The sequence below is a fragment of the Drosophila arizonae genome, chromosome 3 (genome assembly GCF_054131065.1).
Source record: "Drosophila arizonae isolate 15081-1271.41 chromosome 3, UAZ_ARI_1.0, whole genome shotgun sequence".
Lineage (NCBI taxonomy): Eukaryota > Metazoa > Arthropoda > Insecta > Diptera > Drosophilidae > Drosophila > Drosophila arizonae.
In genome coordinates, this window is record NC_142923.1 from 24,687,429 (window position 1) to 24,831,607 (window position 144,179).

The window sequence follows — 144,179 nt, forward strand, 5'->3', positions numbered from 1 at the left end:
CAGCTGCTGCTGAATAATTAATTTATTTTAATGTCAAATTAAAAAGGTTTTTAATTTATTACGAAATTTATTAAATTTGATGTATATATATTTGAGTCATTCAATAATATAAAATATTAGTTTTTTGTCAATTTTGATAATTTATTAAATATTTAATTACCTTTAACTTTGACCTGAAATAAATTTTGACTGAAAGAAATGTTTTTACTAATTTATTTTTTTAGCTAAGCTTATTTTTTTACTTAGCTTAACTAAATTAATTAATTAATTTAAAAATATATATATAAATAAATATCAATTATAAATGAAATAAATTAATAAAAATAGAAAATACAAAAAAAAAAAAAAATAGTAAAAAAAATTCTTTTAGTCAAAATTAATATCAAAGTTAAAGTGAATTAAATTTTTAATACATTATCCAAGTTGACCTTGCTATAATTTCATTAAATAATTTCAGTAACTTCAATTTTGATTGCTTGAGAGAAAGCTTGCCAAATTTTATTTGTATAATTATATTATTTTTATATGATAAAATAGTGGTCTTAGTTCTTAGTATACATTTTTTATAATATTTGTCACATTATTTGAGCATATTGCAACGTTCTAATGGAAAGCGCATTTGGTATTTTAAATGTTTTAGTTTTGTTTTTTCTTTGTGCTTCAATTCTGTAGCTCTGTGTGGCTCTTCGACACGCTACTTTATGTAAGCATTTAAACTAGTGCCTCGCACAAAAGCTACGGCTATAGATACAGATACACGACGTTGTCGTGCGGATTGTGTGCAATTTTTATTTATTTGCAGTCGTTGTTGTTGTTGTTGCTACTGCAGTTGTTGCCGGCGTTTGCAATTTGTGCATATTTGTTACAAGGTCATATCGTCTGATTGTAAAAGTGCGAAAAAGCAAAACCGTAATAAAAATATTGTGCCTATTTTTATGGCCAAATATGTAGGTAGAATATAAATGTTTTTATATATATATATAAAAAAAAACATACATATATATATTTGATCAATATATAATATATATATACATACATATATATTGTTTGCCTAACAAGTTTTCAATTTGATTGCAGGTGTAAATTTTTTGTATTATCATATATTGCAGTTTCACTGAGGGCAATTTTTATGCAAACCATTTTTTTTAATTTTTTTTTTTTATTCGTTCATGAAATCGTTTTTCAATATTTTAAAAATGTAATTTATAATTTTTGTAGTCTTGAACTGTATTTAAATTTAAAGTGCCGAGGTATTTCTGTTTATTTGTATAAAAAAAAAAAAAAGAGTTTAATAATTTTAGCTAATTAAGAAACCCTCACGATAATAAAAATCATGCACAATCTTAGACACTGAGGCTTACATTGACAGCCAGGGCATAATCAGGTAGCAAAGTAATCAAAGTAACAAATTTAGGTAGTAGTAGTTTATATATCTAAATATATTAATAATGTGAAAAGTTACATAGCAAAGCAAAGATCAGCAGAGGATCAGCCTTGTGATTGATCCATAAATCGTATAACTTATCGGATATTGACTATGCTAAAAACTATAAAAATATAATATAAAACTAACTATACTAAAAAAAAAAAGAATTGCCTAAAACTATTAAATATATACTTATCTCATTTAAACTATGAACTACTACGCAATTGTGTGAATGCGACTTTAGCTTTACTTTAATTCAATTAATTTCTTTTTATTTTATTTTATTCAAATTAGGTTAATTGAAGAGACGAAAATATAAAATAAAGTTGTCCGGTTTAGCTATTTGGCTCGGTAGATGCTGTTGATGTTGCCAACAGCTGCAGCCATTTGGTCAACAGCAACAACAACAACAATAATACACTAGCAACAGCAACAGCAACAGCAAAAATTTTCAAATTGAATTTTCTGTCAGCTGGCAGGACAGATAGCTGACGCTGACTCTGACGCTGACGCAAATGACTGCTCGTCCATCCCCAGTGTCAATGCCAGCCGTTTGTCCATATGTCCAAAATGGTGCCTTCAGTGTCGGTTTGGGGCAAATTAATTTTTGTGTGGCCGAAATGCGAAGTGAAAAGGCACTAAGTGCATGCTGGCCATGATGCAAGCCACTTTTGATGACGTGCTGTGGTCTCGACCCAAAATTACATTTCCCCCTTTGTTCGCATTTCACTCGACAGCGCCTAATTTAACGATTAGGCGACAAATTGCCAACTCAAAGACGGCAGATGTATCTCCAAGTGTGCATCTGTAGCTATAGCTGCATCTCTGGCTGATGACATAACCAAATGCAACATCTCAAGAGAGTGAAAGAGAGAGGTAGAGAAAGGGGGAGGGAGAGTGGGAAAATAGAAAAAACAATTACGCACAGTAAGCGTAAATTTCTTCTCTATGTGTGTGTGTGTGTCTGTCTTTGAGTGGCTTGTGTGGGTGTGTGTGAGTGTGTGTGTGTTAGCATTTGTAATATTCCTAAGTCATTGCCAGCAATCGATACTAATTACGCTTCAAGGACCTTTTGCCATGGCACCCAGTGAAAACTAGCACATAGATAAGAGCAGGACAACTTAGAGAACTAGGTATATAGACAGCAAGACAGTCGGACAGAGAGACAGACGGACAGACGGACAGGCGGAGAGCGGGCATTCAGTTGACAAGATGTAGGAAACAGAATACATGATAAGACCATGTAAGCTTGTGGAAAAGTCAAAGACAAACACACACAAACACACACACACAGACACACACATACACACGCACACACAGTGACAGAGTCAAACGAATGACAAGTGTTAGCAAACAGGTTGAATGCAGTAAAGTCCATTAGCGCAGTTGGAAATGGGTTCTAAGAAAAAACATTCGATATACATTTAGCGTATATACATATATTCAATTCCAGTTAGAAAGCAATTAGTTGACAATAATAGAATAAATTAAATGTCCTCTGTTGCAATTACGCAAATCGTTTACGATACGCTCTACATTTTATTACCCAACCAAGTTGCTATAGTTACTGGGATGCACATATAGTATTTAATTAACCAGGAATCGGTAGTGGCAATGGTTGGCAATATTTGATTGCATAATATATTGATAATATGTTCATATAATTGTGTTTTGATATCGTATTTTATAGCTAGCATGGGTGCTTCTAACTTCCTTGCCGAAAACGAAGATATAATTAAGGGATCCAAAAATTAATCACATATTGGTAATCAAGACACTTCCGACAAATAGAACAGAAAACACGCAATACCTCATGGTATTTGGCTTGACTAAATACAAAGCCGCGCATTATCCCTAATATAATACCAAATTTAACATCAGTAATATAACAAACATTCCACAAGAACGTAACACACATCAACAAAACTTGGTCAGAAAAAATCAAAAAAATTAATAGTAATGTATGAGAAGTCTGAAAAGTCTCTGCAATGAAAACTTATTCAGAATCACAAATACAAATTCAGTTCATTGTTTTTCTGAATTTCCATTTAATAGACTGTTTATTTCCTTATGTTATGTTCTATCATTCAATTCTCCGAGAAGTCTGTCTTAATGGATTTTAACTTAGCTAACTTAAGCAAAAAGCAAATAAATAAATAAAATAATAATATAATAATATGTTTTTAGTTTAGTAAATAAATAGTTCAGGTTGGTTAGCTCTCAAATCTGTAAAATATAATATATAGCATTTAATATTTTTGTAAAATTAATTTATATATATACATACTATATCTGTATATGTAAATATACTGTAGAATCCGGTTAAATTGTTGCTTATATCACTCGTCCGTAAATTGCAATGAAAATTCGATGTCTTGGCTGCTCCCCAAATTTTTTATGAAAGGGCCTCCGCTTGCTTATAGAGTCTTGCGGGTATAACGACGTAAAATCAGACCCTTGAGCGTCGCGATATCCGGAGTCTACTGTACTCCTAATTAATAACAGTTTATATAAGATTTATTAAAGTCTCAGAATTAATATTTTATAAAAAATTTTTTGATATGCGATATATATATACATATGTATTTTATTTATTGGCCAATTACAAATTCAGTTTGAAACTCTCCAAAGATCATTTACATAATCTTTGCAGCCTCATAAATTTTTCGGAAAATGCGTTTCTTCCAAAAAATTTTACTGAAAACGAAAATAGACCGGCATAATTTACAGAAATCAATTTGCGGCTGCCCAAAAAGAGTCGGATAGATAATGGAAACGTCAATAAATCAGAGAAGGCAAAGGATACAAATTGCTGGGCCAAATAATTTATACACACAAAATAAACATGCAAAGGGAATTATTTATATATCAGCATATAAAGGATTACGCAGAAGCAATCAGCTCAAGGCAAACAAGGGCAGAGAGCGAACGATTTAAGCTGACTGCAGGAGCAGCAGGAGCAGGAGCAGTAGCAGTGGTAACAACGACAGCAATGACAGTGAAAGTGGCAATGGAAGGATGCAGCCACAGCTGGCATTTGGCTGGGGCCAAGGTAAGCCGTATGGGGAAAGAGGAAGCGAAAGATTGCTGACGCTGTAGTCAGAGCGGATGTATCAGGACATGCAAAGACATACAACAACCAAAAATCTGCTGCTACTGCAGTTGCTGCCAAGCAACAATCGGATTGGCATAAGGATATGAGAGCCGCAAACTGCATATGCAGCGCATAGCTCTTGCCATTTGTACATAGTTAAGCCAATTTTAGTGTGCCTATAAAACGCTTGACTTAAGCACATTCTAACTGCTTTAAAGCCCTGGCTCTCGTTTTGGCTCTCGTTCTGGCTCTGGCCATGGCCCGGGACTGGAGTCGTTTTACCCATAAACTTTGCGGTAGATTGGGAAGTGGGCGCGCCGCAGGCTCCGACAATTCACGGCACGTGTTGGGCAACCAACAAAACGCAGACAAACAAACAAGCCGGGCGCCAAATTCGGGGGCATAAATGGCCAAACTTTCCAAGCTATGGAAATTATATAAATAAACAGCGAATGGCACAAGTGGACGAGCACATATCCTATAAATGCAGGCAGTGAGCGATTTCATGTGTGAGGGCTGTTGAGAGAGGTTAGTTTAATTATCAATATTGGCATTTTGGTTCTCATTCATATACAAATTATATTTCTATAGATACTGGCATGAAAACTTCTTTTAATCTAAGTTAGAAGGCCAAAGTGCATCTTTAGGCTTGATTAGCAAACTTATGCTTTAAATTCTATGCCTTATGTTTTTATTTATTTAATTAACATCATAACGAGTAATAATTTGTCTTAAGAAAGTTTTTAATAAATTTATTTTATTTAAATGCGCTAACTTCCTAATGAGAATATTGAACAACCTCATATTTTCATATCAAAGATGGGCGCAAAATATGAATCTAACACATACCTTCGTATGGTTGGAAATATGCAAAGGTTAGAGCTCGAGTTATATAGAATATATAACTGGGGTTCCCTCATAGCTTTAGAGTTAAAAATGTCTACAAAATATTTTAGGAAATAAAAATCATTTGTTGAAATATCTATTTATTTTTTTCTTAATTTTGTTACTGATTAAATATGTTGAGATATGAATATGTTGAAGAATAAAATAATCTAAAAATATATTTTATTATCACATCGTATATTTAATTATTTATATTTAATATACTTGAGAATATTTTATTCATTTAAATATATGTATAAATATAATGTATATAAATATATATATATATATATATATATATATATATATATATATATATATATATATATTTTTTTTTTTTACTTTCATGAATATAGTACAGTTTTATTTATAATGAAATATAATTAATTAAATTAATTTAATTTACTGATTGTGAGAATTAAAAATTATTTAAAAAAAAAAGAAAGGTAAAAAACTAATTTATTTTGTATATTATTATTTTGCCATATTTAACGACGACTTTTATTTTCATTTTGACAAGTTTTATTAAATATTCTACCACATAAGCCAATAAATTAGTTTTAAGATTAAATTATAAAGTACAATTTTATTAATATTGCATTTTATATATTCTATTATTGTTTTTGTTATATTTAGTGAAAAGTTATCTGATACGATTGTACATATTTTCTGCTTTTCAGTTAAGACTTTTCCACACACTTTTTCTTGAGTTATGCAAAAATTTAAATAGAGCTGGAAATCAATAAAAAGTAATGTATTTTTAATTTCATATTAATACACATTGAAAATTATACATATGATATATACTAATTTAAAAGGCTCTGATTCCATGTCTAAAACTTTTTTATTATTCCTACTTTACCCTTTTAGGCATGCCCCATAAAGTAGACATATTGATGATGGTTTATTTTGCAAATTATGACCAGCAGACGCAGACCTCAGAATAACTGCAAATTGTAGCAGATGAAAATGGGAGAAAATGGGGGAAAATGTACGAAAATGAGAGAAAATAGCAGAAAATGGGAGAAACTGATTGTTGGGGGTGGAAAATATTTTACATACACGTGGCTCTCCAATTTATGCAGCGTTTTGTGGCTCAGGATAAATAAAGAGATGAAAAAGGGCACATAAAAACGGGCACATAAAACGATAGACAAAGGAGTAAGAAAGAACTTGAAATAAAACGAAATGAAGGCAGTTCGATTTATATTCATAATTTACCGAAAGGATGCTAAAGGGTTTTGTCATAAATGCGGTTCTGAATCGAATGGCTTAATATATATAGCCAGCATATTGTTTATATTTAGATAGAGCTTAATGAAAATTGGCAATTTTAATTATGAAAATATAAATAGTAAAAACTGTTATGATGGTTATATCTGTGATACCTTCTTGCCAAATTGAGTCTTAACAAAGTAAATTTGTTTACTTAAATTATATCTATATGTTTAGCCTTAAGTTGATATAGTAAAATTAATTTCTTATTGCCCCGTATTTTAATTTTAGCTATCTCTGTTTAAACACTCAAGTTCCTTAACTCGTATTTTCCAAGTCAAAAATTGCTTTCAGCTGCCGTGGCCATTGTGCAATTGAAAATTTCACACTCTGCCAGCTACTAGCTCAGCGTAGGTAATTCAATCTAAAATTTCGTTTTAGCCTTCCCCTCATGGCCCACTTTACGCCTTCAGCGCTCGACGCTCTCAAGTCCATTTGCCATATCATTTGCAGCAGTCGAATTGCCAAGGCAAGCTGTCTGCCAGCCTCCACTTCGGCGTCCCGCTTCCGCTCATCTCCATTACCCAAACCAGGGGACTTAGCTGGTCGAATATTCTAGCCATTATTGCCTTCCAATATGTTTGCTGCACATTTCAAGGCAAGCCCGTGCGAGCTCAAGGGAAAGTAGAAGAGTCACATATAAATTTGGCACTCAACCAGCTCAGCTGAGATATTCCGATAGTTCAAGGACTTGATTTCGTTTTATATAGAAGTTATATATATTTTATTTTGTATAGAATGCAGAGTATACAAAATGCGGGTCATTATTATTAGTGCTATAATCTATATACATATGTGCTTATGTATATTCGATGTCCTAATCCCATTCCATCCAAATGGAATTCCAGAGTATAATGGTATGAAAATGCGTTAGAAGGTGGCATGGGTAGACGTATATATTTTATGATATATAAAAATATTTCTTGATCATGACTACAAGATGAGCCCGTCTAGCACTAATCGCCTATGTAGGTACCTACTCCTAATTCCTAATTTATTCCATTTTTAACATAAATTGAATTCCACAATATATAAAATTATCTATTTTATTGAAGAGGTTCCCGTGTTTCGGATTTTCGATGAGTGCTCCCCTTAACTCATATTCGTATTACATAAACTGAAGTCTTATGCTTTGGGAAAAACATATAATTGCATGCCATATAACGCTCTGAATATTGAATTAAGAACGTCTTTCTGGAGGAAAATTTATTCAACAATCAATTAACCATAGTAAAGCCCGAGCGCAGACGCCGCGTAATCGGCGCAGTAGGCAGAGCAGAAGAGAGTGTATATGTGTGAGTGTATGTGTATATGTGTGCTGCTTGTATGCGATAGCGAAGAAACGTAGAATGATTGATAACAGCTCTTTGCAGAATTCGGAGCGTTTTCTGATCGAGCAATCTCGACAATTTTTAAATAGCTTCAATTTTTGCTCATCTATTTTTGTTTAAGATAAAAAAGTATGATTTAATTATATTAATTATTTTAAATATTGAAGTTAATTATTGTAAATACCCATGTCGTCATATAATTGTTTCTGAAAGTTTTGAAATATTTTTATATCGCTTCCACTTCTTTCTAGATCTACATATTTCTCAAAATACATCAATAGCTAGGTAGTGAACTGGAAACGTTCACCATTGATTGAATAAACATATGAAGTAGCCCATTGAACCATTTTGCTTACACTGTGCTCACTGGGTCAGTTCACTAACTAGTTCATTTTAATGAACCGTGCAATTGCAGTTTTCCTGAATGAAAAGCCTTCAATTCTAACCCCGATCAGAATGCTCGTATTTTTACGTCACGGCCTAAAAGTAGGCAATGATAAAACAAGGGAAATATTTATGTTCATGTTTTTTATTGTGAATGAAGGCTCAGTGAGATGTGCGTTGTAGCCTAAAAATAAAATCCAAATGACGCAAATTTTATGAAACGCTTCACTGGCAGACACTACCCCTGGCTAGACGAGAAGGAAGGGAAAAACAGATGGAGAGTGAGAGGGAGAGCGAGAGAGCGAAAGGCTCAGATTCCACCTTTGGCCAAGTGGCGTAAACAAGCAAACTCGTTTGGGACGGAAATGCAGCTGTGCAAAAGAAAAATGATAAAATAAAAAGCGCAGGGCAGCGGTAGAAGCTGCTGCGCAAATGCGCATTTAATTGCGCACTCAATGGGAAACCCTAAAATGGAGGCCACAGAATGGAAAAATGAAGGGGAACACACACACGCGCACCGGCATAGACAAGGCAACCGGCCAAAGCCTTGGCCAGCTGCGCAGCGACGCATTTTTTGGGCCATTTGAGAAAAAATGTTGAATGGACAACTGAATTAACGTTCCCATTTACCAAATGGCTTCCAGTTTGCGCTAAATTCGTTATGGCCATTTGAGTTTTCTTTCTCTTCTCTCGTTTTTTTTAGCACTAAAAGCCGAAGGTTGTTGCGCAAAAGTGACACGAAAATCAGGAAAATAAAAGCAAATTTTGCCAAGTTGCTGAGGCAATAATACTTTTTTCTGAATTATAAATTTGAATTAACAAAAAAATTAATAATTAAAATGAAATGTTTTCTTCTTTACATAGTTGCATATGAAAGAGAGAAGCTGTCTCTGTTCAATTGACCCGAACTGTATATGATCATACACTAAATCTTTCTTTTCTTATCGCAATTCATGATGATGCGATTTACAAATTATATTTATCAGACAACTTGTTTCTTAAGCTTTTCTGTAGATTATAGTATAGTTTTGTTCTATGTTTCATGTATACATAGGTATATATGTATCATTTGGGAACTTCAATCTACAAATTTGTTGTCTCTTTACTCTGAGTATTTTTCTAATAGAGACATATTTACAATTTATAAAATTATTCTGTGTTTTCTTTGCTTGTATATACTTACAATATTAAATTTGAATATTATTTACTATTTAAAAGTTAGATCTGATTAGCCATATCTGTAGTTAATATTTATGATATTTCGTAAAAGAAATGTACAATAGGAAAAATTGCATAAATAAAATAATGATATAGAAAACATTACTGTCTTTAGTGAGATAAACAATTTAACTGAATTTTTTCATTTAAAAATATAGTACCTACCATGAGAACCTTAAATTTACTCCCAGTCCTTATCATACTTGTCAAGCACACATATGCTTACATATGGTTACACATGTGTAAGTAGTTTTTACTCTCCTACTCTATTACTCACGGCTCATTTGACATTCTTATCGCCTGCAGACCTTCCAGTGCAGGTCAGTGCACCTCCTACTGTGAGTTCTTATGTGCTACACGTGCGCACGCAGAAAAATTATTTTCACTGACACTTAAAATTTTAAATTATTTTAATTGATAATTTTAATATTTAAACAATATTAAATAAATTTTTACTTTTTATATTTTAACTTAAATATATAAGACTTTTTTTTATAAAAAAAAACAAACAAGATTGAATAATAAAAAATGTTGAACCAATTTTTACTATTATTTTTTAAATATTTTTATTTGGTTGAAAATATTTATATAGTATTTCTCTAAAAAGGGCTAAAGTAATTACTGAACTATCATTATAATGTTAAAAAAAAAATAAAAATAAATAAATAAATAAATAAATAATTTAAAAAATCAAACAAAATCAAATTGTAGATAATAAAGTTTAAATTAGTAATTTTATATTTTTTTAAAATTATAAACAACACACAAAATAAGTCTCTGTGAGATAAGATATTGCAAATATATTATATATTATTTGATTCATTATATTATTAAATAAATAAATAAGATACTAAATATAAAATACTGATTGTAGTAAATATTTAAACATTACAATCTCTTTTAGATAAGATATATTATTATGCTAAAAATACCTTTAAAAAATTTGCTAAAAACAAAATGCTATTTGTAATTATGGCAGAAATTTTATAAATTTAATATAAATTTTCTATATTTTTTTTAATAAATACTCATAATGTTTATTCCCAAGATTATGAAGATTGAAGAAAAACTATTGAGACAAAATTGAATTCTTAAATATTGTACAGTAGTTCTGCTAAGACAGCAAAGTTTTATTAAATGTTACCAAACTCTCTCGCTCAAGCATTAAGCAACAGCAATTTGCAGGCTTTATCAAGTGCTGAAAAATTGCGAATGAAAAGTTATGAAAAAGGGAAAAGTTTTTTGTTCACTTTTGAGCGGCTTTCAGCAGCGCAACAACGTCAACGAAAACTTTCAGCATGGTTGAATTTTTGCAGCATCTCGTGTCGAACAGTGGGGGCGGTGCCAATGGCGACGGCGGCAGCGGTGGCGGTGGCGGTGGCGGCGGCGGCCTGTTGCATGCTATGTTGCAACGTGTCAGGAGCACAACGCAAACCGCCAGCTGCCTGCCCCGTTCCCTTCGCGATTTCGTTTGGCCAGCAGGGACAAGTTTTCATGCTTTTGACAAACGCTGCCCATTGACGTCATTAGAGTTAACCTGACATAGTGCATGTGGCTCACCTGGCCACCAGGTGGCAACGAAAGAGTGGCAGAGGCGAGGCTGGAACCAACTCTGCCGTCAGTAGCTGCAAAATGCTTTTGAAGCTTAACTCAGTGAACCAGTGAAGCGTGCCAAGGACATGCGTATGCCAGGCCTCTATATTACCATACCTCACACACACGCCCACACACACACATGCACACGCCCAATCCCTTTTTTCATGCCAATCCCTGTGCATTGTAGTCGCCAATGCGCTTTTTGTTTCAGTTGCCTCTTTTGTCGTTGTTGTTGTTGTTGTTGTTGCTGTCGTTTTTGTTGTTGCTGCACTTTGTTTACGCACAATTCGAAAGACAAACGCGTTGCCATTTTGCTGGCCTGAAAGGTAAAGCTGCTGGCACAGGGCTTAAATTGAATTGAGTTTGGTCAACAGCGAGTCTGGCAGCTGGTTGATTGATTAATAAAATTAGTTTATATATATGTGCACATATCTATAGATTGTTTTCCTTGAAAGGTTCACTATAACTCTGAGTTGCTCTATATTATGTCGAATATGGTTTAACGATTCTTACGAATTACGATTCTGTGTAAATTTGTATGGATTTAACGTTTATTCAAACTAAAATATTAAGATGAGTAAAAAAAAAAAAAAAACTTATTTTTAGGTTCAAATTAAAAGCGTAAGTAACTTAGAGTGAAATAAATTTAATTAATTTTGATCTAAATTATTATTATTAATTATATTAATTAATAAAACACCTTGACATTTGTGTTTTTTTTTTTTTAATTTTTTAAATTATTTAATCTTTACGTTTCAATTTATTATAAAAGAATATGAATATATATTATATTATATTTTATTATAATAATTGAATATTAATACTAAAACTAAATTGTAAGAAAACAATATAACATTTAAATATTTTTTAATATATGAATGAATAATAATATGACATAGAAATAAGAATAAGAGGGAATATTATTTGTATATAAAGTTGAATTTAAATGAAGCCTGACTCTTCTTTTTTTTTTTTTTACTTCGACTACGAGCACCTATGTAAAAAAATATTCCCTTATATAATGGACATAGACTTCAGATCATTAAATTATTTATTGTTTAAATTTAAATTTAGAGAAATTAAGTTCCATTATCATAAAAATAATAATACAAATATAATATAAAATTGTTGGCTTGATGTTCTAACTATAAAAAACTCATAGCTTGAATATAATTATGTTCATAATCTCTGTTTACAATCAATCGAAGCAAATTATATTCACTCGCTCTGGCTCTGAGCTCAGTTTTTTCCGTATTTTTCACGAACGTCTTAAAGGGACAGTTATGAGTGACGATCGTCGAATGAGATCAAGATAGTCAGAGATCGCGAGAGATCGTTGAAGAACCGATGCAATCCGAGTACTCTCCCACTTTTTTTAACGGACTATCAGCTAAATATATCTCTTCGCAGTCATGGAGAGGCTGTAAACAGCTATTTGCAAATTATTATTATTTTTTTATATATGATTTTTTTTTTTTAACCTATTCAGATTTTTAGAATATGAAAAATGAGAACAAATCTATGCAAAAGTATTACACTGACTCGCAATTTAGCGACACGCGCCTGTCAGTGCATAAAAACCTTTCAGATTTATGGTAGAGCCTATTAATAAAAAGGTCATTGAAAAGCTCAGGATAATGAAAAACATGTTTAGCCTGACCTAAATATATAAGAGATCTGCTCTAAAAAAATACATCTAAGCTAATGTAAGTCAAGCAGCTCAAATATGTGAGTCAATGTTAGGGTATATGATAGACTTTCAAAATAGCCTTGATTACGTTCTCTCATCATGGTTTCTTCTTGTTGACAGATCTATCCACGTTGCCTGTATGTGTGAGTAAATACATTAGTTTTGATGGCGCCAGAGCTCGTAAACATTATTATTAAGCATTCGCACACGCAACTGTGAAAATCCGCAGGCTGAAAATAACTCTTTGTTTATTTTTGTAGCCGGCTTAGACTCCCGTTGCGCTCGTTTTGGCTTAATATCAATTATCAGAGGCAGCATCCAGCCGCATGATGTCCATAAAGTGTAACCGAGACAGACCCGAAATATATGCCAAGAGCCACAGTCAAGGCCGGCGCAGCCCACAGGACAATGGCAAAGGTATTTAATACTGTTGTCGCACTGCTGATGATGCAATGAGTAGTATTAGTACGGCTTGGCCAGCAACTACAATGTGTAGGCTGGCAGACAATGGCCCGGACTCGAATGCAAAGTCAATTTGGCACGAAACTTGAAGCAGGCATCCATTGATGAATTGTGCATGCAGATCCTTTCCATTGCAAGCAAGCAACATGTCGGAGCAAGGACAAAAGCTCGTCAACAACAATTAGGAAATCAATTTTGCGGCTTACCTATGTCAGCAGCTGAGTGAATCGAATTGAATCGAAGCGAATCGAATTGAATTGAAATCCAATTGTCGTCCATCAGAGTACGGCATGTGCTTGGCACTCTGCACGTGACATTCGTCTTGAAGCGCAGCGCAGATGGCATCAGTTCCTGGTCACTTGATTTACAATCGACAGAATATGCCAATTGTCCGTTGTCCGATTGCCAATTGCTAAATCGTAAATGGCAAAACAGCAATTTTGGCAAACAGTTTGCATTGCACAAGGTTGGCCAAAACTTCTGTGGACTCAATAAATTATCCACTTGCTATTCAACACAAAACAAGAACGAAAGAGAAAAAAAGTAATTTAATTATGGACGAAGGTCGCCTGCTGTACACACACTAGGGCACACACACCCACACACACACACATTTAGCTATGGGTAAAATAAATTGTGGTTAACCAAAACTCACGCATGTATTAAATGTCAATAATATATGTATGCAAAAACTTGTTTTGTAAAGGTTAAACGGGTTAGCAGGAAACCACAGAAAGGGGAAAAAAAAACAGAGCTTGGCTGAACGGAGCTGTAAATATATAAGCAACACCTGTGTGCATATGTATTAAAAATAATATTTATATTTATTTAGTATATACATATATATATTTTATGCAATTTCTGTATAATTTAGTTGACAAACAGCAAGTTTTTGGTTCAGCTGAACACACGTACACGGCTATTGGGCGGAAAATAAATTCAATTTAATTATTAATATATACTGCAGCAGTAGTTCTACTTAAAATTTAATTTTAAAGAAGCGTTTCAATAGTAGAAAATTCAAATATATTTTGCCTAGGAATAATTTCGAACTTTTGCTTGAATCTAGAATCTGTATAAACATATTTAACTAAATATTTAAATACTCTCAACTTTTTGATGAAGCTCAGCAAAAGTTATATCAATATTTTCACTCCTAATAAAATCTGAATCCTAGAGGATTTCGGACTCTCTAATATATTCAACCTTCTAGACAGATTGCTCCAGCGACTTGTCCATTTGAAGACCTCGGCACTTGATTGGAAACTCAGCAATGCAACAGAGCTAAACGTTTTCACACTTCAATGCCAACAGAGAAAAAAAGTTATAAATTTGCAACGGAAATTCTTCTGAAAGCCAAGTTGAAAGCCAGGGCAAAAATAAAAAAGCTAGCATACTTTTTAGCGCTTGGCGACGCTGCGTATACGCAACGTGCAATTTATGAGCTGCTTCTGACAGCTGAACAAGTGGCAAGTACATTGTGTATATAAAAAAAAAATATATAAATATATATATTTATGTATTTGTGTATGTATGTATGTGTACACAGAAATACAGAAACATATGTATATTTGGGCATGCATATATAATACCTACATATAAATTCAATGTGCGTGCAGGCAAGTGGCTCAGCTCTGGCACGTACTAAAGCAAGCGTGTAACTAGCAGGCGACTGTATGAGTGTATGTGTGTGAGTGTGCGTCTGCGTGGGCGTTTTTAAAGGGGGCGGTACATGGTATGGAGCAACCAAATCAACAGCAAGGCAAAGAAATGCCAAGCGCAAAATGCGGCGACAACTACGAAAGCACCTGGCAAAGGTCACGAACACAACCTTTTGGCAGCTGCAACAGCAAAAGCAAAAGCAGAAGCAAAAACAGAACCAGCAGCAGCAACGGCAGCAGCAGCAGCAACCGTGAAAAAATTTTCCTTGTTTTTTTTTCATATTCTGCTCTTTGCATCAGCGATTTTTACTCAGCGCTGATAGTTGAAACGGCTGACTGGCTCACTGGAGGCTGACTGAAGGCTGGGAGCTGGGAGCTGGGCGATGGGGGCTGGGGGCTGCTGATGAAGGTAAAGTGCTACACAATCAGCCCACACACACAGGAACTGAAGGACACACAAAACAGACGATGAACAAGACGAACATTTTAAAGAGAAACGAACTTTTTCTGTGGTTTATATTTGCTGCTTCGCTGCCTGACCGACCGCCCGTACGACCAAACGCCCGCCCGCCCGCCTGGCCCATTGTGGTGGGCGGCAGAAATCATGAGCATTGATTAGTTACACACAGACGGAGGCCGGAGGGGGAATGAGGACGATTCAATGCTCAGCAATCGGTGCACAAAGAGCAGCGTATAAAGAAAATAAAGTGAAAACGTTTTTTGTTTTATTTTTTCTCCTTTTTGTTTGTATTTTTGTCCTCTTCTTGTTGTCATCAAAAGCTGAGAACATAAAGCCAAAATGACGGCAAGTTTTTTGTCAGGCATAAAATATGGCAAGCCGTTTGCCAAGATATTCGCTCTCTTTATATTTTCCAGGAATTCAGTTTGGCAGCCACAAAGCGGACGACCACAACTATTGAAAGTATGATGAAAATCTCATGCTCTGCAGCGACAGAGAAATACGCAGACAGAAATATGGAGACTGTCGGGTAAGTGCCGAAAAATATGTTAAGCCTCGACTCACGATTTGGTTCGCTTGCTTTGAACTGAGTACGTAAAAAGTTCGCTTCACTCTTCGAAATTTATTAGAAAATTTCATGCTCGAATTGTTTCAGTTGATGCCTTGCAGTATTAAATTAGTATTGGTATTTGAGCATAGAAATGGTTAAAGAATTACATTTTTTTAATGCAGCACTGAATCTAAAGGAAATTATGTAGTAATGCCATCTTTAAATAGCTATTGCTATTTCGTAGACTTCTCAAATTGTTATAGCTTCTGGCGATTAAAGATCAAAAGTTCTTCAGCTTTGTTTAAATTTATTTGTTAAACACGATTGAAAACCCAAAGAATTTAGATAGTTTATATCCATTTATATAATTTTAAATTGTAATTTTTTAATAAATTTCCTGATATTTATGATACGTGATCTTAAAACTGTTTCTATTCTTCTCAGATACTAAAATAAAAAAAAAATAAAATAAAATAAAAAGACAATATAAAGTTTCTTAAAATTATTTTTCGAATATAATATAAATGAAAAAAAAAAATTAATAAAATAATATATATATATATATTCTTTTTCTTTTTTTTCATTTATATTATATTAAAAAAAATACTTTTAAGAAAAAATACTTTTATTAACATTTTAAAATAACGTTGCAAAACTGTGTATGATATTACTCTTTTTAAATTTATATAATTTATATACAATTTTTACATTTTCATTATTTTTGCTAAAATTTATTTTAAGAATCGACAAAGTTTAGTTAATTATGGAAAATTTTCTTTAAAAAAATATTTCTTACATATATTATTCATAAGATAAATAGAGAAGATAACCTTTTTATAAGACAATTTTTATTACGAACTAAATTTAAAGTGAATGTATATTAAAATATTAACACAAAACTAATGTCGGCACGAGAAACGCTATTATGTATTTTTTTTTTTTTTTCACATAAATTATAAAGGAAATAGAAATTCTCAAATATATATAAATATATATTTCTGAAATGTTTCTATGAGTTAAAAATTTAGTCAATATTAATAATTTTTAAATTATTTATTTATTAGATCAATCATTTTCTTATCGTTGAGCTTCCTTCTAATTCATAAAAGATTTTTTTATGCAACTCTGTAAGGCTCTATAAATTCCAATTCTCAATACTATATAATTTTTGAAATGAAATGTGCTTCATGGCTTCACTGCCTAAATAAACTAATGAAAGGCACTCGGAAAGCCGCTCAAACGTTAAATTGGCAGCATTGCTCATTGCCAAAGACTGCAAACTTGTAGCCCACAAAACCGAAAACCCAAAAACAGAAAGAGCCGAAAAAACCGCAAAACTGTGCTTTACCTTTAACATCTATATTTAAGCCACAAGTCGGGACTACGTGGTGTGTGCGTGTATTTGCCTTTGTGTATGTATCTGTGTGTGTGTGTGTGTGAAACATTTATCTTGTGCCAAATATATGAAAACGTGTCTGGCATTTTCAAGGTTGCCTTTTAATTCCATCGCAACGCAAGCACAAAGACACACACAGACACACACACACACGCGCAATTGGAAACATGCATGCAGAGAGATACAGATACACATACATCATATGCAAATATCTAAATGATAATGCCGCACTTCATATTGGTGGTCCTTGATGCGGTAGAAATGGGATGTGAAGCTCTTATGTGCCCCTCATTTAACAAAAAATATTTAAATATGACAAACACGTAGACATTACATGTGCCACACGCACATAATATAAATATGCATGTACCCATACACACATACATTATATACGTTTGTATATACTTGCATATACATATATATTTGTTATTTGATTTATTTACTTTCACTTGCACATTACGCTTTTATATATTTTTCTATTTTGGCACGCAACTCGGCCTGACAAAGACAATGACATAAATAAAGAGAGATATAGGAGCTTAGAGAGAGTGAGGAAGAGAGAGAGAGAGGGTTAGCCAGATACATAGCGAGATAGTCGCAACAAACTGAAACTGAAATCAAAATGAAAATGGAAATGGAAATGGAAAAGACCCGACACATTTTTGACAACAGTCAACAGCAACGTGGCGCCAGATTTCGGCTATGTGTCGCCCCACGGGTGTTCCGTATACGTTTCGCAAGAAATCCAAACAATGACAAAAAAAAAAAAAAAAGACAGGAAAAATATATGCAACAACAAGCAAACGGATGTGTTCCCCGTGTGTGTGTGTGTGCGTGTCTGAGAAGAGAATTGAGCGTGGCAAAAGTTAAGCAATTGTTGAATGTTGGCAATAAATTGTTAAGCTACAAATTTATTTGTTTTCTCTTCAATTTCTAGAATGTTCAAACTACAAATTGAAGTAAATCATTATAAAACATATTGTATATGTATTCGAGTCATACAGGTCCAGAAATGCCAATACCAGAAGTACAGATGTTATTAATTTTGAAAAATACATTTATTTATTATATATATTATTTAAATTCATAGATTTCCATATCAATTTAATTTTTTTTTTCTTTACTTTTTTATTTGCAATTTGTCTTGTACAAAACAATAAGCAAAATATCAATTTCAAGTATGTTTTTATGGCAAATTTTAGAAAAAACACATATAAAACACATATAAACCTTCGGCTCTTACACATTCATCACAGATTTAAATATTTGATAAATTTAGGAAATTTCTATATTATAAGCTTGATAAATACATTAAATACAATTATTTCTACGATGATTATTATGATTGTTGAGAATAAAAGTCGATGGCTGTGTGTAATAACTGTGATGTCTGAGTTTCCATTAAATCGATTCATAGTTCATGCTGGTATTCACAGCCATACGGAGCTAGGTAACCTAGCCCGAGAGAAAGAAATCACAGTGGATACTTTAAACAGTTGAAAGACATTAATATATAGACAGAAAAAACTTTAAAATTGTATTCATTTGAAGCTTTTAAAATGATTAAATTGACAGAATACCGTAATTTAGTTAGTATTCTCTCCAGAAAATTACAAGATATCTAACAGGATAGCTAAATTGAATAGGAAAATATCAAATGTGATGTGGCTTAGCCACTTGTACAAGCTGACTTAACGACTCTGGAACTCTGAAGAACTTTACTAGAGCTTGATAATGATTTACACCATGAAAATTTGAAATTCCTTCATCTCCCCATATACACATGATACTAGTGTTAAATAGCTATATTGCTTTATTTTCCACAAAAAATAATAGTATTAGCGATAGCTGAACTTTTCCGTTCGTTTAGTTACGCCCCGCTTCTGGCATACTTCATAGACATATTGGATAATTCAATTAATAATATAGATAGTAGAAAAACTTGGATATCAGCTGATATTGTGCTAATAAAAATTAAATGAACAAAAAATAGTACTAAATGACGAATGATTCTCAACAACTATAAAAATAATAATAGATTAACATAATCCAAACTATCTCTGTCTGCCATCAACAAAATTTGAATTTTGCAAAACAAAGCTGGACTGGAGCTGACTGATTTGATAAGAATTCAGTGCCAAAAAAAAAAAGGATTCATTCAGTCACAGAACTCATTGGGCAACACAGCTGCAGATAAGCGGATAAACTCTCTGTGCATGCAAAAACAACAAAAACAACAGGCGAAGGCTAATAGGATTAAATCGCCTTTACGACGGAGCAATCTGAAAAAAATATTCTGTCATATATAATTGAATTAGAATAAAATCTAGATTTCAGATGAAAATCCTGCTGGATGCACACACACATATACAGACAACCATTCACAAATTAATGCTTATATCTAATAGTTTAATAAAGTCAAAGGCAAAAAATAACTTCATAATGACCTGTACCGATAGTAAACTTAAGAACATTCTCTCAAATTCTTAATTAAATTCAATTCAATATCTAAGTTACTCTTGAAGTTAAGCTCAAGAGCTATTCAAACATAAGCTTCGACTTGACTAGCGTATGCCATTGGCCAAGCTAGGGATTATTATGTTTTTATTTTTTCGCTTAATATATTTATCCAAAAAGTGCAAAATTTCCCCAACGGCAGCCAGATTTACATATTACGAATATATCAAGCGGCGGCCGCAGCGGCACGTCCATTATATTTTATGACGTATTTATTATAATAAGTATACGACGGTTGAGCCATTTCCGTGCTTATTAAAGCGCCTTGCCAATGGATGTCTGGGTGAGGGGAGCAGGGATGACGAAGCGGCAGGAAACGAAATCATTGTCTACTTCTAGGCAGCATCGTAAATGCTACACTTTATTGGTTCAGTGGAGGCGCAGACAAAAGAAGAATGAAATTTTTGCTTCTCTCTTGGCATAATTTCAATAAATACTGTCCAACTTTCCCAACGATGTGCCAATGATAAAGTGCCAAATGGGCATGGGAACCGGAGGGGGAATGGGAATGGGAATGCCAATGCTGCGGCGGATTGATGGGCGTTGGGCCGTGTACGCATATTTTTCCACAAGCTCAAGAGGCTGTGCCAGTGTTGAGCAGCACCTTTTCGCTTTATTTGTATTTGTATTTGTTTGGCATTGTTGTTGCTGTTGTTGTTGTTGTTGTTGCTGTGCAGCACAAGTCTCGTAATCATTACGAGGCAACCAGCTGTTCGCCTTGCCACGCGCCAAGCTCGAAAATTTTTATCTTTTCTACGTTTAGCATCCACCCCAGCCACAGGAGTCGGTGAAGCTCCTGCTTCTGCTCCTGCTGCTTCTCCTGCTGCTGTGCGGCTGCCTTCAACGGCAGCTGAGCAATTTTGGGGCTTAACCTTGACTCGCTTACGGCATATACGAGCGCGCACACTCAAAGCGGGCGTGGTGGCGCCTCCCAAGAGCCCTCAGCCTGCCGCCATCTCGCTCGCTCGCTCGCTTGTTCGTTCTCTCTCTCTCTCTCTGTTGCTCGCTCTCCCTACCTCAATTCCTGTTGCTCGGTGTGTCGCTTGCGCCATCTTGACGAATGCCGCCTGTTGTCATTGGGCTTGGGCGTCTAATCTTATCTGTTACTTTGGGCTTTCAGCCAGCTGCATGCTGTGCCTGTGTGTTTGTGTGTCTGTGTGTGTGTGTGTGTGTGTGTGTGTGTGTGTGTGTGTATACACCCGAATGCTGTTTTAGGTCGTCTTCTGAAAGTCATTTAAAATTATGTACATCAAGAATAAGAGCGGCTGGCAAAGCCGCGGTCCAGTCACAACAGCAGCAACAACAACAACAACAACAACGTAGCTACAACAGCAACAAGAAAATTCTTTCTAATTTAGTCCACGCGACTTTTATGACTTTAATGGCCTACCACTTTGACATGCCCCGGCCGGCCCAGCCTCTTGTTGGCTAGCGCCTGGGGATTTGTCATTAGGTATTATTATTGCTGTTCTTCGTCTTCTTCTGCTTCTGCCTCTGCTTCTTTATGTTGTGCTTTGTCTTCTTGTTGTTGTTATTTTTGGTCTTTGGGATTAGGCAAGCTGGTCCCCATTGATTTATATTTTTGCACATTTTTATGTCGCTTCTGGCTTCAAGTACCGAAGCATCGCAGCTATTTATAGTTTTATATTTTCTGACCAAACACAGGCAGCGAGCATTGGGACGCCGTTTTGACAGTTTCGTATCACAAGTGGTCATATAATATTCGTAGAACAATCTCAGGTAGCCATAGAGAGAGATAGAGAGAGAGCATATATAAGTGGAGTATGAAAAGTTTCGTTAGTTTTTGCATTGTGCCAGCTACTGCAGTTTTTTCTTTCACTCTTGAGATTTAAGCATAATAAATCTGTGACTTGTGCAGCTGCAGTTAGCATGACTTGAAGATGACTTTCTCAATGAATAAATAATATAAATATATATATGTGGAATATAGCTCGAGTCTCGAGTCTCATACTGAATTCAGTACTTTTATATGCTACTTTAGATAAAAGGCATGAAATTATGAATGCTATTGATAATTACATTTATAAATTGAATACTTTTAATTGCCATAAAACTAAAATAGGTTTAAGTATCAGTATTTATTTATTTAGTTCTCTTTATTTAGCATATGGTTTTCACTTGATAAGATATTGTTCGTTATATAGCTTTCTTAGCACAAGCAAGGAGCATAAAAAAATAATACCATAAAAATAAATACTCTTCTTATAGCTTTCATTCAATTAACATTTCACGCTACAGGCTATGGTAAATTATATATTGTATATGAATTAAATATATATTAAATTAAACTTTATGTTTATTTTAATTAATTAAATTAATTAATTATTTTCATTAATTAATTTTTTATATTACTATTCACTTTTATACTTATTTTATATTTTTATCATTTATGTTTTGTATGCTAATATGTATACAAAAAAAAAATTGATAGAACAGTTTAATTTAATTAAACTTAATTTATTTTATTTTTCTATGCAATAAATACTGATAGATTATTTTAATTGATTTTATTTTTAATTTTATTAATTATTATAAGAGCGAAGATTTAAAATTTGTTCAACAATCAGATATTATATTACAAGCTATATAAATAATATTTTACATAAAATATATCGGGCATGAGTAGTGCTAAATAAATTTGCTGGTTGATAAAAATGAGAAATATACATACATACATATATGTATAGACCTACTAGAATTTACCACGGCTTCTTCGGCCAGTTACACGCACGTCAACAGAAGGAAGCTACACAAATTTCCCTTATATAATGAGACACCCATTTAAGGCAAATATCTCTTTCCGACAACGACAATCATTATTTCAACTAATTGGCTTGTTTTTGGTTTATTTTAACCTAACGCAGCAAACATAAATTTGTAAGAGTTTCTCTTGTTTTCCGCCGTTTACGACGTAACTGAACGTAATGCCAAATAAATGCAGAGTACTTAAGCCCCAAATGTACATTAATTCAGCTCGCAAACTAGTTACATTTGACAAAGGAAAGTTTGTTGTGAAACAGATTCGGGGAACATGTGACAAAGACAGTTTACAAACTAATTAGAGAGACAGAAAACAAAATGTTTCAACATGGCAAACTTTTTGGCTCGGCAAATGCTCGCTGAGTACTAAATCGCATCCAAATGCGGTAAGAGGAGCAACAAAAATTATATAATCAATAAATTTGTGAGATTTTCTTTATCACAAATTTCACCGAGGAGCAGAGCTGAGCATCAAAGGACTCTTTGGATTCACACCACTTAACAGTTCATTAGGCAGCCGACGCGTACAAACAGTATCTCGAATCTAGGCAAATGGGGATGTGCATGTCAAAGGGGGCGTGGCGAGTCGAGTGCAGGTGCTCGCTTTGACATGGTTAAAAATAACACACAATGTGTTGGCAATTTTTCCATAATAATTAATACGCTCAACGCTCACTGAGCAATTAGTTAATTTGCCGTTAATAATATTTTTGCGATATTTTCTTTTCTTTTTATTTTTATTTATTTATTTTTTTCTTTGCTTCTTTTTTGTTGAGCTAGTTTTAGACGGGTTTGAGTGCTGGCTGACTGGCTGGCTGGCTGTATACTTTTGGGACACACTGTTCTGCTATTTATATCCCAGCTATCCTCAAGGAAGTTCATCAAAGTCAAGCACAGCCACAGAGAAGACGACATAGCGGCAGGACGTGCTCCACCTGCCAAAGACAGTTGACACATGTGTGTGTACACAGCGTGTGTTTGTGTGTGTATGTGTATCGTTAGTGTGTATATATGTAGCTGAAAAGGAAATTTATTTCATTACAGCTCAGCACCCAACGCAATCGCATCCTTCTGTCCGTCTCACAGTCTGCTCTGACTTTTTCTCTCTCTCTCTCGCTCTCTCTCACTCTGTGCGTCTTTGGGTATATCTATCTGTCTGTCTGTTTGTCTGGCTACCTCCGCCTGTCGATATGTTTGACTATTTGACTGGCAAGCATCCGTTTCAACTGCCTGTTTGTATCTATCTATCAGGCTGGTGGAAGGGCGGCGGGTTGGCGGGCAGGAGGCAGGCAGCTTTCTGCCAGGCGTACATAAATTTCAATGGAGGCACGTGCAAAGCTTCTGGCATAAAAATCAATTAGCTTAAATTAATTCCACGAAATATTTGCGCTGTAAAAAAACTTTTGCCAACCAAACATGTGCCGCAAATTCCGCAATATATATATATATATATATATATATATATATATATATATATATATATATATATATATATATATATATATATATATATATATATATATATATATATATATATATATATATATATATATAGATATATATATATATATATATATATATAGATATATACCTATGTATATACATGTATTTTTTATTATGTTTTATTTATTTATTTGCTTTTTTGTATGGCTTTCTTTTAATAATCCCGTGCGCTTAGTCTTTTAAATTTATCTGCCCGACTGGGTTTGAGCTGCCAACTCATTGGCTAAGCGCTTTGGGATCTTTGTAATACCAAATGTGGCAACAGCTCAATTTGTATTTTATATGCCAAAAGAGATGCATTTTGTTAGGGCTGAAGAACTGTTAAGGGAAATACCTAACTGTTTATTAATAATGCTTACAAATATCAAAGCGCAAAGATTTGTACAGCTGTATGTTCATATAAAACTTATATATTCATACAAACATTGTTGGATAAAAAAATTTATATATATACTTGTTTTAATTTTAACTAAGTTCACTGTGAAAAACAAATATTTTTTATTCAGTGTTTATTAAATATTTTTGTATATATGCATAAAGTAAACTCCTCTCAATAAATGTGTTTGATTTGCTATCAAACATATTCTTAAATAATTTTAAAGATTATTTATAATTAAAAAGTAAGTATTATTTTTCTTGGACTATTGCCAAACATTTTAATAAATATTTAATGCTTCATATTTAGCTACCGTACGCGTGCAACTAAACTCGTCTCATTAAGGGTATTCCCAGTAGCTCAAGTTCATGAATATTGTTTTATATTGTGGTCAATCGCTCTCATGATATTTATGCCCATCTGCGCATTATATGCCAAAGCTGCAAACTCCTGTCTATTATGTAAACCACATTTTGTCCATTTTGTACTCAGTTGACCACACACATAAATTAATGCATTATTCGTTCTACCATTATTTGAATAGTCAATTAGGCAATTTTCCAAACGATTTGACGAATGCAACAATCAATTGAATTATGCCCATTGAAATCATTAAATGCTCATCCGATGCATAGGTAAAATGTGAAAATGTCAATTTCTGCATAATTAATAAACATGAGAAAAGTCAATGATAATTCGGATATATAACTTATGCCTTATTTCCCATTTTCAAGGGGTTCAGCGTATAATTATATAAAAAATCTTCATGATGTATCAAATTTGTTTCTGTTTCCTAAACAAGAATTATTTTTAGTTACTAAATACTAAATAATTAAAATAATTTGATCCACTGCTGAGAAGCATTTAAATAAATATATAATGCTTTTGAAAAGTAAGAAATTTGTAAGTAAATATTTAGTAGAGTTTATAATAGAGTTGCTAAAATATTTAATAAATATTTTTGGTAATTTATTTATTTATTTTAATGTTCTTTATTTACTTATTTATTTTAATATTTTTTTTATTTATTTAACACATCTACATATATATCTTATATTCTATACATTTCCAATCTCAAAAATATCGTATTAATTAATTTAATTACTAATTAAAAAGTTATAAAATATACTTTAATGTCCTTAGCTTCTGATTGGAATTTATCTACTCAGGAATTATAGTTGATTCTGCAAGGAGAGACGAAATGAGTGCGAGTGCATATACAAGTGTAAGTACGTCTTTGACAGAAGCATTATCTTTTGAGCACGTAGGCAAACAAGGTGTGTGCACAACGTGAGCAACGCATTGGATACATTTCGTACAGGTCGTGCATCAATAATTGAGCACTGGCTGAGTGATTGATAGACTGACAGACTGGCTCAACTGGGCGAGTGACTGTCCGACTGAATGAATTGCTTGACAGATGCATTGATTAGAGCATAAAGCATGAGTGCACCTTCGAGTAGGCAACATATGTAGGAGACTCAATGACGGCTTTGACTGCCATCTGACTGTCAATGGAAAAACTTGGCTGAAAGCTAAAGACGATAAGCGATTGCCTCCATCAAGGACGTATGAGGGATATTTAACATCGCTGCACATCCCTAGTCTTTCATCGGTGGTGGGAGCAGGGAAGGGACGGTTCTAAGAAGGGGTCTGGAAAGGCCCACACGGAGACCTGGGTTGAGTGTGCGCACATTTCGAGCACGTCATCGGCTAAAGGGAAGAATAGCTGTAACCATGGACAAGGCAAGATTCAACAAAGTTTAACGAACTTACAAGCGCACACAGAGCACGTGTATGCACATGTGTGCGTGTGCGAGAGTGAGACAGATGCAGAGAGAGAGAGAGAGAGAGAGAAGGAAAGCGAGAGGCAGTGTGTGGGTGTGAATGTACGCACCTTTGTGCTTGCCGTTACTTGCCACACTTTTGCGGTAATGCGTCAATTTATTATGAAGAGCGCCATTTTATACCGAAAGCTTAACAATTACAGTTGAAATGTAAGCTTGCGAGCTTTCGTGTGTGCAGCTTTTTCGTTTAGCTTTTAGAAACTTAATTTTTGTATGGGTTTGCTCATTGGATTTGTAGGGAAATTTTTAACTAGGGGGGTCTATGTTATTGCAGCTGGGAATGTGTTAAAGGATTTTTATTTATAGCAAGCAATCAGAGCTTTCAGATAAGCTTTAATGTGAATAACTTAACTAAGAGGAAAGCCTTACCTGCATATGCAGAAATATAAGTGAGATTTATGCTACCCGTCTCTATATATTTCCTTATATAAAACACCAATTTAAAGTACTCCCAAATCAACATCTAGATAAACTACATTTTCCATTTCCATACAAAAAAAATCTTTAATACTGGCTCAAGAAATTCGCTGCCATAGGTTCTATAACTAAGTTCAACACCTGTTGGGGGCTTTACCAGCCGTGCTCCTTGTGCAGGACATGCTTGTAGATGGTGTAGGGCACGGGATATGGTTTAGGAACTGGGATTTTGATGTGCTTGATCACTTCGACGGGATAGGGCTTTTCCACTTCCACAGGATAGGGTTTCTCTACAGTGTACGGAATTTTGCGTTCAGTTATTTCGGGAACTATTTTGTAAACTGGCACTTGTATTTCCTGTTGCACCGGCACATGAACAGCGTACGGCTCGGGTATTTGCAGACGTATCACATTGGGCACCTTAGAAGTGGAGTGTGAGATTAAAATAAAATTCAATTCTTTTGATATTGAGTTAAGATTGAGCCACCTGAACAGCCACCGGATGTGGTATGGGCAGCGGCACCTTCTCAATGACATGGACGGGCACGTGCTTCGATGTCTCCGAGTATGTGGTGGGCGTATGCTGGCTGTGATAGTCTCCGATGCCCGTGCCACTACCGATACCCGTACCGCCTGTTCCACTCCCGCCCTCGTAGTGTCCTTCAGCAGAGTGATGCGAGGCGTGGGCCAGCGACATGCCGCAGACTAAAAGCTGTGCAGGAGTCAAAACTGTAGAGTCCACTCAAAGAGACATTCGTTTCGGATGCACTTACGAGTAACCACATTTTCTGAGCTGAGATTGTGTTTATTTGTTGGATGCACACGCGGCGAATAACGGTTGAGCAATACGAGTAGCTGCAATGGATCCGTCGACTTTTATAGTCGGCGCGTTGGCCAAAAGTGAAAGATTTGCCCAATGCTATTGGTCAGGTCTTTAGTTGATGTAACCATAACATTGAAATAGAAAGTATTGCATTACCATTCGGATCGCATAATTTTCATTGTGCTTTTCCAAGCAAATGTTATAACAACAAATTGGGTTCAAGTGGGTATCAAGTATCCCTCCACTCTCTCTCTCTCTCCCTCCCTCTATCTCTCTCTCTCTCTCTCTCTCTCTCTCTCTCTTGCTGTCTCACTTGCAATCCCAAAGTGAATGGCTTCAGGTGCTTAGCCCCACCCTGCTCCACCCTGCCTCCTGGCACAATCTGGACCTATGCTAGCTTTGGGGTTAAGGTTGTTACACGTACTTGAGTTCTGCGCTCGCTTCCGTCAACCGTAACACGCGCTGGCGAAAAGTGAGAGTCACCAAGAGCCAACGCTCCACTGCAGCCAGTCAGACCACTTTTTTCGCGAGTTCCACCAATTGTTGTTGTTGTTGTTGTTGTCTAGGAAATGGGCTTTGCATTACTTTGCTGCGCCGTGGGCAAAGGCGCAGTTGCTGCCACTGCTGCTCCAGGGCACTGCAAAAACTGGTTGGCCATGACGTAAGAAAGAAACACTAATCACTGGGCCGCCTAACATAGAATTATGAATACGAGTCGGCACATTGAGGAACTACAAATGAAGTTTCGGCGAGGAAATTATTAAATGAACTGCAATTTTCTTTTTTAAGGTTTGCTTAAAAAATTTACAAAATTTTTATATTTTTATTTATTTATTTATTTTTTTAAATTATTTAGTTATTTGCTGTTCATTATTTATTTAAATTAATTTAAGTTATTTTGTTTTTTAATGTTTTATAAAAATATGTACATATTTTTTTATATTTTTATTTTTATTTTTTTTTTTACGTATTTTTTAGTTTTATTTGTTTTTCATTTTTTATAATTTCAAACCTTTTGTATTATGGATTTCTATAAATTGAGTTATTATTTAAAAAAAAATTTTTTTTGAATTTTTATAATTTTAAATCATTTATTTTATGTATTTTTTTATGAATAAACAAAACAAATATTGTAAGTAAAATTTCACCGCCAGCAGATAGCAGACTGTCTTATGGTATAGTACATTTTCCTTCACAAATATTCTCTCTAAGGGTTACAAGAGCCCGAAGGTATGAGGTAAACCCAAAATGTTAAAAAGAAATCCCAGAAAAAGAAGTCTGTAACGGTTAAGATCTGTCCGGCCAGAAATGAGAGCTTAAGCGACCCGGAAGTGCTTCCTTCATTAAATTTATTTACGCACTTCCGGTGTAAACAGATTCCTGGACCGTCTGCTTGCATCCTGTTTGTTTATTTACTTCACAAATTCCAAGCCCGAACTGACATTTGATTTGCAAAATTGATAGCATTTTCCCGATTGGTTAATAACTTTTCCTTTTTCATAATACGCAATTTCTCATTATTTTCGTCATTATGTTATTTATTTTTACAAAATGTTTAATTATTTGGCAAAAACTTTACATCGTGTAACTAATTAACTAATCGAATACAAACTTAATTAAATGCGTTTGCTTAGGATTCTTTATCTAACTCATCTTCCCATTCCCAGTCGTCGAAAACGTCCTATAAAAAGAGACAACAGAAGTTCAAGAATAAAATTTAATTAATGTCTGCTAGCCTCCACTTACATAATCATCCAGATTGCCCTTCTCATCAGGCAGCTCCTGCGGCGAGCAGGCTACATACGCCACGCCCGAATTGTGGCCGGAGCACTCACAGGTCTGGGCATCGACGGGCATGGCACTCTGTGCCACACGCTTGGCGAAAATGGTGGCGAATCGCATAATCGGATACTTGCGCTCCGGCGCCAATTTGCGTGCACTAAATACGGAGCCGTTCGTTTCGAGCGCCAGCGATGTGCAAATGCCCAAATTGCTCTTGGGTATGTGCACCTGGCTGCGCGTCTCCTCATCGCCCTCGGGATAGCGTTTCGAGTAGACCAGCTTTTTGTCCAAGCCAAAGAAGTGACGCAGTTTCTTCGTCCGTTCAAAATCGAACTCGGTATCCGCCAGAATATGCAAATTGACGCTCTCCTCCAGCATGAACTGCAATATGGAGGTGTAATCGAAGCGCATGTCCTTGGGCGAGCAGCTGCTGCACGAGAGCAAAATGAAGGTCTTCGATACGCCCGGCCGGAAGTTCAAACGGGATGCGGCTGAAATGGCCAGCAGGATGTCCTTGCTGGTGCCATTGCCTGTATTGATATGCGCAAAGTATTCCGCCAGCTGCTCGGGCCTCGATGTAAACACATTACGCTCATAGATAATGCTGCGCGGCTTGTCGTAAGGCTCAACGCCACCAAAGGCCACAACCGCATAGCTGGAAGTGAAATAAGAGTTAAACAAGTAAGCAAACTGTAGTTGGATTGAACGACTAGGGGCTACCCTGCAGCCCAAATGATCTGGGATCTGGGATACTTAAGAAACTTTAAACTCTTTAGAATTACTAGCCAAGTCTTGGCTAAATAGCTCACCGATTGTTGGTTATCTTGGCCGCCTGCAGCTGCTCCTCAATGCTGGCCACGACGCTCATAATGCTCTTGGTCTCCTTGAGATTCTGGTTGCAGGACTTGGCCTCCACTATGAAGACCACATCGCTGCTGCGCGGTATATCCGCACCACTGAGCTCGATAAACTTGCCCTCCGGCACATAGGAGCCATTGGCCAGCTGACAGCTGTTGAAGAGTTTACAATGAATTAAGTTTGATAGAATTGTGGATTGATGCAACAGCTCTGCACTTACAACACACACTGATCCGGCACACGCATGGGCACCTTGAACGTGGTGCAAGTCTCGATGTAGGCCAGAGCAGCGGCACAGGCGCCTTTGATGGCCGGATGGCCGGGGCGTATGGGCTGGGATTTCATGCCCAGATCCAGGCACATCTCATAGAAGGGCGCCGAATCAACGACAGCACTGCAGGCAGACAAAATGCCGGAACGGAAGAAGCTGTGGCATATCTGCAAGACTTCCGGACTCGTGGGCAGTGGCCTGGCCAGCTGCGTCTGCTGGCAACGCTGCAGACTCCAGGAGTCGGTGAACTGCTGTGTCTGGGCCGTTATCAAGCCATTGGACATGGTGTACTCGTCGTAGGGCTCATTATTGAGCGTGCCCAGCAATCCCGCTGTCTTGGCAAAGTACCAGCCGCTCACCTCGAACCAGCACAGATCGAACTGCACATTGCAATGCAGACTGAACTGTGTGTCCGAGATGATGGACAGAATGTCCAGCTCACGGTAGATGTTAACAGAGCCCAGCTTAAGCGGCAATATGGGCTGCGGATTGCCATTGATGCTAATGTGCTAATGGGCAAAAGAAAGTAATTCAAGCAACTGAAGAGCAGCTGGAAAGTGTTCGACTTACGTCAGTGCCAAGATCTATCTCAATTAGCTGTCCATTGGCAATGAAGCTCAGCTTGCGCGTGGATATATCGCCCGTTCCACGACCAGACGGGGGTTGAGTCTGCAGTGATATAAAAAACAAAAATCAAAGTTGTATAAAAGGACAGCAGAATGGAGTAAGCATAAAACTGATATGCTCATTTCCCTCTCGTGAATGAGTATAATTAAAATATCTGTCAAGGTATTTCATCTCACCGCAGGTTCCAGCAGCAGCGTAAAGTTGCGCTTGAAGAAGTCGTGTGCCAACAAATAGCTGCAACGTCCACTGCGTCCCCCTGTTGCCAGCTGCTCGTAGTTCAAATTGAGGCCCACGAAGCGCTGATCGAAGGTCATATAGTGGCGTGAGTCAATGAGTAGAGCACGAGCTGTAAATATATATAATACAAACATTATCATAGATCCCACTCGGTCCACGGATCATACATACAATAGTAGGGCGGCAGCCAGGTGTTGGGATCCAGATGGGTTCTCAAGTTGTACAGTTTCATGATGATCGAGGAGTTGGTCTCGCTGAGGAAGCTGTTCACCTTGGCGAGCATTTTGTATTCAGGTATCTCCTCGAACTTGGGCGTCTCATTGAAGGCATGCCAGGACATGGGCAGCTTCTGCTCCAGGTCAATGATGCCCTCCTCCGGATCAAAGATGAACTTCGTCTTGGCCTCCCGGTACATGTCGGCCGTCTCCAGCGCATTCAGCGCATAGTTGCGGAACTTGTTGCGCAACAGGCCGTACAGTTGATGGAGGCGATACTCCAGCTGCAGCTCATCCGCAATCCATTCCAATTTGGCCACAATCTCATTGTACTTCTGCACCACGATCTGCACTTGATCGATCTTCTGCAGCTCCTTGATCTCCTGCCAGATTTCCGTGAGCACCTCATTCAGCTCAGCTCCAAATGGCACCAGCTTGAAATACTTCTCCTTGATGAAGTTCCAGGCCAGCGTCGAATACTTTTTGATATTCGTGATGGCATCGTTCGCCTGGATATCCCTGTACAGGCGTTCCACATCCGCCGTAAAGCTGGACATCTTGTTGAAATAGGGGGATTCAGCTAGCTCGTTGGTTCGCTTGTAGATGAAGTCAAAGACCTCCTTGCTCAGATCCCAGAGGGTCGTCTCTATGAAGCTGATGATCTTGAACATGTGCGGCTCCAGGCGCTTCAGTACGCTCAGCCAATAGGTCTCCGCGAGGCGCCAGAATTTATTCCACAAGTTCTCAATGTACTTAATGAACTTAATGTGCAGCTCCTTAACGAACTTGTCATACTTCTCGATGCCCTTCTCCATGAGCGTCGAAATGTAGGCTAGACTTTCGCCATGGAAGAAGCGCGTGATGGCATCGAGAACATTGTTGTAGGTCGCCTTAATGGTGTCGATCAGCCAGACAATGCTGTTGCGCAGCGCCTTGCCCGAATCACCCATGGCGTGCCACAGCTCTGAGAAGATCTTGGGCACCGACTCGATGTGATCCCTGATAGCCAGCTCGTCCAATATGGTCAGCGTAAAGTTGACCACATTCTTGATATAGAAATCGTTTGCCTCGTACGACTGATTGACAAAGAGCCGCAGGTCGTTCAGATCCTCCTCCAATACACTCAGTTGGCTGATGTCGTCAATGAAGTGCTTGTTGTACTCCTTGGCCGTGTTCCAGATGACGCCCAACGAGTCCACCGACTCGGTGTATAGAGACTTAATCCAGAAATCGATGCCGTCCGAGAAGGAGTTATAGAGCGAATTGCTAATGCTCTCGATTTTCTCACGCAGCTCATCCCTAATGCTGGGACGCCAATGGAAGCGTCCAGTGATCAAGCGGGAATGGTTCATCTTCAGATACGAGCTCACATCAATGATGCGAATCTCTTCGTAGTTGCGCCAAATGTCCAGATATCCACTACGCGTATCGGGTATATAGCCCACCATTTGCAGATTCTGGCTGGCATCCTCAGTCAGATTGAAGTCCATGCGAGCGGTGCGATCCAATAGATTCACATAGACATAGCCCGTGTGATTGGTGTCGGGTGTATCCCATATAGTGGCATTCAGCCCATATACGGGATACTCCACCGTTGGCAGCAGCCAAAGGCGGACCGCGCGGTACGGCGAGCGACGCTCGTACTCCAGCTCCCGTTTATTGAGATCCAGCAGAGCCAAGAACTTGCCATACAGGGGCGAATAATCGCGCTTGTAGTGCGCCGTCGACTCCGTCTTATAGTACGACGGACGCGCCACTAGCGTGCCATTCATCTCCACATCCAGCTCCGAGGCCGGATGATAGCCGTAGATCTTCAGCGTGTAGTTCGTGAATCCCTTTTCGCTGTACAAATCGCGCAGATGAGCGCCCAGCGTAATCAACTGTTCCGGCTTCTTCGAATAGTCGATGGTCAGATGAGTTTTCAGTAGATCCTGCAAGCCGCGATAGTACGTGGCCCTGCACAGGACGTCCTTCTCGAGGTACGGATGAGCCACTGTCCAGATAAAGGTCTGATGATCCCGTTCGCCCTTACGCAAAGGCTCTGCCCTCCACTGGAAGTTGCTGCGAATCTTTCGGGACTCTTCATGCGGACCAGTGCCAGCCCACTTTAAGCGCAGATCAGCATTGAACTGCTTCTCGGTTAGATAATACCAGCCAGAGGACGAAAGATTGCGTTTCGGATAAAAGACTTCTATTGCGTAACGCTGGGATTCATTGCCGTTCTAGGGAAATACAAGGAGAAATTTAATTAAATTTAAAATCAAGTAAGAGAACTCTAGGAGATTGTCGGAATCCTTTATAATTGATGTAACCTATACAAATATTAGAGCTCGTATTTTCACAACCAAACAAAAAACCTTTAATAATTTCTGTTTTACTTAATGGATTTTAATGAAATTTAGTAATACACTATATGATTCCATTATGATAATCATTCAATATTTTTTTTTTTTTTTTTTTTTTTTTTTTTTTTTTTTTTTTAAGAAAAAATTATCTTATAAATTAACTATATTTTCAACTGAAGAATTTAACTAAACGAAAACATAGACAGGCAAATGACTCAGCTCGTCATCCTAATCAGGAATATATACCCTATGGGGCCTGCCACACCACTTACTACCTATTACATGCATTGAAATAAAACTATATAATATTATGATATATTAGATCAATGTAATAGCTTCATTATCTCTAGGTTTTTGCTCACCGTGCTAAAGTTGCCCATTTCCAAGTTGTAGCCTATCCAGGCCGTCTCCGATAGCTCGATCTTGGCATGCTGCTTGACCACATGTGGATTGACATTCTCGTACCGGGTGGTCAGGATAACGGCCCGATTTGGATGCACGGCCACCACCTTGAATTCCTGAGCCGTTGCCGTGGTCAACGCATGCAGCTCGCCCGTCAGATTGAAGTTCTTTGAGTTGCGCAACTCGAAGACCTCGATGTGCTTGATGTCCCGGGGCTCGGCCGCATTGCGCATATCCCTGGAGCTGACATAGTGTATGCCCAGCGGCTTCATATCGTTCTCCAGCGTAATGTCCGTGGTGTCCTTGTAGATGGGATGCCTCTTCAGCTCCACGCGCTTGTACTTGCCATCCAATATCTGTTGTGCATTATAGACGACCTTCAGATTGCCCGAATCCTGATTGGCGCGTTCCTGCAGACCGTAAGCAATATCCGCACGATGTCTGGTGGTCAATGGCACCTCGATCTCGATGTTGCCATTCAAGTTGTGATTGCTGCTGTCGCTGTCGTAGTTGCTCTTCAGCTTGAAGAACGCGCTGTCCTTGGGCCAGTGGCAGCGCACATAACGATAGCTCTGGCCACTGCGTAAGAGATTTATGATTAGCTTATATGCATATACATATATGGAATCTATTTCTACTCCTACCTCTTTGTGGTGAATTCGAAATCTGTTTTGAACCAGCTGACATTGAGGAAAGGCGTCGTTGAGTTGATGACACCATGCATGTTGGTCAGCGAGCTGAAGGTCACGTCCAAGTCGCTGAGGCGACGACTCGCTGGATAATCCAGGGCACAGACCAGGTTCACATACTCTGCACTGGGCTTGTCGTAGTGGCCGCTCAGTCCGAATGTGTGTTCGCCCTTGAACTTGGGCGTTGTCAGCGTCGCTTGGAATTCGCGGCGATTGTTCTGCTTCTGCAGCAGCGTGAAAACGCCTTCGACAATGGAAATATTCAGCTTTTCGCCCCAGTCCAAGTGAGCCACACCCTTCAGAGATTTGGTATCGTTGTGATAGCTGAAGTGCGTCGAGAGCTTGCGTTGAGCCTCCAGCGCTTCGTAGCTGCCCTTGAAGTCGAATTCCGGGCTGCTCAGCTGTTTGCTAATGATATTTCCGCGATAGCTGCCGCTCAGCTTGTGGATGTCGCCCACGGGCAATGGCAGCTGGGTAAGCACATCGAATTCGAGGTCATCCGTCGATTTGTAATACAAGCTTCCGTTCACATCTAGATTCCACTTGGAGTCGACGCTCAGACGACCGCCTGACTGTAGTTGTAGGAAATTCTTGCCGGGATTCAGGTATTTAGCGCTGGCGTGCACGATGCGCGGCTTGGCCTTGGGCCGCTCCATGTAGCTCTCCAGCACCAGCTGCATATTCTCGGCCAGTATCCAGGACCACAAGCAGCTGCCGCGTCCAATGTACTTTCCAATCTGATACTCGCCCACGACCTTGCCGCCATCGGGACGTACACCAATCTCGGAGTGCAGATGCACTGAATCGATGCCCAGGTGCTTCCAGGGGGTCTGCAGATTAACATCGCCGACCAGGCGACCCTGCTCCATGGTCTTCAGATTGCCATAGAAATTAATGCGAGCGATTTCCGGTTCGGTGCTCTCAACCAGCACGGAGAAGTCCATGGGCCCATTTCTGTCGCCGGCGCTATATCCGCCAGATATCTGACACATCTTGCCGTCTTCGATGGTGCTAAAGGAGAACCGAATTTTCCTCGGCCCCGCCTCATTGACGTTCAGCTCAATGACGCCATCGCGACCGCCGGACTTGGGCTGAACGCGCAACGTGACATCTATGGGCAACGTGTCCTTCATGCGAACCACGCCTCGTACATCATAGGTGGCCATATTACGATACAGATTGCCCATCACATCGTAGCGCTGCGGATCTTGCGGACTGCGCACGATGCTGCCGTGCATGGAGATGTTGCGGTAGTTCTTCAACGGCGTCCACACCTCCACATTGAACACATCCTGCTTCTTGTTGGCGCGCGTGCCGTAGGCAATGCTCTGACCATCGCGACTGAGGAAATTCAGATCGAAATTCAGCTGCGGACTGGGCCCCTTCGTGACCACAATGGAGGTGGAGGCCAGCTGGAGGGGCAGCATTGTTGTATGCACCTTGCCATTGGCATTGATGTAGTAGGCGGGATCCGTGTGCCAATCGGATTCGATTTGCAGCTGGAGGAAAATATAAATATTCATTAATGAATAGTTGTATTAATGCAAGTTGTTGTAATTACCTTGTTAACCACGCCATTGTCGGTGACCTCGAAGCGTATGTCAACCATATTGTCCACAGCAGTAAAGTCCTTTTTAAAGTACGCATTGCAAGCGTAGTGCGGTATAACATTCGTTTCCAACAGAATTCCAACCGATGTTTCCAGGAAATTGTCTTCATTCTGAAATCAAAATCAATCATATAAGCAAGTGAATACTAGGAAAAAAAGGAACGCTCCTCGCCTCCAATCAAATCAATTGAGCAAGTCTATTTGACCTCCTATAGTCGTTAAGCTATATCTTTTGATCTTGAGCTGTTTACCTGAGTACATTTTTGCAGTTTCAAATCTCAAGCACTAATAGTATTTAAAACAAACAAGTAAGAAAGCTCTAGTCGAGACTGCTCGACTGCGAAATCCCTTGAATCCTACGAAGAATTGATATTTCAATAATAAGGATATCTAGATTTAAAGTTGGGAGACTCTAGCTCTAAGGCCGTATGAGATTTAATTAAATAACTAGTTTACGATAAGGGCTTTCATCGAAAGTAGTTATCGGGAGTATTTATCGATTTTGTGAGAAAAACTCGATATGCGCGTGATATACACAAACCTAGGAATTTCAAGTTGCTTCACAAATCTCTTCATAGTTAGAGCAGCGCCCACCTTATCTCATTGTTCTTGGGTTGTCAAAGCGAGTATACGTTCTAAATTACAATTCTCTAGCAGTTTGACTAATCGGATTCGTAATATATCCGACTTGTTACGCCTTTAGTGGGCGTATCGTGAAAATCTATTTAACACGTGCTAATACATGACTATATATGTTCTAAATTTCAAGTCACTAGTTTCACTAGTTTCGTACGGCTTAATGGACAACGGTCAGACGGGACGAACATTGCACAAAACCGATATGCTCATTTCACTTTCATGAATGAGTATAACAACGAGGAAAGTACAGTGCTCACCTCCACAGCAGCAGCCAGAGAGAGATGTGTGTGGGCTGTAATTGACGTAATGTTGCCCTTGTAGGCATTGTCATCCAGCTCGATCCGGCCATAAATCTTGATTTCGGGCAGCTGCTGATAAGGCGTAATTAGCTTCAGCTGGACATTGTAAGCCCTGGGCCTGACATTGTCCACCACCTTGGTGTAGTTGACCTCGAAGCCCAGTTCCTGGGACTTGGCGTTGACATCGTTCACCATGAGCAACACGCGCTGATAGAATGCATTGAAATGCAAGTCAATGTGATACTCCAGCACGGACTTGAAGTCCTTGGCGATGTCGAAGGGTGTGGACACGGTGAGGACATTCAGCACATTGATGTAGTCGGGGAAGTACAGACGATCCCTGAACTCTAAACGGCCCTGGGGCAGCTGTAGATTGCCCAGTAAGAAATAGAAGTCCATGTTCTCTTGAATATCCAGCTCGCCATTTATGGTGGGCCACACGAGCGTGTCCACTTCGAAGTTAACCAGGTAGGAGATGTAGTCCTCTTCGTCTTCCTCGTCGTCTTCGTCAACTTGAACTTTGGGTGGCTGGAAGTCATCGTCGAAGTGCAAGTCCAAAAGCATCTTCTGGTTGCTCAGCTTATTCACCAGCTTCGGCTTCGGCTGGCCATTGATCTTGACGCCCAGCTTATAGTTCGAGAGCTTTCCATGCAGCTTGAATATGAAGTTATCCCGCTTTAGCACCTGCGCTATGAAGCCGTTCTCCTCGAATCCAGCCAGCGGCGTGAAGACCAGATACGAGTACTCAAAGTCTGTCATGTTATGCATATGCCAGACGCCAGTGAAGCCCAACGTGGCATTGTTCCATATGCCGCGCATGTCCACGCGCTCCGTGTTCACCTGCCCGAACACAGCCGCCTGCTGGAAGCTCTCAATGGGCGTGGCCACGCTCAGCTTGACATCAAAGTCGAGCAGATTCTTAACATCCGCCAGCGCCTCAATGCCCAATGCAGCCGTTGGCGCTCGCACCTCCGCCACAGCGTGGCGCTTCTTCTCATTCAAGCCGAATCGGCCGTGAATTGTGCGGAACTTCTCCAGCGGCGTTGTTATGTTTACGATCAGCATATTATCCGTAAACTTGCGCACATAGCCGTCCATTGTGAGCGTAAACTCGCGCACCTCAAACTCCAACGAGGCTGCGCCCTGCACCTCACGCTTATCGTTTAGCGAAAACATGGCCGCCAGCCCGCCCTTGCGATAGCCCTCAAACGGACTGACCAGGGCGACAGTGCCCGAAATATTCTGATAGCGTTGATTGCGAATCAAATCCCAGCTGGATATAAGGCTGTAGGTGTTGAAGGTGTCGTTCTGTCCCTTGTAGCTGAGGTACAGATCGGTGTCGACTTTCTTTGGATCCTGCCAGTGCGCCACCTTCACATTGATGGTGGGAATGTCCTTGATGGTGCTGTTGATGCCAAAGCGCACATCGAAGCTAACCAACTGATCGTGTATATCGTGGTCGCTCTTGTAGCCCAGCTGCAGCTTTTGATCTTCCGCCCAGGACAGCGTTGCGTTAGCCAATATCAGATTTTGCACATTGTAGACTCCGGCGGTCAGCGTGTTCGTGCGCCAGCCCTCGAAGGGTGTATTGACCTCGGCGTGCAGCCAGTTGTGCAGGTTCTTGCCCGGCATTATGCCCGCATTGTAGCTGAACTCAATCACCTCGGTGATGCTCCAGGAGCCGTGCGCCTTGCCATAGTAGTTGGGGCCGCCCGTGTAGGTGCTGAAGCCGCAGTTGATTGTGCGCTCCGGATAGGTGATCATCACATTGCCGTCGTAGTGCTTGTTACCCGGATTATTGTACTCCAAGAGCAGGCCCAAACGTTCCGATGGATCACGATTAGCATCCCATTTCAGCTCCAGCGAGACTTCCTTGCGTTTGTCAATATTTAGCAGACCCAACTTAATGTGCACATCTCGAAGTCTAAAGGGTTTTATGATTGTTGACTACCGAAATTGAATGAGGATTTTAGCGACTGCACTTACTTGTCTATGTGAATCTCAACCTGCAATTGCTTGGGCTGCTCGGAGAGCAATTTCGAATTGATCCAATAATCCTTCTCCTTGACCTTTAGACGAATCTCAGCATTGGAATTGCGATTATGCGCATTGGACGTATATTGCACCGTCAGCCCGTACGGATCCTTGCCGTATTTGCTCTGCACATCGAAGAAGATCAGCAGCTGATTGCGTCTGTAGACCATGTTGACCGAGGTCGTCTCGAACGATGGACTCTCCACGATCATTTTCAAGTGGAGCAGCGCCTGCAGGCGCGAACTGCGATCCTTGTAGTTGCCCTTGACGGCTATCGAGTGGCCCGTAAACCAAGAGCCATTGATAAACAGCTAAAAGAGTGAGAGAAATAAACTTTTAGAAAATATATATTAAAGTTGACAGTCTCTTACTAACCATATAATCCTTGGGCGCCTTTTCGTTCACCTTCACGCTGGCCGTGCAGGAATTGAAATCGGGCACGGACACATTCATATAGACATCAATGGCAAAGAGACTGCGGCGCGGCAGATGGACGGAGAAAAGACCGGTTACCTCCTTATCGGGCGCATACTTCAGACCCACAATGACATTGTGCTCGGTGCCATTTTTGCTGCGCTCCTCATGCCTACAAAAGAAATATATTATAGTATATAGATATATATAAAATCTCACTCTCTCTCTCTCTCTCTCTCTCTCTTTACGCACTTGATCAATATGCGATAATCGATATTCGTTTTGGGCAATTTCAGCTCCAAGCTCGCCCTCGTTCGTGAGCCCTCCAAGGTAACATTCTCAGAGCTGGAGCGCGCAAAGATCACTCTGATCAAGCTGGTGTAATTCGGATTGATATAGTCGGGCGCATTGTTATAGGTCAAGAAGCCCTCGGTATGCCCTTGCAGACTGAGCCAGGTGGCATTTGAGGCAAAGTTCAGCTTCGGATAAGCTGTGGTGCGTAGCTTCACATTGCCACGGTACTCCGTCTTCGACTTATCGCCATTGTTGACCAGGCGGCCGGCGAAATTGATGGTTTCGATCTTGGAGGCTTGGAACTAGAAAAGCAATTACATTATTTCAAAAGTTCATAAGCCTCAGTTGAATCTCTCCTTTACCCTATAATTGACAGTCATATTCGTTGAGGTTGTCACCTCGCTCTGCACAATGTTGCCGCTGACCAGAGCCTGCAGCTTCTTCGTCTCGAACGATAGATCGATGTCGTGTTGCGTGATGCCGTTCTTCTCGTTGATCTTTATGGAGCCGACCAGGCCGGTTATGTTCACGCCATTGATGGTCAGAAGCATACGTGGCTTATAGATCCAGGCAGTAAAGTCCTGATAGCGTCGCAGCTCCATGCCCAGATCCAGTGAACGATTCCCATTGTTGTCCAGATAGACATCGAGCCGTCTGTGATCCGGATTGCCGCTATATCGGCAACCAGCTGACGCCCGATTTTTGCCATTGATGAAGGACACGGATGCATTGAGGCCCTGCGGAACACTCGTCAAATTGGCCACCAGAATGCGGGGAATCCGGGAGCCAGGCGTACTGAATACCAGGCTAACATTATTGTCCTCATCCTGCTGATCCCAATTGTATTCAAATACATATTTCTTCGCAGTCAAATCGGACTTTTTCAGTATGACACTGAAGTTGAGCGGCCCGGATAACAGTAAACTGGGCAAGGCTTCGGTTGTATTGCTCAGATCGGGCACGCTGTAATGTGAACACATTTGCAGCCCAATCGCCTTGTCCAGCACGGGCCAGGTGCAGGTGGAGTTGGCGCTGCGTTTGGCGATGCCCGCTTGGGGCAGCTCCTGATCCCGCTTCACTACCAGAAGCTCCGAGCGTGCGCTGAAGATTTCGTTCTTGTCCTGCGGCAGGTTGAAGGAAAAGGAAATGAGATTACGGCCACGCATCTTCAGATTGGCCTCCACCTCCGAGTTGGAGTACAAGTTGCTCTTGACCTTGATGCCCGACTGGCCCCAGAACATGTCCGTCTGCATTGTGGTGATCACATCCACAGACACAGAGGGCTTGAAGTGGCCTTGGACATCGAAATGCCAATCAACGTCAAATTTATCCAAATTGCCCGAAACACTCAAATCAATGGAGGAAGCACCAAATGCATGGATAGCCAACGGCATGCCCACGGCCAGCGGTACGGTATATGCGGCGTCCAGAAATACTCGGGATTTTCGGTAATTCAAGGTCTTGCCCGAGAGCACCTTTTGCGCCTGATAGAAGGGATTGAATTCCGTAATCAGCCTCGCCACCTCCGACATGGACTCGAAGTTATAGTAACGCAGATCGTTGCCAAAAACGCGCAATCCAAATTGCGCTCTCGGATTGTTATAGTCGTACTTCAGCTTGTAGCCCAGCTGATCAATATTGCGCTGGATGCTCTGTTTGCGTGACGTCGCTGTGGCATCTGCATTCCGTTTGGATCGCGGAGCATCCTCTAGCTCATCCTCGAATTCGTATTCGCCATCTTCATCCGACTCCGAGCTCTCCGCGGTCTTACGCTTCAGCCGCAAGTTGTCCAAATTGAGCAGATTATCCAAGGTGTTATCATCCTCGGCACTCTCATTTCCCAGCCAGCGATTGAGAAAGGCGAGCTTCTTGCGCAGCAGCTTGCCATTCAACGGGCCCTGCGGACCAAAGGCACTGGCAACCAGCTCCTCGAAGCCCTCGGCGCGTGCAGTAAACTCAAAGAAGTTCACCGATTGGCCAAAGAGATCGGCGGTGAAATTGACACTGGCCATGCGCGGTAGATAGGAATCGGTGCCGAAAATCAGATTTGCATCAGTTGTGGTGCCTAAAAAGAAAGTAATTCTATTCAAAATTGATCAAATATATATTAAGGGCAAGTTTGCCTACCAAAATTGTACTCATCGAAGAACAGACTGTGCTCATAGTTGCGGGAGAACTTGCGTATGTCCATCTTAAACTTATCAGCAAGCTCATCGTTAAGGAGCAAGCCCTGCGCCTCAATGCGAACCGGCGAATTGGATTTAGCTAAATTGGTGAGATGCGACCAAACGAATGAGCCAACTTGATTGATTTGCTCATTCTCCAGTATGGACTTGATGGAACCAATAGATATATAGTCCGGACAACGCATCGTCTGCAGATAGCTGTATATACGCAGCTCGGAATTAAACGTGTAGTCGGCATACTTGTCCAGGAAATAGCTGCGGTACTTCAAGCAATCGACGCGCCTGAAGGCGAGTATGCTCTGCAAGCGTATGTCCACTGGCACCTCCTTATTGTTAATGATCAGCTGCAATTGCTCTGCAAATCCGGGGGATATGACTCCAATATTGCCGAGACCCTTGAGCAGTATAATCAAACGCTCGCGTTGCTTGCGATCACCGCGATATCTCTTGAACTGGCTGAGGAACTCGGTCTCCAGCAGATTGATAATCTGCACCACCTTCAGATCCTCCTCGCAATTATCATGATGCTTGCAGTAGCTGTGCACTACGGCAGTTGCGCCCAGCGTGTACTCCGGATCCAGTTTGTTTCTAGCATAGTCGAGAATGGTGTAAAAGGTTTCCAGTGTCTCGGCGTCGGGTCGTGTGATGAAAGACAACGAGCTCATCCAACTATGCGCCATTTCCTTGGTTAGCTTCTCATTTACAATCTGATCGCGCATCACCTGATACGATGCAGTGCTGCCAATATAGGGCAGCGATTCCAGCACGTGTTTTCTGCAATTCAGTAACCATTTAGGCATGGATCTCTAATTGATACTTAGATAATACTTACTTGCCCTGATCGCAAATGCTGGCTGAACGCTCCAGCAGCACTGTGAGTGTCTTATAGTCCAGACTCTTGGATGTTTGCAGAAAGTTGGTGAAAACATCGATAAATTCGCGTTGAATATTGGGAAAGCCAACCACACACATTTGCATCAGATGATCGCGAGCGGCCTTGATCTCGTCATGGCTGGGCTTCACAGGAGGCGTGTGATCAAAAATCAACGCAGAACGTCGCTCCACGAATCCGACATCTATGCATTAGAGAAAATAATTGAGATTAGATTTGGGAATATGTATTCTATGTATATATGTATATAACTTACTTTTATCCAGAAATTCGCTTACGCCGTATGCATCCTCGCTATCCAACCGCAGGGAGCTTTTTGTAGTGGTCAATGCACCAGAGCTGCCGTTCGAGAAGGGCACCAGCAGGTGGCTCTCCATGCAGCTGATCTCGCGGTAAACATTGTTATCAATGGTCAACTGTAATCAAGAGCGAGACATATTATTAAAGTCCTTTATTTGGGGATTCCCATAAGCTCATTCTGATTTCAATATTAAACTCATTCAAAATTTAGTTTGATCTCTGATTTGATGCAATACGACCTTTCATTGCATTTTACTTCTACTAACCGATTCATTCAAAACCGAATAATTTATTTTTATTTTAGTAAACAATCCATTCAATATATAGTTTGATTTCTGATTTGATTCAATAAGCCTCTCTTTGTGATTCTCATAATTATCTTCGCATACTTACATTACAATAGCTCAGTGAATTCAGTATGGGCCAAATGGTTTTATCGTCTCGGAATGTGTACGGCGTAGTTTGTAACACCGACTGGGTAGCATAACGTCGTCGACATGAGGATATATCCTTGGTCTTACGTATGGTCACGAAGACGTCGTCGGTGGACTCCAATGAATATTGCACGTCACATTCGCCGGAGACATCCGTTTCGGTTGTATTGTAGTCCACATCGAAGCGCATCATGGTATTTTGAAAGCTCGACAGGATGCCCTTCTTAAAGTTGAGCACCCAAGGTAATTCCTGTTCGGTGGGGCACACCTCGCTTATGTGACCATCGTGGAAGGCAAAGCGCAACAAATTCTTCGTTAGATCTACGGACAATTCGCTGCTCTTGGGATGCATATGCTCATAGTCGTTCGAGCCATGCTCATCGGAGGCAGACTCGCTGCTCAAGTTGTCATAGTAGTCATAGACATCCTTGGCAGGTTTCTCTTCCGAAGCGGTGCTCTCATTGTTTGCCTCTGGCTGGGAATCGTACAGACTGACTGTATTGATACGCAGATAGCCTTCGCAGCCCTTGGGAAAGAATATCTCGAGATTCGCTTTCAAATACAAATCGGAGCTGTTGTCACCGGAGCCGGCGAATTCCGTGCGCACGGAAACCCTATATTCATATTTATAGAGCTTTTCACCATAGCCAAACTTTTGATTGCTTGTATCACATTGAGGTCGACCACAGATTCGTGGATCCTTAAGCGGATCTAAGAGAGGCAATGAAATAGATTATTAATCATTTTTTAATATTATGAAATGAAGTCTATTATTATTGCAGATGAGTAATTACATTATTATCTTATTATCTTTGTAGAAGTTATTATAATTCTAATTAAGTTTTTATACATTCAGTATTTCATATATTATTTAACTTCTACTTACTTTCTCTTGCCGCCTGACTCTGTGCTACGATCAGCACCAATAGCAGCCATATAGCCATCGAATAATTGGTTACGCCCATTATGGGCGTGGCCTGTATGTGTGCCAACGTTGCCTTCAGCTCAGAATATATGCAAATCGTTTAGCACGTACATGGAACAGCTGCAATAAAATTATAATCTGCAAAGAAAATAAATGTTATTACCATAAATATTGAAATATTGTCAGACTTCACTTATGTATAGACTTATGTGTGTGATTATATCAATTAAAATTTGATTTACAATGCAAATTGCATTTATGCATAATAAAATTTGCGGTTTGTTCTTTGGCTTCCAACTGATTTAACCCCTTTCTCATTTGTTGAGTTCATTAGGTAAAATGAAGATTCAGTCTTCATTTAATTACTGTGATTGTTCAACTGGAAAGGGGACAGCCGACATAGTGAGAACCTGGAATCATTTCCAGTGCAGTGCAAACGCAATCATAATTGGAAAGGGGCGGAAGCGTCTGCTGCAGTCGTTACTTCACTTCAAATAATATTGCAAAATTATATTTGTGCGCTTTCACACTTGTTGGTTAAGTTGTTCGTTCCCTTTGAAGCTCAACATATGCCTGTGGTGGGCGTGGCAGAGTCGCCCACTATTGTAGAGCCCTTTGCGTATTTCGCCTTTGCCATACTCAAAGCTGAAGCCAAAGCAAATCAATTGAATTTCCACTTGATTCAACATAAAGCACACAAAATAAAATGAAAAGAAAAGAAAGCGTCGGCAAAAAAAAAAAAAAAAAAGAGTCGAAATCCTCTCGCTCCAAACGCAGCTGCAGCCCTTCCATCATTAATTCCAGCAATAAAGTGCGAACAAATCGGAGCACAGCCAGAAGGAGGGAAAGAGAGGGCTAGCTTACGACATTGCGATTGACGCCAACTGTTGGTTTGCATTTGCATTTGATTTTAGAGCATGAAAAAGAATTGTTAACGGTTGTTTTGCACATTGCCTGGCTCGCTCGCTCTCACCCGCTCACTCACCGCTCTCCCCTTCTGTTATTTTGTTTTACTCTTTGCACTTTGCAAAGCATATAAATCGCAGCTACATTTGTGGTTTCTTCTTTTGCGTGGTGCTTCATTCTGGACCCGCTCCCGTATTTTACTGGCTGCTGTTGGGTATTTGCTGACAATGATTGCTCGACTGCAAGAAACAGCAAAAGCACTTAACACTATTTTTTTTTTTGCGCTCGCGAGCATCGGGTGCATGTGACCTGCATTTGCACGCATTCACACACACGCACACATGAAAGTACTCTCATACTCATGCAAACATACAATTGAGATCTGTATGCTTGAGTATGTGTGGTGTGTGCGCATATCAATTCTTCGTGATTTGAAGTGGTTTTAGCTAGCCCGTCAAAATGTTTGTGTGCGGCTGCCACAAATTGAATTGCAATGGTCTAGCGTTTACTTGAAGGGTAAATAATGATTATGAATCGTGCCGCTGAGGGATTTGTCGCTTAATTGAGTTAATAATTTTCAACTTTGGATTCAATAACACGAAGCGCAAGAAACAAAAAGATTCACTGCAGCAAGGGTTGCCAGATGGCTTCAATTGAGCAAAGTAAGTGGCAAGTGCTTAATGATGCTTTAATATTAAATACAAATTTAGCTAAATGCAAACGGGAATTTCCATATATGCATAAATTTCTGTTTTCATAATCAGAGTTACGCAGCTTTCATATCTCTTATATTTGATTTATTGAATTGAAATATATATAAATTCTATTATCTGCTGTGCTGATCAATGTCATTGCAGCATACAAATTTTTGACAATCAGCGTACCATGTGCACATGCGCCAGTGTTGGAAATATCGCTAATTGACGCAAATCATTTAGCGATTGGTCAACACTTGTCATGATTTGGAAATTAATTGTGAAATGTGTAGAAGTGCGCGTCGGCTTTGCTTATTTTCTCTTTTTCCTTTTTTTTTCAAGTGCAAATTGTGAAATGAAGTGAAAGTAAGTGGTATTTGTAAATATCGCCATGTTCAGTGTAAAAGTGAAGTGCTGCAACAATGAAATTCAATTGCAAAAAAAAGTTAGCAGAAGAAGTGCTTGCGGCAAGTAATAAATGTAGTTAATTACAGGCACTAACCTGTAGTTAGTGTTACAGGCCACAGAGTTAATTTGCGTGCGTGTGCGTGTTCGTATGTGTGTGCACACTATAAATCTCATTGTCGAATCTATTTGATTATCTGCGCGCACGTTAGCGACCTCCGCCGAGTTTATCCTGTCTGCTGCTCTGCCCAAAGCTCATAATCGGCTTTGCTGCACAGCTATTGCAAAATTCATAAATCTCATGTATGGAAAAACAGCGGAGCTCTATGACTCTAATTCGCCTATGGCGTCGCTGTTGCTTTGGCATACAACAAGCATGAAAACGCAGAAAAGGAAGAAGCAGAACAATTACAAGTCACTTAGGCTTAGTACGCTGCACGCTGATTTCACATGCAAAATATAAGAGGTGAGTCATATTGATATAATTATTTATTTAATATAATATAATATAACTATTTAATTGTTTCATTTCAATATATTTTTATTTTTTGTATTTATATACAAATATTCATTTTATTGAAAATTTTCAGAATAATAATATATTTTTTTTTTTTAGCTCACTGATTATCTTTTTCCTTAAAACACTATTTTTTTTTTTTTTTTTTTTTTTTTTTTTTTTATATATATATATATATTTTTTTTTTTTCTTAACGCGAGCACGTAAACAAATTTAAATTTAACTTGAATAAACCGCTTGTTATCTAATGCCTAACGAACTTTGACCATCTTTATGTAACCAAGACTTCAAAAATTTCGTTTGGCTGGCTAAGAACTAAAAGCAGAAGCTCCAATGCCATTTGTTTTCATATTTGGCCATACCCAATGCAATATTGGGAATACTCATACATGCACACATAAATATATATCTTGGTGTGTATACATGTATCTTCCGGGTAGGGCAAACATTTTTGTACAAAATGCAATTTTCAAGTGAAGGTGAAGTTGAGTTAAGAGCTCTTTGTATGCTGCTTCAGGGAGCGGAGCGCAAGGATGCTGCAGCCAAGTTCACGTAGGTAGAAACTTAAGCAGATTGTTAGCGAGCAGAAAAACAAGAAAAACTTAGAAATATGTGGTTTGCAACGAATTTAATAATACGCTATGCACAATATTTAGATTTTATATGAGAAAATGTTTATTCATATATAATTTCTACCGGAATCAATCTCTCTAAATTTATTAAACATTTTAAATAGTTTTAAATAGAGAATCAAAAAGTAACTAAATAGATTTCCAATTATTGCCATGAGCTTGAATAAATATTTTTTCAAATTTAGTTTGGGAAATACAAACATATTGGTTTGTTATTTTAATTAGATAGACACAAAATTAAAAAGCTTAAAACTTATTAAACTCACATATTTTTCTATTTATAATTTTTCTGTTAAAACAAAATTAGATTTTAAACTTCTAAAAAAGAAACGTTCGTTTTCGTAAAATTGATTTTGCACATTCCTTTGTCGCTTAACTGTACCTATGGCAGAGTATGAGAAATGTATAAATTTAATACGAGCATAAATTCTCAACTAAATGCAATTACGTTTGTTGCCAGCGTAGCGCAGGGGGCAGCTCCATATAGTGCATGGTAAAGGCTTAAGGATGGAACATTCTGGGTGGTGGTGCGGGGCGTTTGTAAGTCGTGAACTGCAAATCTAATAACAAAGCTAGCAGGGGAAGTTAAAGAGGGACATAGAGAAAGAGAGAGAGAGGGGGGGGGGGAAGAAAGAGGAAGATGGAGATGGAGATGGAAAGTTGTTGCATATGCAAAAGGCATCAACTGAGAGAGCTTTGAGCATTTGCTGCTACCAATCAAATTGTTGTTCATGGTGGGAAATAGTGACTGCTATAAACATTTACCGTGCACAGTGAGTGCCATATGTCCATGTACATGTCTACCTTTACAATTATTGAAACTTTCACAGCAACAGCAACAACAATTCGAACAACAACAGGTCAACAAAGACAACCAAACGCTAAGTCCCTGTAGCCACTTTATCGACTGCAACAGGGAAACTCAAAATTCAAAACAGAGAGAGAGAGAGAGAGGGCGAGAAAGAGAGAGAAAGAAACACGAAAAAATAGTTACCAATATGCGTTTGCAACGGCTTCTATTACTTTTTCAGCAAAAAAAAACAAGATGAAATTTGTTATGTTCTCTTGCTTGCGTGAGCAAATTGTTGTCGTTGTTGTTGTTGTTGCCAGGCCATTGTTTTTCTTGGTTCAGCAGGCTTTCAGGCTGCCTGGCAGTCTGGTAGTCTGGCCATCACCTACCTAGCCTGGCTGGCCCTAATGGCATCCAAATGGGCGCCATGTTTCGTCATTGCCTTCACATTCCTCCCACCCGTTGCCACCGCCGCCTGTTCAACACGTGCCAGCATTCTGCTGCTTTTTTTTCGAGCCATGTTCGATAAAGACAAAGGCATGTGAGGGGCTGTGGGCGTGGGAGCTGCACCGCCTGCTGCAGATGCTGAATGCGTTTGCCGCCTGGGCGAGAAATTGCAAAATTGAAAATTATGTGCAGCACTTGAAAAATGGCTAATAAACGAGATTAAAATTGCCAGCGGCATGATTTTCAGTTACTGCACTTCGATGGCAAAGCTGCAGCAGCATGCGTTCAGATTATGGCCGCAATCGACAACATGTTGTCGATTACGCCCAAAAGGAATGCCGAAATTGCTTTTCTTATGAGTGAAGCAGGTGCATGTTTCAGACTGGAGAAAATAAAGGAAAAATAATAATTTTGCTTAGAGGGTTTTTTTTAAATGAAAAAGTAAATATATATAAATTAGTAATTTCATTAAAAGATTGTGTTTGTATAACTTTTGCTTTTTCAAGTTTTGAGTCTTTAAGAAAACTTAAATATGATACAGCCCCTTAATTGAAATTAAATTGAATTAAAAATATTTAATTATTATTATAAATTTAAATTAAATTTTAAGTAATATAATATATTTACAGCATTCAATATTCATATGTATTTAAAGTTGTAAATATATTCTCAGTAAATTAAACATACAACACGCATTTCTTTGTACTTTCACATATTTTAAATCTTTCACATAAGCTGAAAATAATTTCCTCCTTGCTTTAAACGGAATTAATTCCTTGCATTGCCTGCATAACTTGCAGCATACTCAACCAACTTGCAACAGTTTCTGCTCATAAGTCGCTTGCTTTAAATGCTTTAGAGTTGCAGCAGCAACATGTGCATATGTGTCCGTACTTATGTATGTATATATATATATGTATATCAATTAGATGCCATTTAAAAAGTCTGGAAACTTGGCTAACGTAAAACACAAGTTTTAAGCTGCGGCTGGTCTGAGCGTGCCAGCCAGCTAAAGTTCGGGTCATCATTTCTAATTTTTTTTTTTTAATTACACTGCTGTAAAAGCCAAGTAAACCCGAAAGTGTGGCGACAAAGACTAAACGCAACTAAACACAGTTTCGCGTTACAAGGGTATGACTAAGGTATGTCCGGGCTGTAACTTCGAAATGATGCATCAAAATATTATGGATTATATAAATATTTCATAACAAATAAAATTATATATAGAAATATATATTAAATATATATATAATTTAGTAGAAAAACATAGGTATTTATATACATATGCGTAAAAAGTAGTTCAGAAAGAGTTCATAGTTTTTTGCATATTCATAAACTTAAAAAAAAGTCTATAAAACGAAAAACACATTTTTGCATTACATATAATTGGTGAAGGCTGAATATGATAAATACATGTATGCAAAATATATATTTATATAACTATATATGGATTTTTTTTTTAAATCTCTAGAGAAAGTTGACGAAGAAATATTCAAGTTTTACATTTTGTTATATTTTATTTTATTTTATTTATTTTTTTTTCTATAATATAAATTCTTGCACATTTACATTATGGCATTTGTAATCATGAACATGGAAGTTAAATAAATAACATAGGACCTCAAATATAAGACATTTCGAATTTTAAAGTTCGCAAATATTAGATACTTCAATGATACGTACATACTCACAACATCAACATACCCTTTGCCGCAAGCAATGGCAATGGGTATGCCAGCCAACAAAAATCTAAGTAGCCTAAGAACTGCGGCCAACACATAACAGCAGCGCAGCAACAGGGCTAAAAGGCGGAAAGGCAGGCGGTTAGTGCGAACGACTTAAGCCACATAAAACCCGGCATAGAGCCAGGCCAAAGGCAGTCAGACAAACTGGCAGAGCCCGCAGAGAATTGGCCGAGCTAGCTAGCTGGCTGGAGCTGGTTGTGGAAAAAAAAAAAAAATGCAAAAAAAGTGCACGCTAAATGCTTGGCAACACCTTCTATCGCCTCCGATGGGAATGGTAGCCGTATACTTTTTACTTCTCAAATAAATTTACATAATTCTACATTTATTTTTTGGTCCCTTAACTTGGGTCCGATCGCGCTGTTGCAGCGCCGTTGCAAAGGGTATGGTAAGTGAGTAAGTGAGCATTGCCGAATTATGCAAATGTTTGCCACTGCACAACAGTGCGTATGCGTATTGATTTGAGCAGTAAATGTTGCAGTGGGGCCAGGGCGGGGACGTAAGTTAAGGATGGGGTTGGGCAACAATTCTCTTGCCACAAGTCACTGCCACAGCCCGGAGCAATGAACTATGCGAAACTTTTGTGCACAGACATGCGGAATCATCCATTCATTTGATAATTATACTGCCAAGCTTGCGTGTGTGTGTGTGAGTGTGAGTGTGTTTAGTGCACAAGCACTTACATATAATTTAAGGGAAGCTGCGTGTTGGGGCTTATAATGTAAGCCGGCCAATGTGTTTGCCTTAAGCTGCTGAATTCGTGTCCAGCATTTGTGCTAAGGCAAAACACTCCAAAAATTTAACATTTGTTTATAATCATTTGTGCACACTGCATATTTATTTACCTGAATAAATTCGTATTCCCTAGATAAGACTTAATTGGCTTTTGTTGTCTTTATTAAACTCTCAAATATTAGATTCATAGTTATAGCACAGAGCGTCCTCAAACAGCTCAAGCGTGAATAGCTAAAAAACTATTTCAACTAATATATAAAGTCTCAATGCAGCTGAATGGCCAGGAATTCCATAATTTAGAAAATTTAAAGACAAAAGCCAACTTTTGCTGTGTAATCGAGTGATAATTTCTGTTTGCATTTGAAAGTACAAATTTAAGTTAGATTAGTTATGCTTTTTTACACATCGTTTACTCGAATGTGGAGCTGCCAAGGAAAGTGCCATGAGAATATAAAATATAAAATAAGTCATATAGAGCATAAAGTTTACACAATATATAAATTAATCCTATTACAAAAAAATATATTTTCAAAAATATATAAATAAACTCTAAATTATATTCCTATACTAGCTGGCCCGGCAAACGTTGCATTGCCCTCTATATTATATCTAGGTAAAAAATTGTTGAAAGCTATGTTGTTCAGGCTGGGATACACTGATAAATTTATTAATCGGATTTTCATTCAAGCACCTTGTTGTAAACGACATTCTTCGTTTTTTGGTCGGGTGCAAGAACAAATAATGCGGATCGTTTGCCAACACGTGAGCATGCCACGTACAATTGACCATGAGAAAAACACGCATTTTCTAGATTGAGGCCTCAAATAGTCAAAGATTGGCCCTGTGACTTGTTGATCGTCATGGCGAAGGCAAGACGAAGTGGGAATTGAATTCGTTTAAATTCAAAGGGCATATCTGTTGAGCTCATCGGAATCCTAGGAATAAGAACTTCCTCATCTTTAAATTTTCCTTTGAGTATCAACGCGTGAATCACATTGCTCATCAGTTTTCTTATCACCAAACGCGTTCCATTGCACAGTTTTGGTTGGTTTAAATTTCTAAGCATGCAAATCATGGAGAATTGCTCTTTTCATAGCTGTGTTCATTTCTTGACGCCGGTCAAGTTGTTCTTCCATATTGCCCATGAAGTATATTTGCAAGAATTTTTGCTGTGCATCTTCAATAGGTTGCAATGATCCAATGCGATGGCAAATCTGGCCTTGAATCTTTAAATTCAAAGCCATAGTTATAGTTATATTTACAAACACTATTTACAGAAATCTAACAAACTACATTATTCAAAATTTTTTTTTGGCAGTCATAGAAAATAAAATTTTTAACGTAAATTACCTTAAATATCCGTCTCCAATATTTTCCGCCCCAAATTATGTCATTTGGAAACAGGCATTGTATTTTTGAGTGTTCGCTAGAAAATGTCGTGATTCTAGTGTTTCGCCATAAAGCAGGGAACGCAATGGCTATGGTGACCGCTAATGGCAATGTCACTTTACCACTAAGGCAGCACAAACCGGGCGTTTCACCAGCAAACTTCAATGCGCCACAATGCTGGCAAACAACGTCCATTGGACCAATGCAAACTAAACGATTCAAGCTGTAATCAATGGTGCAATCATATCGAAACGCTGCTCGATTCAAATCAATCCTTGAACCATTTCTTATTGCCATTTCACGGGCTGCCTCTCTTTGAGAAGCACGAATTAAGGCCCTTCTTCCCTGGGTACTAACGCGGAGCCTTTCTCGGGCGATTTCTCGCTCTTCGTCAGATAATTGACTCGCGCTATTCCGTTGCCTAATTGCATTATGGGTCCGCCGGGAAAGATTAGATCTTCTAGGACGCGGCATTTTTATTAATAGTAATACTGCCCTCGCACAAAACCATATAAAACAATCGAGAAATATAAATATAAATAATTTACACAAATTTATGTTTGAGACAAACAAATACCTGAACTTTCGAGATATTTAGCTTTTGTAAAAGTCCAAAAATACAATTTTTAATAATTAACTTTTTTTTTTTAATTTCGAATTTTGAATTTTGAATTTTTTATTTATTTTTGATTGTTAGGTTTTAATCTTTTGATTTTTTTTTTTAATTTTTGCAGATTTTTGATTTGAAATATTTATAAAGTTTAAAAGTCCGAAAATATAAAAAGCCAAAAATACACTTTTTAATAATTACCTTTTTTTTTTTTTTAATTTCGAATTTTTAATTTTTTATTTATTTTTTGAACAGTCAGGTTTTAATCTTTTGATTTTTTGCAGATTTTTGATTTGAAATATTTTTCCTTTTGATTTGAAAATTTTTTTTTTTTTTTTTTTTTTTTTTTGAATAGTCAGGTCTGCTCGAGGTCAGGAGACCGTAGACTGACTGACTACATTTGTTTATTTACTTCTACACTATTGTCAAAACTGTCACTGTTACCAAGCCTACTGGGTATAAAAAAAATTTGAACATTTGGGGAAAAAACCGCGTTTTTCAAGTATTCGGCAAATTTTTTCAGTATTTTTAAGACCCTATACTAAACTCGTTGCGGAGACAAATCCAACAAATCAAAAACCATGAAAATTGGTTCAGCCCAAATCAAGTTATAAGCAGTCTTCACTTTTACACAACTTTCTTTTATATATATAGATAATATTCTACTAGCTCTTTTCCATTTTTACCACTTTATTAATAAACTTTATATATTTTATGAATTGAATGTTAAATAAATATTTAATATATCGCAAATAAATTATGTTGTAGAAAATTAGAAAATTTATGCAAATTTGAGACATTTGCAAATAAATTTCTTCAAAATGTTCTCCCATACAAAAATTCCATAATTTGTTTAATATTTATATATGCAAGCTTTGGCTTGTTATTCATTTCATGTTTGCTCAATTTTATGGTTAATTTAATAATAATATTGTTATTTGGTATTTCGGCACGATTGAAATTTGCATAAGTATTGAATATATGGGAAAATGGGACGTGACATATTTAAGCTTTTGATGCATAACATTTGTTGTTTATTGGCAAATTTATTTAAATGTTATTTAAAAGTGGCATAGATTAATTCCACAATTTTTGGTATATTACACTTAAAATGCTTTAAAAAAAATATTATATTATATTAAATTTAATTACATTTGTCATATATAAAATGTAAATTTTCTTTAAATATATATTCTTGATAAAGTGCAGCGCACTAGCAAAAAATTGTATCTAATCAACGAATACTCCAATTTGAATGAAATCAATTTTTATACCCTGAACCCATTGAAAATGGAAAATCAGGGTATAATGGTTTTGTGAAAAGTATGTAACAGACAGAAGGAATCATCGCAGACCCCCGTCAGTCCGACTGTCCGTATGTTTGAACGCGTCGATCTCAGAAGATATAAGAGCTAGAGACTGAAATTTTTTTTCCTATCGATAACTTGTCCCGTTATTTTTTTATCGATTAAAACATTATCGAGAACCAGTAATGAATTTATATCTCCTACATCTTTAAAGGTAACATCTCCAAATTTTATATGTATACTTATATGCATTTTATCCAATTTCGGTTTTTGTCAAAATTTACCCTCCACCTCTAATTCACCCCCTCACCACCACATTTGTAAAAGGCGTATTTCATATACTAGGAACTTGTGCTTTGACAAATACATGCATATCTATGTTATATTCATAATCTAATAGTTTCATGAAGATAGTCCATCCACAAGAAAAGTTATTAAGCAATTAAGTTCCCATAGTAAGCCAACACTGCAGCCAATGCGTGTTTATGCGTGCGTACGTATGTCTGTGTGTGTGCGTGTATGTGTGCATATTGGAGTAATTATTGAAATATCAGTTGCTGGAAGGGTTCAGGGGATCTCGTAGTCGAGCAGTCTCGACTAAAGCTTTCTTACTTGTCTTTTATGAAAAAATTAATTAGCTATGACGAGGAAAACTTTCTTTCTTTTTAATAAAATTTATAAAATTAAAAAAAAAAAAAAAAAAAAAACGTTTGGAACAATGTGAGACTTTTTTGATTCAGTTGACTAGGGTTAAGGGTTGAAAAAATAATGATTAAAATTAATTCAACTTTATTTAAACGTCTTTTAATCACATCCGTATATAAGAAACTCGTCCTAATCTTCTTTCTACTCTTATAATTTTACAAAATACATGATCAATAATAATTTAAAAAGACATTTACTAAACCCTAAATATGTTTTATAGAAGCGCCGCAACCAAGAGACAGCTGTTCGTTCATTCCCGCCGATTATATTTAGACTTGAGCCTAGTCAAAGGACATCGCATTGTCTCCTTAACTTATGTTTTGCTTAAGCCGTTTCCTTAAATCAAACATGACACAAATCGTTTCACACTAAGCCCACAGCTTAGCTAGTTCTTCGTTGAGTTCGCAGCCAAATCCATCACTCCATCACAGTGCCCCCAAGGTAAGGTAAGGTAAGGTGTGCTGCCTGCTTCAGCTAAATATGTTGGCACGTGTCTGCACGCCCTAAAAACCCCTTCGGGTTAAAGTAGATTGATGCGCTTGGCACAAGACAATATTGTCCACACAAAGCAAACGAAAAGAAATGAAAGAATCCCCCATAGTAACTGCAGCACTTGAATTCGAGTTGATTTGAGCTCAGCCACAACAAGTGTGCAAATTTGGTTCTTGAATAAAATTCAATAATTGTCTTTAGCTTTAATGTGAACAGACGCAGATGGCGGAAATGTGAAAATTGGAAAATGGTGCGGACGCTTTACCTGGGGCGTTGCTTTTACCTGCTTTCAGAATAGCATCTTTGACTGTTTTACATTTGTCACTTTCCCACACCCACACACACACCCTACAAAAACTAAACCCACTCAAACTGTCTTCATGCATATGCAACATTTTTTCTCAAACGACGCTGTTTGAAATGCAATTTTTGAACGAAACAATCATACGCGGCGTGGAGCACGGGCAAATAAGAAAAATACAACAACAAAAAAGTAACACCACCTGAGTAGGTGCCAGGAAAAAGGAAGTCTGCTGTCTTTTACTTGGATTCCGTTGTCTTTTGCACCACTTCAGCGCATTTTTTTTTGTTTTTTTTTTTTTTTTTTTTTTTTTTTTTGGGAAGTTAAGCAAAGTGAACGACTTGCAGTTAGTTGGCTTGCCTTGAACAAATGTTGCACACGTACATGCACCTACACACGCACATACACATACATATGCTGATATACTGATATATATGTATACACAGCATAGTGTGTCTTCTGCAGTTGACAGCAGCTTAAGCGGGTGCGAAGAATTTTGGGCAATAACTATCTTATGCGCCACTAACAGCCATAACTTATCCAGAACACGTGCATATGTGTAAAGTGTGTGGTACTAGCATCTGAAATTTAATTGTGCTGCAAATTTATTTATAAAAGCGAGAAACTAAAGGTGTGCTCCATCGACTCTATCGAGTTATAAATTCAATTCAAAATGAAGTGTTATTGAAAACTGTAGAGGTATAGAATATAATGAACTGTATATAAAAAGGTATTAGAGAGGAATAACATATTTTTGCATTCAAGAGATTTTTACTATTTTCCATGAATGTTTTCGTAATTTAATTTAAATACTTTTACTATATTTATATTTATTAATAATAATATTTTGTTTAAATATAAATATTTGTTTTTAATATAAATGAATAAATAATCAAAATTGTGAAGATATAGAGGATAATAATTTATTTGCATATATATACTATATAGTGTATTATAGAATACATTATATATTAATAGTATAATATATATTGAATATTCAAAGAAGAAGTTTTTGCAAATATGAATAATTAATTTGTATAAAAGCTATTCTAATAGAAGAATCTAGTTCTATTAGAAATTCTTATCTCTCATTTGGTCAATTTCATATACTATATATATATTGTTTTTCAACTTTAACATTTAATTTCATATAAATAATGAACTGTGTTCTTTATCAGTAATACTATAAATTCACTTCCCAATTTAAATTTAGAAAAGAATTCAAATCATTCTGATGTGTATTCATTCACTGAGCATCCTATCATATAAAGGTTAATAATCTATTAAAATTGAAAAAGAAATGTTTCATAATCTTTCGAGTAAGTGCCAAGGCTGTTATAGCCCTATATACCCCTAATATTGCAATGATTACTTTCTCAAATGTTTTTGTTTGAATTCGATATTTACAACAAAATATACATTTGCAAAAAAAAAAAAAAATAAATAAATAATAATAATAATAATAATAATAATAAATAAATTAATAAAATGTAATAATAAAAATAAAAATGAAAAAGAAAATACATAATTTTCATTTTAAATTTTAGCAAAATCATTTGAATGGCTGCCAAGGGCAACAATTTTTTGTTCTTGTTTGGTTATCAACTTCATATTTCATATTTTATATGCAGAATATTTGTGTAATCTAATTAAATAGTTTTTGTGTTGATGTGTCTTTCACTTAGCTGCTTTGCTTCCATTTCAACTTTGGGGGCAATTGCGACCCGCTTATCAGTTTAGTCGTTAGCACGTTTTGCAATTATTATTTAATTTAATTTGTGAATTTAAAATACAAATTCAATTAAAATGTTGCATTTTATTATTTTGCTTAGTTTTGCATAGTTATTTTTGTTGGCTTGAAGCACAATTAAACAAAACATCAAGTGGCAATAGATTTTAGCATAGGAATGTTGTTAGATAGTATTGAAGAGCACTCAATTTGAGCTTTCTCCCTCACTCTGTCATCTCTCTTTCTCGTCGTCTCTTTCACAGTTGCTTATCAAATAGAATACACAGAAGAGAGAGAGAGAGTGAGTGAGTAGAGACATGCGATAATTTTATATATTTTAAAAACTTTTATAGAAATTAGAGAGCTGCATGGCAGCACTCATAACCTAGCAAAATTGAGTCCACTTGAATTGAGACTGAGTGAGTGAGTGAGGGAATACAAACTAGTTGATAGAATGTGAGTTCGTATGGACTCAATGCCTCATATCTCACTCCATTAAGTAAAAAGGATGAGAATAAATAAGACGTAAATAGGAATACATCATTTAACCGAAGCATACAGGCGTCGAGGCACTTGAGTTTCTGCATGCATATATCTTCGTGTCAACACTTCGTATTTGCTCGGCTCCGTCGCTTGAGGGTTGAGGAGTGAAAAAATCTAATGCCAAAATCAGTGCGCTGCGAGCGGTCAAGCAGAAAGCACGCATTTTAATATGAGGCCTGGTTGCGCACTTATTTTTTCTTATTTTCCTTCTTTCTCTCTGCTTTTTCCATTTAGAGAGTATATCGAACTTTTGAAAGGGTTTGCCTTGCTCATGCATGTTAGTGTTTTCATGTCATTATGTTATGTTTCGATCTATCCATAATCTTATTAAATTTTATATTAATTAATTATAATACAAAGTATCTAATTAAGCATTCAGAGAGAGTATTTTCTAAGGCTAGAAACTTGATTACTGAAAAACGCTGTTTACTAGCCACGAATCCAGATCACTTAAATAAAATTATGTTTCTCAATTCTAATATGAACTAAACAAATAAATATATTGTATTACAAAATTACATAGTCTTTCGTTTGTTTGTTATTTATGAGAAGGGTATGAAACCATTCGTACGCATAAAGAATGTGTTGTCGCTACGAAATTGCAACGCTAAATTTGCCGTGTGTCAGCCGTCTGGTTTGCACACACACAATTACATTGCCCTTCGTGTTTTCCTTTTTTTTTTTTTTTCGTTGCTGGCAGCGCAGCAACTCATACACTCGGCAAAGCAACTCATATACTCAGACTCAAACTTATTTATTCTTTTTCGCTCAATACAATATTGTGCATCCAAGTCATATACGAGCGCACTCACACACTCATACAATTTTCGTTTTGCGCTCGGTGCCACTCATCTCAATATGAGCATTGTTAATTCGAAGTCGTTTTTTCGGCACTCATGCAGCTCTCTAATAGAAATATTTTCCGCTTTCAATGTTGAACTTTTGAACTTTCTTATCAGCTGCTGATTGAATCGAGCGCTGAACACGTTCAATTTTTGTAGAATTTCATTCGATTTCACATGTGGCCGAGTTTTTCCAATAATTTAAGGTTATTTTTTTGCGAAATTCTGTTTTTTGTTCATATTCATTTTCACGTTGAAAGTTTTTCATAATTTTGGAGTTATGCTTGTGGCTTTAATAGATTTTGTTTCCCACATTTTTTTTTTTTTCATTCTGCTTTCACACTCGTTAGGCCGTTTTTTTGCGCACAGTTTTACACGATTTAACACATTTGAATGCATTTTGGCTTTGGCCAAAAAGCGCAACGCATTAATGGGCTCTGAAAGCACTTCCGGTGCGTTAAACACGCGATTGCCAACAGGGAAAGAAACAGAGACAGAAAGCGAAAGAGACAGAGACTGCCGCCATTTTGAGTGACTCGACTCGGCTTAGCTTGGCCTTAGGCAGCTAACAATGCGACGGCGCAACAGGATAAAATACAAGGCGACACACGCATACACCATACAAGTGCAACACTACAAAATTATCCTTACTTCCGGTTAGCACGGCACAAAACCCTGATCGACTCTCGGCTTTATTCAGTGTGGAACTAACGTCCGCTTTGCACGAAGCGGAAAACACGAATGAGCTGCTGTTTGTCTGCTGCTGATGCTGGCAGCTACAATCTGTGTCCGTGCTCGACTCGTGTTGAGCCCGACGAACAGACTTACGCACACACCCATACCCACACCCATACACTCACACTCACACTCATACAATGCGGATTTGAAGTCTCGTTCTCAGTTGGGCTCGGCTGCCATAGCTGTAGATAGATATGGTCGCTGTCGCTGTCCATTCCCTAGCATCTTTGTCGGTTTCGGTTTACACGGCGAATGGCGAATGGCGAATGCAATGAGTCGTCGCTTGAATGAAAACAGAATGTGAATGAAAATTGCCGCGCGTATATCACAATGCCCGCCGTCAGTAAGGAAGCAAACCAGCAAGCAAGCCCAAACGCACGCATGCCAAGTGCCATGACATTCTAATGGCTGTCAGGCTGTATTATCAACGGCACTATCGCTGACATTGCCATATCAACTGACATATATGTCTAGTAGCATCTAGAGTTTATATCTGTCGATGTCCATATATCAATGAATGCCAACTGCAGAAGCTGCGCTGCTCTCATCTCTCTTGCTCTAGCTCTACCTCGTTCCCTCTCACTCTTTCTCTCTCTTTTTCCTCTGTCTCTCTGTTGATTAGATTTGATTTCGCTTCGGTTTTCATATGTCAACTAACGTCCGTTTTTCTTATCAGTTTTGGACTTTATATGTTATTTATTTAGCTCTGTCTTGTCTCTCTGTCGCGTATTTATTTTGTAGTAAAATCAACAGCCAGCAGCCCGAACAGCAGCGCATCAATAACGATAACAGCCCACACAGTGGGACAGTAGCAGCTGCTGCCGGGGCATTCGTTTTATTTGAATTGTGAATGCGTATTTGGGAATGCTCTTGACAGTTTGAAAAATTACTCAGACAACAGAAATTTGCTGATCAACAAGAATAAAGAGTGGAGTAAAGTGATAGCAGAACAGTTTTAAATAATTTCATATACCTTTTTAATCCTCGCGACTTATTCATTTTTATTTATAAGGCAAATCTGAAAAGATATATTATATTCATATATATTATATATTATATATTATAAACATAATTTTGTATTACATACAATTAAAATATTAAACTTTACAAATCGACAGTTCAGTTTATTTATTTGCATAATCTATAACAGTAATAATTAATAAATATTATATACATTATATATACATAATAATTTGAAGATCTTTCAATTCACATTTTTTAGATAATAGTCTGTCAAAAGCAAAGACAAGCCGAATTGAAAATATAACATAAATCATAAAATGCTATCATTTAACAATTCTATCAAAATTGACAATAAAATAAAATCTAAATTCTAACAAAAAATATAATACTCATAAAATCATTATAAAATGCGATGCATGTAAAAATTGCAAATGCAAAATAACAAATCGTAACAAAATACAATTCGCTGAAAAATTTAATTTAATACTCAAAAATTAACTGTTTTATTATGAAAAATATAGGTATAAAATCTAAAATACTAAATAAAAATAAACGAAATTCTATTTACTCAAAAATGATGTGCCCTCATATATAGGATTTTCACTTACTTTGCTAGGCATTTCTAAGCTTAATTTATTCAGTGTTATATATTTTTGATTAGCTATTCATTTACACAAATATGTATATATTTTCAATCTGAAATACAGAGTTTTCGTCAGACTTTTAAGCCACGCATTTATGATTTTATAAAATTCAATTATATTGCAGAATTTTCTGTGTTAAAAATGCATGCGAGTTGTTGCAGGAAATCGACTCATATAAAATGTAATGTAAAACAACATAACAATGTATTTTTTTTTTTTGTGAATTATTTTTAATCATTTTTCAAACATTTTGTAGTCTAATATTAGTCTGCAAATATTCGAACAGATAAGCCGTCTTTATAATCACAGTTTAGCATTTTGGTTACCGATTTGCTTACGCCGTGTGTTGCCGCTGCCTGGCATAAATAAAGGACACTCAGAATTTACATACACCCATATAGGGTGTATATCTGTAAATAATATATGCTCACATATATATATTTGTATAAATCTGGTTCCGTTTGTTAATAAAAAAGAAAAGTAAAAGTGAAAAGCAAAGCATTGCAAAAATATATTTGACCGGATATTGGAGAGCCAGATGGACGGACGAACGGATGGATGGCTGGACAGTGTGTTGTCCAACGGCCAAGTCCAGCTGTTGCTCCAAGGGGCTATCCCAATATTGTTGTTGTTGTTGATGGTCTTTGCGCCAGCTGTTGTATCATTTTATTTATTTAGTCCATTTAAATTGCTGCGCCGTTTTCCCAATAGGCGTCACAGCCCTTAAATTTTCATCAAAAACAATTGATTTGCCATTAAAGCTATGAAGCAAGCCAATTAATTATAAACTTTATATATAAAGGTCTTAAATCTATACCAACATATTGTAGACAAATTTATTCTTAAACTTTTAATTTTACAAAATCAAAGAGTGAGAAAAATGTGTTCTTAAATTTGGAATTATGATTTTTAGCCAGATTGTGTAACCAAAATGCCAAACTACTCGACAGCTTTACACACATAAATAAGTGAAAATAATAAATAATGATGTAAACTCATGACTATTTTCTCATAATTATTTTACAAATATATATTTTCAATGATTTGGTACTTGAACTTTGGCAATCGAAGACAAACTATTCGTTGCATAAATAAATATTTTATGAGCAAATTTATTTGGATGCATTTCTTCGCCTTGGGTCTTCAAAGTCAGGTGTGGCAAAGTACTCTGTAGCATTTGACTCTGCAACTTTGTATGTGCTGCATTTGGAGTGAGCGAAATAAATGCTCAAGTATTTGGCAACGCGTCTGTTGGTGCACTTTTTATGCATATAAGTGGTAAATACTTGGCAAGGGAATCTTTTCACTTTTTGGTCCAACTGCTCTGGGGCATCTTGTAAAGTTGTAAAACACATCGCTTGGCTTGATTTTGGCCAAAATAAAGAAGTTGAACTTTTGTGTTTGATGAGTTCAGTTGGAACTGGGGTAGAGAGCGAACGACACTTCCCTCAAGTGATTGTAAAGTTTAGTCAAGAGTTCTCATAGTTTATGGTATACTTGTGTACTAAGGGGCGTTTAAAAAATTACAGTTTCCTTAAATTGATAGCATATTCCAAGTTTTCAAACCAAATGAACGGGTTTCTTTAATATACTCTTAAAAGAGGGTGCTTGAATGTAGAAAAAAAAAAAGACTGGTAAAAGAGGGTAAAATATTTGCACATTACAAAATGAGCTGAGATGGATTAATTGTCTGTATCAAGAGCAAAGAATGGATATTGCATTTTTTCTCTTTCTTTAAAATTCAAAATGGCTTGATTACGATATATAGGAAAAATGCTGAAAACATTAAACAAAAGTTTCCTTTTAAATATAATCTTCTTATATTTCTAACTGGAAAACCAAATGAATGTGGGTAAAGCCAGCAGGACACATTGTTAAATGAACCAAACATTATTTGTACCAGCTCTCAGCAATGCATTTAAAAATGTCATTTCATTTGGCTTATAAAGTAGCCAAAGAGACTTTATTGGCTTATCATTGGCAGGTGAAGACTTTGTCAGTGTCTGTTAAAATGTCGTTTTCCGATCCCCCCTCCCACTATATGACTTGACCAAGCGGAAAATTGTCTGCAGCAAATTGCCAACTACTCATAACTAGCTTTGCTTTTCTTCTCGTTTTTATTTTGGCACAAATTTCTCATTTGTGGGAAGCAGCCACAGCCAACATGGCAATAATTAAAATCTAAAAAAAAGTACAAAATAAAAATGAAAATAAATGAAACCCCCAGTTGGAGAAGAGAACAACTATTTATCGTCGTCTGCTCTCATAATAAAACACGCAGCGCCAACCGCCAACTGACAAAAATTGCAAACAATTTAAGCAACTGCGAGAAAAGGGTGCAAAAAAAAAATGGAATGTAACGAAAATAAAGCCACTAAATAAATAACAGCAAAATAAACGCGAGGGGTAAAAAATGTTAACCGCTCCAAAAAGAGAAGAAATAAAAAAAAAAAAGTAAATAAATAAATAAAACTATGAGAAATTGTAGCACTTGTAATGAAAGAAGTTTTAAGCGCTGCGCTCTTTGGGCGCTGGAAGCTGGGCTGCTGCATGCCAAATAATAGAGCTGAAAAAAAAATAATAAACTCATAAATAGTGTGACAAGCGGAGCAGCTGGATGAGAATGCCAGAGGTTAGACGACAAGTTGCAGGACGTGGAAAAATTACGCCAGCAGCTGGATGCTGGATGCTGGCATCGTGCGCCCATGCACGAGCACACTGAACGGATCAGCGACGACTGATGAAAGATTTACGAAAGCCCAAGCAATAAAACCAAAATACAAAATGCAACAAACAAAAAGGAGAAATGGGGAGAGCAAATAGTTTTCTATATATATGAGAGTGCACGACGAGGCAGATGACCTGTAATAAAATATCGAATTGTTTACATGATTTTTTAACAAAAAAAAAAAAAAAAAAAAAATAATAATAAAATAAAATAAATAAATAAATAAAAAAAAATATATATTACATCAGTCGGTTTTATGCATGCAAGACTCTCTGAGTTAAAAATTATTTTTAATTTTCATATGATTATTTGATATATTTTACTTCAAGAAATAGTTTGCATAATTTGCTTTTGCTTAATGCTTTAGCTTAATGGATGCATGAATATCTGATGAATTTATATTATTATATTTTTGTTTTTGTTTTATATTTTATATTATATATTTGATATTTTTGACTATTTATTTTTATTTTAATATTGCATATGTATTTTATATATGATGAATTTATATTATTAATATATATATTTTTTGTTTGTTTTATATTTTGTATTATATATTATATATTTGATATTTTTGAATATTTATTTTTATTTTAATATTGCATATGTATTTGATATATTTTACTTAAAGTAATATTTTTGTAACATAGAAAAGTTGATGGAATTATTATACTGACTGTAGATTAAGAATCAATATTTTAATATTTAAAAATCCTGAAAAATATTGGAAGTTTTCAAAACTGATCAAATACCAAAATGCTTCAAGCTGCCCATTTTCAATGGGTAAAAGATTTAGGGATGTTGGGAAAGGCGAGCCAAAAATGTAGCTGAATGGAAAGACGAACTGAACTGGGAAATGAAAAATTAATATGGCTGCCGCTTAGGCGTGCTGGCCAACTTGCTTTATGCACGGCCCACTGGAAACTCTAATCAACGCGCAACACAGCAAATTGTTGCATCAACGTTGCTGACATTGTTTTAATTTGCAGAACTTGCACTCTATGGCTCTGTCTCTCTCGCTGTCTCTCTATCTCTATCTCTGTCTTTGTCTTGTGTGTGAGGCATCAGATGTCAAAGTTTTGTAGCATCTACTTTTCGAAAAGCACTGATTAAGAAAGGGTTCCAAACAGAGACAGAGACAGATAGAGGGAGAGAGAGAGAGCGAATACTGCTCGGCAGTTGACTCTAAAAACTTTTCCAGTGCTGTCTTTTTTGCGGTTGAGTTCCTTGTTGCAGTTTTTGACAATTGCAAACTTTGCCTTCGTACGTGTTGCTTTTGGCCTAAAAACTTTTTTAATGAACGTCGCGCAAAGAGGTTTGCTATTCGGATATTTATTTGAAATGTTTCCTAATTTATTTTTTTACAATTAAATGGTACACTAAAATACAAAATAAATCACCGACAAGCTTTCAATTTCAACGTAAATTAGAGCACATTATTTTTCTTTGACATTACCCTGTGAAAGGAAGCAGAATTTTTTTTTTTTATAAAATCATACTCCCCTTAGGTGTAAGAAATTGGACAAGAATTTTTTTTAAAGTATTTTTTATCTATCTAAGAGTCAATCAATCAATCAATCAAATTTTTACATTTATATTTTCTATTTTTTTATTTATTTATTTTTTTTTTTTTGTAAATAAATATATTTCAAATCGATATTTTCTCTTTAATTTTGATAATTTTAATTCCTTTTTTATAGACAATTTTTTTTAAATGAATTTGCTTAATACATAAAATTGTTATAGATTATATAAATATGAAATTCAAAAACAACTTTTGGTCTAAATCAGAAACACTTTAAACTAGTTTGCCTCAAACTTTGCTCATAAATATACGAAAATAAATTTAAATGTGCAACGTGAAATCGGAGATGCTTGGAAAATGAAACTTGCAGTGAATATAAACACTAAGCTGCAACGGGTAAATGTTTTCCCTCAAACACACAAATCAAATAAGTTGCACTTGGCAATGTCATTTCCTATATATATAGGCTAGCATCGTCCGCAGTCGCAGCATAAAAATCGCTGCAGTTATCAATATATGCACAACTAGTAAAAACGAGCGGAAATGAAATAAAATGCAGCCGCTTTCACAGTTGACTCTCAGACCCAGTATCTCTTTCTCTCTCTCTCTCTCTCTCACTTGTTTTTGTGCCTGCTGGCTGGCTGTGTGGACTGTGCGAAAACTGGATGGAGGAAGACGCTGCGTAGAGCGAAAATGGCGCCGGTAAAGTTTGTTAAACAGCCGCCGGGAAAATTATTGAGGGAACGCTTCTGTAGCTTTACCAAGAGTACAACTCGAACCGGAGGTAACAGTTGTTAGCCCACTTCATGGGCAGGTTGCGTGCTCTGGCTTCAAAGTGCAAAAGTAGCAAATGACAGTGCGACAGAGCAAGGGAGGGAGAGAGAGAGGGTGGTAGAAAAGGAAGAAGTAAGAAGCGAAATGTTTGTGTTCAATGAGTTTTTAAGCGCTCTGCCTGCTATATCATTTTCCGGATGGGGGCAAATTGTTATTAGCATCCAGCGTCGAATCAGAAACAATTGCGAAACGCAACAACTGGGGACAGTTTGCAAAGCACTTGTGCTCCAGACGTGCTCCATAAATACAAACTATTTTCTCGGCAGCAGCGGCGAGATTTCATTACCTCCGTATGCGCCAGTGCGTGTCTGCAAGCAAGACATCAGAGCAATGTCTATACGGATTGTTACTCGGGTTCCATATGCAAGCGCCCCTTGGGCACAGGACATTGGTCACTTATGGCCCTGACAGCTGAGTGAATCGCTTTCGTCGTGCTGAAAGCCGGGCGAAATACAGCGAATGATTGCTACTGTTCAATGGGCTGGCTGACATTGCGATGCCCTCTACTAGATACATGTTGTGTGTGAATAGAGCTGAAAGCGAACAAAATTGACATTTTCAAAGCGAATCACTTTTAATTTTACAAATTCTTATTGCATATATATTCCGTATTTTGTTTTATATCCTCGATTTTATTAAACAAGTTTTTTGTTACCTTTTTGGCTACTTTAAGTTAATTATTTCTTAATTTTATTTACAAATATTTAAAATATAATGAAATACACTTAAAGCATATTTTAGAATATAATCCTTGATTAACTGTCACAATAATGGGCTTCAAATATAGTTAAGCTCATCTCGCTTATGCTTAGTGCTGCTTGCCTTATCAATTTAGCCAGCTGGCAGACAATAGCAGCACAGAATCCCACTCTAATTAATATAAATTCCCTATAGCAGCATCAATTGCGCAGACAGGAGGCTCGATAATCTGAAACATGCCAGGTCTGCTGCAAACTATGTGAACACATGCTCTCATATATGTACATAGAAGGGTGTGAATGCGCTTGAGTGTGAGTGTGTGTGCGGGCTCCTATAACCCACATTACGTATACGCCACGTTATCGCCAATAGCGCAGATAGCCGCATGCTGCGTATGAGCCGAAATGAAATTCAAGCGATAGCAACTACTCACGCACACAAACAAACAGACATGCTCACACACATACACATTTATGATGCTATAGCTAAATATTGTTCATTTTATTAATTTTCCCTTTTTCTGCTGCTGCAACAGGCAAGGCAACAACAACGCACTTAGCAAGCAGCGCAGCAATTTGTCGTGAATTAGGTGTAGGGCAAACGAAACTAGTCGGAAATTCTTAAGGAAAGTTTCGCTAATGAAAAGTAATTAAATTATGTAAAGTTCGACCGGCAACTCGTTTATTATATACTCCGTGTTGCATTTTAGGGTAAACTGAGCAAAGCAAAATCCTTAAAAATTTATTTCTTAATAAATTTGTCAAATTAAAAAATTTTCCCATAAATTTTCTTTTTTTTTTTTTTTTTTTTTTGCTTTTGAATTCTTCCATTGTGCAAACTCTTTAGTAAAATTTTGAGAAATTTTGAGTCTACAGGATATTTTTGAGTCACTTTGGCAAAGAATTTTTTTTTTTGCCGTAATGCGGCTAGCGCTACACTAGCTCGAAAAAGTATGCTACATAAAAATATTTATATAGAAAGATTGAATAGATATAAATCCTGCGGCATATAACAAGATGCTTAGATTATAATACTTCACTCCACTAGGATATATACTATATGTACTTCATTTCTATTACATTCAGATGCGACAGTGAAATAACATAAATTCAACATTAAGAAAATCTATAAAATCTAAGTAAATTCTTTTCTAAAAAAAAATTTAAATATTTTTTTTATCGATGGATATATTTATATAGTAAGTGCACGAAATAGGAAAATGGAATACTACGTGAAGACACATATTCATATTGCTCAATAATTTGTAAAAACTGACTTTAATTCAGATTATCTGTGGCTAATTTTAAAAAAGTTTAGATTTTCTTCTTAAAATGAAGTTTAACATTTTTTTTTTTAATATTTGACCAATTTTTTCTTTGATTGATTTCTTTTAATTCTAATATCTGTCATACCAATTATTTGATAGCCAAAGGACATTCATGTTAGCTAGTGTTAAAAGTCTTTGCCTTTGACTCTCTGTCGCAGTCGGAGTACTTGGACTGTTTAAAGCTTCCCAACAAAATGACTTCGCTTTTTTTTTTAGACCGTATACAGATTGTAAATGGGAATTCGAGGTATTACAGATTTGTGAAAATGTAAAGGGGTCATGACAGACTTTAGACGATTTTAGTTAGGCTGACGAGCTGAGTAGGTTTAGTCTTATTCGTTCATTTATTTATCTGTTCTTTTTCTTAACATTATTACAATTATTATACAATTAATTAATAATGCATTTATTAGAATAACAGCTTTATGGAGTATGTCCAGGACGGGCGGTCCCGAAAAGGTCACATTTAATTGCTATAGCTTCATGCACAGTCAAAGATGTTGCTCTTTGATTTCGGAAATTGATATTTTAATATGATACATGGCGCGTAGGCAATTGAAACGGAAATTAAAAACGAGTAATTTCGAGTAAATTGGAAAAGTGTTCGCTCTGTGCATTGCGCCTGTTTAACAATGCGCGGTTGGTCATCTCATTAATATATAATCGACTGTATAAATATGTGAGTTAAACCATATTAAACGCACATTGTTTGTGTGTTATGCGATAAATGTGCATAATAAACGCATTGCATATGCAATGAAAGCCATTTAAAATGTGAAGGCAAATTAACAGCGGGGCGGATGCGGTCGAAGTGATTGATGTGATGTGAGTGAGGTGAGGACGGCGGAACAATGTGAACATCAATCGGGCAACGATACGGCTACGTTGTCAATTTACACACAGACGAGTGTTATGTCAATTTAAACTCCAAATAGGAAATTTATATTTCAGTATCCATGCCCTTTTAATAATATATTAGTTAAAGCATACATTAGACTAGGTCAACTGCTACAATTTCGGAAATATGGACAAGCAAAGCTATTCGGTCAGAACCATACAAGTAGATATTTTTAATATAATAAAAAATAAATTTTATTAAAATATGTAAATATTTGAAATGTTTATAGTAATAAATATCAATCATGCTTAACTGAAATAATTTGCTTAACTTTTTATTTTATTTTCCAATTTGAATTTTTATTTCTATTATTATTATTTATTTTTCTATGTGATTACTGTAATGATAAGTTGGAGAATCAACATGTTTTTTTTTTTTTTTTTTTTTTTTTTTTTTTTTTTTTTTATAGCAGAGTCATGAATGTCAATTTTATGAAACACATATCCGATCTTTATCTTTTTCTTGTCAGTTCTTATATATTTAAACCAATATTTTTTGTTGTTCCATATTTTTATTGTTTTATATTGTCCTCGTTTATCTTCCCTTCTAGTTTGTATAGTTGTCATTTTTAATATATCTTCTAATTTTCCTCTTCTTACATATCGTCTCCTGTCATCAAATACGTATATGGTATATATATATACACATTGGCATTGCCATTTAGTTAAATTTTTAAATTTATCCCTTTTACTTTCTCTGCATCTCTCCCTTTCACACTTCAACAGCTGTTCAATTGTAGGTTAGTTGCCCCACACCCCCTAATTGAACTACATTTATCATTTGAATTACACCCTCATATTGCGCGCTAATTAAACACTGAAATTTGTAGGCTTTCGTCCTCGATTTTATCGTTTTCCAATTGCTCAGTTCGCACGCGGAACGCATTCATCATCGATGTGCGACTGTGACTGCAATTCCAATTCCCATTCACACGCTTTACTCCACTTCATTTTAATTAAACTGTTTGTCTCATTTTGAGCGCACTCAAAGAAAAACCAATAATTTGTCTTTCCCATATTTCAATGGTAACACCACCCACCTCCCATCCCCCCATTGCCCGCCTGCGCCGCCCATTTGGCCATTTGTCCAATCGATGCCAAGAATGAAATTGGCATCGCATAGCCAGACATCGATGCTGCTAGCATTACGAATGCAAATGCATTCGATGTCAAGCGAACCGTGCCCGGAGTCCACAGTCGAATGTAATTGCTGCCACAGAAATTTATATTTAATTTTCAAATAAAATTTTTGCACATTGCTTCAGAGGATCCATTGTCTTCGTGCACGCTCAAAAGCGAATCAATAATACCAAAAAGGATGCACACAGCCCCGAACAGCAATAATAATACAACAGCTTTCAGGTCTCCTTTCAGTAAATAAAAAATAATAAGGGGCGAAACCGCAAGACCACGAAGCTTTTAATATCCTCACAAATGAATGATCAGCTGAATTATTAAAAGGCCTTTTATGGCTCTTGCTCAAACACTTGAAACGGTCTACTTTTTTTTTTTTTTTTTTTTTTCGCAGACACCTCTAAGTATGCCTTCAATAATTTAAATTCTGCTGAATGTTTGCGTAATCTGGGTCTTAAGTACACATGTATATAAAAATAAAGTAATTTTAATTACAATTAATAATTAATATTAATAAATATTAAGAAAGTTTAATTGTTGGAAATTGGAATTAATCAAAAAGTATTTTCAGGAAACGCGATTATTAAAACCTCTTATTTTAATGCAATTTTCGACAAATTAATAAACATTAATTCTCTTTAAAATTGAATTTCAATTGCTTTTTTTTTCAAAATTAAAAATATCTAATTTAGTATAAATAATAATAATATATAATAATAATAATATATTACTTTTATTACTTTTATATTTTATCAAAGAAGCTTTTGGTTACTTAGTCCAGTTTATTTAAGTTTCTAGCTTAAATAATTATAATTATTTCTTTCTTTCTTTAATTGTTACAAAGAATCAATTCTAAATAACAATTTAGTTTAAAGCCAGAGCAACAACAGGCTTATTTTTATTACAATTATATTCTTCTCATATTTAAAAAATTCTAAGTACCTTGTTTCAATACTTATAACTCTGTATTTATTTTAATAATAATATATTATATTCCATTAATTATATTTAAATTATTCAATGGCCAATAAAATGTTTTTACATATAGAATGATGCAATTTCAATACTAAATTTAATTTATAGGTGGCCCCTTTATTGAGTATTGTTACAAACAGCATCATATCAGAAATATTATACAGAATACACAATTATGAATTTTTCATTAATTCGCATTTATTCTTTATTCTTAAATTAAATTCTCTCATCAAATTAGCGCGCAGTTTGCAAGTGTATGAAAAATTCTTTGGCTATATCTGTGCTTTTACTTTGGCCCGTGTCCGGATGCGGCGGCAGACCTGGCCAGCGGCTGTAATTAAAATTGAAGCCGTGCGGCGCGTAGTGCACAAGCTGCTAGCATTCCAATTGTTTCTTGTCCAATAATAATTTTTATTATACTTGATGATTGTGGAAAATGAGCTTTTATTTCATGAATACCACGGCGTGGTTGATGGAATTGCGGTTGTGTATACTCCACATATACATACGTACTATAGATGCATATTAAACCAGAGGACGTAAGCGCACATCGATAATGTTGTGCAGATTAAGTGGAGTACAAATACTCGCATTGCATATTATTTGCTTTTGGGGCGTTGGGGGCTTGGCACCCTTTAATTTGGCGGTCGCGGTTCAACTCCATCCAAGTAGAAAATGAAAAGTTCGGTTGGATCGTTTTAATTTGCTAGCCACGTTGAGCGTTGACCACTTGTTAACTGATTATCTGGAGAGTTCGCAAATGATACTTAACCCTCTGTCGTTAATTACTTATGTATATTGTTTTTAATTGAACTACGTGATGTTTAATTTTTTTACTTTTCTTCCTTTTTTTCATGGTCAGAAACAGAAAAATCTCATAAATATTTATTATCAACGAAATTAAAGGAAATAATTATATTTTCTGAAGCGCATTTAAAGATATAAATAATGGAATATATTATATAAGATTCGTAGATCAATTAGTATGGTGTTAACGGAGCGTTCTTATATAACAAATTAAGCTATTACCGCACATCAATATAGATTTATTTGTCTAATTTGAATGAATTTCCCCTTTAACTATTTTTGCGCTTATCTAAAAATACTAAATGGTTTTGATATTTAAATGTATTAACCTTACTCAGTCATTTAGTGCAGTTAAACTTCTTATTTGTATTACACTATTATTTTGTACTATATATATTAAGGAATAAAAAAAAACTCCCACAGTTGATTTTCACATATCCAAAAAGTTTTTATGAAACACAATACAAAATGCTGCCATGTGGAGCATTGCCCTTAAAAGAGAAATTTCATTTCATTTTTCACTGGCTAACTGGTTAGTTGGCTCAAAATGTTTTTGGGGTCGTGCTGTTGCTTAATGTTTTCATTATACTCTATAAAAAAAACTATTTAATAATATATGAAATCCTTGTAACATTATTTATTTCCTCAATCTTTGAAAATTTTAAATATATAATTCTTATATATACAATTATCATATTTAATTAAATTGTTTAAATTGTTTAAAATGTTTAATATATATACCATTTTAAAATAATTTATGTTTTTGTTTAACAAAATTTAATTGACGTAAAATAATTAAAACAATAAAGAATATTGCCAATATTTTAAAATGAACAGTTCCAAGTATTATTTAAAAACAAATATAGTTGAAAAAATTTGGGGTTTTTTTTTTTTTAATTTTAAACGCATTTTGTAGTCGGTCAGTTTCAACTGTTTATGTTTGGCTCGCTGGCCCCCCCATAAGCTCTCGATGGTGTTGTAAAATGTAATCATTGTGGCATGTAATTAGTTTTTGTGAGTGTGCCAACTCCCACAAGTGGGTGTGTGGGTGTAAGCGTATGTGTGTGCGTGTGTAAGTGTAATATTTGCACGAGTATAAATAAAATGTAGTATTGTATTAACGTGTGAAACAGGCACAAATACACACACACACACACACACCATGTAAATGGGTAGTCTTGTGTTATGCAATAAACAGATTACCCAAAACTCTGGCTATTTTGTATTACTTTGCGAAAAGCCACAAATATTGTATAAGTTTCAGAAGCTACAATAAGACAAACTTTGCAGAATTAATGCATTGAAAAATTAAAAGTAAAACTAGTTTATAAAACTACACTTTTTTGTTTTATATATGACAGATTTTATTTCAATAAACTTTATTACATTCATATAGAATTCGACACAGAAATTGGGATTGTTGAACATTCTAAATACAAAATTGTAAATTGAATATTCTCAGAAAAAAGTATATGTAAAATATGTAATAATAAAATATACAGCTTTATTTAAAATAACCGTAATTAAAAAGAAATTTTAACCAAATTTCAACTATTTTGAAATTTACGAAGTATAAACAAAATATTTCCCTATAGAATTTCACGTAAATATCAATTTATTACAGCCATTTCTCTCCTCCTTTCTAAGCTCTTTCTATAATAAGTTTTAGGCATTGAGGTAACAGTTTTATATAAGATAAATGCAAGATATGTTTTATATACATATAAACTTTATTTTCAAATAAATGAAGAAAATTACATTAAACTATACAAACTTTTTTTTTGTTACTAATTCTTAGTTTTACAACTAAGTGACTAACAAATAGAAAGCAAAAAGTAATAATTAGTAAAAAGAAAATATTACACGATACAATCACATCTATTAAAGTAATTCCAGCTACCTTTTGTAAGGTAATTTGGACATTAGGATAACAGTTTTATACATTCCATTAGAAACCATTTCCAAAGAGCTCTCTAATTGAGCTCGTATAGCCGCTAGTAACCCGTGGTTGTGGCAGTGCAGCGAAGCATGATTAACTGACCGTTGTTTCAATCCGCATACCACACGTCGTATACGAAATAATAATTTACACACTATTGTGGCTGTTGTTGTTGTTGTTGTCGATGACATTGCAACAATCAGTAATCAATTTACAATTTAGTTGTGTCTGCCTGTGTGTGCGTCTGTCTGCATGTGTTCTGGGCGTGTGTGTGTGTGTGTACATTGATTGGTGGTTGTGCAGAGGTTCCTCAATCTAAACACACTAGCACACGTACAGCTGTCTATGTATATGTATGCGTGTATGTGTATTTCCTGTTGTTGCTGTGGAGCAATTGATTTGTTGGTCGATTTGGTCGTCGTCAGCGTCCCATCAATGTCCAAAGGAAATGCCACGCAATTTGTTTGTTCGCGCTCGCAGGCCACAAATATTGTGAAATTAACTTGTTAAAATAGCGGTGCCGCCAGTGGGTTGGGCCTGGCTGTTGATAAATGACAAAAGATTTGCGATATCCCGCCAACTGTGTGGAGCGGGCGCTCGGAGTTCTGTGAGTGTTAATGGCCATAGAATAATATTGACTAGCCCATTGGATTTGGAAGGGCTGGGTATGCTTTTGTATTTTCTGTAGACTGAACCAGTTGGAAATGTATATTTTGGGTATATTGTTTCCGTGCGAATGTATTTAATGAGCCGACGGAAGCATAGAAAGCTCCTAATGTACTATTAAATATGTATAAAGTATAAACGTATAAAGTCTTTAACACATCTAGTGTGACTGTCCGTGATCCATCCTTTTAAGAATTAGATTTCATCGCTTAATTTTTAATTGTCGTTTCTAAATTTCATTGCTATTTAAATTTCTTCCAAGTGAATCCTCTAAGTTTTCTCTAAGGACTTCCCCCAAGCATTTCTTCTGAGTATTTACTTTAAAAATTTCCTCTTGGTATTTCATCTACGAGTTTTTTTAAGCATTTCCTCTTAAGAATTTCTTCAAACTATTTCCTTTAATTGTATCCTCTAAATATTTCTTCCAATTGTTTCCTCGAAGTATTTTCTCTAAAGATTTCCATAGTCTTTGTTGCTTAGCTGAACAATCCATTTCATTGGCAGCAGTTTCTCCATTTCTATAGTTCTCTTTAGGTCTAGGACTTCTGCTTTATTCCATCCCATACAATGAGTATGGTCAATGGATTTATTATCAATAGGATGGACTACTTTCAAGTAGCCAGCTAGAAATAGGCTATACTGGCACAACGACTTTTGAGTGCATATTTGTATTTGTAATTAATAAGTAAAAAAGAAAAGAGTATTCCATAGTGGAGTACACTGTTCGCAGCACATAGCCCTGAGTACAATACTAAGTAGACATACTTAGCGTTCATTATTAGATACAACAATTAATTATAAAGTACACGCCGGCACTTAGCTCGCAGTTTTCCCCTTGATGCTGGCTCACCTAAGCGGAGAGTAGCATAGAATGGCCTTTGATCTGATGCAATTGACTTGGCTTTAACCTGTGCTCATTGACCAGTCAACTGACATGCGTCCGCTGCACTCTGTGCGCCCCACTCTTAATGTGTTCGACATTTTCCCATTTCCTCGCCCCTTTTTTTTCACTCTTTGCTGTAGTTTATCACCAAAGTGCACGCAACAGCAGCCATGCCAAAGACGTTGCCAAGTGGCATACGCGGCGTATGACTTATCTGGCCATGCCACAGCTTGCGGTTCGCATTTAAAGTTTAAGTGGCGCAAAATCAGCACCAGTAGAGCTCTGTGTGCAAAGCAGCGACTCAGCTGCAAAGGACTTCATTTGCAACATCAATCGCAACCTCATCCTGCCAGCGCCTGATGCCCTCCCAGCGACGGCCGCCCTGCAGTTGCCTGCCTGCCTGCCTACTGGCCATGTGGATGCTCTCATTTCGTTGATGGCAGCGACCGCGTTGGCTGCGTGTTTAATAAAGCGTATGGCAGCAACCGGATGCCACGGAATGGCAGCCTGGATTCTAGTGCCCAGAAGGCGGCCATTGGCTGGGTTTAATTAGCTTTAATGGCTTAATGCAGGGCATTTGAGCCGTCCTGAGTGGCTGGGCATGCAAAAATGACAGCTGCTAAGTAAACGTGCTGCTCTCGCCACTGCTGGCCGAGTCGACCTCCGCTTTCTGTTGCAGATGTAGGAGCGATGACAGCATCATGAGATGCAATTTCCGCATCGTGACAAGCTTTGGCCATCATCACAGATCCAATTCTAGCATACGATTTGCTTAAATCCTTGCAGCATAATATTTCATAAAAGCATTAATATTCTATAAAGTTCCACAATTCAAATATATCTGATTTGATTCAAAAACCTGGAAATATAGAGAACCAAAAACTTTTCCTGAACCAGTTCATTTCATTACCCCACTACTACTGTATGTAAACTTAAATCCTCAACTAAGTTTTGAATTGGTTCAATATAAATATGTTTTTATTTTGTCAGCTGTTACTTTACTTGACGGAGTTGCAACTTCGTAAACAGTCAATGGAGATATGCGGGTTGTAGAGGCGATGCGTCTGGCTGTGGAGCCTCAGCTGCTTGCCGAAAATGAATTGACTTTGAACCCGTGAACGCACTAAAAATGGCAGCTCAGGGTATATTGATTTTATGAAAACGTATGCTACAGCCAAATGCAGGAATGGCAGACCCGATGGCCTAAGCCCCAAATTCAGCACTGTAAATTCCTATTCCTTATTGTTTACCGTATTATCGATATTAATCGATAAGTTTATTTAGTTTATAACATTTACGTACTCCGAGTAGTAGAGCCTTTGCTTTTCTAAATACCCCCATCTAAAAAATGAACGCATCGCATAACATAATATTGATGAAGATGCTAGATAGAATTGTGCTCGTTAAGCGAGGGTACACTGTAAAAGAGTAAAGTGTGCTTATGTGTTGCTTGTTCAAGTGTAGAATGATTAAAGTAGCAGTGTGTAGAGTATGTCCAAGTCAGGTACACCTGACTATGGGAGCAGTAACAGCAGCCACGCGAATATTGTGTAAATATAATTATATTTAGACTTGTATGCGTTTCTTACCTAATTTAACTGAGGTGACAAAACAGGGTCGTCGCTGAAGAATAGGGTTATGTTGGTAAAAATATGAATATCGTAAATATTTATATAAGACTTATATTTGGATATTTATTTTTAATAGTTATTTGTTCAAGTGCGTTCGAGGATACTTATAAAAAGGCAAAATTTTCCAATGGGTCTCAGTTTCGATCTACTCTTTCAGCCGTAAAAGAAGGAAATTTGTAGCCATGAAGCTGGCTACCAACTTTTTAATAGGTAACAACATATATATTTAGGTTTTAGGCGATTGGTATCGTTATCTATTGTTGCATTTCCAGTGGGCTTGCTCCTTATGGGACATGCCGATCCTAGTGCCTCAGTTCCGTCTTGTGGATGTCCACCACCAACAACACCACGTTGTCCACCAACAACAACACCTCCTTGCCCACCACCAACAACACCTTGTGGATGTCCACCACCAACAACACCTCCTTGCCCACCACCAACAACACCACGTTGTCCACCACCAACAACACCTCCTTGCCCACCACCAACAACACCACGTTGTCCTCCAGTAAGAACTACAACGACAAAACCAAGTTGCAATACCAAGCCCACCCAACCCTGTCAGCCCACCCAACCAACTCAGCCGACGCAACCGACTCAACCACCACGCACCCAACCCACCCAACCAACTCAGCCGACGCAACCGACTCAACCACCACGCACCCAACCCACCCAACCAACTCAGCCGACGCAACCGACTCAACCACCACGCACCCAACCCACCCAACCAACTCAGCCGACGCAACCGACTCAACCACCACGCACCCAACCCACGCAACCAACTCAGCCGACGCAACCGACTCAACCACCACGCACCCAACCCACCCAACCAACTCAGCCGACGCAACCGACTCAACCACCACGCACCCAACCCACGCAACCAACTCAGCCGACGCAACCGACTCAACCACCACGCACCCAACCCACGCAACCAACTCAGCCGACGCAACCGACTCAACCACCACGCACCCAACCCACCCAACCAACTCAGCCGACGCAACCGACTCAACCACCACGCACCCAACCAACACAACCAACTCAGCCAACACAACCGACTCAACCAACTCAACCGTGTCCGTGGCAGACAACCCGACCTACCAAACCCTGTCAAACAACTAGACCAACACGCCCTACTGAGCCCTGTCAGACAACTAAACCAACCCGACCTACCAAACCAACGCGAACTCCCAAGCCAACACCACCTACCAAACCCTGTCAAACAACTAAACCAACACGCCCTACTAAGCCAACTAGACCAACCCGACCTACCAAACCAACGCGAACTCCGAAGCCAACACCACCTACCAAACCCTGTCAAACAACTAAACCAACACGCCCTACTAAGCCAACTAGACCAACCCGACCTACCAAACCAACGCGAACTCCCAAGCCAACACCACCTACCAAACCCTGTCAAACAACTAAACCAACACGCCCTACTAAGCCAACTAGACCAACCCGACCTACCAAACCAACACGAACTCCGAAGCCAACACCACCTACCAAACCAACGCGAACTCCCAAGCCAACACCACCTACCAAACCAACGCGAACTCCCAAGCCAACACCACCTACCAAACCCTGTCAAACAACTAAACCAACACGCCCTACTAAGCCAACTAGACCAACCCGACCTACCAAACCAACGCGAACTCCGAAGCCAACACCACCTACCAAACCAACGCGAACTCCCAAACCAACGCGAACTCCCAAGCCAACACCACCTACCAAACCAACGCGAACTCCCAAGCCAACACCACCTACCAAACCAACGCGAACTCCCAAGCCAACACCACCTACCAAACCAACGCGAACTCCCAAGCCAACACCACCTACCAAACCAACGCGAACTCCCAAGCCAACACCACCTACCAAACCAACGCGAACTCCGAAGCCAACACCACCTACCAAACCAACGCGAACTCCCAAGCCAACACCACCTACCAAACCAACGCGAACTCCCAAGCCAACACCACCTACCAAACCAACGCGAACTCCCAAGCCAACACCACCTACCAAACCAACGCGAACTCCGAAGCCAACACCACCTACCAAACCAACGCGAACTCCCAAGCCAACACCACCTACCAAACCAACGCGAACTCCCAAGCCAACACCACCTACCAGACCAACTACCGAACCAACCGTAACTACTAAGCCTACCAAACCCCCAGTATGTCCTCCCATTTGTGGACCTGGTGGTCGCCCTTGTTGGGGTTGTCCTCCACGCCGGCTACTGTGCTTAGATCTTCTGGCTGATATCAAAGCTCTGCGGATGATGCTGGAAGAATGCGTCTGTGCTAAAAAATGAGCAAATCATACGACATTGTGGTTCGATCAATCATATATTCAAATATATCCAGTAACCACATTGTTGATGCTTAGATTGCAAGGAAAATAATCGAAAATTATTGAACAGATATAATATTGTTGAAATTAAAATAAATTGCTGATTAAAATATTAAAATAGAATTTACAAAGTACTCCGAAGAGTTGGCCAAAGTTGAACATTGAGTATTTCAATAAAGATTCGCAATGCGAATGCCAGGATAAATGAAATAATAGCGCTAGAACAACACGAAAATATCCATGTTTTAGCTGGCATAGCTGAACTCCGTATATGCGTATAGTATATGCATTGAGTTTTCGTTTTAATTCTCAGCCGGAACACTTTAAAACAATTTTCTAGCCAGCGAGCTTCAAGCGAAGCGAATAAAAGATGCTGCGAACGGGGCACTGACTATTTATTTGCCCCAAATTGCAATGGGGGGAGTGGCAGGTAGTTGAGCTATGTTGAACTGTTGGAACTCACCATTCCTCCACACACACACACACACACTCATACACACACACATAGACAGACAAGGATGCGCTGTGAAATTCATTCACACGTAACAGCACCGAGAAACCAATGGGAAGAGCTGAGCAATTCTCACTTGTTTTTGTTTGTGGCATGCTAAAGAAACTTTGCCTCATAACTTTACATTGAAGAAGATGCATATGCAACACGTTCGAGCCATTCAGTGTTGCACCAACTTGCAATTGAGTGCAGCTATATATATATATTTATAAATCTATCTATATCTATATATGTATATATAACAAGGAAAAAGGGCTCCAGTCTAGGCTGCTCGACTAGGAGATACCTTGAACCCTCTATTCTAATTATTCTGCACTTCTTTTATGCACACATACATACACATGCATCCACACGCACGCATAAGCCTGCGCTCTGCTAACTGCGCAGTAAGCAGCGACTGCGCTTGGGCTGCGCTGCAGTGTGGGCAATATTATGAGAATTTATTTGTTGAATAATTTCTTTTGTAGACATACGATCTTAACGAAACTTTCAGAGAACTTTCTCTAGTACTTGAAATGCGTTTTTTTACAAATTGGGGGCGAAGGGGGCGTGGTATCCAAAATCTGTAAATTACAAAATCTTTGTATCGATTAACTTTATATACAACGCAAATTTGAAGACTTCAGGTCTGAAAGTGTTCAAATTAGGCTAAAAAAAAAACAAAATCAATTTTTCGAATATTCTCGATAAAAAAGTTATCGGATGATTTATCAAAAAAAGCAAACTCGTACTGCGTATGGTACACACGAGTATGCATGCCAAATTTCAGCTCTTTAGCTCTTATAACTTCTGAGATCGACGCACTCATACGGACGGACGAACGGACGGACAGACGGACAGGGCTATATCGACTCAGCTCGTCGTGCTGATCAAGAATATATATACTTTGTGGGGTCTGCCACGCCTCCTTCTGCCCGTTACATACTTTTTCACAAAACCATTATACCCTGATTTCCCATTTTCAATGGGTTCAGGGTATAAAAATACACTGCGTGTCATCGGGATAACCCTTCGCTTGTGTTGATTATTTTCTGGTAAAAATTTTGTATTTCAACTAGAGTCCTGTACTTTTGTTTAACCAAAACACATTTAATATGGAAAATCAGGCCATATTGCGCCTCTTTTTAATTAGGCGGTATTATTCTTGGATAAAAAAAAGTAAATAAATAAAATAAAATCAAATTAAAATTAAAATAAATTAAAAAAAATTAAAAAACCTGAACATTTTTAACAATTTTTTAATTACAAATATTTATTTAAATATTTAAATATATGGACCCAACTTTCATTTTATTTTAAAATGAATAAATTAGTTACAAATTTATAATACAAATAATGCAGATAACTTTTATATTATTTGAAGTGGAATAAAATAAAATAAAAGAATAAAATATAGTAGATGTGCTATACTGCGGAGTTCGATATCCTGATGTGCACAGAGTATGTGAGTTTTACATTCCAAGGTTACGTATACGTACGTATGTGCAATATTTTCTACAGTTGCGATTTCTCTGTGAACCGTTAGCTCAGCTCAAACGTCAAAAGTAGCTGATGAAATTGTGCAAAGTGTGAGTGACTGCCGGTCGGGTCGTCGTCAAGTTAATTGAAAAATAGTGTTTGCTATTTTATGGCATTGCCCCGAACTCTGTTGACAGTTAAACATCAGAGCAGCAGGCCAAAGGACAACAGAGTGGCTGCGGTTGCTTTCTGTCTCTTAACCTTTAATTAATATGCAGTTGGATGATATGCATTTAGATGGGGATTGCTCCTGGCTAAGCAGCAACATAGCGAACTTTCAATAATTAAAACATTCGAGGCATTAATTATGTACCATATGTATATAGTATATATTTCTTTGACGGTTGTTCATTTAAAATGCCTAGAATCTAGATTCGATATTGTATCAACAATACTTAGAGAAAGCGTTATAAAACTAATATTTCATATATTCATTTCATTTCTAATATTTAATTAAAAGCTATATATATAATATATATTTATTAATGTTATCTTTATCATGAGTAAAATGTAGTATCATTTACTTGGCTCATTATTGAAACGTTCGTTTTAACAATGTTCCCTGATTCAAGTCCAATTTCTATTGTGTGTGCATCGTTGCCTTATGTATTCAAAATTAAAGCTGCATTTTTGCTTACATTTCGATAATTCTATGCTTAAGACAAATGATCAGCGTATAACTGATGGCCGCAATTTCAATTTAGCTTCTCTAACTATGCAATTCCATAAATATTAATATCAACTGTACCAACAGGCCTTCAACTTAAAATAAAAATGTTGCATGAATCTTTTTAATATATATTTAATTTGGTAAACTAGTATTCGTTGTTGTATTTAATGGGCTTATGTTAATTTACTTTTATTATTTACAATCAATAAAATTAATGATATGATAGCAAGCTATTGAAACAAATTTTCAATATTGAGCTGCATATGCTTTTGAATTCTATTTAATATTAATTTTTGTACCCATTAAAAAAACCATTTTGCGATTAGAAGCTAAATCATTAAATTTAATAGTCTGTGCTTTCTTCTTGATGAAATTATATAAATGTATTTATAATTATTTTATTCCAAATGATATTTGTTTTGTCGATTTGCAAACGTCTTTGTAATTGCAGCTTTTCAAGCTTGATTTATACAACCTCCTAGCTGGAACAACAACAACAGAAATATGTTTAGCTAACTAAATTAAACAATTGTCTTTGAACTTTATATGATATAATGGCGTAGTCTATAAGGAATTTACGATAAACATAAGCGTTCAATTACAACTAATTAACAATATGACTACGATTTGTATTTAAATCATTCTTACGCTTTTTTATAATTTATATGAGAACCGAAATGGAGACCTGTTATAATTAACAACAAGGAAATATACAATGGAAATAATTTTTAAACTAGGCTTTTACAAATTGTGCTTTTTCCTGCTTATATATGTATATAGTCTCTAATTTGAACAAATACCAACAATATTGAACCGAAAATTTATTTTATAGCTATGAGTATTCTTAGATCTTTATAGTACGACGGTTGAAAAGTTGGCTTAGGCTCTGAGAGCTTCCGCTGGGGGAGCTCAGCTCAGGAAATATGCGTGACTTTTACTCTTGCCATTTTTACTGATCGTTGCGACGAGGCCTGATTGGGAAGAAAAAGCGAACGGCGGGTTCAGAGATTATCTGTAATAATTTACAAATTATATTAATACACACCTTCGCTTTCCGAAGCTCTTGCCACGCCCATTCGCTCAAGTAATCGAAAGAGTGCACCCAAATTGGAACGTTCATCCATGTATCTGTTCTCCAGACGCACCACAGCGGATTTTTTGTTTTTCGTCTGCGTATGCCACACAAGGATCTCGGTGCAGTTGTTGCCACGCGGTTCGATCTGATCGATGTGTAGTCCAATGCTACGTAAAAACAAATCCTCCTCATAGCCCGGCTTGTAGGGCATATTGACATTCGGATACTGCGCCATATACGACAGACTCACAGCGAAGCCAGCCATGTCGACAGGCCAGCGTCGACCCGCCACCCAAGAGTCTAGAAAGGCCACAACTTTGCCCTGACAAATCGAAAAAATATAGATTAATTTATGATGGATAGATTGGGATTCGAATTATCTGATATTTACTTACCTCTCGCACTACCGGCCCACTGATTGCATATTCTGCTATCAGTCCTACGGGAAACATTGAGACACGCTGGGTGTGCCTAATTTCCGAGAATAATCTTAGATCGTACGTATTGTCATCGTCACCAAAGTAGAGCACACCGTTGGTTAGATTATGCTGATGCAGCCATTGGAGAGCTGCACGCCGATTGGCCACGCCCCGCGGCGCTGGCTTCGCCTTGCGAAACTCACTGGGCATGGGACTGGCCATATGAGTGTAGGGAATACCTGGGAAAATTTATAGAATATATAAATAATTCACACAGACACAGATAGCTTTGTCGGCACAGCAGTGACAAATCTACCATTTATTTGAACAAACTAAGAGATAATGCACCTGCTAATAAATAAATATTTCTGAACAGAGATAATATAGTTTGGGATAAATAAATATTTATTCAGTCTGAGCATACAACTGATAAGCCAAGGGGTATCAAGAGATACGGTAGACTATTTTGAACTCGCATATTCGTAAACGAAGGGAATGCTTTTAAGAGAATTAACATTGACCGACTGAATCGGGAGAGAAGTTTCAAAAGTAAAGTTAAATATCATTATCATGAACTATTTTGAAGATATGCTTAAAACTCTCAGTGCGAAGAGACTATTTTTTAAATGCATTACTTTTAGGTCGTAATGAATTGAACTTTCAGTAAACTTTTCTGAAAATGAACTTTTTGTATAAAGAACTATTGAAGAATATGTCGCTAGCAGTGAACTACTTTTCAGTGAACTAATCCTGTAGAGTACTTCTCTTGAAGTGAACTAATCTTGGAGTAAATTATTCTTGTCGTCAACCTTTAATGGAGTGAGCTTTAGTAGTGAACTATTCCTTCAGTGAACTTTTCTTGTGGTCACTAATTCTTGGAGCCAACTATTCTCGAAATAAATTCATCTTGGAGAGAACTATTTTCATTATAAAAGTCTTTAGACATAAAATACTCTTAGAACTATTAGAACTATTCTTGCAGTGAACTACTCATGGATCGAATTAACTATACTTGGAGTCAACAATTCTTGCAACAAAATCTTTTTGGAGTGAACTATTATTAAAGTGGAATACTATAATAATGAACTACTTGTGAAACTAACTTTTGATCGACTACCACTATCATTACTCTTGGAGTCAACTATTCTTCGATTAACCTGCTCTTGGAGTGATCTAAGATTACGGTAAACTACTTTTGAATAACCTAACCTGATGAAAGCCCTATAATTGACCTATAATTGAAGTTTACGTACCAAATCCATTAATTTGCGCATCCAGAAATGTATCACATCCCTCGCGATCATTGGCCACCAGCCAGTGGAGTCTAGGCACATGGAGCAGGGTATACGCGAGCCGAGTCAGTTCGGGTATTTGCTCGCGTCTGGGATATGTTGGCGTTACGAAATAGATCACAGGCAGCTGTGCGTAGGCACTACGCGGCTTATCTCCTATATAGAGGCGACGATCCTCATGGCTCTCGCTGCAGATGTGCAGCGATTCATTCAGAGCATGCCCCATCATACTCCCTGCAAGAAAAATAAATAGAGCAGCAAATGAGAATACTATGGAAATCTTTTTATTTGAACTGCCTAAAATTAGGCAAGACTTCTGTGTGTAATTTTCGAGCACCCCCACTGACGTGATGACCACTGGCGTAGAAAAAACGGCTCGTGATTTGCAATGAGTGCTCAAATATTTTGTGTTATTAAAGCACATAGTATAAACATATATGTGTATACATACATATATATATATGCTTATGCTTTATATAAACTTTCAAGTTTATTATTATAATATTCAATCCGCTTGAGAGCACAAGCGAATGCTATTTATAATTGTTCTCATTAAGTGCATAATACAATTGGCCTAGCCCAGATATAGCTACATATATAAATGCCTGTGTATATATATATTTATTTTCGTAATCATTAAGGCACTTTCATTAGTTCATTCCGTTCAACTGGTTAAACAATCTAAAATAGTATGACAATATTGAGTTAATTTCTATATTAGTCATGTCGCTTCCTACAATTTTTAACCATAAGTGATAATCTGTAATATTGATTAGCTTCAAGTATTAAAGACATACCTATATCATGTTGCTAATGACGCAATAGCTCCAAATGCCGTCATTTTGTCAATTGTTATATGATAGATGGTTGAAGCGCTCGCATATGCATTTTCAAAACAATATCAGCCTCTATAATAATACTTTATATGCAGTCCGTTATCTGATGAAACTGTATATTATGAACGTGATAGGTATAGAGTGCAACTTGAGAACCCTTGCAAAGCATATAATATATATAATATATTGACTTCAGTTAGGGGCATTTAATTAATAACCTTTTTCGATTCTGCTATCTACTTAGACTACTTACATTATCATCGACTGGGTACTTATTTATTTATTAATATATCTATGTATATACGCAGAGTGTATTATTAAATTAAGAGCTGCATTTATAAGGTTGCATGCTCTGATCGCAATTAGCCTAAATGCAATTTGTTTTATTCTATGATAAGCCATTCAGCTGATTGGGTAAAGTATGTAAAATACCATTTACGCCGACTGTCATTTACGTGCGTGACTAATCGGGAAAGACTTTAACTGAAACGCAATTTTGTACGGATTGAGTCTATATATAAAAAATCAGGTGAATCTAATCTACACCTGCCAAATTTGACACTTTAGTTACTGTTGAGATTCCCTACGAAAAGAGAGAGAGCTAGAAATTTATTTACTTATATTATCTTAGAAAAAGAAATTAATCTGTAGATAACAACGTTTAAAAGTTCCCAAAATGACAAATCATGCCTGCAAATTAACAAGGGGCGTGCCAATAAACAGGACAGCGCCACCATAGAAAGACCCATGCTTATTAAATAAAGCATATAAAATCATTAAATTGTTTTTGAACCGTTAAAAAAGAAAATGTATATATTTTTTCTTTCGTGTTTTCATACATGTATTAAGAAAATGTTATTAAAATGAACACAAACTTCTATTATAAGTATAATCCTTAAGCTTCTCAATTTCAGATTCAAACCAAAGTAAACTAGAAATTGCACGAATTCTCAACCAACATAGTTTATTACATATTATTTATATGCAATGCAATTATCTTTGACATAATGCCTTTTAAGCCCTTTATAAATTACTTTCCCTTAATCACTAAAAAAAACCACAAAAGTGAAATTCAATTAGGTAATGGAATCTCGCATAGCTCATTTATGCACAGCTATATTAATTCGGGTAGCTTCTGTTACATAGCATGTGTATATGATAAATTAACGCTAATGTGCTTTTCAATCTTCCATAACGGGGAAAAAGCCTCATTAAAAAAGTCCCTTGATATATCTCTATTGAGTCTGAAACACGCAAGCCGCCGCGGCCCAAGATATGGGACCGCCGATAACTTTCACATGTACATTAACGGTAATAGCTAAAACTGTTCTGGCTGGCAGCCATCTATCAATATTGGACAGTTAGATCAGGTAGACGACGGCTGGTTGGACGGACGAGCGTTCACAATGCCATCCGCTTGCACTGTGAGCTCAATAAAATAGCTAATTAAATATCGACTTCTCCCATGAGACGCGCCAACCGTGTCCCCCGCACTGTAAACAGAGCGCCACACCAGGGGGCGCCCTCCATTGTCAGAGGCAAACGCCTGTGCTCGGGCCCTGTGACTGTGCCGATGCCTGTTCCTATGTCACGGTGTCTGTGCCTCTCAAGTCAAGTATTTACCCTTATTATGTATAGAGAATCAACAATTTGTGCATATTTATCGCAGCTTTAAATCGTAGCGTCTGCTCAATTATATGCCAAGCAAGCACCTGATAAGACTCATATATCAAATCGGTTGACGACTGCAGCAGTGGGGCGTACAGAGCTAAGAACTGTGACTGTGCGAAATAAAGTTATGATAAATATGTAATGATATCCTTCTTACATAAACAGAGGAATCTTGACAATAAGATAGTCAAGAGAGATAGCACAACGTAAGATGCTACATGGAAATATAATAGTCTTGGAACTATGCTGCAAATAAACAAGTATTAAAATATATTTAAATAATTTCACTTTTATAGTTTCAACAGCGTATATTGTATATTCATATGCCACAATTTCTTACATAATCATCATTCCCTAAATTTAAACACTTTAAAAATGTAGGGTATTTGTCAATTAAATATATACATCCATAAATGTATGTCCAATATATCAAATTAATGATTAATCAGTTTGAAGGTGAGCACATTTCGTAATTAGAGTAATTACTCTAATCAAAGCAATGGGAAAATCCCTTTTCCTTTTGCTTTGGGGAATATTTGTTCGTCAGCTCTGTCTGTCCAAAATTCTACTTATATTAGAACACAATACGAAAGAAAAGCGATTTAATTGCAGCATTGATAGAGACTCACATGATTGTATACAAGTTTCTCAACAAAAATATGTATATGCCAATGACTATACATCAATAAAACTACGAATGAATCACTTAGTATTCTCCGACAACATCATAACAAGCGCAACTTTACTCTTATCAATTTTAAGTGCCAATAGCTCATATATTATTATATATTTTTTTTTAATTTCTGGTTGACTACGATACATAAACATCATTTAGCTTTTTTACCCCATTTGTTAATGAAAACAGTAAATAGGGGGAAATAAATAATTTAATGGAAGTGAGCTTTTGAATAGATTTTTTTTTACCCTGAGCCCGTTAAAAATAATAATAATGTGTAAATGCATTTAACATAAAGCATATAGCATATATATTATTGATTCTAGTAATAAACTGAAGCGATATACATAGCTAGACGTCTGTACATCAGAATGAACAAATTTATCATATTTTAAAAAAGAAAGCAATACAATTTTTTTTACACCAAAGTCGACATCTCCATGAAAATCTAATAATGTTTTTAGGATAATTAAATATTTTTAAAACTGTTTCTTTCTTTTTAGTATGGGCAATATATAAATTAGTTTGCATAGAATGAAAATGTAAATATGATAAAATAATAATGTTAAAATATTAAAGATATTTTCTCATATCGTAATGGACATTTCCGTAAATAAATTAACAAAGAAATATTTATTCAACTTGTATTATTTACATATATACATATGTACATATTTACTTTCCAGTCTGCAGATGAAAAGCTCGAATTAAAAGTTTTTAAAATAATCTGCCTTCTATATTGTAAAACTTGATTCATTCAGCAATCTTTTATCAGCTCTCACATTTGCATTCAACACAATAAATTATTATTGTTGTATATACATATATACAAATCATTAGTCATTTCCTTTATTATATATTTGTATTTCTGTATTGTATTGTTGGAATTGTACTCGATATGCACGTGCCGTTGCCATCAATTACCTAAATCGCGTGCAGTTTTAATGCCAACTTTTGACTGACTAAATGCATATGTAAATACACAATTTAAAAATCGTAAATTTCTGTGCACACACAATTTGAGGTCTCGTGGCGTGTCCTAAGTGCATGCACTTGGGAAATAAAAGTCATGCCAAAAATTCATGGAATTTCGATGCAAAAACGTGAATTTGTAGAGATTTGCGTAACAGAGATTTGTTTGATAAAATTATTAAGTGCTATCGATTCGTAGTTCAGACTAAGAGACGAGTATTTGAAACTAGAACTCTTAAAAGTCCATTATTGTCCATTTAAATAAAAAAAACTGCATCTACAGCTGTTGTTGTCGACAGTGCCAAAGAAAAAAAATGCAATTAAGTCATTAAAAAGAAGGAAAATAATAATAATAATGTGTATTCGAGTCGCTGTTGAACTTGGAAACAGTTGACAGTTTCCATTGTTAATTGAGACAGAGCACGGGCAAGCAATCAACGTGACTGTGCTCCAGTTAGTTAATGAAACTTTGCTCATAAATAAGTTTTTATTATGAACTATATATGCATAAAGGTATTAGATTAAAGAGCCCGTACTCACGGTAGTACTAGGTAGTTTTTTAAATAAATATGAAAACGAGTTTTTAGGGAAATACGATAAAATTTAATTACATATGGGAACAAAAACTACAAACTGTAAATATTTAAATGAAAATTAATTATTAGCTTCACAGAGTGTATAAATATCTGACTTGCGGTTACCCGGTAGACAACGTTGAGATGCAACTAGATAAATATAGCATATGCTATTGAAAAATCGAGAAATTTGATGATTTAGTTTAATTGAAGGTAAATCCAGCGCTTAAATGCTTGAACTAAATTCTAATTTAGTCTGTTTTAGGGTCTCGTAGTCCTTAAAATAAACATTTCTTCTGATCGCCACTAGCATTTGTTTAGAGTATTCGCCTTGCAGATACCTCGGAATAAATATTATAATAAAAATAATAAATAATAATACACAAAAATTCTGTGTTTATGTTTAATAGTAATAATGTGTAATTCATATATCAAATTATGAAATTCATATAGCTTTTAATTTATTATAATAATAATTGTTCAGCTGCGGGAGTCTAATGGAAATATTCCTGCTCCTTATATACATTTGTATAAGACAATAACATCTCATTCCAGTCTAAATTTACTCTGCTTTAATATTTGCTCAAAAATTGCGTGCTTAAATTATTAATTAACAGAAATGTAAACTTTGAACTTTGAATTTTTTAAAGTGCGCCCATAAAGAATTTGAAGCAAAGTCTGTTGTGTTTATTTAATGATTTCTGGTTTTTGTTTTATTTACATTCGCTGCGAGCATTGTTGTTTGCGAAATTTAGACGATTATATCACCAAAAAAAAATTATGACTTCTGCGAACTGAAATCGAATCTGTATATAAATTATGTCACTCTCTTTGTTTTAGATTCGATTTTTTTACACGCCACGCATGAATCACACATTCCACACTTTGGTAGCTGAATTTTCCGCAATTTTAATTTTGTAGAGCTCATTTAATAGTTTTAATGGCCCATTTGAGATTTTCAACATCAAAGATGTTTTACAGTTGCGAAATTGAATTCGAAATCGCGTGCCAATGCACCTAGAGGTAAAATCAATCGATCGATGTCTGACCCGCAACGAAAGGCGAAATTATCTAATAAATTACGTATAAGGAATTAAAAGCGAAGAGCTGGAAAATGTGGCCTTGGCATGCACCGTGACTGGAAAATTGTTGCACGAAGATGTGGGTGGGCCACAGGGGTAGGGGCAGAGGGTGATGGGATAGTGGGATGGAGGCTTTAGTGTATCGATAAAAATTTGTTGCTGAAAGAGACAATGCTTAGCAAATTAGGCCAATTACTGCTAAATAATAAATTCCAACAACGACAGCAGCAACAACAACAAAAACATTTAATAAACCAACTAAGCCAAACGGCGGACCCAACCCGTCAGCTTACGTGCAATGATTGCCTCAACATTTGCTGGGCCCAAGCAGCGCCTGAAGTGGGAAAAGGTTGGGCAAGCGAGGTAAGAGAGTGAGAGTGAACGAACGGCATTGAGCGGAAAGTATGTGGCAGCAGAAGAGCGGGAGAGAGTGTGAGCGAGAGCCAGAGAGAGGCAGGGAGAGAGAGAGAGAGCAAGAGAGTGTGAGTGGCGTTTGAGTGTCGAGTGCTTGCTCGTTAGCCAGTTGTTTAGTTTACTTGAAATACCCTTACAGCGTGAACAACCTAACTTAGTAATGAAGTAGGTGAAGCTTTTTTGAATATAATATTATAAAATTTATATATTTTCAATTTGTTAAAAGCTTTGCGGGATTAAAGCCAAATGGAAGCACGAGAAAATAAGAAGCGAAGCATTGAATTATCATTTAAGGCTAATGCGACAGACAGAAGATATGAGAAAAGCGATTCTACGAACCTCTTTAAGATATTATATTTGACTTAAAAAAATTAGAATAAACTTGAGCAAAGTAATATTTTATGTTTTCAATGCATGTCCATAAAACTCCATAAAACATAAATCAATCCATTCAGATCTAATTATTTATTTAAATATTTAAGTCAAAATTTATTGTATTAAATTGTAGAGTATTAACAGTGCGACTATCCATGATTAGGTTTTTTCTCATTATATTAAAATTGCGACTTGGAAGGTGAGGTTATGCCACAACGACCAATAAGTTAGCTGTAAAGGTCTCCGTGGAGCTCGCTAATAAAAAAGTCGTAAAAATTTCATGAAACTAGAAATTTGGCGGCTCGCATACAAATCATGTCATAATACACATTCATTAATTTTTGTACTATTTGCTTTCTGTATTATACTTCATGATTTATTTGACATAAATGAAATTATATTTCATAATTCATATTATATGAATATGCGAGTTGAGCTAATTACAAGTAAATTGTAAGCCAGATTTTGTGAGGAAAAGTTATATTAGATATACATATATGTATATTATAGTTATTCTAAAAAAGCTCTTCATATGTAGTTTTCGTTTTCGTTATTGTTTTTTTTTTTTTTTTTTTTTTTTTTTTTTTTTTTTTTTTATATATATTTATTTATTTATGTATTTTCTTTTTATATATAAATTGTATTATTTGATATGTATATATTTATTTATTTATGTATTTTCTTTTTATATATAAATTGTATTATTTTTATATGGTTAATTATTATAATTTTTTCCAAAACATATTTCTCTCTTCCTGTTATATAATACATATTTAAAATTTGGCATATTTTTACTATATTCATTTCTTTGTTTAGTTTATTTATATATTATATTATATATAATTTGTTTTATTATTTTTATTATAACTAATTAAAATTATATAAATTTGAACTAACATTTTTTGAACAACGACAAACTGACTTAGCAAATCGAAACTCCCCAAAGCCCGTTTGTAGCGTAGCGCAGCAAAGCGAAAAAAGTGAAAGTCTTGGCTTAGATTTACTTGTATAGCACTCGCAGAAGTTGCAACAGTTGCAATGTCAGCCAACAGGAGTCGGCAGTGGTCAGCAGTGGGGCAGCTACGTGAAATGTAAGCAGCTATGTCTGTATGTATGTATTTATCTATGCGTGTGTGTACGTATGCATGTACAAAATCTGGAAGCGAGTGACGAATACATTGGTCTGATAAGACGAGCTGAATTGCTCATACATTAGGCGCCTGATTAGCTGGTCGTTCACTTGTTCCCGTTCAAAAACCAAACAGCAAACAGCAAACAACAAACAAACGAACACAACACAACAGAACACAAACAAAAACAAAGAGGAGGCAAGCACAAAGGAATGTAAACAAATCGACTTCGAATTGGGCTTGGGTTTGGCTATGAAGTGTTGGATGCGAATGCATAAATCGAGTAAGTGGAGAGTATGGAGAATGAAGATTTAGGCTTACGTATGCTTCCATGCGTGCTCTTGCTTGCTATTATGGTCGCGTGGAATGGATGATAGTGAGCTGTCGTCAGCCGCGTCGTCGTTAAGCTTAGTTTTATGTGCCGCCGCTTACCTATGCCGTTATGCGGGTCGACGTCTCCGTCGGCATCCTCCGAGTCTTGCGACTGTGGACTGATCACAAAGTAGATCAGAAAACAGACGGGCAACAGGATCAACATGATATATACAAAACGCCGGAAGCCGGAGTTGCCGGCACGGCCGTAACGTGACGCCGCCATGCCGCCACCCATCGATGGCAATTCGTCAGCTAGCTGGGGATGGTAGCGTATCCGTCCGTTTGACTGTGACTGCACGCCCGTTTCGCTTGTCCAGCGCTCGTGCTGCTCCGCGTCGAGACGTTCGATGAGGTCGACGACGTCGTCGTCGTCGTCGTTGTGGTCGTGGTCGGCGCGCAGCTCGAGTGGTTGATAGTGGGCACTTGGCATTGTGCAGCTGCTCTAATGCGGCGCAGGGCAGCTGTCGCAGCAGCTTCCAATGGGTGGCGATGGTGGTGGTGCTGCTGCTGTTGGTGGTGGTGGCAACTGCAACTCCAACTGCAACTGAAACTGCGGCAGCTGATGGAAGAGAAGGCACAGATAACGACAGCGCCGGGCTGTGTTTGCCATTTGTGAACCTAAACTTTGTTTCTTATTTTTGTTTATCTCTTTATTTATTATTATTATTATTTTTTTTTTTTTTTTAGTTTTTATATATATTTATTTTTTGTTGGGTTTCTCGGACGCTTTGACACTCGACCTATCTATCTATGCATATATACATGTCTGCAATTATACAATTCGTTCATCGTTACGCGTCGTTCACTGCGTCTTTAATGTTAATCTTAAACAATATGTATATTATTTTCTTTATTATTGGCCAGTTGTCGCAAAGGTCTCTCTTTCTATATATATATGTGTGTATCTTTGTATATATGCAAAAAAAAAATCACATCAACTCACACAAAACGAACGCACAAAGCCACAAACACACGCGATTGAGAGAATGCCGCATGCTTTTTTAGGTGCTCAGCAAAGAGACAAACAACAATACAAGGCAACGACTACTGAAAAAGTGTTGCTTAATATTAATTCTATTACTTATTTCGCCTACTATTCGCAGTCGCCTATTTTGTTGTTGTCTCGATGAGTTTGACAGCAACACTGACACAGCCGATGGCAGCCAGAGCTCCCTCACATTTGCCGAATGGAGCGCATTTTGCTCTCTCCCTTTCTCACACGCTCTCACGTTGCCCATGATTGGGCACAGCTGGTGCCACCCAGAGTTGCTCTGTTTTACACTATTTTTTGTCGTGGTTGGTGTCTTTGCTAAATGCTCATGTCAGTTTAGTACTGAAATTTCAGGCTCTTGGCGCGCATTTAAAAATTATTTTACAACAGTTCTTATACATTTAATACAAAATCTATTCTTCTTTAAACTAAACTACTAGAAGGTAGTTTTTGTCATAAATAAATTAAATCATTTTTATTAATAATATTAAATAAATGAATAAATTAACATATATCAAATAAAATAATAAATAATGTTTTGGGATAAACGATTTCAAAAATTATTGCTTTTAAGATTTTGTTAATTTTAATTATATATTTTATATACTTTATTTATTTATTTATTTATTTTTATCAATAATATAGATTTATATGCATTTATTATAATTATTTAAATATTGTATTTATTTTGACTATAAAATTTGATAATCAAGCAATTATTTTGTATATTCAATTTATTATGTAAAAAAAAGTTTGTTTAAAAATTTATTTTGTATTGCACCAAAGAGAATATTTATATTAATATTATTTGAATATGTAATGAATATTGAACATTTTATAGGAAAAAATTTGAAACTATAAAGTCAAGTCTGGATATGGTCTAAATGGCAAGGAGGTAAGCTTTTTTTTTTCGATTTACCCAGAAATTTAAATGATCGAGAATTATCGAGAACAAATTATGTTCAAGGAGGTAGAATTCTTTTATCGAAGATAGAATGTTTTTACGCGATTTTCGATTTAGCGGGGTACACATAATCGAGACTCAAGTGTACATACTTCTTCCAACTAATTGCTTTGTTTAGATTTAGTTTCGGATTTTAAGAATTAAATGTAAAAGAGACACTTGTCTATGAAAATGAAAATGAATTCAATGGAATATTTACATTAAATATCTGAAGATATTAAGATATCTGTGATCTATGAGTCAGTTTATATTCAACTATATATTTTACAAGTAATATGTACTCTTCATGAAGGTATATATACATACATACATACATACATATATATACATATACATATATGTATATCTCTCTAGGCCAATCAGTCTGGGTGCAAAAAGACTTTCTTATCAGAAATGACTTTTCATTTTTTTGTTGGTTCAATTTGTAGACTTTATAGACCTGACTAGTATCTTATCTAATCTGGAATAGTTGACCCTACCTAGTAACTGAAAGTTAAGTAAAGTTTCCCTCTCTTTGGCATTGGCAAAATAAACTTACATTACAGGGTATACACTTGAAACAAGGAAATTCTTATATGTTTTAAAATTTTTTTTATTTATTTTGCATTTTCTGTTTGCTGTTTCTTGTGAAATGTTTTACAATGCAATTGCGGTACAAAAACGAACTCGTCTTAATTAGTTTAGTTAATTAAAGCAAATAATTTTCACAATTTTTTTATTCTTTTTTCTTTCTTTTATGTTACATTTAAAGCCACTTTTGTATTTTGAATTGTTTTTTGATGCTGCGCTGCAGATTGCGGGACACGCCAAACAATAATATGTGAATTACAATTGATTTACAATTACATTTAATCTGAGCCAATCAGAGTGCTAGAATTAGTTCGATCAACTGTGTGTGAATGTGTATAAGTATGTGTGAGTGGGTGTCGCAAACATAGCAAACTTATGGAATACATAATTAACTAAATGGTACTAAGAGAACTTAGCGAATTGTCTTTTCTGACGGCTGCTGTTGCTGCTGCTTGACGACGACAATCCATTTTTACAAAGAAACAAAAAGAAGAATTTTAAGAGGCATTGAGGTTTAACTTCTATTGCAATTGCTCTTAGATGAGCTTCTGAATGGTCTCGGTCAATCGGGTGGCATTGGCGCCCGCGAACTCCTCCACCTTGACGGAGTTCTTGATGAACAGGAACGTGGGCATGCTGGATACGTTGTATTCCATGGCAATGTCTTCGCACTCATCAACATCAACCTGGCGAGCAGCAGAAAGCATCGATTAATTGTATAGCAATTGTATTAGGATTGATTAGGTTCTCTACCTTGATCACAACAATCTTTTCGGAAAACTGCTGCGCCAGCTCCTCCAGCTTGGGCGCAATCATCTTGCAGGGTCCACACCAGGTGGCAAAGAAGTCCACAACGACCAGCTTATCGCCCGCATTCGTCAGCTGTGTCTTGAAGTCGTTCTGCAAATAACAGAAATGAGGTTATGTTTTAGATTTAGTCAAACATGGATTATAATATACCCTAATGAACTACAACAATTCCATTAATAATTTTACTCATGCATAAAAAGAAATAATATAGTTCAGATTGAAAGGTGTGATTTATATAAATTAATTTTGCTTATCTAGATACTTCAAGAATGTTAAGACTTTGAGCTTTTTCAATTGAAATTGTAAAGAATAAATAATAAATATTAATAAATATTTATTCTTTTTTATTTTTATTTGATATAAACAATGCCACTTAAAACTAAGTATTAGTATTCTTTTTATTTCCTAGTTATTGCTTTAAGACTAAATACATTCTAGCAAATGCGAACTCCTATATTTCTATAGTTTTTCTTGCATGATGAATGTGTTTTGGTTTTTCATGATTTGAAAGAGTCTATTTTCTACTTAGTTGGAATTTTGTATTGAATGAATAAGATAATTTACACACATATAATATTAAATAGATTTGAATACAAAGTATTCTTTATATCGTTAACTCTATTGCAGCATGAAGTTGCTTTTTTACAGTGCTCGGATATAGTATTTCTTATCGAATTAATGCAGCTCTTTATATTTTTAGGCACAATGCAGTCCCTTGCAAGATGATATACTAGGCAATTAGTTTTATTTGCTTCTTATGGTGCTATATGCACATGCATATTGCTCAAGATATATCAGCTATTAAATTCAGAGCCTTATAATAAATGGTATTTCCAAGCTCTACCTCTTATGGCTGTAATTTCATATATATTATACTTAGTTACTATCAGCTATATCAGGTACAAGCTGTTAAGCTGTAGTTTCTTATTGCTTTATAAAGTTCTTTTCAGAGTGAATTTTTGATTATGTTGAGCACTTATATATGCTAAATATATAGTGTGCATATATGTAATTATTAGTTCTTATCGCTTTGGAGGCCAACATCGATCGATTTTGCTCGTTCTACTGTAGCACGTTGCTCCTTATCAGTGCGTGCTTTAACAGGTGTGATAAGCACGTTCAGTAACCCCGTTTAGTGTGTCAAATAAGGAATGCTGTTTGCAGCTCTTTTATATACACATTTTATATACAAAAATACATATACATATGCATATATATATTTTATATGCACTTCAACTTTTATCCGCTTCTATATCATTTTGCATTCAAATATTTGTGTGTGGACTTTTACTTATTTGCCCAGCCAGTGAAGCGTTCCACCCTTCTTTTCGCCCAACCACGTGAACAGGGAGCCATTTGCTTAATTGCTTAATCATCGACAACGTGTGTCATTCAAATTGGACTCGCGAGTCGGTGCGAGTAGAACATAACTTAACTTTTGACCTGAATCTAACTATGTATTTGCACACACACAGACACAAGCACACACACAGATACTCGTGCAGACATGCTTAAAGCTATTTCGCAATATTTTCTATATTTTGAATTAAATTCCAAAATGTTTTTCGTATATCTTGAACGTGTCTGTATTAAATTTCAATAAAATTCTTAGTGCATAATTTTTGTATATATTTTGCTATTTTGCTCTGAACCTATTAAAAATGAGAAATCCCTATAATGGAGCTTATTGGTCTAAAATCACAATTTGATTCATATTTGGAATTCACAAAAATTGAATAACAATTATTATTTATTTTGTTCTATATCATTTTGCATTCAAATATTTGTGTGTGGACTTTTACTTATTTGCCCAGCCAGTGAAGCGTTCCACCCTTCTTTTCGCCCAACCACGTGAACAGGGAGCCATTTGCTTAATTGCTTAATCATCGACAACGTGTGTCATTCAAATTGGACTCGCGAGTCGGTGCGAGTAGAACATAACTTAACTTTTGACCTGAATCTAACTATGTATTTGCACACACACAGACACAAGCACACACACAGATACTCGTGCAGACATGCTTAAAGCTATTTCGCAATATTTTCTATATTTTGAATTAAATTCCAAAATGTTTTTCGTATATCTTGAACGTGTCTGTATTAAATTTCAATAAAATTCTTAGTGCATAATTTTTGTATATATTTTGCTATTTTGCTCTGAACCTATTAAAAATGAGAAATCCCTATAATGGAGCTTATTGGTCTAAAATCACAATTTGATTCATATTTGGAATTCACAAAAATTGAATAACAATTATTTTGTTAAAAATATTTCATAATTTATGTATAAATTCGAATTCAATTTGCTTGGGAATTATTTGATTTTAGCTCTTCTTGAATCACATAAAAACATAATTCACATGTCGAAATTTTGTAGAAATATTTTTGCATTTGTTGAATGTGGCTGTATTATATTTCACAAAAATGTCGGTTGGCCTATATTGAAATATAAATTCAGAAATATTTTGATTGACCTCAAACACGTATAAATAAATATGTATATATGTTTGATTTCCCTCAATATGAACAAAAATCAAGAGAATTGCGATTTTATTACTTTTAAAAATGTACCAAAATTTCAAAATAAATAATTCTTATACAAATTTGTTCAAGCATAAAAATTCCTAGTTTACTTGGACTTTTTCTACACCTTTATAAATTGCATGCATTTCATTGCAATAGAAATATAAATTCATTTCTATAATCACTTTATAAATATACAAAAATTCAAATTTTTCAATACAATATAAAATAGAATATGAACATAAATATTTATATTACAAGTAATTATACGTATATATCTAGATTAGATATTGATATTCTTTCAAAACATTTGTTTCATTGAGACTCGCAGGTCGCACGTAAATTGAGGTACTTTTCTACTTCCATATTCATAACGAATCAATATAGAAAACAATTGGCATGTTAGTGGGCGTGCATTGTACTATAATGTGGGCGTGTACTAACTAGTTGTACTTTCACCTAAACATTTGCATTGATTAGTCTTGGTCCTAGTCCGCTCCGCCTCTGTCACGTTCTGTTGAATGACCTTTTATTAATTGCAGTCATTTGTAGCACGATATTTTATGTTCATTGCTGAGTGATTCATTGTGTTTGAGCTGAGGCTCGAATTGTACTACTTCTAACTGTCTACAGTTAACGCCAGAAATGACGAACCGTAACAGTTAATATGTGTTCATTTGTTGTAGGAACTGTGATTATTCCAATCTCTTTATTATTTTAATTCGAATGAATAATTCGAAATGATTTAACTAAATATATATATAGTTAACTTGTTTTCGCATTCATATGCACCTTTGTTGAATGGAATTTGGCTACAATTCCGAGCTGCCTACACAATATCTAAAACCGAGCTGTGAGACATGCGCGTGATTCATATATTTCTGTTGATTTATCTTATCCTATTGATTGAAGATTTCACTCACGGCATCAGCTGGAATTATCAATGAGCAATCATTTACTGTCTCAACTACAAAATCATGGCGAAATGTTTACCCAATTTCATTTACCCTAGTTGAAAATAGTTTAAATATTTAAATAGTTGAGATCTTATCAGCAATATACATATATGTTTAATATTTTCTTAAAAAGACATCAATTGTCAAAAATAGTTAAAAGCATAAAGAATAATTTCATAATTTGATGATATTGAAATGAATCATACATCATAAATATTGCACAAAGCTATTATTTTGTTTTTCTTTGATGACTAAGAAATTAGAGCTGTTTCTGTTTTCTTTTAAACAGGTTATTGACAACTTTGATAGAACTGTCTTAAACCAAGTTTTGTTAAAGTTATAAATATTTATTAACTATACATTGCAAAAGCTGGGACACTATTTTGTGCACTCCGACTAGGGTTACGAAATCGAATATTAATGTGAGAGATAATTAGCAACTTGTGACAGTGGCTTTTCCTGTTTTTTATCTGACAAAATTTTTATCAACAATTCCACCTGAAATTAGAAACCGGATATATGCATTCCTAAAGCAAAGTATGACTGTTGCTTAAATCAAAATAAAAAACCTTCTTAAAATTCATTAAATATTTTTTTTTTATTTTTTTTTTTTAATATTTTTTTTTTAATATTTTTTTTATTTGGATATAGGTTTAAACTTAAAAATTTGATAAGGCACTTGTTTACTTCCGTTTCTAGATTTTTGCTTATTATTTTTCTAGCCTTTCCCTGTGAAATCAAAAGCATTCCCATTCAACGAGAGATATGTTTTTTTGTATATCAACAATTCTTAACCACAATAATATATTATATATATATATATATGTATATTTGTTTGTAAATGTATTTTAAGCATATAACCACATAAAGACATGTTTATTTTACTGAATGATCTAATGAGAACTAATGAGAACCTTGTGACGTCATAAAAAATTGTGAAAAATCTTAGTTCTATTTTTTTATTGCGTGCCCATAAATAATTAATATATTTACTAAGCTGACGTAAGACATTTGTATTTCTTTTAGAAATGTCAAAAGACGGTGTTTAGTTAGCATTGTATGGAAATTGAAACCGGTTTTCGTAGCTTTCGCTGGCCCGCCAAAAGCGATTAAAGGGTAACACGAAGGCCAGCATACCCTGTGTCCCAGCTACAATTACAGCAACAACAAATACATTTTTTTTTTACTGATAAATGAAATGCAAACTCATCGTGATGAAAATGAGGTTTGTCTGGTAAACTAGAGGTTAGTTAGTATAGCAATGCAAATACATTGCATAGTTTTGTATGTATATATTTCTGTATGTATGTATGTATATAGAATTGTGTACTTATTGTCCGTCTAGTTGCTTTTTCACAATTCTTACACATACAAACAGTTGGAGAAGGCATAAAAAATTGAATTCGCTACTTTCTATGGCGACGCGTTGGCTTTCAATGAAGAGATGATATCATTGTCATATACTGGTTTTCTCTATGTATATACATATATATATATATATATATAAATACATATATATTTGTTGTTTGTGTGAAGCGTATGGCAATTGGGGCAAACTATCGAAACGCGAGTGGGGCGAGACGAGGCGAGAGTGCAATATATTTTGCACATTACTTAACCTAATGAGCGAAAGCAATTACAATAATTGTAATACTCACTGTGTCTGTAACTGTGTACACCATTTTGTAAATAGTTGCTGTTGCTGTTGCTGTGGTTTGATGGTTAGGTTAGGCGTAAGAACAACCGGTAAAGCTGTCTGAAGTTTTCTCAATTATTAAATACAACCGCACTCGGAGCACACGCAACCAACTCGTGGGGATTTAAACAAGCTAATGCGATGCCAAGCGTTGGCATCCGCTATCATATACGAGCGTTGCAAACTCGCCACGCAAAAGAGCGGGAGAGCGTGGCAAATTGGTGTGAGCTGGCAGGGCTGGTGAATTTATGCGGCGTGCTGCAGAGGTCACACATAATAATTCAATTATATTTTTGGCTATATGTTCATGTATTGTGGTTTAATGTATGAATTAAAAGTAAAAGACAAATTAAGAAATTAAATATAAATTTAAATTTAATATTCTTCATTTCATTAAATATTTATATAATATAATTATAAAATACAACTCTGCAGTGCGAACGGCTTGACCTTAGCAGCTGACCCTATTTGGGCTATGTTTATATTTTCATTCGCCAGATGTCGCTAGTGTGCATTTGTGACGTTAGATCTTTAGGTGCAAAGTAAATGATCAGGTATTAAATTTACATTTATTGCTTTTTATTAAAGTGAACTTTTCTCTTTAAATTAAAATTTTTATTAAAATATAATATAAATTTTAGATATTTAAGATCAATTTAAAATAGCAATGCATGTTTTATATGAAAATTTTGAAATGCAGCTCTGAAATGGCGCTGCTGTTGCTCATGTTAAATGTTTACGACAGGTGGCACCGCTGTTGGTCAATGTTGATACTCATGAACGCTAGATGGCGCTAGAGTGCACACATTAGGCGTTAGGTCTTAACCACAACAAATATTTTGCTTCCTTTATATATAAGCTGAGTTATTAAATATATATAAGCATATTTAATAATAAATAAATATTTAATATAAATGCTGTTACCTAAAATAATATATAAATTGCTTACTTTTATACATAAAAAATAATTTAAAACAGATATGTATATATTTATGTTTGTATGCCTCTACCTATTAGAGCTAGGGACTCTCGACTTGCTTTGGAAGTCACTATATATTAAGCTTGTTTCAGAAAACTGAAATTCGTGATATTTAGTTTTTTTTTAAATTAAATTAAAGAAATCTTTATTAAATTATAGTAGGGAAATCTTTATATCAAGAGTCCCTACATGTTTCATTTTGTTTTATATACTTTATACAATTATGGGTTTTGGTATATTTGGGATAACGGCTCTTTATTTCAGGGCATTTTGTAACCAATTCTCTTTATAAAACTTTTCAATGAACGTCCCTGAGCTTCAGCAAACTTTGTTGTCAGCCGTAATGAATTATGAGCAAATCACACACACTTACAAATCAACATTTCTTAATAATTTATTTTTGCCAAAATAAGAAAACAACTACACAGTACTATTTATATAGATACACAATATATGTAAATATATATCGATTTCAAATCTTGAGCCTACAAACTATGAGTAATGCGGCGCCTTTTTAAGTACTTATCAATGGGCCGCATGGGCGGCTGCTTGTGGGGGGGCGTGTTGCGGCGAATGATGCAAATGATGGTGATGATGATGATGATAGGTGAGCGTCGGCGCAGGTGGCGCCACAGCTGTGACAGCTGAGGCCGCAGCAGCGGCCGCGGCAGCAGCAGCAGCTGCAGCAGAGCCGCCGGCGGCAGCAAAGCCATTCGCTGCTACCGCCATCTGTTGCTCATAGTTGGCATAATGATCGTAATAGCTGCCGTAGCTGGAACCGTGCTCCAGACTCGGATTCAAGCCGTTGCCGCTGCCGCAGCCGCTGCTACTGCTTATGGCGCCACCTGGCGCCGTGGTGCCCGTATCAAAGTAGCTGACGCCGCTGTAGCTATTGGCGCTTTCGTAGTAGTGAGCGTGTCCGCCGGAAATGTTGCCGTAATGCTGCTGCTGATCTTGCTGCTGCTGCTGTTGCTGTTGCTGCTGATGCTGATGCTGCAGTTCGTAGTCGGACTTGGTTGACTCACGCTGGTAGTAGTAATCGTAGTTATCCTCCGTATAGCTCGCCACCGGCTGCGTCTCCACGGTCGCATTGTACTTGATGGTGGGCGTCGTTTCGTTCTTGCAGCCCAGCTCGAGGTGCTTGATCTGCGAGTAGTTGATGAACTCCGGCTCCGGCGTAGCCAGCTGTGGACTCGACTCGTATGCCAGCTGACAGCTGCTGTTGCCTAGGGCGTTGCTAGCGAAGCCAGACGGAGTGGACTGGGGGTGATTGGGCGGCTGGTAGGCCAGCTCCGAGATGCACGTGTAGGGCAGACTGGGCGATTTGCTGGGCGCGGCTGTGGCAGCCGTGGGCGTGGCATGGTAGATGGGATAATTGTAGGTGATATGCTGATGATTCACCGTGAACACATTCGCCGAGGATTCACAGTTGGCTGCTTCACTGGCGACATTGGCCAGCGGCCAGGAGCTGTTCATATAGTTGGAGGATTGACTCAGCTGATGGGCGCGCGTGCTGTCCTCCAAATAGCTGCACGTGCAGTGGCTATACGTGGTGCACTTGCCGCAGGCTATAAAGGATCGGGGTATGAGATGAGTTGGCGAAGCGATTAACAGACTCCAATTGACTCACCATTGAATTGATATATCTCCAGAGCTGAGTGACCCAGTGGCTGGCTGGCTGCGGAGCGCTTGAGCACTTTGCTCATGAGATTCTGTTGCTGCTAGCGGGAGAGAGAGAGAGAGAGAGAGAGTTTGAATGGGACTTGGGAAGAGATCGATAACAGGGAGTGGAACTCACCTTCACCTGCTTCACCAGGCCTGCTATGACCGACTTCTTGGGCACGCTGCTCGACCTACTGCCCGTCAGGCTGGAGCTGCTCTTGCCGGCCGTGAGAGAAACTCGTCCGAAGGCTCGCTTCGAGACGCTCGAGTTCTTGGGATCGGGTCGCAGATGATCGTGCACGCCCTTGGCCTGAAAGAAGATGGCATTGCCGGAATGCCGCCAGAAATGTGTGACCGGATAGCCGCAGTGGCCGCGACAGGGCTTGATCTCCAGCCGGCCGCCGCGGCAGCTCTTGTTGGGGCACGCCTTGCCCTCCTGTTTGCGTCGCGCCTTATCGCATATCGCCGGCCGCAGATTGATCTTGCTGCCGTTGGGCAATGTGCAGTGCTGCGAGCAGACGAGCACGCCCAGGCAGCTCTTCTTCAAGATGTTCACATTGTGATTGTTGGTGTTGCGCATGGCCCAGCCGGAGATGTGCTTCTTGGCCTCCTCGTTGTGCACCGAGTAGACCAGCCGGACATGACCGTCGCTCCACTCGCTGAACTCATCGAACTCCATGTCGGCCACCTGCGGCACGATCGCGTCGTTGATGTCCCAATCTCGTTTACTCTTGCTGACATTGTTGTTGTTGTTGTTGTTGTGAGTGTTGTTGTTGTGCGTCGACATCCCGCTGGATGCTGCCTGCAAGTGGCTCTGTTGACTCTGATGATGCTGCTGCTGTAGCTGTGGATGCGGATGCGGATGCAGATGCGGCTCTGTTTGTGAGAGTTGTTGGTAGTGCGCCTTGAACGTGTAGCCATTTCTGCAAAGGAGATTCAACATGTGTTCATTCCAAGCTAATCCTTATGGCTTTCAGATAAGATAAGACGTTTGGAAAGTCAGTAGAAGTGAGACACCAGCATAAATCGCTGATAGCTCTTAAAGACCGATTAGCTTTATCTTCGATTTAAGACTTTGTTCCTCCTAAGACTTAATACTGAGAAAATTTGTATTCTTACGAATTAGTCTTACGAATAAAGTTCATCCATCCGAATAAAGTCATTCCATACCTGTTAGATAATTTACTGTATATAAAAAGCAAAATTCATGTTGAATTTCCTTATTCAAATTATTATCAAATATAATGTTTATATACATATATAAATTAATTATATATGCACATAATTGGTAAAGCATCTGGCAGAGTTATAAGAAATATTCCTTCTTTTCTTAAACATATTCTCTTAATATTACAGATTTCCCACAGCTTAAAACTCTAACGTTTAATTGATCCTGATTTTAAATCAGGGAATAAAGTTTTATGCTCCACTAGCTCAATCCAATCTTTTAAATATTCATAATATAAACAATATACTCTAATGTTTGTAATGCTGATTGTGCTAATGTTAATATTCGAGTTTTAACTGGATATAATTTTTATATTTTATATGTATGGATATTACTAAACTTGTATTCCGATTCAATTCCACTATTAATATCAGCTCATCATTAATCTTTTTAATATGAAAAAATGTTTTATGAACAGTAATACAGTTTGTGAACCATATCAAGAATTGGAACAGATGCATTTCTTATCAGCTTTACTCCAACTCAATATAACTGTACTATAAAAGTATAAAAATATAATTAATTATACGATAAAAAATATTCAAAAGAAAAATAATAATAATAATCTGATACTTAATATATTTTCATCAAAGAAAACTCTAGAATTCTAGAAAGAAGTGGAATAAAATAAATATAAATATAAATAACTCAAGCTTATGATTCATTTTCAGATATTTAATTTTTTTGTTAATATTTCAAAACTTTTATAAAAACGGACTCATTTTTCTTCATAGAACCTAAAATATACGAATTTTGCAATTATTACTTAACATTTCCCATCTAATTTTAGTTTTCTACGTACTTAACATCTGTTACATGCTTTCATTCTTTTGGTTTTTTATTCACTTCTCGGCTCATCATTAATTTCAAATAATGTTAAATAACGCTGAAAGCAAACGAAAGAGTTCAACTCTAAGCACACTTTGAATGCGGGTTACCTTAGCTCTTAGCTGAAGGTACTTTAAGCTGAAGCTAAGGTACTTTAAGTTAAAAGTTCCTAAACTCAACGAAATGCACGTGAGTTTTATCTTATTGCCGCTTTGGCATCACTTCAAGCTATTATTTATTGGCCAAGCTTCAATCTAAATAAGTCGACTAAACGATTCCTATGAAATGGTCTGAACTTGGTTTACGATATCGTTGTGCGTTGCGTGGGTTCCGAAACAATCAAATGAAATGCTTGTTGGGTTTATGCGTGTCATGGCATGCATAACTCTTCGGGGCGTGACATTAAATGGGCAGAGTAGACGGCAGGCAGGTACCGTTAGCGTTAGCCCAGTTAAGAGAATCAAGTACCACATCGTAATCCGAGCGCCAGCTAACAATATTATTGGCACTTAAAGCGCCGGCGCTGTGACTCATCAACAGATCAACAGTGCGAAAGAGAGAGAGAGAGAGTGAGAGCGAGAGAGACAGAGACTCCAAGGCGTCTCGTCTCGTCTCCTGTGTGATCCACGCAGACGTGGGAGATCAACGCTTAGATTTATGCGGCAAACGTTTAGTGGGCCTCGCTCTACAATTAGCAATAAATTTGTCGAGGCAACGCGCCTCATTAGAGGGCGCCCTGTCGCGGAGGCCCCAATCACGGACGCAGTCTCAATATGCTCAATCTCTGGCTCGCCCCGGGCCTCAACTTAGCTCGTTCGATGCCTATTCTGTCTTGATTCTTTTTATGTGTACTGGGAAGTCAGCGGCAGGCCAGCGCTTCGCCTATGATACCTGATCGAGTTGGGATCGTGGTGGTCCGCATTGAACCTGTTTCACGTGTGGCTCGTTTGTCGGTTGTCGCTTTGTTTTGGGTACGTAAATTGACTGCTTGACACTTCGTAGCGCGCTTATCTGATTCTGATAGCCGCACTTCGTTGTTCTGAGCCGACTATAATAACTTTGTCACCTACAAAATATGTCTATATACATAACTATTTGCTCTCTCTCCCCCTCTCTCTCGCTCACTCTTTCTCTCTCTTTTTTGTACCCCTTTCACTGGTCCAGTCAGCCCCCGCTTTGGAACCTTTAGGTGTTTGTGTGTGGTCTGTGATTCCCGCGGCGTGTTTTGGAGTGTTATTAAGTCTTCTCACTCACACCCTCTCGTTCTCTCTCTCTCTCTGTCTAGATCGCTGGCATAATAAAGCGCTTGAAATAATTTAAATATTTTTGTGCTTATTTCGATGTTTTTCTTTTTATTGATATTTGTTGTTTTTTTTTCTTCATTTGTTTTATTTATACCGATTTATTGCTTAAATTTTTAGGCCTCTTATCATAGCATTTCGTAATTATGTTAGATTTTTTTAATGAAATTTTAAATTCTTTAAGTGCTTCATATATGTATAGACATACGTTTATTCATTAGAATTTGAACTCAATGCGAAATTAGATTTGAAAAACGTCATAAGTATTATCTTGATTTCAATTTTAATTATATTTGCGCAATGGTTTTGATTTGTAGTTTTTGGTATATCTATAGTACATATCTATAGGGGTTAGAATGGTTCGTGATTTAATTTAGTAGAACTATCGAATCTTTAGATAATAGTAATAGTAATAGCCTCTACAGTCCTCTTAAGAACCCTACTAAAAGGTCATCTCTGCAACGGATTTTAAAATATGTTAATCTATCTTAAACATTTTAAATATTTTCTATTACTATGTTTATTGCTCATGCATACTATTTTAAATATTTGTATTGTCCACTCTTTCAATATCATTAAAATTAATAATGAATAAATAGTAATAATAAATGATCAATCAATAGTTTGTTATTTTTTAAGGGTATCCAACCTTCGATTGGCAATATATATTTTTCTTATTGCGAATTTTTAAATGTTCTTTATTGTAAGTGTAAAATACGTGTTTCGATATCGCGATTTAAAAGCCCACAATATAATTAAACATTGTTAAAATTGTTTTATAATTTCATTTGCATACTTAAGATAAATAAAAAAAATTTTCCTGCATTATGATTGCTTAGCTGGAGATTATTTTATTGATTTGTTTATTTAAATTAAGCTATATTGCCTTATATATATATATATATATATATATTGCCAATATATATATATATTGCCAATATTGCAAATAGTGCTTATTAAAAACATATTATTGTAAAATTATTTCTGTTTTGTTGCTCTGCTTCTCCAGTTTCTGTAACATTTTATTCGTGCCCGCAGTTTGAATTATTTAACCGCAACAATGTGTTGATTTCTAAATATAATATTCTGAAGGTATTGAAAGTACGTTGGAATTAAATGATTATTATTAGTTTTGCTTAAGAAAAAAAAAAAAAACAAGAAAATGTTCTTTCTAATTTGTTTATTATATTGATATTTTACATATTTTACATTTTTGTTTCGACAAAAATGTTGTTGAAAATAATATAAAAAAAAAAAAAAATAAAAAAAAAAACAATAAATTATTAAAAAGTTTAAAGTGCATGTAATGATTGATAAACTATTACGTATATGCAGTATCGAATCAGCATTCGAACTTCTTTCGCTAGAAAAGTAAAGATATGGAAACTATAGATGCCATTGCAAAGGGCTAGATTCTAAGCGGCAACAGGGTAATGCTCAGTCGACAACATATGATTGTTTGGTCTCTCATTTCTGATTACGTTTCAATTGAAATTTTTATCGTCAATACGTCAATGTGAGTTTAAATATGTTTCTGGAAATGCCCTTGTCTGGCGTCGAGGGACTTGAGAGGCATCGATATATACATATAATATATATATATTATTATATTTATGTATTTATATGCCAAACAGAACTTACAAAACAACCATATTCCAAAACAAATGCGTTTAATCCACAGTCGCACGAGTGTATATATAATGTATATATATGTGTGTGTATCGCTGGTATATTGCCCGATTTATTATCCAATAGTTGAGCTCTTGTCAAACTGTAGGCACTTCACAATTGCAGCACTTGGCCATTATAATCAAAAATTTGTATATATTGAATGACGTTGACTTCCGTGGCCCTTAACACAATTGTCACTGTATCTAACGGTTAGATAGCATAGACGAATAGACTTGTAAAACGACCGTCGCTAGTTTTGTGACAATGGATGATGATGGCCCGACGACGGTGGCGACGACAACAATGACAACCTTTCGCCGTGGCAACCTGTGCGCGCGCTCTGTGTGTGTGCAGCAGGGCAAAATGTACGTATCTGCCAGATACAAAGCAACAAAACATAAAATTGAGCATAAACTTCGGGCTCTGAAGACAAAAACGACGCTGCCAGCCCAGCCAGCAAAGTTTTGTCAACAATCAAACGATATTATAGTATGCCTGGCTCCACCTACAAAACTACAACAACAACAACAACAGCAGCAGCAGCTGAGAGACCCATTGGACCCATGAACAGACCCACCCGCATAAATTTGGCAAAAAAAAAAAACTCCACAAACGTTGATGACGACGACGACGTCGGCGCATAATCAACAGCCAAAAACTCCACGAGCTGCAGACAGAGCGACAGCAGCAGCAGCAGCAGCAGCCGTCGCAGCTGTCGACGCGGCGTTCGTATGCTCATTGCAAATGATACGAGTATCTCTTCGTGTGTGTATATGTGTGTCTGCGCACGCTGCCTATTCCATGCTCATTCCAGTCGTCGCTGATTGGTCGGATAACAGCTGCTGACGCGCACGTACACACACACACACACATACAAACGCTCAAAGGCACTCTAGCTCAGTAAAGTGTGGCGAGCGTGTGTACAGCCGGCATTGCTCATTATCTGCTTAAGTGCGTGTGCGAGTGTGTGTGTGAGTTTTGAAGGGAGTTGAGAGTCTTTTGAAGTATCTCTTGTCTCTTGTTGTATAATAATTATAATGGAAAATGTAATTATTTACTTATGATTCAAGCTTATCAATTGCTTTATGTTTTGCTTTTGAGGCAAGCTTGAAGAGCTTGGAAACTATTTAATCTCCAACTCTCTCTCGCTCTCTTTCTCTTCAATATTAATTTGCGCTGCACAATCAATTGTAGCAGAAGTACTTGAAATATTGAATTGAACTTGATTTAAAGTAAATGAAACATGTATATGTGTGTGCTTGTTTGTTTTGAATTGTGTGACGTCTAAAAGGAAAGCAATGAAATGGCTATCTATCTTTCCTTTATGTACGCAAATTTCGTTTCAGCTTTAAAAGTATTGTTATAAAATCATGCGTAGTTTGGGTATTCTAGAATTTTCTAAGCTTTGTTTGTTTTTATTTGTTAGCATATTTGCCGCTTCCTTTACTAAAGCCTTTGTATTTGAAATAATTGTATATATATTTATTGTATTTCATTGTATCCTCTAAGCAAAAAAACAAAATTTCTTCGTTTCATTGCTTTTTTCATAATATTAATAATAATTAATTTGATGTAATATATGCATATATATATGTTGATAATTTATTATCTTACGGTATATTCATACATGCCATATTATTCTAACATTAATATAAAAAAAATTAAAATAAATTAAATACATATGTATATGTACATGTTTTTTTTTTTTTTTTCTTTTTTCTTAGGGTGTAAGCGATTTTACCTATTGTTTTCATCATTATTATTATAAATCATAAGAAACGATTTCCAAATACTTGCCACATAGTTAAATACTTAAATATTTCAAATATTTTATTTATATTTATTTTTTATCAATTTTTTTTTTATATTTTTATCTTTATATATTATTTACCATATATTCAACTAACTAATTATTTCAAGTCATTGGGCACTTGCTAAATATTTAATTAATTGATATTCTGCATGAATCCGTATTAGGTAAATATAAATATTAATCTAAAAATTTAATTTAAGATTTAACTACGCTCTTTCACTCAGTTGCATTAATTCATATTCAATGTCTTAATAAAGTACTTAACACATTTCACATTGAGATCGACTTGACCAATTTCAAAAGTCAGCTGCATAAATTAAATCATTTTCGAATGCAAATCTGGTTTGCAGTTTCGACTGGGCGATTCGTTAAATCGATGAGCGCCATTCATTAACTCTGTGTCCGCCCAACAATTTCTTAAATATTCCAATTGCCAATGGCCGAAAAAGAAAACAAGAAAATGAATAAAGAAAGAAGAAAAAAACATAAACAAATGAATATAATAACATGGTTAGCAAAGCAATGAGAACGGAAATTGTGAACGGTTTTTGGTAATGAGAACGAGCAGTAGCCAAGGCAGATGAGATGTAGTCGGGGTGGAGCTGGAGTGGCTGTGGAGTTGTCTCTCTCTCTTGTGTTTTCACCTGATCGGCCCGCATCGCCATTTAGGCCAAGAGTTACAAATAAAAACAACTAAACAAAAGAGTAATAAAACAAATTTATGCGTCCAGTTGGTTGGCTAACAATTAACCAACAGCCAGTTAAATTTAAACGACGCCCTTAGACAATGCCCGAGGGCGAAACCACTTGCCATTAGCTCATGAGCAAACAGGCGTTAAAGTGAAAATTGAGCTGCCGTTGACAGGAAATGCAAAGAAATGCGGCTGCTGCTGTTGCTGCTGCTGCTGCTGCTCATTGACTGTGACCCATAATTAAAAGGGCAGTACGCACTCACCTGGGCTGATTATACGGGATTGGGCCTCAAGATGTGCGGCAATGGCTTCTACTTCTCTTGGCTCTTAGCTCTTGGTCTGTTCGACTCTTGCCGACGATGTTGTCGCTTTAACGCTCGAGTCGCCAAATTATACGGGTGACAAAAACATATTTCAACGCAACAAAAATAGTAAAAACACACACACACACACTACACACTCGTACGCACATTAGTTTACAGCTCGTGAATGTTTAGTTTGTTGCAGCTGCGCTCAGGTCTTTGGCTTTTCGCAATTAATTGCTCAACATTATCATAATCGTGCCTTGTTTAATGTAGATACACTCGGTGTGGTCCATACACACGTAACTCCAACTCCGATTCCAGCTCCAGCTCCAACATAGTCTCCAACAGTGTTTGGCCTGGCTGTGCGCTCTAATGAGCGCGTGCTCTTCAGCTCCAAAAGCTCAAGCTGTTACAGCGACCAAAAAAAAAAAAAAAAAAAAAGACTAAAAGGGCCTGTCACTGAGTCACAACAACAACAGAAGAAGAAGAAAAACAATAAACAAAAAATACATTTATTAAACAGAATATAAACAAAAAATTAACAAAAATATTCCGATTTTTTTTGGCGCATCTAATTAATCATTGCGCCGTTAAAATAAATAAAAATTGGTATAGTTTCAAATGTGTTTCAGACGCTTTCAAGCACAAAAATTATTAATTAATTAGCTCAGCTATGCACTGAGAGAAATTGGAATTTCACAAGCTTAAAAAAATTAATGTAATATAACATTAAAAAATTAAGAAAATTCACATAAGGGAAAAAATTTATGAATATAAATTTATGAATATAAAAAAATATTTTTATAAAAATCAGTTTTAAAATTACAAATAAATAATATTTATAAAAAAATTAAAAAGTATAATTCAGAACCAAAAAAAAAAAGTTATAAATAAATAAAAAAATAAAAATTAATCATTTTAAAGTTATTGCAAAATAAAATATACTAAAATATGCATAATAAATTTTAAAAATTGGTTATGTAAAAAATAAATAAAACTAAAAACTAAATAAATGAAACAGAAAATTATTATTATTATTATTATTATTATTTTTTTTTTTTTTCAATTTAGAAAACGTAAGCTTGTTTATATACTTATATTAAAGAAGCAACGTTTACTCGTAGGAAATATATGTATATTCAAATTGTTTTAGCTTTGGTTAACTATGGAATAATAGAAAAAGTCTAAAATAATTATTTAAATTTTCATTGTTTATATAATAAATATTTTTTATAAATAAATACATATATTTTACTTTTCGGAATATGAGCCCAAACTAAGCAAAAGTTAATCAGCTTTAATGTAGCATATACATAGTAATGAAAACTGAACTAAATCTCCAGACTCTACTGCCTCTAAAATTTAAAAATAATTTCCAAAACATCAATTTGTAAAATAAATAACCTTAACTGATGCTAAGTCAATCCCTGCCTTAAAACAATCTTGTTTTCTATTACCCTAAATTTTGTAAAAGTGTATCTCAGTCAAAGCAAAAATCATAGACAATCTACAACAAAATCAACCAAAGTGTGACTTGTGGCACCCAGCAAAGACAAAGACAGACCAAAGGCAATTTTTCCATTTACGCAATTAATTGGTCGACTCGCTGGGCGGTCCACTAATAGATCAAGGGAAACAACAACAGCAACATCAAGAAGGTATTTTAAATGCGGATTAACATTTTGCCTATTGACTGATTAATATTTTACACACACACGCACACTCGAATCACCCACAACAAGTTTGGATTTTTTGAGAGGCCTTTTGACAAATGTGCTTAAGGTAAATGCTAATGGATTTTTGAAGTTCAAGAGTCAGTGGATTGTGACCTTATAAATGAGATCGATTAGAAGTCAATTACAAAAGGCGCGATGCTGCTCTCCCTCCCTCTCTCTCTCCATCTCTCTTCCTATCATTCTCTCTTTCACCTAAAAGGCTTTTTGATTATAAAAATTATGACTCATAAATTTAATTTTATGACTTCTTCGTTCACGGGCCAAGCAAAAAGAGCAGAAGGTGCCAAAATTATAGAGTTCGTGTGATGTAATTTTCTCACATAAGCCTAAAGAGCTTCTGCTGCTGGAGCAACTGTTTTGGGCCCAATTCTACAACCAATGGCAAATTGGGCAGAAGTACAGGAGTCTTGAAGCGTCGCTGTTGCACTTTAATCAGTTAAATGAACTGTTGAAAATTTGCCACATTTGCGGCATAATGATTTTAATGGACATGCCGGGGCCCAGCAGCAGCAACACGCGTCCTCTGTCGCCTGTTTAAACAATGAGCAGAGCAGCCCCGCAGGCAAAAGCCATTTGACACTAATGTGTTTTGGGGCTCGAAACGTTTGATTATCGCATCTCTGCGCATATTGGCATCGGCGCATTGGTCCAGCATGTCAAGGAACTCGGCCCTAAACACCGGCTAGCCAGCAGCTCTACACGATCATTACGATGGAGTACTCCCTCTCTTTCTCTCTCCCTTCCTCAAAGCCCCAAAACTTTTCATATGCAGTTATACGCCCGAGGGCTCTGTTGCAAGTCCTGTGAACTGTCAGCTCAATTTGTTCGGTTTTTGCCAGTTTTAATGTTTTATTTTTGCTTAACCTCGGCTGCATTTACATATTTTACATGTGCATATACATATACATCAACATACATACACATATTTGTGGCAGGGCAGACCCTGCCCTTGACCTTGTCTCTTGGGCCTTTGCTCATTCAGTTGGCTTATCTCGCAAATGCATTCATCCAATTCGAATGCCTCTGTGCTCCAGCGAGCCGAGATACCGCGATAAGATAACAAAGCGATTTCGACTACTGGGTGGCTTTTTGCATGGGTTGGAGCTGGCTCTTAATCCAGTTTGGCTCCGAGTTCACATTTAATTGAAATCGCTCTGCGACGACTGCGACATTGAAATTAAATTTGTGATAAATATTCTTATTGATTGGAATATTCAAATTTTAAATCTATAAGAGACTTAAGCAAGTTTAGTAATTATAGTTGATATCATATAATTTATTGAAAATATGGAAATATATGCCGATAAGAAATACAGAACATATTAGTTTCATTTTTGGAATACAATATAAAAAAAACTTAATTAAATTTAATTATTTTTAAATACTCAATGAAGGCTTATTAATTATTGTTTAATATAAAATTAATTAAATAATAATAAATAATAATAATTAATAATAATAATTAATTAAATAATAATAAATATGATAAAGGTGTAAGAACTAATAAAAAACTTAATACCCAATAAAGGCTTATCGATTATTTTTAATATATATTCAATACAAAATAATTAATTAATAAATACATTAATTAATATTAATTAATTAATTTAAAATAATAATAATGATAATAAATAAGTAAGAACTAAAAAATAAAAATTAGTTAATATTTTCTAGATAGATAACAATAATAATATAATATAATATATTCAATTGGCTAGTACTATAAATATTTTTAATGAATAACATTGTGATTGACAAAATATAAAAGTTATGCTTTTATTCTTAAGTATTTAAATATTGCTAAATATATATATAGACGCACAAAGCTACATTTTTTTTTTTTTTTTTTTTAGTTTTGTAAAAACATCATAGTACATTAACTTATTAATTGCATAAATCAAGCTGATCTGTCACATGCAGCTGTCGAGCAGCTCGCTCACTTGGCCCTCACTCCTTGGCCGCTTAGCCAGGCCAATCAGGCGAACGCAACTAAGCAAGATGTGAAATCTGGACACAATTATTGACTTCATCCCGCATATGTGTCTGCGCATTGGCATAGGCAATCAAGTGAGCAGAAGTAGCGTAGCGCCAGGCCAGGCCAGGCCACATAAGTGCGACCGATCCAGACGGCCAGCCGCAGTCGCAGTCGCAGTCGGCGTCGGAGTCGGCATTGCAGCCGCACGCATGACCTACGACAAGGAGCGAGCCGAGCAGTCGGCCAGTCCGACAGACGCTTAAGCAGACGCCAAAACTGAACGGTTAATAAATATGTACATTCATATATATACATACATATGTATGTATGTGAATACCCGTTTAACTTAATTACGATTATGTTGACGATTATGATTATATGACGGGCAGTCATCAGAAGTTATCTGCACATCAGCGACGATTATAGAAATGAAAAGTGCGACTGCAAAATCAAAGGGATCAGCGTTTTCATTTTAACATTCAATTAATGTGCTCACTGAAGGTCTGGCTGCCCAACAACAGGTGGTACGCAGCCACTAAATAATAATAATAACAATAACAATAACAACAACAATTAATTTAGCTCTGAATGCCATGAGCACGTAGACGGCACGGGTTAAATTCTCAAACAGACCACGAAAAGGAAGTGGCAAAGACTGCGGCAAGCCGCCAGCCGCAGCCGCAGCCACAGTTGCAGTTGCAGTTGTAGTTGTAGTTGCAGCTCCAGCTGCTGCTGCTGCTGCTGCTGCTGCAACGCGACGTTGGTTATGCAGGCGGCTGCTGCTGTTGCAGTTGCAAGTGGCATATACAGATTTACATGCTAGGCAGCGCCTCGAGTCGACGGCACGTGCTTCGCATGGCAAAGGTAAGCAGAGCTCGGTGTCTGGCCCCAGTCCGATCACGAGCCCAAGCCAGTTTTATTGAAAGGTGCAAACTAGAAACTCCCACGTTCATTTAGAGGCTCGCTCGCACGCTCAGCCCACTCGAAATTGAAATTGATGTACGAGCTGTAAGCCCCAGACCATTATCAGAGATAACTGCGAATCAAAGACCTCATCAAATGATCAATCACTGTGGCAGTCCGTCCATCCATCCGTCCGTTCGTTCGCTCGTCTGATTGTCTGTCTGTCAGTTTGTTGTGCCTAGGCGAACAAAGAGTGCGATAATTGCCTTTGACAGTTTTTACCGTTCGCCAATTGTTGTCTGGGTCGCGCCTGTTTACTCGATCGGGGTGGATTCTACTTATAGAGTGTGAGCATCCATTTCCGATTTATACACTCATTTTTGCATATGCTCATGGGATTGCCAACAGAGTTGAGAGAGAAGCAGCTGCTGATGCGCATGTGAAGAGACTTTAGTGGGCTAAAAATACTGTGAAAAATATAGAAAAACATTAAAACTCTAAAACTTGTATAATATAATTCCAGTTTATAATGTGAGGAATATTTGAAGTCAATAGATTTTTCTAACGCTCAGACTTTATCTAAAAACATTTTCTTAATTTTGATTAAATGATGGATGATGATTAGATTTGTAAAAATTTTAAAAACATATTATTACAATATATAATATATAGATATATATTTGAATACCAAATATAATACAATAGTTAATATATAGATATAGATAGTGGAAAAATAATTAGTTAAATATATACTGCATTAAAAATGATATTATTGTCTTCATGACGTTATAGTAGCAAAGATTGAAGTAACGAATATTGCTGAAAGTTTGTATTTAAATTTTGAGTAAATATTTAATATTATTTTTTTGTATATATAAAACCAAATAACCAAAATTTTGGTTTCATTTTAACAAGAAACTTTAAAGCCGTTAAGGACTAAAATTGTATTATGTATTATTGATATTATGTATATTATATTATTTATATTTTTTTATATATGAAATATATTATAGATTATTTAGACTATTCTTTTCATTTATATATGATACAGTGAATCTTTAATATATAAAAAATTCCAATATATATATATATATATTTAATATGGTTATATGAATTAAAATTATATTCAAATTTCATTTCCATCTCCAGTGAAAATTTTGCATTTATTTAAGAGTTAATTTATTTATTCTTATATAATTCAAGTGATTTTCTATTTATTTTGCATTTAACTTTCGTCTCCATGGAGGCATCTATAATAGTCTCAATGCATAAGGGCACTCATATAAAGCCTAGCAAATGCAATGCTGTTCATTTTATTTTCACCCATATGTGTGTACACAAAAGTTATTCATATCTCGCCGCATGCCAATTTGCAATGCGCGCTTTGTCATAAATTTTCGAAAAACCAAAAAAAAGTAAATAAAATAAAACTTATCTCTTGTGTGACGCGTGCCCAGGTGCCGCGGCAGACCCGGTCGGGCACGGGCCACGCTGAACGCTCCAGAAGAGCATAAAACCTGGAAAACAAATCCAACTAATTAGCTGGCATTCCGGTGACAACAAATTCGCGGGCGTACTATCAAATGCAAATTGGCATAAACTGAATTGGAAATGGCTAAACAAAATTTGATATTTTTGTGGAAATTTGGAAATGGCAAAAACTCGGGGCAATTGTCACGATTTTGTGGGCCATAAATAACTAAAAATCATTTGGCCCAGAACGACCTCTTGCCCAGGCGCACTCGAAATCGAACCGCCGAAAATGCCGCAATCGCCAAACATTTCATTAGTCAATGTGCATTTACCGTTGTTTTTTTGCGAGGGGTTGCTAATCCAACCCCTAAGCTGCTGGGGGTAGCATTAGAAATGCATTGCAAATAGAATGCAATGCTAATTTTGAAACAGACAAACGCCTCTCGCTCGATCTAATGATTATGGCTAATAAATTATGCGCTTTGACAATCGAATGGAAAATGGATTTGGTGTTCTATTCTTTTTTTTTTTTTTAGTTGGGCAAACACTTGGCACATTCCATATCCAAGGCCAGTCTCTATTAGATGGTAACTAGTGCCCGGGTTCTAGTGAAAGGCATATCTGTATATCTATTTGCGATCTCGACCACACACAAACGCCTTTGGCTTCTGGCAATATGTCAACATTTGCCAGCTAATTAAATCGAAATTGAAAGTTAAAACCAAAACACTTTTTAATAGGAAAAACTCACAAAATCACCGCGGGCACACTTGAGCAACGGCTCTCAAGGCGCGGCAGGAGTCGTAAAGCAATAACAAACACATACGTACATACATACATACATACATATATATATATGTATATGTATGTATATACTAGCAGACACTGGTTTGGCCACTCTTCACACCTCACGACAACACTGCAGACACATCCTGTGGCGCATGGCAAGACGTCGTCTGGTCATTAGTGTCTGACTGCAGCACCAGAGAGGCGTCTGCATTTGTGTCACCTGCCGAGCTCGAGCTCGAGCCCCGAGCCCCGAGCCGGAGCTGATGTTACAATTACCAGGTAATACTTACAGCGCAGACGACCACAGAATGTCTAACAACGGCACAGCTTGCCATGAAGTGTGCTCTGTGTGATGGGCCTAGGTTAGCACTGCTGGAGGGAGCATGTCAGGGCGTGAAGATCGCCGCATGGGCGTGGCAACTGGTTGAGAATGAGGTCATATCATCAATTATTGCCAGAGCTTCAGCAGTGTAGGAGTTGAATTCTGTCCAAATGACTGTCATTTATTCTCCAGAGCTGGGATTACATATGGACCCTATAGAAGCACCTACGGCCATGTGCTAGCTGTGATCTGAATCTTGTCTGATGTGAGCTTTATATTCATAGCAGTTGGATATAAAAAATATGAAAACTAAATATTTCCTGGCCGAAATATTAAATATATTCGTTATAATTTTCTTCCGATTTTCCTCCAATTTAATTTAGTTAAGATCTCGGGCTTACTATACTAGTAAATATTTAAAATTTTGATTGTCGCTTAATTCCTCGAGGGTAAGAACGAATTTAAGTTATTGCATTTAAGAAGAATATATTTTATAAAATAAAATAAATTAATAGACCCCATTGTTGAAATTGAAGTGAATCAAAAAGTTCCCCCCATGGATGCTATATACGCCATAAGCAATATCATAGGCGCAACAAAAAGCTGAAATAAATACATTTCTAGCATATTTTATATTTTTAAATAAAAGAAAATAATAATAAAAAATAACATGTATATTTTTATTTTTTTATTTTTATACTAACATTAAAATTAAAATATATTAAAAATTCGTTTATGTCATTCCGTTCATAAAATTATTTTAAGACCGGAAATATCAATTTGGCTATCTATTGTAAATTTTCTATTTAATTATATATTATAAAACATATATTTTAATTTATTTATTCAAAAAATGTACAATTTATTAAATATCACCTTAATATATTTTTTTAATCAATTATTTTTTTTTTAAACTGTATAATTCTGAGTTTCAAAAAAATATTCAGGCATATCTCAGCACTTGATTCCCAGTAACTCCCTCATATATTCTTTTCTATTCCTTTACTTCATTTATGGGAAAATATAATTGCAGATCTCAAGAGCTACCCAACCAATAGGTTTTCACACTTTAAAGTAGGGCAAGCAGCAGCAGCAGCAGCAGTCGCTACCAAGTTCCTTTCATAATGCCCAATATAAATCCAATTAGCACGCTTTTTGTCTGCCTTCCACCAACAGACAATTTATGTGCGTCCTTTGAGCACGGCGCACAGAGCAAACGGAGAGGTTGGGAATAAAACAGGCAAACGCAAATGCAAAGGAAAAGGAAAACAAATAAGGAAGAACAAACGGAAGAGGAGCACAAAGGAACACTTAACGCACTTCAACGACTTTGGTCTCTCGGCTGGATCTGGCTCTGGCTCTGGCTCTGCGGTCTCTACCGAGAGACCGGGCACAATGGGGTGTGTCATCATCGTCTTGTGCTGGAGAACTTTATGACTTGTGCTCACCTTTAATGCTCACCATTAAACGCTATTAGCAAGCATTTAGGGATCACTTTCGGCTGTGAATTTCGCTTTGTGTTTGGGTTTTTCTCTTCGTCTACTTTTTTGTTGGGTAGGTCACCGGGGTTAAGCCCGAGGGAGGGTGTTTAAATGCGCTGTTAATCTAATAAGTCGCTAGCACGCAAACAAGTTCACGTGGGAAAAATTGGAGCAATAAGAAATTAATAGACAATGCCCAACTGAAGTATTCGTATCAAAATGTTGCGTGGGCTGGTCGGCAGATCGGATTGGGATTGGGCTAGGTGCCACCAGCACTGGGTGGGTGTGTGTGTGTGTGTGTGGGAAGTGCATCTCGGGCCGGACAGCACGTTAGTTATTTATGGTTAACACGGCCCGTCGCCAATTGGACATGGGAAGCCGCTCACAGAACAAGGAAGCAACAGCCAACGCCCACGTTCAGCAGCATAAAAGAATCCCATCAATTTGCAAACTTTATGTGACTCAATCCTGAGTCGAGTTGGGGGCTATAAAAGGCTGAAGCTTGGGCTCCAGCCTCCACAGTCTTGTTTGCAGATTGCGCGGAAAATGTTGCAGTCAGTTGGATTTCTGCTCCTGCTGCTCTTGGGCAGCTCCATTTCAGTCTTGCAGAACAGCAGCGAGGTGGCCAAGGCCCTGGCGGATGAGGATGATGATGTGCCCATCGGCAGCGACAAGGAGCTCTCGGATCTGGTCATCACCACGGCTTTGGGCAAAATTCGTGGCACCATATTGCCCTCGCAGGCGGGTCGCAATTTCTATGCCTTTCGGGGCATCCCGTATGCCAAGGCGCCCGTCGACAACTTGCGCTTCAGGCCGCCGGAGCCGATTGAGCAATGGTTTGATATCTTTGATGCCACCTTCGATGGACCCAAGTGCCCGCAGCCGGGACTGGTCAGCGAGGATGTGAGCGAGGATTGCCTCAGGCTGAACATCTACACACGCCAGCTGCCCAGTGAATCCGAGCCGAATCCCAAGAAGCCCGTCATTGTCTTCATTCATCCCGGTGGCTTCTACTCGCTGTCCGGCCAGAGCAAGAACTTTGCGGGTCCGCAGTATTTCATGGATCGCAATCTGGTGCTGGTTACATTCAACTATCGGCTGGGCACACTGGGCTTCCTGGCCACGGGCACACAGGAGGCACCCGGCAACATGGGCCTCAAGGATCAGGTGCAGCTGCTGCGCTGGGTAAAGCTGCACATCTCGCGCTTTGGCGGCGATCCCAACTCGGTCACGGTGCTCGGCTATGGGGCGGGCGCCATGGCCGTCACCCTGCACATGGTGTCGCCCATGTCGCAGGGTCTGTTCCAGCGAGCCATTGTGATGAGTGGCGCCGCAACGGGTCAGTGGTCGTTGCCGGAGCATCAGATGGACGTAGCCAAGAAGCAAGCGGCACTGCTGCAATGCAGCACGAGGGACCTGAAGGAAATGATGCTCTGTCTGCGTGAGGTGAGCTTGAGTAAGACAATGATTAGAGCTAGGCGACTATAGAGAGGATCTCATCTCTAGAAACACTATTTGGAGTATGCCAACACGCTGCCCCGCATGTTTGACTTCGGGCGCAACAATCCGCTCATCCTGTGGAAGCCCGTGGTGGAGCCCGACCTTGGGCAGGAGCGTTTTCTCACTGAGGATCCCGTGCGCAGCTATCAGAATGGCAACTTTATGAAGATACCCATCATAACGGGCATGACCAAGGATGAGTTTGTGGGTCCAGCTATATGTGAGTGAGGAATGTGAAAAGAGAAAGAGAGAAAGAGATCCCTAATTCTATATTTGATCTATCCTTAGCCATCTTGCAAAGTCCTTCCCTGCTCAGCGCGTTCAATGGCAACTTTGAGGCCCTGGCTCCAATCTGTTTCCTCTACAATGCCAGCAGTCCGCGCGCCAAGAACATTAGCCAGGAGTTGCATCAGTATTACTTTGGTAATCTGCCGCTCGAGGCGAATAGCTCGCTGCAGGCGCTGGCCACACTCTACTCGGATGCCCTGACGGGCTTTGGTATACACCGATTTGTCCATCTGGCCGCTCGGGCCACGAAGGTGTATCAGTATCGCTTCGCCTACCAGGGCGGACGCAGTCACATCCACTATCCCGAGGAGGCGCCCTACGGCGTCGTCCATCACGACGATCTAATGTATTTGTTTGTGGAGCCCTCGATCAGTCGCATGTTTACGGAGGATGACGATGAATATCGCATGGTCGACCTGATGACGCGCATGTTCGCTGCCTTTGCCTACAAGGGGTACGTAGGAGAGAGATTTGATAATCGAAATAAAGATTGAAATGGATTTCCTTTCGCAGCGACCCCAACAAGCCCAGCGACGAGAAATTGCGCGACATTCGCTGGCGCCCGTTCAGCTTCAAGAAACGCTACTATCTGGACATTGGCGACGAGCTAATCTTGCGAGAGGGTCTGAATGCGGCTCGCTACGAGATCTGGAAGCGTTTATTTCCCCTCAATTGGCGGCGTCAGACCAAGGAGCGCTGGCTCAGTCAATACATCTGAAAGGGTTGCAGCTGCCTTTGCGCCCAACTGTACTTCAGTATCATAAATACTAAATACAATTTGGCATGCGAAATGCTTGTGTGTGTTTTGTTTTGTTGTAATTTTTTTATCTGTTTAATTCTGTGCAATTGTCTGCCCCTCAGATGTTGCTTGTTTTTTTTTTTTGTTTTTCAGTATTCCAGTTGCCAAGTGATAAACCAATTGGCATAATTTTCAGTTCCAATTTGATGTGGTGTCTCCCTCAATGTTGTTTATGTTTTTTCGTAGGTATGCGTGTCATCACTGTGTGGGTGCATATATTAAGTCAGTTCGAGTCGATAGCAATGGTACGTGTCGTGCATTATGGGCTGCTACCGATCGCGTGCCAGCCGATGCACTCAGAGAAATGAATGTGAAATGAGAAGAAATAAGTTTGGAAGATGCTTTGAATTATATAAATTATATACGTATATTTAATTAATTTTATTTTTTTTTTTAAATACCTATACAATCTTTTTTATAATCAGCTTTTACATTTTTTTTCCTTTTTAAAATTTTTTTATTTTTATAACATTTTTAAAATTTTAAAATAATTTAAAATACACAGTGTCTTCCAAATAAAAAAAATAAAAAAAAATATTTATTTATATAAAATAATGTTGTATATAATTTATAAATAATTATGGATATATATATTTTTTTTTTATATAAAAAAAATACATTTGTATATAATTTATAAATATCTATAAATATTTATAGATTATAAACAAAATTATTTTGTATATACATATATATTTTATTTATATTTATAATTTACTTTATTTTATAATATAAAAGCTGATAATTGGTTTATTATATTGATAATTCGTTATCATAAGGATATTTAATAATGTCGAAAATATTTTTTGTAATGAACATATTTGTTTCATATCTCACTTTTATTAGTTATTTTTTAATTGTATTTCATTTAGGTATATACATAGTGGTCGTAAAACAGAGTGCGATCTTATTTGACCACCGGCTCGGCTCATCAGTGTTCTTCTTTGCTTATGCAGTTTAGAAAAAAACATAAAATTTTGTAGGCCAATCGACTTTTCCTTAGAGTAAACATCAAACAGATTTTGTTCCTTAAATTCCTCTAGACTGATTCTATTTATATGTATACATAGTTTCTCCCAGTGCATGCCTCTCATCCAAGTGCCTCAAGCCACATCTAAAAACTCTGCCATTTCAGGCTCTACACACAGATGTTACGAAAGCTATTGTTGCTTTTGTGTGCCGCTCGCAACCTATTTTCATTTTTATTGCTCTTATCGGAGTTTGGTTACGCTTGACAGCATGACAATGTCAAAAGCGAACAGCCAGCTCATCATCGCCCCATATATATCGTATTGGACTTGGAAAACACAGAGAGAGAGAGAGAGAGGGCGAAAGGGAGGAAGAGTCCTGTCGGAGTCATTAGCATACGGCACACATGACGCCTAACATCCAATGCCAATTGGCAATTGCCGGCAACAACCAACAAGAATTCCAGCACGAAATGAGTCACGCAGGGCGAGTGATGTCCTGGTGAGGGTGTAGGCCCAGCCAGTTGGAGATCTACAGTTAATATATTAATATATGCAAATTGCCAGCCACTGCGGTTGGACTGCACTATATATCTGCGGCAATAGATCTCTGTGTACCGGGGTAGCACTTTTTGATCGTTTCCACTTTAGTTTTAATTGTTTCGCTTGTCAGCACAGCATATGCTCTAGCTATGCTATGTCTGTCTGTCTCTGCCTCTGCCTGTCTGTGGTTCTGTCTGTTTGTCGGCCCAGCAGCACGTTTCCATAATTTGTTAGACGCCTCGTGAGGTATGGCAAAATTGACAATGCAGAAAAGAAAAGCAGAAACGTGGTCATCAAATGTTACCAACTGTCTGATGCTCGCTTGAGGCGTACAAAGAAGGCAAAGTTCGGTGATAATTTCTTTAAATTTAAAATTATAGTATTTGAATTTCGAAAGTAGGTTGTAATAACTTTTGTTATAATCTGTGTGACAGCCAGAGAGAGGCGTGGCAGATGCCATAACGTATATATATTTTTGATCAGTGCGACAAGCTGAGTCTATTTCTTCCGTCCGTCGATCTTGCAACCTATATAAGCGATAGACTTCAAATAGCTAGCGCAGATGAAGCAGATTACAAGAAATCGATAAGTATTGTTATCGATTATCGTAATTCAGCTATGAAATTATATATCTATGTAATAATATTACATATCTCACATATGTCTTACAGCCAGAGTCTGGAAATTTTACATATAGTTGCTCTTCTATTTCATACAATTATGATTTTTGTTATATATTGAAAGCCCAAAATTTATTATACTCAAGGTCAATTGCAAATATAATCAATATATGAGAAAAATGGAATTTTTTATAATGGGAAATATACCATAAATATGCTATAGAATGAGTGTTGGAGTGTTGATTATAACTGAAAACTTTATTAAAATAAATTAAAACCTTATTAAGTATTACAGAAGTTATTAAGCAATATGTTTGACCAATTGGCTTATTCAGAAAGAGTATTTGACAATCAAAATATTTTTATCTAGTGGACTATTAAATATTTATATTTTCACTTCATGTTCTACCTCATTTTCCGTAGGTTGGCTATACTTTCAGCTTTTATGCTTGAGTATTATGTCGAGTCCATTACAAAAACTCTATAAACTCTTAGCCATTCGCTTGAACAGGCAACACAAAAAAACTTTATTCGCATTGAACTGGCATTCCAATTTCCAACGAAATATTTCGAGTTTCGCACAGATTTCGATTTCCGCGAAATGCAGCGCAAATAAAGTTGTGAGAGTTCCCTCTCAATTGCAGTTGCCGTCGTCAGTTGCCAGCCCGGGGGCATATCAGATGCAGTCGGTTGGAGCATGTGCCTGCTGTGTCCACAAGACGCACGAGTTTGGAGTTTGCGCAGTTTTTATTGACTGATGGAAATCGCTCAAACAGTATTGAAAGTTCGGCCACAAAATGTAATTAGATTTCTACAGAGTCAGAGCCAGCCTAGGCTCGAACCGCAAGCACAACTTCCTTCTGTGGTTTCTCTATCTCTCTCTGTCTCTCTCTCTCTCTCTCTCTATTTCTGTCTCTGCGTGTGTGTGTGTGTGTGTGTGTGGATGGGACGCGTGCTTGGAACTCCTGCTGTCAACATCAATGCGCAGGAATCTCTCTTGCGCCTTACAATGAAGTTGTCTGCGCAATTGACGTGCGATAAGCCAGACCGGCAGGCGCAAGTTCAACTAACCTCAGCGTCGTTGCAACGAAAATAAAAAACAACAACAACAAAACAAAAACAAAGGAGTCGCGAGTCTCTTACATAGAAAAATTTGCAGAAACATCACAAAACTCATAAATAACACAAACAGCAACAACAGCAACTGCAACAGCAGCAACAGCAACAGCAACAGCAACAACAACAACTACTACTACCACTGGCTATAGACTAGATGCCAACTGTTTGCCGGAAAGTGTCCACCACGCTCAGCTCAGCTCGGGGGCTCAGCTGCTTCTGGCCCCAGTCTGGAGCTGGAACTCTTTGACTTTTTGGTATCTCGCTCTGACGATAATGTGCATTGCATTTCACAATTTATGACTCACTCGGCCATTGCGATGTGTTGGATCCTGGCTAACCAAGCCAGCCAAGCCAGCCAGCTATGTCAGCTATTTATTGGGTTAAGCTCAGCAGATGGCCATTGGATTGGCTTACATAGTTCCAGTTGGCTGTGGGTGTGGGAAATGCGCCAGGCACAGATATTTGGGTGAACTATTGTGTTGTGGGTGTCGCTGTATGTGTATGTGTGTGAGTGTCTATGAATATAAGTGGGTTAAATCGAGCAAAGAAAACATCAAGATCAAGCCAGCCACGTTAAGGTGTGAACTTTGAAAGAGAATTGAAAGTGAGTTATATGTAATATATGCATACCAGAAGAGAAGCCTGACTATACTATATTTGTAGTTAATTTATATTCATGTTAGATGTTGTTCAGGTCAAGAGTTGGATAAGTAGATTCTGAATAAAGAAATTTGTATTTACATATTACAAAACTAGGTTGACTAGGTCGACTAGAATAATCTGAAAATCTTTATACAATTTGGAGTTGTAGTCATATTTTGAACCAATTTATGTCTACATATTTGAGTTCTACATTGTCTTGAGTAGACTGGATCTGGACAGTTATGCATTTACCTATACCAAATCAATTATACATATAACTATTGAGATTCTATGAGCTTTGGCTACTCTCTTTATTCATGTTCCTTAATATATTTTATTTATTTATTAATTATTTATTTATATTTTATCCTTTTTTGATTAAAAATCTTAAGTATTAATTTATTGATTTTAAAAATGATCTATGTGTCTTTTTATTAAATACGTTTTACGTTTCACGGTTTCAAAAGATAAGCCTCGAGCCTTTATTGGGTACATTACTCCTCCACTGAGGGCGTGGCAAATCGGAAAGTGCTTTCTACGATATGTCAAAAACACCGATAAAGTACTTGAACCTTAAACCTTCGATAGTATACAGCTGTGTTCACAAAAATAGCAGGGTCCTTGACCTTTGAATTCTAAAATCATATATCAGATTAATAAGACCATCGATATTTCTTAAAAATATCATAATTGCACCAATATTTGTAATATGTTTGTATAAATAAAATAAAGTTGGGAAATTGGGATAAACTGTATGTTCTATAGGTAAATGATTATAATTTTAACCCAGCCTCTATTGTTAGTTATCCTACACTCTATATCTTGCCAAAGATTGAATACTCCTCTTCAGCTTAAAAATGTATGTGAAAGTATTTTCTAGTCAATTACCCACGCCTTCAGTCCATTGACTTGTTGACTACTTGGCTCAGAAACGAAGTCAGCTGCATACTTCTAAATATAGGTGTAGTTAATCAGAAAAGTACTGAAACGCGCAACCGCAGCTCGCTAAATAATCTTATTCACGAGCCCCCATGTCAAATAATGGGTTACTTATTTGCTTAAACAAAATAGAAACACACATAAATTTATATAGAAATTTCTTCTTATCAATATAGCGCGTGAGCTAACCGAAAATGCACGGCACAAGGCCTGGTCTAGGTCTAGGGGTTGCGGGGTTGCGGGGTTGGCCATTGAATTGGAAAATGACTTTTCTCTAATTAGCATTTGGCTGGCAATTGCGTGCGGCACGTGGGCGCTAACTGGCAGTCGGTAGTCGATGAAAACATGTTGATAAGCTCGCGAGAAAACCATTAGCCAGCGCTAACACCAACTCCAGGCCGAACTGAACTGAGAAAACTCATCATTTTTAATAACTGATGCGATCCTGCGGCGTTTGCGTAATATTGTATATTGAAATGTCGAGGCAGCTTTCAGAGTGTCGCGTGCCGATCGCAAGCTGAGCCCGATGGAAACTCATCTCATGCTGTGGGCTGTCCGACGAGCTGATCTGTCAGCCGAAAAGGACCTTCTGCCTGCTGTTCGGCCCATTGTGAGCGACGGCTCAGTTTTGTCTGTTGTCATCGCGGCATCGTATTTCAATAATAGTTTTAGCTCAGCCATGTTTGTTTACAGCTTTCAACCTTTAACTGATGATGGATCATGTTGCACGGTGTCGCTTATTGACTAACTGACAGACAGTGGGCTCGAACCACTCCACGCTCGTGGAGGGGTGGATTTATTTTTTTTATCAAACTGATGTGGTATGATATAAGAGCTGCCTGTTGTGGCACTCGGAATTTTACTGGCCTGGAAACTGATGAGATAGTTATTGCAATTTTAGAGTGACTTCAAATTAGATTGCTTCAGCAGTATTGTGAATATGTTCTAGAGTATATGTTGATATATTAAAGTCTATGTTGGTACATAGAGTTCGGAGTATATATGTACGGTGTATATGTTGATATCAACATTTTTGTATGTGTTGCTATAAAACATTACTCGAATTTAATTTATATATATAATAATACATTTATTATTTTAATAAATATATGATAATAACAAATGCTCTTAAAATCATTAAAAAAATATAAATTTTTAATTTAGTTTAATATTTAATAATATCCAAAATCACAGTGTTGAAAGCGATTTCCATTTTTATTCGAGTAAAAGAAATACTTTTATATATTAGCAAGAAATTATATAAAATAGCCATAATACTAAGCTAGCCTTTAATTTTATTATTAAATAAATAAATAAATATATAAAATATAAAATTTCTTTTATCTGCATACACCCATAAAACAAACCATAACCCCAATATTGAAGTTTTTATTTATTTTTTTTATTACTAGTCTACTCTAGTATAATATAATATATATTTGTTAAATTGGCAAGATATGTTTGATATATATAAAAAAAAAAAAATAAATAATTGATATTAAAAATATGTAATTCTAAAAAATATATATACATATCTTTTGAAAAGAAAATTTAATCAATAAATTTAATTGAATAAGTTGATCAAATTAAATGATTTTTATACAGAAAGAACTCCATATCTTTGATCTTCAAGCTTTATTGACTTGTGTCAATTTAAACCAAAACAAAAAGAAAACGCAAATGCTATGCTGTGTGTTTGATATGATATCTAAATTTAGACGAACACAAAATGCGCTTGATAAAATGAATTTGTTGTTGTACATTACAGTTGAATTTCATCTCGCTTTGTGGTTTCATTGTGCGTCTGACTCATTGCGTATCGCAACATGGCAATTATGAGGCAGAATTATAGAAGTTAATGGTCAGAATAATGTTGCTTATATAAGTAAATGTGTGAGTGGGGCTATCGTAAGACAGTTTTTATGGACAGCCCTGTGGAGCCCTCGCATTCCAGGGCCCGCGAGTTATTTGTTTTAGTGATGGGTGAAGGGTTCGTCGTCGACTAGAGGGCACTTAAATGAGCATGTCAAAATTTCTACTGGTTGTCGATCATATCAAGCCGCTCGTGACTGACTGACAAATCGTTCTGCCATGTGAAAGTTGCACTCGAAACTTTGATTTATGTTGGAGCCCAATGCCTTCCAAAAGAAAACCCAATTGATAAAACGTTAACTGTCAACAGTTTAGTGGCCATTTAACTAATTGCTCAATAAGGGGCGCCCAGGCAACTGGCAACTGGCAACTGACATCTGGTCTGGTACCTGTTCGCCAGTCATACCATTAGGAAGTGCCATTAGAACAAGTGCAACAGATCAGCTCCGCAGAGCTTGCGGGGCATGCAACGACAACTGCCCCCAAAGCATTTCTCAGGCCAGCGACTATTAATCAAAACTGTAGCATCTATGAGCACAGAGCATACCAAATACTGAAACCAAGGGAGAAGAAAAAAATACAAAATACAATTTCATTAATTGTAGCAAAGCGTAGAAGGAAAAACCACACCCGCATGCCTTTATGGAGAGTTTCCCACGAAAGCCACGCGGTGGCCGCGGCAGTGGCAGCAGAAGCAGCTCATCAGAGTCAGTCTATTGACCAAGGCCCTGGCTGGCCTGACCTGGCGCTACACATTAGCGAAACGCGCGACCCGTCGAAGTTCACTCAGGTGGCTGGTGCACAGGGCATTAGACAGTTCAGGCACGTAGCCTACCAATAAAAAAAAAAAAAAAAGAATGTGAGGTGAAAAATCCATATGAAGAGCGGCAGTTGGAGTTGGGAATGGAGTTGGATTGGAGTTGGAGTTACGCGGCTGCAGTTCACGTGAAGACAGCTGCCGATTCCACGGCAGCAATATGCGCCCTCATATTGCAGTTCGCTGCTCAACGGCGGCAGCAAAAGCAAAAGCAACAACAACAACAGCAACAACAACAAGAGCAACGTCAAGCACGTAATCAACTTACAACACAACGGCCTGGCCTGGCCTGTTTTCTCTACCAACCAGTCCGTCTGTCTCTCCGTCCATTCAGCCTGTCGCTCTATCTCAAATAGTAAATATCCAACATCCCTTTACTGCCTTATAGCGTGGGCAAAATTGCAACACTTTAGAGCGAGAGAGGGAGAGGGAAGTGTTTATTGCCAACCCCCGGAAGTTGAGACCTGAACAGAGCGGAACCAGAACCAGAACCAGAAGTCTATTGAGGGTGCTCGCTCTAATGTTTGGTTTCATTAGTCCTAAGCGACAAATCAAACATTTCTGTGGCAGTTTCTATTTTCTACTATTTTTTTGATTTGTAATTTTTGGCCCGTCCGTTGTTTACACTCATTAGTTGGGCTCTACGGATTGTCACACCCTCAGCGACAACTAGCATACGTTCCACTTCCATACGGACTGGGTTAGAGGGTGAGCGGGTGATGCTCGGTTGTTCGGCTGCTCGGCTGCTGTGGGGTGTTGTTGCCATACAAAGCACATTAATAATCACATTTGACAACAGCAACAACAACAACAACAACAACAACAACAACACTGACAGAAGTCGCTTTGAAAAACTGCAAACAAATATTTGCACAGTTCTCCGAGTGTGCAGCAAGCAAAACAATCTGGATCAGTTGCGGGGGGCACTTAACACGCCTGTAATTATTGGGCGATTTGGACGATTTGGGCGAGTTTTGTGGTGCTGTCGATGATTGCGCTTTTTTATGGGTTTTCCATTGCCTGCCGAGATTATCAGCCGCACCACTTTGAGTGGGTGGCAACAGACACCTAATTGGCCACAAGCTGAGTATTGATTGACATGCAATCGGGTATGGAAGCAAAGTTCGTAATTGAATGAATGTTAATGCTTTGAGTTAATTACAGTTTGGTAATTCGGATTGCATGAAAGTTTTATTAGCTAGACTGCAAGCAGTTATGCAATGGATGCGATCTTGAACATTTGCTTAGATTCAATTAATTAGTCTGTTCTGTAAATTATAGACAAGGGCTGTGTCAGTATTAGTTTTACTTTAGTATTACAGTATTACTTGCTCTAAAAAGTATTGGGAGCTATTTTGTAAATAATTAACTAATCAATACTGATTTTAGTAATTATGCTTATAGTAATTGGAATATATTTACAATCATTGACGAATAATAATAATGCCAAATTTAGGAATAGCCAATTAAAGCATAAAATAACTTTGTTTCTGTGTTTTACTTCCCCCGTTGCACTGAAACTGAGCTCGTACTTAAACAATATCAAAGTCTGACTTACTTTCTTCATCTCTCTCTTGATCTCAGGGTGTTTTTATCTCTTTTGCTATGGGTTGCTTTCTCTGCGTTTACTTTCTTCACGGTTTTAAAAATTGTGTCTTAACATGACAAAAAAACAATTTTTTAATTATTAATATTAATCTCAATTTTTTATCAAACTCGTATAAAACTGTTTGCTTTCTATTTAATCTTAATATACATTTTCTTAAATGTAAATTGTTCACATTAGTGGTTTCATCTCTACGAGTATACGAATATAACAATATTTAATTGTATTAAGTCGGCCTTAAAAAAATTAAAAAAAAAATAAAAATAATTTAACATTAAAATATTAATATAAGTAAATAAGTATAAATAATATATAAAAAATAAAAAATAAAAAGAAATGAGGTAAATAAAAATAAAATTAATAAAGAATATAAATTTAAATATGAATAGATCGAACATAAAATTACATTGGAGAGGATTTACTTATTAATCAGTATACTTATTCAAATCTAAAATACATTTCAATTGCAAATTAACCAATTCAGTTCTCCCTAAATACCATCTGCTTTCCCTGGCCATTATCAATAACAAAGAATATGCCTTAATCTAACCTAACTTCACAATAATAAAGAATGTGTCCTAATCTACGAAGAATTCATTCTCAATTCTCACACATATATCACACACCGGTTAGGCATCCTTTGTAGCGCTTAGTCAATCTAGTTACCATAAATATCGTCGTGATTTAAGGCCCGATATTAAACTGAGAGCGAGGGTGGTCTCTGCTCCTCCGTGTCATGCTCATCAGCATAAACATTAACGCCATTATTAACAAGAGGCCCTAAACAACAACGACAACAACAACAACAATAACAAACAACGTGCATAATTATGATTGGGTACCGGGTTCCCCAAAAACACATTCGTGTTCTGGCTCTTTGTTTGTTGTTGTTATTTGTGTTGTTGTTGCTGTTGTCGCTGTCTGTCGCCGGGGCTTCAAACAAAAGCGACGCTATCAGAGCGAGCGAACAACAAAAGACACTCAAACAGCGACCACACACAACACACACATATGGAGAGAGTAAGAGTGAGAGAGAGAGAGAGAGAGACACACTCCATACACATATGCTCTTCACACACACACACACACGCTCACGATGGAAGCTGCTATGGAGTAGCTAGCCATGTCGCCTGTGACAGACAGCGAGACAATGGCGAATGAAATGGAGCGAGCTCTTTTTTGATGGGAGAATGGGAGAGTGGGGGAGAACAGTCGCTGGCTGATGTGACTGTGTGTGTAGTTGTATTTGTTTATCGAATAATCAAATTGTTTATCGGGCCCAACTAAAAGCGTGGAAAAAACAACAACAAAACCGGCGAAACAATTAATTTTCAAGTCGTTTGATGTGAACAACACTTTCACCACACACATACACATACGCACGCAGAGTGCACAAGGGAGAAAGCATTAGGTCGACGGCGTGTCCTTTCCTTAAATTGCGTTTGATGTTTGCTGTTGTTGCTGTTGATGTTGTTTGATTTGGGACTATGATTTGAGCCTGGGAGCTGCAGCAAGTGCGCACCGAGGACAACCATTAATCAAGGCAATTTACATTTGTATAAATATTTAATTAAGCGACGAGATTTCTGTAGTCGTCCCATGTTGGCTGTCAGTTCTCAGCTTAGAGCTGACAAAAACCTATAGGCGCCAGCAATTGAGATTAATTAATTACAGCTCTAGGATTTATTGTGAAGTATCGATGCGTAGTTTCTGTGTGGCGCTAAGAAAAATAAACCAAAGAAATTTAGATATTTTGAGAAATTACAAATGTTTAGGGTATTTGAGAGACGGGAAGAGAGGGAGAAAGGATTCTATTTCAATAAGAAAGGCATACAGCAGAAACCATCAACGAATATAAATGTAATATTATTTTTACTGAATATACTATTGAGTGCAAAATTAAAAAAATAAAAAATATATAAAAAGTAAAATAAATAAAATATTTGTAGCTTTATTTATTGTTTATACTTAAACATTTATTTTACAACATTTTTTATTTAATATATTGATTCATTTGGGATGATGCTGATTCTAATAAACTCTTGTTGTTTTATTCGAACACGCTCAGAATACAGCTAACTGCAAACTTGTGTTGTCTCTTCTCATTATACATATTATAGTATGTGTGACCCCCGAAGTTCCTATTCCTCGGGTCTCTCGTTACCCAACGACAATTGTACCACACTCGGTCGCAGCGACTCTTTCGATGTCAAGCCTCGTTATTATATAAAAGCAACGTGCCATTAACACTAACTGGCCAGTATTCGAAGATTCTTAGTTTGACTAGCATAAAAATGAACTAGACTTTTATATGTCCTGTCCATAATAATATAAATTTATTTAAATTAAAAGAGTCATAAATCTAACTAACTAAACTAAAACAATTAACTATTTTTGGGTTAATTTGAAACATAAAAAAAAATTTATTCAAAAGAAACCTCCTACTTTTAATTATGGTCTTATTGCCAAAACTGTTTACAAATATTTATTATTTAATGCAAATTCTAAAAGAAAATGCCATTTTACTTGCTTAATCGCAAAAGTATTTCCCCGAAAATTCTCAAGAAAAAGCTTCATATTGTTTATGGTACGAAACTGAATTTCCACGAATATTGATCGATTGCTTCAAGGTGGCGGCTGCAAACGACCACAAAAACACGCTCACACACACACACAGAGGGAGATAAAGAGAGGGAGGGAGTGAGAGAGGCAGAAGAACACCAAATAAACGGCGTTCGAAATTCACTTAAAATGCCAAACAAATATATTGTTTAACAAATTGAAAGCACACTGCGCCTGCGCCGGCTGTCAGTGGCTGAGGCTTCCCAGAAAACCAACAAAGCCGCTGAGCATGCGCAAAGGTTAGGGACTCGGCACTCGGGATTCGGGGCTCTCCACTCTCCACTCTCAATTTGTATTGTCATTAGCGATTATGGGCCAGGTCCTGGGACAGCGACTGGGGCGTAATACGATATGTTGACAAAACGCACAGACAGACACGGAGAGGCGGACAGAGAGACAGACAAACACACACACACACACACACGCACACACAATTCGATTGCTGACAAACCTATAAAGCATTTCGAACGGCGCTACTTCAAAATTTTTACTCCTTTTTGCGTCCAGGCATCCATTGTGCAATACGTAATCAAAACCAGCGCAGCCACAACAAAAAAAAAAAAAACAAACAAGAGAAGAGAAGTAGAAGCTGATGAAAAAGAGCATCGAGCCAAACGATGAATGTCGGCGGGGCAAGCCGATTCGATCAAGGACCAGGTTTTCATTTGAAATACATATGTTCGAATGTCTGTGGCGCAGGCGTAACGAAAGTGAAATCGAGACACAGAGAGCCTAACCGGCAGCTGGAACACCTTCGCCTCATCATCATCAGCACCAGAATCATCATCATCATCATCGTCATCGTCATCGTCATAGTCATCGTGTGCATACTCCAGCCCGTTGCTGTTAGAAGCGGCACAAAGAACCAGTCGAAAGTCAAAAGGGGCACGCGCTCGGTCTCTCAATGCTCTTCAGGGCTCTTCAACCCCGAGCCTGGACCTGGACCTGGACCCGAGCTCGAGCCTAGGCTCGAGATCTGCAGACATTGTGACTGATCGCTCGGTTGGGTACTCTGTCTAGACAAGCCGCAGACACAAGTTTAATAGACTTATTGTAATTGAGTCACAAAAGCCACACAGTCTCTATATATCGAATCACAACTCTTTCACATTTCCATTTCCATTTTGCAGCTGCTCAATTGAAAAAGGTGTTGGCTTGGCATCCATCAGAGTCCTTGTAGGGGCGCATTACGGTTTGAGGATCGAGTGTGTTCCCTATTCGAATGCAATTTTACATGTGATTCGTCACTTTAAAAATTGTTGTGCAAATTTAATTAAAAATGCTCTGCGGCAAATATTTTGCTTGTTTCTTTTCACTTTTCACTTATTTCCATTGTCATCTGTCGTCTGTTGCTGTATCCATTCCATTCTATTCTATGTGCTGTCATGTGATGCGTTTTGTCAAGTTGACTTGCCCACCTTTTTGCGGCCATTGTCCCAAAAGAGAACACGACACAATGCGTACAGAGTTAAATGTTTGCTCATGCCCTCTCCCCCAACAACACACACACACACGCACACTCATATGACAATATATTTTCCGTGTGCATGTGTGTGGTTGCTGGGTTGGCTAACAAGTTAATTTTCCATATTTTCTTTGGTAAAACTTTGCACGAACTCTACATCAAAGTCATTATGTGGTCGTCTTTGTATGTGTGTGTGTGTGTGTGTGTGTGTGCGTGTGTGTATGTCTGGCGGTTTGCTTGGGTCGTCCTCGGACCACGATAAGTAAGACAAAGGCGAATAATGAGCAGAAGCCTGAAAGGCAAAAGCCAACGAGTTGGAAATTTTAAAGCTCGTCGACCTCTAGAGTTATCTGTCTTTTATATTAATAAATCTATTGACTGTAGAACTACTTGTTTATTAAATAAAAGTTCTTTTCAGAAACTTAAAAAAATAAAAATTTTAATTTGCTTAGCTTTACTTTTAATTAAAGAAAAAATAAATAAATATATACATATATTATTATATTATATGTTATTCATATTATATTGATTTATTATATAAAGTATTCTGATAAACAACATTTTTGCATACAAGTAAATAAAACAAATATATATATATTTTTTTATTTTTAGTTAAAATATTGTTTCTAGTTTTAATTTTTATAAATACATGTTTATATAAATTATATATATAATTTTATTTTCCTTTTTATTTTATTTTGTTTATTTTTAATTTAACATTTATAAATTAAAGCGATATTCTAATGCTGCTTATTGTGTATAATTGATATAATTTTTATAAAATTTAAATTTAAATTTATTTAATTAAAAAAGTATATGTATATGTATATAAAAAATATAATTATTTACGATATTCTTATGCTGCTTGTTGTATATAGTTGATATATTTTTATTAGTTTTACATTTTAATTAATTTATATATAAAATGTATATGTATAAAAATATAATTATTTACATACATATTATACATAAATGAAATTTTAGTATATTTAAATCTTAATGTAATTCTTTTCCTTTTAATTTAATATTTTTAGATGCTTTGATTACTTTCAAATGATTTTTATATTCCCCGTCAATTTCTTTATATTTTACATACGCATTTAAATTTTCTTTAATCAATATTTCATACTTTACATACTATGCGACAATCATATCGGTTCCCACCCATCTCCATGTAAGCACAAATTAACTCTCTGATGTCATTGTATCAACTCGCAGACGATTACTTATGCCAACGCGCAATCAAGATAAGAGAGAGAGCAAACAGTAAAACAAACCCCTGACCGGCAATTATTTGCAGCCCTCTCCAATTAAATTGCCGGAGTTAATCCTTTGCCGGCGCTCTCCACATATGTTTCGAGATTTTTCACGCAAGAGCAAATCTTTTAAATGCTGCCAATCTCGAATGTCAATAGCAGCGCCAGTTGCGACTGCCGCAGTTTTGGGGGCTGAAGGCTGTGCCAGTGGAAGGGGCGTGGCACTAGGCGAACCTGTCAGTACCAACAAAAAATTATCACACAATTACGATTCCCACAGCTCCCCCCTCAAAAAAAGGTCAAAAGGCGTCTCCTTAGCCCGAAATCGTTTAAAGACAAATTAATGTATATTTAAGCTGCCTTGTAGACTAATTGCCCAAAGGCCTCGGCCAAAACAAGCTCCACAATCACACACACACACACACACACACATACACACTCTAACACTCTCTCACAATATTCGGAAAGAAAAACATTGAAAATCTCACGCCTTTGCTGATTAATTAATCAAAGTAAATAGCTGCAGCGAGCAAGCGTCGTCATTAGCGTAATCTAAACTGCCTATTGATAAGCTTTTTCCACACCTAATGGCTACATTAATTTCAAGAACAGCCCGGAGAGCAGGGCCACGGCGGCGACAAAGGCGAGCTGGAGTTGCCTCCGGGCAGCGCCATTCGAGTGGGGCGTGGGGAAAAGCTCATCCCAGACTCTGTAACGATCGACAAAGTCGGGCGGACCCATCTTGGTGACATTATCGTTATAGAGCATCTGCATCTGTGTAGCTGTGCAGGGCGGCCAATTGACGCTGGAGTTCTGCAGCGGCTCACTGCAAAGATCGAAATTGGTTTACAGTTATATTCGCTTCACATTAGTTCATGCGGTGGGGCTTACCCCATGTGGGCAAAGTGAGCCATCCAACCGGTCAGGCGCTCCATCATGAACAGATCCCTGTGACCGGGACTCAAGATTGAGCCATACCACAGGCTGGGCATCACATACTGCCAATCGTCCGCGTGGCCCACGCCACTGGGCAGATTGTTCGCAGTCATCGGCGCCGAGACACTCCGTTCTCCTATGTAATCCATGCGTGAGTAATAGACCTTGGTGTGCCTGCGTGCCAGCTGGACGAGTCTGTGGACGCCGTGGCCTATGATGCCGTCGGAGAAGATTTGGCCGAATCTCTCAATGTTCGTGGCGTTCAGCTCGTCGACATCGCGACCCAGATAGAAGTTCTTGAGGCGTCTGCTCTTTCCCACATTGTAGTCAAAGAGGAACAGCTCCGGCGCCCAGTCATGAAAGTGGCTTATGATGTCGTGCAGCAGCAGCTCCTTCTCCAGATGCCCTGAAGCCAGCTCAGTTAATCGAAATCCTTACTTACTTACCTACTCCTCCCTACTTACCTAGGGTCGTAAAGTCCAGCTCGTTGGCGGTGTAGCTGACCATCAGCGGCACCCGGTTGAATGTGCCCCCGTCTATCAGAGTGCTTGGATGCTTGGGCAGGAAGTATCTATCGATTTCATAGTTCCACTTCATGTTGATGAACTTGTACTGCTCCCAGTCACTGCAGACGTCGATGATGCTCTGCCAGCTGGCGTTGCGCAGACATTCGGTCATGTCGTACGAATCGTAGATGGGACAGCCCAGCGCTCTGGCCAGGATGCGTGTCCAGAACTCGTTGTGTATGCTAAAGTGATTCGTGGCCGAGCCGCTCATGAGGATGGCCCCATGGAATAGGCCGCTGGACAAAGGCGAGGCCAGATGCAGACTCACAGCCATGGCGCCCGCACTCAAGCCCAGCAGCGTAACCCTACCCGGATCGCCGCCAAAGCGCGCTATGTGCGACTGCACCCACTCCAGGGCCATGATCTGATCCAGATAGGCATTGTTGCTGCCGCCCAGAAAGCCCAACGCGCCCAGCCGGTAATTGAAGGCCACCATGACCAAGTCGTGCTCCAGCAGATACTCGGGCCCAGCCTCGTATTGGCTGTGGCCGCTGCCCAGGACATTGGCACCGCCGTGTATATACACAATCACGGGCAGACTTCCCGTCACATTCTTGGTGTAGACGTTCAGCTTCAGGCAGTCCTCGCTCATCAGCAACTTTATGCCAGTCTGTGGGCATATCAGCGAGTCGGAGGTGGCCTTCAAAGTGGCATTTCCCCAGGCATGAATCGACTGGGGCGGCATGAACCGCAGCGCAGCCAGTGGCGGCTGGGCGTAGGGTATGCCGCGAAACGCAAAGATAGTCTTGTTGCTGAAGCTCTTCATGGTGCCGCCTTGGATGAGGCCCAAGGTGGTGCTCACAATCGGCTCGGTATCGCGTGTCGCCCTGCCAAGGCTGCAACTGGGCTGCAGCAGTAGCACCACCGGCACCACCACCAGCAGCACCTCCACCACCAACGGGCAAGCCATAATTCTTGCTCTCACACGCCTTCCGATTTCTGTGAGAATATTTCAATTGATCCGTTTCATATTTGGTTCCTTCACTTTGCTATTCCGCAGTTCAGCTACTCACCCGAAAACTGCTCTGGACGGTGCGACGCACCCGCATGGAAGATCTTTCGACACTAAAGCGTGCCACGATCTGGAACGGTAACTGTGAACTTCACACGGCCGGTATGCTATCGCAAAGTAGCAGTTGATAAGCTTATTATTGGCATTTGATTAGCTTGGCGTTAATATGATTACAAATCGTGTTGTTCCCTCTATAAATTATAACACATGACAGCCGACCAAAACAAACTTGGGCTAAACAGTAGGCCACAACTAATCGAAAATGTGAATTTACTGTCATGTACTAAGGCGAAGAGTGAACTTTCTAATTATATCTTGAATATTTTTAAGAATTTCCATTTAATATTTAACTCCTTTAATTAAAGGAATGAATCTGTTACCCTTACTTAGGCAGACATATTCTACTCTATTCTTATATACAAATTTTGTTACTCGTACATAAAAAAATACTATTGCTTTTTCGTTTAAGATATCAGTCATTCTATACGAAAATTTTAAGATTTATTTATTACATAAATTGTTTCCAAAATATAATATAATTCCAACTTTTCATAAGGGGATTTCCTCATTTATTGCAGATCACATTTTGTTTCTTTTAAGGTATTTCTCCATCAATTTTTCCTCTATTTTCTACTTTTCAACTATCTTAAATTCTATTGAATTGATTTTTGTTTTCTTGTCCTCTTTATCGTTTTTTTTTTTTTTTTTTAGCCTTTTATTTTGCCTAATTCATATTTACAAATTATAATCTATTAAATTAGAAATATTTTTTTCTAGTTTTGTCATCTCTTTTTATACCCTGAACCCATTGAAAATGGGAAATCAGGGTATAATGGTTTTGTGAAAAAGTATGTAACGGGCAGAAGGAGGCGTGGCAGACCCCACAAAGTATATATATTCTTGATCAGCGTGACGAGCTGAGTCGATATAGCCCTGTCCGTCTGTCCGTCCGTCCGTCCGTCCGTATGAGTGCGTCGATCTCAGAAGTTATAAGAGCTAGAGAGCTTAAATTTGGCATGCATACTCGTGAGTACCATACGCAGTACGAGTTTGCTTTATTTTTTCGATAATTCGTCCGATAACTTTTTTATCGAGAATAATCGAAAATTTGATTTTGTTTTTTTAGCCTAATTTTAACATTTTTAGAGATGGAGTCTTCAAATTTGCGTTGTATATAAAGTCAATCGATACAAAGATTTTGTAATTTACAGATTTTGGATACCACGCCCCCTTCCCCCCAATTTGTAAAAGACGCATTTCAAGTACTAGAGACTTAGGCTTTGGAATGTACACACATATTCACCATATGATTACGCTCTAAAAGTTTAATTAAGATCGTATGTCTACAAAAGAAGTTATTCAACAAATAAACTCTGATAATATTGCCCACACTGCAGCGCAGCCCAAGCGCAGTCGCTGCTTACTGCGCAGTTAGCAGAGCGCAGGCCTATGCGTGCGTGTGGATGCATGTGTATGTATGTGTGCATAAAAGAAGTGCAGAATGATTAGAATATCAGCTTGGAGGGTTCAGGGTATCTCCTAGTCGAGCAGTCCCGACTGGAGCTTTCTTACTTGTTTTCTCTGCCTTCTATCCTTCACTTCTCTTTTATATTAGTAGCATACTCTTCAGTTCCTTGGATTATTCAGTCATAGCTATTCCTTCTTCCAAACTCCCATCATTAGATATTCTATTAAACCTCATTCTGACCTTGGCCAGTTCCATTCGCCAGCAAATCCATTTCAATTGAAACTTATTGCTTCATTGAAGTATTGGGATGAGTTTCGCAGCCGTTAGAGACACAGCGCCCTTTCGCTCTTGCAGCACGGATGTTGCTGATCCTACGCCCGCAGATTTGTTATTTTTTTTTTTTTAGAATTTCGTAGGTTTTTCTCATGCCATTGGCAGCCGCAGCTCGCTGAGATTTAAATTGATTTCCTTATTAGTGCACATCCCTCTTGTAATATTCAATTAAAACTACCCACGACGCACTCATAGTCGCGTCTATAGCCGCTCATTGATTGATATAAGCCGAGTGGTAATTACTCGGGTCCCCGACACTTTCCAGCACTCTGATTTGCCTGGGCAAAAGTGAAAATTATGGCGGCGGTGCTGGTGTTGTGTGAAAAGCTGACAATGACCTTTGTTAAATGAATTCAATTAATTACGTCTGCAGTGATGGCGGGAGTCGCCCAGAAGACGTTCGGAAATTAAGCAACAAAGCCCATTGGCTCGATAGTTCATTTAAATAACTGTCGTGGACAAATAGAAATATTAACTGAAATTCGTATGCTCTTGAAAATGAGAATTCCATGTGATTCCTACTGCAATACTTTCATAGTATGTGTATAGGAATATATTGCATATATAATAGGGAAATTCCTATCAGTATAGCAATATACTTATAAGTAATAAAAAATGTTGAAAAATGGCAACTCTAGACATCTGACTATATTTATACTTATTTATATTTATATTGATTATATATATTTATTTATAGTTATACCATCTTAATATATGTATGCTCTGAATAAAACATATTTGACATTTGCAATGTTGCTTATTCAAAAGTTATACCACCTTTGCCTTGACCCATGACCTTCAGACGGTTCGCAAGGCGCTCAAATATAACTTGCTGGCTTCGTATTTTGTCCGGAAAATTGCTCTCTGTAGTGTTTCAAGGCT

At 37.1% G+C, this 144,179-nt stretch overlaps 8 protein-coding genes and 2 long non-coding RNA genes across 31 annotated transcripts; 3 read left to right on the plus strand and 7 right to left on the minus strand.

Annotated features, from left to right (window-relative positions):
* Positions 1–547: 547 nt before the first annotated feature.
* LOC149269937 (uncharacterized) lies at positions 548–9,254 on the plus strand. Its single transcript, XR_016269130.1, has 2 exons — positions 548–5,048; positions 6,086–9,254. It is a non-coding gene; the product is annotated as an uncharacterized LOC149269937 (long non-coding RNA).
* Positions 9,255–26,936: 17,682 nt separating this feature from the next.
* LOC108609568 (uncharacterized) lies at positions 26,937–27,723 on the minus strand. The gene is made up of 3 exons (XM_018001288.2): positions 27,643–27,723; positions 27,357–27,581; positions 26,937–27,289 (listed from the first exon to the last, which is right to left on the minus strand). The coding sequence occupies exons 1-3, from the start codon at positions 27,652–27,654 to the stop codon at positions 27,023–27,025; spliced, it is 504 nt and encodes a 167-aa protein (XP_017856777.1). The 5' UTR covers positions 27,655–27,723; the 3' UTR covers positions 26,937–27,022.
* A 1,479-nt stretch (positions 27,724–29,202) lies between these two features.
* Apoltp (Apolipoprotein lipid transfer particle) lies at positions 29,203–60,737 on the minus strand. Its single transcript, XM_018003469.2, has 21 exons — positions 60,583–60,737; positions 45,106–45,282; positions 44,179–44,930; positions 43,742–43,901; positions 43,426–43,669; positions 42,535–43,367; positions 40,770–42,472; positions 40,366–40,709; positions 40,075–40,285; positions 39,652–40,010; positions 37,624–39,589; positions 36,680–36,838; positions 35,074–36,617; positions 34,390–35,008; positions 31,639–33,904; positions 31,407–31,576; positions 31,174–31,272; positions 30,553–31,112; positions 30,284–30,484; positions 29,439–30,129; positions 29,203–29,373 (listed from the first exon to the last, which is right to left on the minus strand). Exons 2-21 carry the CDS (start codon positions 45,182–45,184, stop codon positions 29,323–29,325), a joined length of 13,011 nt encoding a protein of 4,336 aa, XP_017858958.1. The 5' UTR covers positions 45,185–45,282; positions 60,583–60,737; the 3' UTR covers positions 29,203–29,322.
* A 2,020-nt stretch (positions 60,738–62,757) lies between these two features.
* On the minus strand, positions 62,758–63,226 carry LOC149269938 (uncharacterized). The gene is made up of 2 exons (XR_016269366.1): positions 63,094–63,226; positions 62,758–63,037 (listed from the first exon to the last, which is right to left on the minus strand). It is a non-coding gene; the product is annotated as an uncharacterized LOC149269938 (long non-coding RNA).
* A 15,213-nt stretch (positions 63,227–78,439) lies between these two features.
* Positions 78,440–80,804, plus strand: LOC108609788 (uncharacterized). 20 transcript variants are annotated; one of them, XM_089465535.1, is made up of 4 exons: positions 78,440–78,531; positions 78,594–79,784; positions 79,821–79,892; positions 79,956–80,804. In XM_089465535.1, the coding sequence occupies exons 1-4, from the start codon at positions 78,504–78,506 to the stop codon at positions 80,630–80,632; spliced, it is 1,968 nt and encodes a 655-aa protein (XP_089321661.1). In that variant the 5' UTR covers positions 78,440–78,503; the 3' UTR covers positions 80,633–80,804. The 20 variants fall into 20 exon arrangements, with proteins under 20 accessions (XP_089321661.1, XP_089321664.1, XP_089321652.1 ...); XM_089465538.1 differs by having other exon boundaries at positions 78,594–79,721; XM_089465526.1 differs by having other exon boundaries at positions 78,594–80,351; positions 80,406–80,804.
* A 2,677-nt stretch (positions 80,805–83,481) lies between these two features.
* Positions 83,482–95,447, minus strand: GlcAT-S (Glucuronyltransferase S). Of its 3 annotated transcripts, none has more exons than XM_018004825.2 (5): positions 94,208–95,447; positions 86,117–86,389; positions 84,840–85,102; positions 84,415–84,766; positions 83,482–84,340 (listed from the first exon to the last, which is right to left on the minus strand). In XM_018004825.2, the coding sequence occupies exons 1-5, from the start codon at positions 94,689–94,691 to the stop codon at positions 84,279–84,281; spliced, it is 1,434 nt and encodes a 477-aa protein (XP_017860314.1). In that variant the 5' UTR covers positions 94,692–95,447; the 3' UTR covers positions 83,482–84,278. The 3 variants fall into 3 exon arrangements, with proteins under 3 accessions (XP_017860314.1, XP_017860316.1, XP_089321666.1); XM_018004827.2 differs by having other exon boundaries at positions 94,319–95,445; XM_089465540.1 differs by having other exon boundaries at positions 95,205–95,444.
* Positions 95,448–96,784: 1,337 nt separating this feature from the next.
* On the minus strand, positions 96,785–102,953 carry Trx2 (Thioredoxin 2). The gene is made up of 3 exons (XM_089465541.1): positions 102,734–102,953; positions 97,540–97,686; positions 96,785–97,472 (listed from the first exon to the last, which is right to left on the minus strand). Exons 1-3 carry the CDS (start codon positions 102,755–102,757, stop codon positions 97,323–97,325), a joined length of 321 nt encoding a protein of 106 aa, XP_089321667.1. The 5' UTR covers positions 102,758–102,953; the 3' UTR covers positions 96,785–97,322.
* A 739-nt stretch (positions 102,954–103,692) lies between these two features.
* Positions 103,693–110,827, minus strand: gcm2 (transcription factor gcm2). The gene is made up of 4 exons (XM_018001289.2): positions 110,411–110,827; positions 105,549–106,335; positions 105,381–105,468; positions 103,693–105,318 (listed from the first exon to the last, which is right to left on the minus strand). Exons 1-4 carry the CDS (start codon positions 110,419–110,421, stop codon positions 104,276–104,278), a joined length of 1,929 nt encoding a protein of 642 aa, XP_017856778.1. The 5' UTR covers positions 110,422–110,827; the 3' UTR covers positions 103,693–104,275.
* An 11,424-nt stretch (positions 110,828–122,251) lies between these two features.
* On the plus strand, positions 122,252–124,508 carry LOC108611977 (juvenile hormone esterase). The gene is made up of 4 exons (XM_018004838.2): positions 122,252–123,375; positions 123,436–123,649; positions 123,718–124,171; positions 124,231–124,508. Exons 1-4 carry the CDS (start codon positions 122,476–122,478, stop codon positions 124,433–124,435), a joined length of 1,773 nt encoding a protein of 590 aa, XP_017860327.1. The 5' UTR covers positions 122,252–122,475; the 3' UTR covers positions 124,436–124,508.
* Positions 124,509–139,307: 14,799 nt separating this feature from the next.
* On the minus strand, positions 139,308–141,723 carry LOC108611978 (esterase E4). Its single transcript, XM_018004839.2, has 4 exons — positions 141,498–141,723; positions 140,383–141,423; positions 139,874–140,324; positions 139,308–139,808 (listed from the first exon to the last, which is right to left on the minus strand). Exons 2-4 carry the CDS (start codon positions 141,392–141,394, stop codon positions 139,574–139,576), a joined length of 1,698 nt encoding a protein of 565 aa, XP_017860328.1. The 5' UTR covers positions 141,395–141,423; positions 141,498–141,723; the 3' UTR covers positions 139,308–139,573.
* Between the last annotated feature and the right edge of the window lie 2,456 nt (positions 141,724–144,179).

What these genes read in the sequence shown, in the direction of transcription:
- LOC108609568 (XM_018001288.2), bottom strand. An exon ending in CACATCCGGTGGCTGTTCAG is followed by an intron (nt 27,290 to 27,356) that starts GTGGCTCAATCT and finishes TCCACTTCTAAG; the next exon opens with GTGCCCAATGTGATACGTCT.
- Apoltp (XM_018003469.2), bottom strand. Translation starts at nt 45,184, where the DNA reads ATGGGCGTAACCAATTATTCGATGGCTATATGGCTGCTATTGGTGCTG. An exon ending in TTCGAATTCACCACAAAGAG is followed by an intron (nt 35,009 to 35,073) that starts GTAGGAGTAGAA and finishes TCTCTTACGCAG; the next exon opens with TGGCCAGAGCTATCGTTATG. An exon ending in CGCTGCTGCTGGAACCTGCG is followed by an intron (nt 31,273 to 31,406) that starts GTGAGATGAAAT and finishes ATATCACTGCAG; the next exon opens with ACTCAACCCCCGTCTGGTCG.
- LOC108609788 (XM_089465518.1), top strand. Translation starts at nt 78,504, where the DNA reads ATGAAGCTGGCTACCAACTTTTTAATAG. An exon ending in GGCTACCAACTTTTTAATAG is followed by an intron (nt 78,532 to 78,593) that starts GTAACAACATAT and finishes TTGCATTTCCAG; the next exon opens with TGGGCTTGCTCCTTATGGGA.
- GlcAT-S (XM_018004825.2), bottom strand. Translation starts at nt 94,691, where the DNA reads ATGCCAAGTGCCCACTATCAACCACTCGAGCTGCGCGCCGACCACGAC. An exon ending in TGCGCAAATTAATGGATTTG is followed by an intron (nt 85,103 to 86,116) that starts GTACGTAAACTT and finishes AAATTTTCCCAG; the next exon opens with GTATTCCCTACACTCATATG. An exon ending in AAGAGCTTCGGAAAGCGAAG is followed by an intron (nt 84,341 to 84,414) that starts GTGTGTATTAAT and finishes CTTCCCAATCAG; the next exon opens with GCCTCGTCGCAACGATCAGT.
- Trx2 (XM_089465541.1), bottom strand. Translation starts at nt 102,757, where the DNA reads ATGGTGTACACAGTTACAGACACA. An exon ending in TGTACACAGTTACAGACACA is followed by an intron (nt 97,687 to 102,733) that starts GTGAGTATTACA and finishes TGTTATTTGCAG; the next exon opens with AACGACTTCAAGACACAGCT. An exon ending in AAAAGATTGTTGTGATCAAG is followed by an intron (nt 97,473 to 97,539) that starts GTAGAGAACCTA and finishes GCTGCTCGCCAG; the next exon opens with GTTGATGTTGATGAGTGCGA.
- gcm2 (XM_018001289.2), bottom strand. An exon ending in GCCTGGTGAAGCAGGTGAAG is followed by an intron (nt 105,469 to 105,548) that starts GTGAGTTCCACT and finishes TCCCGCTAGCAG; the next exon opens with CAACAGAATCTCATGAGCAA. An exon ending in GGAGATATATCAATTCAATG is followed by an intron (nt 105,319 to 105,380) that starts GTGAGTCAATTG and finishes GATCCTTTATAG; the next exon opens with CCTGCGGCAAGTGCACCACG.
- LOC108611977 (XM_018004838.2), top strand. Translation starts at nt 122,476, where the DNA reads ATGTTGCAGTCAGTTGGATTTCTGCTCCTGCTGCTCTTGGGCAGCTCC. An exon ending in TGATGCTCTGTCTGCGTGAG is followed by an intron (nt 123,376 to 123,435) that starts GTGAGCTTGAGT and finishes TCTCATCTCTAG; the next exon opens with AAACACTATTTGGAGTATGC. An exon ending in GTTTGTGGGTCCAGCTATAT is followed by an intron (nt 123,650 to 123,717) that starts GTGAGTGAGGAA and finishes ATCTATCCTTAG; the next exon opens with CCATCTTGCAAAGTCCTTCC.
- LOC108611978 (XM_018004839.2), bottom strand. Translation starts at nt 141,394, where the DNA reads ATGGCTTGCCCGTTGGTGGTGGAGGTGCTGCTGGTGGTGGTGCCGGTG. An exon ending in GCTGGACTTTACGACCCTAG is followed by an intron (nt 140,325 to 140,382) that starts GTAAGTAGGGAG and finishes AGCTGGCTTCAG; the next exon opens with GGCATCTGGAGAAGGAGCTG. An exon ending in GCTCACTTTGCCCACATGGG is followed by an intron (nt 139,809 to 139,873) that starts GTAAGCCCCACC and finishes CGATCTTTGCAG; the next exon opens with TGAGCCGCTGCAGAACTCCA.